General features: G+C 34.3%; 3 protein-coding genes across 4 annotated transcripts in view; 2 read left to right on the top strand and 1 right to left on the bottom strand.

Annotated features, from left to right (window-relative positions):
- Nucleotides 1-19,872: 19,872 nt before the first annotated feature.
- LOC145681365 (uncharacterized) lies at nt 19,873-38,802 on the top strand. Its single transcript, XM_081753020.1, has 8 exons — nt 19,873-20,073; nt 23,343-23,516; nt 25,255-25,353; nt 27,461-27,563; nt 29,174-29,372; nt 32,236-32,392; nt 36,226-36,385; nt 38,552-38,802. Exons 1-8 carry the CDS (start codon nt 19,873-19,875, stop codon nt 38,800-38,802), a joined length of 1,344 nt encoding a protein of 447 aa, XP_081609146.1.
- Nucleotides 38,803-45,918: 7,116 nt separating this feature from the next.
- Nucleotides 45,919-114,813, top strand: LOC145682405 (polycystin-1-like protein 2). Its single transcript, XM_081754016.1, has 16 exons — nt 45,919-46,115; nt 54,873-54,980; nt 55,166-55,275; nt 58,674-58,839; nt 61,785-62,063; nt 64,888-65,014; nt 68,742-68,802; nt 72,451-72,637; nt 80,957-81,083; nt 83,732-83,837; nt 88,409-88,550; nt 91,609-91,790; nt 98,100-98,246; nt 104,301-104,496; nt 109,343-110,107; nt 113,360-114,813. Exons 1-16 carry the CDS (start codon nt 46,023-46,025, stop codon nt 113,666-113,668), a joined length of 3,105 nt encoding a protein of 1,034 aa, XP_081610142.1. The 5' UTR covers nt 45,919-46,022; the 3' UTR covers nt 113,669-114,813.
- A 12,074-nt stretch (nt 114,814-126,887) lies between these two features.
- Nucleotides 126,888-144,179, bottom strand: part of LOC145682404 (uncharacterized) — a 121,179-nt gene continuing 103,887 nt past the window's right edge. Inside the window, exons 1-2 of one of the 2 annotated variants that reach the window (XM_081754014.1) lie at nt 134,270-134,769; nt 126,888-129,111 (exon numbers count right to left, since the gene is read on the bottom strand). In XM_081754014.1, coding sequence (XP_081610140.1) covers nt 128,231-129,055 — 825 coding nt within the window. In that variant the 5' untranslated portion in view covers nt 129,056-129,111; nt 134,270-134,769 and the 3' untranslated portion in view covers nt 126,888-128,230. Of the gene's footprint in view, nt 129,112-134,269; nt 134,770-144,179 lie in introns of those variants that run through there. The other variant, XM_081754013.1, reaches the window with a different exon arrangement.

Below are 144,179 nucleotides of genomic sequence, written 5' to 3'. Positions count from 1 at the left end.
TTTGTACCAACCAGAAAAAAATGAAGAATGAATAAAATTTGAGTGGACTATTTCCTTTTGTACCAACTGAAAAAAGTGAAGTCTGAAGCTGGTCAACTGAATTTAGAAAAAAAATTTGTGCACATTTTTTAAGAGAACATTTGAAGTTGAGAAAATTGTGTGTAAAAATTGCCCCAAATTTGTTAACACCTGTCCAATATGGTTTTTGACCCGTAATTCGATCACAACTCTAGATCACCCTCCCTGCTCACTAGACTGAACCCCTGCGATTTTTCTTTCCGAAATGTAAAATGATCATGCGGGGAGGGGTGGGGGGACCAGGACGACGTAGATACGATAAAACGTGAAACGACAAGGTACCTGAAGCGCCTGTTTCTGAAGACTTCCTGCAATGTTTTCAGCAGTGGACACGAAGGTATTACTACAAATGAGAAGTATTTTGAAGGGGACAAGATTGATGTACCCTAATTTTGCAAAATTCAGTGTTTATTACATCTGTTTGCATATTTATTGAACACACCACATATTGCTAGATCGGTTGTCGTATATACAACTTGTTCAAAAAAATCTTGACCACTCATCTTGATTTTAAAAGTGTTACTCTGGCAATCGTGCATTAAAATCCTACTAACTATTTTCGCTCTAAAGAAATTATCAATTGTCCACGGAAAATGCACACTTGCTTGATTTAATTTCATTTGTAGGCAAGTATACAAGGCTTTTGAAAGAAAGATAGGTTGCCGATTTTTTTTAAAAAAAAGATTGTACATGAAATTAGGCCGCTAAGACATATAAATTAATAAATTGCATGTACAACAAGAAAGCTATTTTAAGTTTTTTTTTTACAAATAAATAATGATAAATAAATTAAAACTTTTAAGATGTATATTAGCTAACCTTCTAAGATATTAGAAGTATTACACATGTTTGCTGGGTTTCCAAAAAATTACTGGCTACATTTTTTTTAAATAATTGTATTGATTAGTTACTTTGGTGTTTCCTTATGCTTACACAGGAGAACTGGAAGTTGAGGAATCTGAACTTAATCTCCCTTCAGAATCATTTATCAAAAGAAACGGAAGCGTCTATCAACTGTTGGTTGCAGTAGAGAAGAACAAACGACAAGCACATGTGAAAATTGACGTCGAAGTAATAGACAAACCGACACCTATACTTCAAATATCGTAAGTTTGTTTTTGTTTATTTGCCAGAATAACAATTCCCCTAAAATCTAAATTAAGGCAGCGACTAGAGGAACGAACTCAACTGCATTTGATTACGTATCATGTTGTCTTTGTATCCTGTGAACTACTTTTTAAATAATAATTGTATTTAGTTTGCAAGAAACAAAGTAGTTTTAACACACAATTATTAAAATTAAATAATAATATTATTATGTAATGTTCATGTTATATATAAATAGAAAATGACTGTACTACATGACTTTAATACAAGCACCACTGAATCAAATTAGTGTGTTTTTAATTGGAGTATCAAATGTTATGCTATAAAAGCACTCTATCTACAATAAAACCTGTCAGCTTGGCTACCTGTTTATCTTTGTCTGGCTCGTCTTGATCCTGCATTTTCCCATAAGACATTCGTTACTTATTACTCTGTGAGTTGGCCACTTCTCTATCTTGGAAGTTGGCCGCATTGAAGCAATGTTTAACCTATGATGATGATGATAAATTTACCTACGTATCTTGGTCACACAAAATACTATTTTGTTATTTTTCTTAACTCTTTAGTACTTCCATATGAGGCAGATGTTCTTTATTTGTGACTAGAGACAAAAAAGCATGGATTCTCACGATTTGTTCTTAGAAGTCAATGGCCATAACACTACCCTGATAAAGGGGTGGTGAAGGAAGATATAAATAAGAAAAACCACGTACAGGAATTCAGGAAATGGTTGTACATATTTGTTTACCCCATCTGTTTTGGTAAAACCATTAGCTATATCGGCTCCTTTTATCAGTGAGGAGCTTTAGTAATTCCGGAAAATTCTCAAGGTTAAAGGTAAACATCTCAATTGTCAACTATTGGCATCTGACGGCTTGTCGAAAGGTAACGGAGGTTTTGAGATATGAATTCCCTGAAGAGTTTCTAAAAATATCTTTTGCTCCGAGGGAAACACTTGTAGCTCATTAACAAGAGGTAGACGATATTGTACAAGAACTACAAAATTAGAATGTGAATATGTGCCAAAGAGAATAAAAGAAATACGTCTAGAATGAACCACCATGAATAAATTTGTTGTTAATAACTGATTCGCTATTTTTCGAAAGGTATTTACAGAAAATATTTGTAATCGTTATTTACGTCGTGGTTCGGAGTAATGTTTATTTCTCATATATTTCCCCCTTTTGTTACAATTCCCAGTTGTACTACGACGATCACGATTATTTGCCCATGCCTACAGTTTCACTCACTATGACCGGGAACATGGCGGGTGAAAATGTAAGCAACGTAAATAAAGTATTGGTTAAGCTACACATATAATATTACAACAAATGACAAAATAACCTTTTGATAAAACAAGTGTAATATTGCTATAGAAGCACGAGTATTACAAGAATGTATGTTTCAAATGCATCTACTGTTAACAACTCAATATCAGTAACGCGACGATGTGGTGGCTTGAATAGCAGATAATGTGGTGGCTTAATATAATAGATAACTCACGTGTTTCTTCAGCTAGCCTGTTGACGTTGCATCCCCTCTGTCCTGTATTCCAATATATACGTAGTTGTTGAAGTTGAAGTCCAACGTTGAAATGTTAACTGCTACTTCCTCGATGAGAATTCCAAGTTGTCGCCGTATTATTAGACGAGTACACTTGCGTAAAAAGTTTTGATGTGAAGAACAACAAACTATCACTTCCACATATAGATAAAAAACTTTGTCACTTTGAGTTTTACTATAGAACGTTTACGTGCACGTCATTGACTATTAGTAAAAGTGAGTATGGGCAGCCTAACTGCTACTCTCAGAAGCGCGTTGGAACGAACGTCGACGATTGCCTCGTCGATTAAGTGCAGAGCAACTGCCCCTTTGTTCAGTCAGCTATTGTGTATAAGTTCTGGGTGCTCGAGCGCCCCGATGATGACGTATACTACCAAGTTCACACTCCTTGGCCGAAGAAGTGCGGCCATTTTAAATAATCAAATCAGCGTTGAGCACTGAAGAGAAGTAAAATGTTTTGCGACTTTCCCGATTTTCCGGAGTTAGAGAACGTTCACAAAGAGAGTCGTTGTTTCTGCGTCGTATGTCCGTATACGGTTATGAAATCGAACGGAAGTCTACCAACACAGATGAACAAACATTCCAAAGCGGTGACAAAGAGTTTCTAGAACATTTTTATTTATACGAGGGTTGATTAATAAAGTTCAGAATAAATCTATTTTCTCAATGTTTCTTTTAAATTGCAAAAAATGAGCTGTAGGACGGTGACATATTTGTCACTGTTTAATCAGTTCAGATGAATGTTTCTTACTCTACAGACAGGAAAAGCGATTTCCGATTGTGATGTGTGTGTGTGTCAGTGGAAGAGGACGAACCGAGTTCATGAATTCATGATGGTTTCAAATGATAGAAAGTTGAAAGAATTGTGCGTATTAAACGTACTATAGTATTTTTCTCTATACATTATTCGACGTAAGCTCTAAACTGCGATAAACAAAGCCACGTGAAACTGTTGTCCTACCGACGCTTGTACTCCTCCGCAAAATAGTTCATGTGATTGCATTATTACTTTTACTATGAAGCTTCATATAAAACTGCTATATTATTATAAATGACAAAAATATAATACGGATTATCTAATAATACTGCAATCGAATGTGGCTAATGAAACAATAGAAATAAACACTAAGCATGCGCAGTAATTATGGCGCCAACTCAACTGTGGACGGGTGTTCTGCTTTTAAAGTCTGAAAGATGACTGGCATGAATCCGGTTCCGCGAGTGTTGTGGTGAAACACCAAGAAGGTAAACCTTTACTCACTAAGCAACAATTGTTTACGAGCGAAATTCAGATACTTTTTTTTTTTAATCTTTCGAGTTTCTTTTCTTTCTTTTCTGCTGCTGCTGTAAGTATCTGGACAACACGAGACATTATTGTCAAAATACACGTGCATAATTTGCTCCTCCCCGTGGGGAGTGGGAGTGATACATCACTAACCAATCGTATTTGTGACAAGCGGAAGGATACAAATATTTTGTTTATCGGAGTTTAGAGCTTACGCTGAACAATGTATAGTAATGCATTTTCTTATGATTTAAACATTATACATTATTTAAAAGTAGCTGTCGTGCCATTGCTTATTAAAATTTTACAATCAAGTAATACTACAAATCCTATTCTAAAAATACATCAATCACACTTATTTTCTGTAAGTTAGCCACCTGCCTAAGTTGGCCACTTTTCAATGGAACCGATGGTGGCCAACATAAACAGGTTTCACTGTATATCTATAACTCTCTTTATCTATCTATCCATATAACTAAATAAAAACCTAAGTGACTCTATGGCCTATGGAACCAAAAGGTTCAATGACGCGTTCACAAAAACTCTCCATTGACTTCTGTTCTTAGCCAACTGAACCCAGTTTCTACTTTTTATTCCTATTTCTGCGAGATATATCTTAATATTGTCCTCCCATCTTTGCCTAGGTCTTCCTAATGGTCGTTTTCCGATTGGATTTCCAGTTAAAACTTTGAAAGCGTTCCTACTTTCTTCCATTCTAGGTACATGACCTGCCCACCTGAGCCTTCTAGACTTGATGACCCTAACAATGTTTGGTAAACGGTATAAATTATCCTGTTCCTCGTTATGAACTTTGCGCTATTCCCCATTCTCCTACCTCTTGGGTCCGAATTTTCGGCCGAGGATCTACTTCTCAAATACTTTCAGTCTGCGTTTTTCCCTGAGAGTAAGCGACCATGTTTCACAACCATACAACACAACAGGCATGATAACCGTTTTATATATTTGAAGCTTCAGATTCTCCGACAGAGTTCGCGACAACAACAAAAATTTAAACTGAATAACACGAATTCCTGCTTTCAGTTATTTATCCATATATATGTCCGTATATGAAAAGCAAAATTTCAACATATTTTCAAATATTATTATAATAAAAGTATATTCTCTTATAGATGCGCGCACCCTATGTTGTGTAAACCTTATGCGAATGGATATCTCATTAATCCATCTACAAGACTTGGTCTCAAAGGATTATGTCTTGAATCTTGTGAAGGACCCATGAGCTATAGATGGGAAATTAGCTTTTCGGAAGATGGACAAACATTTTCTGCAGTTGAAGTTGATCAGTCATTTCTGAGAGGTATGTTTATTATTTATTGCTTTTCAGTTAAAGTAAAAAAATTCACAAGTAAATTTCAATTTTGAAGTTCATCCGTATCAATATTATCTTATTTCACTTTCATTTTTTGCCTTCTGAATGTTCTTTAATTTGATTTTCATTTTTCTCTTTTGAATATTTCTTTATTATTTACTTTTCATTTAGTCTTCATGAACTATTGACTTATTTTAGTTTATTAATCGATTTTAGTTTATTAATCGATTTTAGTTTATTATACGACATAAAATTATACTTTCATTAAAATAAGCTTATTGTAAAACAGAACTGAAATTTAATAAACTATTCCTTACTTTTGTCTTCGAGGCGTGATATAAAAAATACGGTGAATAATTTTATTAGAAACTAAGCAATAAGCTTACATGGAATTTTATTAGAAACTAAGCAATAAGCTTACATGGAATTTTATTAGAAACTAAGCAATAAGCTTACATGGAATTTTATTAGAAACAAAGCAATAAGCTTACATGGAATTTTATTAGAAACAAAGCAATAAGCTTACATGGAATTTTATTAGAAACTAAGCAATAAGCTTACATGGAATTTTATTAGAAACAAAGCAATAAGCTTACATGGAATTTTATTAGAAACAAAGCAATAAGCTTACATGGAATTTTATTAGAAACAAAGCAATAAGTTTACATGGAATTTTATTAGAAACTAAGCAATAAGCTTACCTGGAATTTTATTAGAAACAAAGCAATAAGCTTACATGGAATTTTATTAGAAACAAAGCAATAAGCTTACATGGAATTTTATTAGAAACTAAGCAATAAGCTTACATGGAATTTTATTAGAAACAAAGCAATAAGCTTACATGGAATTTTATTAGAAACAAAGCAATAAGCTTACATGGAATTTTATTAGAAACTAAGCAATAAGCTTACATGGAATTTTATTAGAAACAAAGCAATAAGCTTACATGGAATTTTATTAGAAACAAAACAATAAGCTTACATGGAATTTTATTAGAAACTAAGCAATAAGCTTACATGGAATTTTATTAGAAACAAAGCAATAAGCTTACATGGAATTTTATTAGAAACAAAGCAATAAGCTTACATGGAATTTTATTAGAAACTAAGCAATAAGCTTACATGGAATTTTATTAGAAACAAAGCAATAAGCTTACATGGAATTTTATTAGAAACTAAGCAATAAGCTTACATGGAATTTTATTAGAAACTAAGCAATAAGCTTACATGGAATTTTATTAGAAACAAAGCAATAAGCTTACATGGAATTTTATTAGAAACAAAGCAATAAGCTTACATGGAATTTTATTAGAAACAAAGCAATAAGCTTACATGGAATTTTATTAGAAACAAAGCAATAAGCTTACATAGAATTTTATTAGAAACAAAGCAATAAGCTTACATGGAATTTTATTAGAAACTAAGCAATAAGCTTACATGGAATTTTATTAGAAACAAAGCAATAAGCTTACATGGAATTTTATTAGAAACTAAGCAATAAGCTTACATGGAATTTTATTAGAAACAAAGCAATAAGCTTACATGGAATTTTATTAGAAACAAAACAATAAGCTTACATGGAATTTTATTAGAAACTAAGCAATAAGCTTACATGGAATTTTATTAGAAACAAAGCAATAAGCTTACATGGAATTTTATTAGAAACAAAGCAATAAGCTTACATGGAATTTTATTAGAAACTAAGCAATAAGCTTACATGGAATTTTATTAGAAACAAAGCAATAAGCTTACATGGAATTTTATTAGAAACTAAGCAATAAGCTTACATGGAATTTTATTAGAAACTAAGCAATAAGCTTACATGGAATTTTATTAGAAACTAAGCAATAAGCTTACATGGAATTTTATTAGAAACAAAGCAATAAGCTTACATAGAATTTTATTAGAAACAAAGCAATAAGCTTACATAGAATTTTATTAGAAACAAAGCAATAAGCTTACATGGAATTTTATTAGAAACAAAGCAATAAGCTTACATGGAATTTTATTAGAAACTAAGCAATAAGCTTACATGGAATTTTATTAGAAACAAAGCAATAAGCTTACATGGAATTTTATTAGAAACAAAGCAATAAGCTTACATGGAATTTTATTAGAAACAAAGCAATAAGCTTACATGGAATTTTATTAGAAACAAAGCAATAAGCTTACATGGAATTTTATTAGAAACTAAGCAATAAGCTTACATGGAATTTTATTAGAAACAAAGCAATAAGCTTACATGGAATTTTATTAGAAACTAAGCAATAAGCTTACATGGAATTTTATTAGAAACTAAGCAATAAGCTTACATGGAATTTTATTAGAAACAAAGCAATAAGCTTACATGGAATTTTATTAGAAACAAAGCAATAAGCTTACATGGAATTTTATTAGAAACTAAGCAATAAGCTTACATGGAATTTGATTTAATCTCCTTCAAAGTGTTGTCCTTGACTAGCAATCCATTTATTCCAACGTTGAATCCAGGACTGGAAGTATTTCTGGAAAGTTTCCTTTGGAACGGCGTTCAGCTGCTCTGTCGTGGTTCTCTCAATGTCAGGTTGGAAATAATGAATCCAACCGCCATTTGTGATCATTTGTTAGATAAAATAAAAGACAAATCCTGGGCATAGCATATACTATCTAATAAATAATATCGTTACAGTTTCGGCAAAGTATCTTTGCCATCATCAGACACATTATGAAATACAATTTCGAAGACTACAACTTATATATTTGAGAAAGTGAGAAGAGGTCATATCTAGGAACCAATAAAATTCGTTCTTTCATTTTTAACAATGTTTAATTGATTACATATTTGCAACTTTTAATGATGCAACTTCCACCTGAAGGCTAAACTTTTAATTGGCATACCTGTATTATTTTAATGATTATCTTTCACTTTTGAAAACCTTAAACTTTTAATTGGCTATCTACTACTCAATACACCTGTTTTTACCTCTTCTTTCTTCTCTACTTTATCCAATATATTTCTCCATACATTGTGTATATTTAGTCTACTATTCCAGTCCATAAGTTTCCCACTTTCTTCCTTTCATATCTATTCTGCTTCTTTCCATTTTTGCACCATGCTTCTTCTCTCTCTTTCCAGCCCAAACGGAAAGAAAGTGGGAAACTTATGGACTGGAATAGTAGACTAAATATACACAATGTATGGAGAAAGATATTAGACAAAGGAGGGAAGAAAAAAGAGGTAACACAGGTGTATTGAATAGCAGATAGCAAATTAAAAGTTTAAGATTCTCAAACGTGAAAGATGATCATTAAAATAATACAGGTATGCCAATTAAAAGTTTAGCTTTCAAGTGCAAGTTGCATCATTAAAAGTTGCAAATATGTAATCAATTAAACATTGTTAAAAATGAAAGGACGAATCTTATTGGTTCCTAGATATGACCTCTTCTCACTTTCTGAGATATATAAGTTGTAGTCTTCGAAATTGTATTTCATAATGTGTCTGATGAAAGCCTATACTTTGCCGAAACTGTAACGATATTAGATAATATATGCTTTGGCCAGGATTTGTCTTTTATTTTATCTAACAAATGATCACAAATGGCGGTGGGATTCATTATTTTTCTTTAATTAATTTTATTTTCTCAAGTTACTATGTAATAGTATGGAACACAATAAACTAATAACAAACTTGTTAATTAATGATTATTTTAACAATAGTTTTACAATTCTTCGCCATAAAACCAATTTAGTCATACAATTAAAACTGATTTCATTTTGTATTCTTATAAGACGAATTTGCTTTAATATTTGCGTGGTTGTATTTCACCTTTGTAAATAAATTAGAATTGGAAACATTTGAAACGAAAATTTCTTAGACATAGCTTGAATTCAATTGCTTCCAAGACAAAAGTTAAGTTTTTCTTCATGCCATTTTCTTTCAAAGTCTTGTTCAAAACTCTTGTTCAAGTTTTCTGTGATTATTAAAATTACATATAACATTAAAGAAATTGTTGGTAAGTTTTTCTTGTAACTCCTGCAATGCTTATTCCTTTTTTCTGCTTCAAATCTCGATATTGTCCTTAATTTTTGAACTTTATCTACATTGACTCTGGAATTGAAGCGCTTGGAGGATAAGGGTGTTATTGTACATTTTTCGAAATGTTGCGTTCTGGCTGTTATATGCTATTCATGCTAACTAACACATTATTTGGTGAGTCCTCGTCCTAGCGCAGATATTTAGAAACGATGAAGGTGGTATGTTGGCGGACAAAGTTGTGAAAGTCAATTTTCCCATCATATTCAATTTGTTACATACCACCTTTATCCTCCAAGCGCTTCAATTATTACTTAAATAATTACAATTATTCTGACCACAGTATGTACTTGTTCATTAAAATTAAAATAAGTCGTTACAGTTTCAATAACATAACGTTATCTTCATCAGATATATATATCTGATGAAGATAACGTTATGTTATTGAAACTGTAACGACTTATTTTAATTTTAATGAACAGGTACGTACTCTGATCAGAAATATATTAATTATTGAAACTAAACTTACTAATTTTACCACCATTCAAATAAAATGAGTATTTAAAAAAGTAACTTCGTTTATTATTCTCTTTTGTAGGTTTAAACAAACCTGAGCTTGCAATTTCAAAAGACTTCTTTATTCAATACAACGAAACAAAAGAACTTCATGTATCATTGTATGCAAATAATAGTAATACCGATTGTGGTGAAGGTAAGATGTGGTCTTGTGTGCTTCTAATATTCTTGTGATAATTCATAATAACTGAGACAATTTTGTAAACTTAGTTCGATATTTTGTTCATTCAGTTTTTTATTATTACGAGGAGAAGTCAAAAATTAAAGGGACTTTGTAATTTCTCACACTAGTGTTTGGTAACACTGCTAGTATCCAGCGCTGAATTGGTGTCGTCTGCAACACTTCTATGCAACATATCACTCTTATAACGTTATGTGGCTTCCGTCCATCGTGTTTTTGCCAGTAATTATTTTGAACTCGTGGGTATTCCACAAAAGTCATGAATCTGAGTCTCAAGTTGAACTCCTTGGATGTATCTGAATCGCAAACAAAATCCAGAAAAATGAACGAACTTGAAAATATTTTTGAAATTGTTATTTTTAAATCTTTAACTGAAACAAAAGGGCACAACTACAATCGTAAAATATGTGTATCGGTATATAGCCTATATTAAATTTTTAGTAAACAGTTATATATTATACATATAATATTTGTTACTTTAACGTCCCACGATTGTGCCAGGACGGCAAAAGGAGATGTAGACCTACTGATTACAGTGGAATTTGAACCATTCGTTCAACTGTACTAACACCAGGAATCGAACCAAAAGTAAGCGTGTTAGCCATTAGACCAAACGGGGCCCATTTTATATCTGAGATGAAAGAAAAACAACAAGACATACGTACTTAATTTTACATTTGTAATTTCGTCTAAAGGTGAGAATTTTTCAAAATTAAATTTTAATTTTCATTTTTTTTTCATACATCTGATATTGTCAAATAATATCGCCAAACGGTATGTTAAAGAAAATATAGTTTGTGTGCAGTAATGAACAGAAACATCACTTTGGTTTTACATTTCTGATCTTTCGTCTTTTTTGTTGTAGGTTTTGATAATCTTTCAGAGTTTTTTTTTACTAGTTATACATTATAATGGCTTATATTGTGATTCTGTATAATTTTAATTCATATTTTAATTCATGTAAAATTTACACACATTTTGTGCTAGATCTGACAAAATTTCTGTTGAGTTTGTGTAAGAGAAAGTTTAGTATTGATATTTTTGTTATTACATTATTTGCAGTATTTTATTGAATAAATTGTGCATTTACCTTCGTAGTGATTTATATGGTTAAGGAGTATTGCTATATATTACCGGTATATTTCTATAGGATTTATACTCACAATTCATTTCTTTATATGTTAATGATGTAATTTAACTTCAAAGCGTTGCTCTGGGATACTGTTAGCAGTACAGCACAAGGTTTAAATGTAGTGAGGATTAATATTATGTATTAGGAAGTGCATCCATTTTATTCTCCTCTACTTGATCTGTGTCCTTTAGTAAGCAGGACAGTTCTTTTAAGGCAAAAACCGTAACATTGTTATTTCGGGGGAAAGCCACGAAATTCATATTCGGGCAATCACTACCACGGGGAATAATCACGGAACCACTAAAACATCCTTGGAGTTCGGTCTGAATATTATATTTTTTTCTTTTCGGTTTTTAATTTCCTGAATTATATCCTGATATAAACAGAAATGAATCCAATACCTCAAGATTGCTCCCCTATATTTTGTTCCATTTCGATCACTGTGTGCCATATACTATTAAACATCGCTTTATAATTAATTATTGTATTACTTATAATTAACAAGAAATGAACATAGAAATATCATAATGTCTTTTGCTATTTGTTGACATTTTGTATTATTCTTTATGCATGTATACTTTTGTTATCTATTTTTGCATAAACCGAGACTGTCGATTTTTTTTAACTGATGTTCCGCAATTGTTATTCAAAATATAAATGATTAGAGCACATTGTACACTCTTTCGTTAAAATAAATGCCATCGTCAATACAATATTTTCTTTTGTCCAAGTACTGTGCAAGACAGCGCATCTGATATATTGCGGTGACTAGTGACACCTCCATGCCTCCGAAACGAAAGTGCATATTTAATTAAAATCTACAGAAAGAATATACAGTACTTTCATTTAAGAAAAAAGAAAAAAATTACAAATTCGGATTCCAAAATGGAATCTGGAAATCAGGTTTGCACTCCCCCCCTCCAGTCCCGCATTTATATGCGTCCGATTCTTGCAAAGTAAAATTCTGATCACCTTGAGGCTACGTTCATCTTCCAGGAAGCGAGCCGCATCCCCTTCCCCAAACGATCCTTCTGGATCCGCTAGTGTCTCATGCACTCATATAATTTTAATATGAACGTTATCTTTGAGCTTCAACATAAGGAGTTTTTTTTAAAAAAAAAAAGATAGGAAGTGCAGGAAAAAGTGCAATATCATTTGTATCTTATCATTTTGTAATTTAAGATAGTTAACAGAACTTTCTAATCAAATAACTTGTAGTAATAAACAAACTTACCGCATAATGCATCCAGCCATCATTTTCCCAAACTGTTTCTACAGATATGCCTGTCTTCCTTAGTAAATTAGATTCTTTCCAGTAAAAGAATCTAAGTTACTGAGGAAGATAGGCGTATCTGTCGAAACAATTTGGAAAAATTGCAGCAGGATGTATTATGTCGTAAGTTTGTTTTATTAAATAAAGTTATTTGATTAGAATGTTATGTTCAGAACGCTTTTATTCTTTTCGATTTCAGCAAAGAAAACTTGTTGATCTCATGCGCTACTAACCATAATTGTCATTTTTTCAGGTCTTGTCACCATATACCTTAAAATTAATCAGCCTCCTATGGATGGGTACTGTACGTTGAGTAATAACACGGGTAAGGCAATGCTTGATGACTTCACATTAGAATGTTCCGGTTGGAAAGACCCAGAAGAAATGGGAATTGCTTCCTATGATTTTTTCCGTAAGTAGTAAGTTCTAACTAACTCTATGGTGTATAGAACCCGAAGGTTCAATACCGCGTTCACAAAAGCTCTCCACTGACTTCTATCCTTAGCCAACTGGATCCAGTTTCTACTTTGTATTCATATTTCTGCGAGATCCGTCTTAATATTGTCCTCATTATTATCATTTTATATATATTAAGCTTCAAATTCCTCGACAGAATTCGCGAAGAAAGAGATTTTGAACTGAATAATAACACGAATTCCCTGCTTTTTGTGGACATTTAATATGGTGAATATGGTTTTCGTCTATTAATATTGATCCAAGATATTTGAAAGTATCAATTTTATCAAAAATATAATTTGATATTTTAACGCATCCATAATTTTCCGTATTACGATCCCGACGCACTTCCATGTATTTAGTTTTCTCTGCATTTACTTCTAAACCCTGTCACTGCAAGCGTTTAATAAGACCTCTGCATTTCTTTCTATTGTTCTCCTATCATGTCCTATTAAATTTACATCATCAGCATACGCTATAACCAGGTGAACACCATTTAACTCCAGGTCCTAGTTGCTATCTTTATTTTTTCTTATAGCGTATTCCAGAACAAAGTTGAATAATAATGGCGACAACGCATCTCCTTGTTTCAGCCTATTCTCGACGTGAAAACTCGTGGACAAAAATTTTCCTACTCGGACAAAAATAAGCTACACCATATCTTAATACCACATAACTACAATTAAACATACCAGATCAATAATAAACAACAAAATCTATACAAAAGATAACAGCTAGACACATAGGCATGTACAATCAGCGACAAAAGTTCTTACTGTGTGATAAAATTTATTTTGGAAATAACAGTGGTATGGCTGGTATTTTAGGAATAACAGTCTTATGGCTGGTATTTTAGGAATAACAGTGGTATGGCTGGTATTTTAGGAATAACAGCGGTATGGCTGGTATTTTTGGGAATAACAGTGGTATGGCTGGTATTTTAGGAATAACAGTGGTATGGCTGGTATTTTTGGGAACAACAGTGGTATGGCTGGTATTTTGGGAATAACAGTGGTATGGCTGGTATTTTTGGGAATAACAGTGGTATGGCTGGTATTTTGGGAATAACGGTGGTATGGCTGGTATTTTGGGAATAACAGTGGTATGGCTGGTATTTTAGGAATAACAGTGGTATGGCTGGTATTTTAGGAATAACAGCGGTATGGTTGGTATTTTGGGAATAACAGTGGTATGGCTGGTATTTTAGGAATAACACTGGTATGGCTGGTATTTTGGGAATAACAGTGGTATGGCTGGTATTTGAGGAATAACAGTGATATGGCTGGTATTTTAGGAATAACACTGGTATGGCTGGTATTTTGGGAATAACAGTGGTATGGCTGATATTTTGGGAACAGCAGTGTTATGGCTGGTATTTTGGGAATAACAGTGGTATGGCTGGTATTTTAGGAATAACAGTGGTATGGCTGGTATTTTAGGAATAACAGTGGTATGGCTGGTATCTTTGGGAATAACAGTGGTATCGCTGGTATTTTGGGAATAACGGTGGTATAGCTGGTATTTTGGGAATAACAGTGATATGGCTGGTATTTTGGGAACAACAGTGGTATGGCTGGTATTTTGGGAATAACAGTGGTATGGCTGGTATTTGAGGAATAACAGTGATATGGCTGGTATTTTAGGAATAACACTGGTATGGCTGGTATTTTGGGAATAACAGTGGTATGGCTGATATTTTGGGAACAGCAGTGTTATGGCTGGTATTTTGGGAACAGCAGTGTTATGGCTGGTATTTTGGGAATAACAGTGGTATGGCTGGTATTTTAGGAATAACAGTGGTATGGCTGGTATTTTGGGAATAACAGTGGTATTGATGGTATTTTAGGAATAACAGTGGTATGGCTGGTATTTTAGGAATAACAGTGGTATGGCTGGTATTTTAGGAATAACAGCGGTGTGGCTGGTATTTTGGGAATGACAGTGGTATGGCTGGTATTTTAGGAGTAACAGTGGTATGGCTGGTATTTTAGGAATAACAGTGGTATGGCTGATATTTTGGGAATAACAGTGGTATGGCTGATATTTTAGGAATAACAGTGGTATGGCTGGTATTTTAAGAATAACAGTGGTATGGCTGATATTTTGGGAACAGCAGTGTTATGGCTGGTATTTTGGGAACAGCAGTGTTATGGCTGGTATTTTGGGAATAACAGTGGTATGGCTGGTATTTTAGGAATAACAGTGGTATGGCTGGTATTTTAGGAATAACAGTGGTATGGCTGGTATTTGAGGAATAACAGTGATATGGCTGGTATTTTAGGAATAACAGTGGTATGGCTGGTATTTTGGGAATAACAGTGGTATGGATGGTATTTTAGGAATAACAGTGGTATGGATGGTATTTTAGGAATAACAGTGGTATGGATGGTATTTTAGGAATAACAGTGATATGGCTGGTATTTTGGGAATAACAGTGGTATAGCTGGTATTTTGGGAATAACAGTGGTATGGCTGATATTTTAGGAATAACAGTGGTATGGCTGGTATTTTAAGAATAACAGTGGTATGGCTGATAATTTGGGAATAACGGGTTACGTTCAGAAAATTACATTCTTTTTAATTTACTGAAAACTACTCAAATTGTCCTTCCATTCTGAAGTTATTTACAAAAAAAACTAATTTCATCAAACGGAAAGAAATTTTGTCACTGACTGTACAACTTACGCTACACATTTCTGTACCCTAGCACATAACAACAATTTAGCTTCAATGATATGTGCACTTTACTAACAGTTCCCATGACAAAATAAAAAGTTAGATTGTATTTATCTCTATAGAAGAAAAAACTGGCCTCTGTTCTAGTTGTTTAGTGTTTGTGCCCATCGAGTATCACTGAGAGGTTTTAGAGTATATATAGTAGAGTCTTCTATTAAAATATTTTATCGATACGAAGAAAAATACAAAATGGATAAAGTTTTGTACCATACCAAAATAAGTTACATCTTCCACGCAACATCTGACAACATTGTACACTACCAAATTTAATGTGTGGGATGTAGGTATCCCATTTTAAATTTTCCCTACAGTATTGTTTTCTACTATATTTGGATAATTATGTTGTACATTTTACTGTTGTTGTAATAGTTATTTTAAGTTTTTGATCAATCATTAATACTTTTTAAACTTCTTGCTAAACACTAGAGAATAACTATTGAACCCGAACAATAAAATTATTTACAACAACAACAAAAAAAAAAAAAAAAGAAAGAAAACCTCTTCATCACTTAAAAGTTCTGTATTTAGAATGTAGCTGTTTTTATTGGCTGAACAAATAAAACAAATTTATCATTTTCAGTTGTGTATTCGAACTCGTCAATGTATAAACACAATAGACAGGACATTGTGACAACTCAAGTGTTTCCAATCTTTGTTGTGTTTCCGTATGGACAGGCACAACTTTTCGTTGAAATCAGAGATATACTGAATGCTTACACCGTTTATTACGTTGGAGATATAGAGGTAGGTGTACTCAATTAACTTAAGTTTTTGTTGTTTAAAATTAGTGTTTCCAGTTCTATCTCTAATTTAAACTTTATCATTAGTAATCATGGTGTAGATGATTTATTTTTTTCATAGATGAATTCGTTGTGTTGTGCTGTATTCCTAAATACTGTATGCCCCAGGAAAGTATTCTGGCAAATTCTAAAAATTATTGCTCAAAGATGTCCCTGCCATAAGCTATGCGCTGAGTTTAAGAATTTATTCATCATATTTATTCACCATATTTGTGTTCATTGTTCTTCCTTCGAATCAACAATACTCTGCTTGAATAAGAAATTTTATCAACTTTTCCTCATTCCTTTGAATAGGGAAAGATATTTAAGGTTCCACGTGCTTTTACACTACGTGCTAGATGTAAACACTTTTAATACGACAACCACGAAAAAGATGTAAATCAACATCGCCAACAATCGGCAAATGATGGAGATCAACGAAGGTAGCCGAGATTTCAAGATAAAAGAAGACAGGACACCACAAAAGATATCAATCTCGCCCGATTAATAAAACCGCCAACTCTCTAAGACGTATGGTCATTGAGAGTTTCTTAACACCCTCTCTAACAAGGTACATTCGTGAAGTGTCCCCTAACGATTCGTTTAAAATTGATTCAATTGCAAAGTTGTCCGCGGCCCAATGTGTATTGTACTAATTTTAGCGGCCCATACCGGTACTTTGCATATTTATGAGCCTTCATATATCCAGAATTCAATCATACACTACTATAACGCTCGGACACAAAATTTATTTTAGTTTCTTTAGATGTAACTGGACATCAATGTGGGCAAATGCAAAACAAATTACATCAAGTACTGCTTCTCCGACACATGTTATCCACCTCGGCCGCCATATTGGATTCAACTTTCGGTTTTTCAAATAGGAATAGGTGCAAGTAATACATCAAATTCATGTACAATTTTCTCAGAAATTCACTGATGTAGTGAATTTTACCGTATTCCGTGCTGTTTGCAAGGTATTGCATGTTAAATGTCAGACACTTCACAAATATTGGACCAAAGAGAAAGTTTCTGGGTTCCTTGCGTATACGTAATATTTTACATGATTTATCGTTGAAGAAATATTCTCTGAAGGTACGTATAAACATACACACAGACGCCAGTATGGAATTGGTAGGTCTTCATCCAAATCTGGTCGTATCTGGATTTACTTCAGGCATTTTAAGCGTAAGTAATAACATAGTATAACATGGAAGTAATAACAATCACTGACAGAAATATAATAAGATTATGACTCGAATATTGTAAAGAGTTTGCTTATATCTACAGTATTTTTCCAGTTAGAATTTGTTTTCATTTCTCAACATAAGAAACGTAAAAGCAAGTAATATTACTCTGCAATGTCTATTCGCGAAGTGCTTGCAGGGATTTAACATGTAATACCTTCCAAACAGTACAAGCTACGGTAAATTTCACTACACCAGTGAATTTCTGAAGGCTCGATTATTCTAAACTATTTTACTAGCAACATATATTTGTTCGTTTAGCAGGATTTTGTAATGGAGAGGGGGATCCGTGACATGAAATACTGTGGTTATCACAGCAGGGGCTCGATCATTGTAAACAATTTTACTGGCTACATATATTGGTTCGTTTAGCCAGGATTCTGTAATGGGGAGGGGAGGAGGCGTGACATGAAATAATGCAGTTATGACACCAGGGGCTCGATCACGAAAAACTATTTTACTGACAACATATATTGGTTTGTTAAGACAACAAAATGAGGTTATGTTAGTAAGTATTTTAATAACAAACTATGGAGAAATATCGAGTAAGAAAATATAAAAAAAAAAGTGTTTGAAAAGAATTTACAATATCTACGTTCTTTCCTCTCTTTATTCAAATATAACAATTTTCCTTTCATTATGACCTCAACTATTATAAAAAGTACATATTCACTATTATAAAAAGTACATACTCAATAATATCTTGTAAAATACGAGGGTCGTTCAGAAAGTAAAGAACGTTTTAGCATTATTAAATAAAAACAAAAGATATCAACACAAAACTTCAGTTACAAAGCCACAGGACTCTACTTTGCTTTTCTATATAATCGCCATAGTTGTAGAGATACTTGTTATAATGTGGGACCAGTTTTTTAATGCCGATATTATACTCATCTGCCGCCAAAGATTTCAACCAGGCTGTCAGTGCTTGCTTGAGTTCTTCATCGTTTGCAAACTGTTTTCCACCCAAAAGTGTCGAGAATAAGTGAGAATCACTTGGTACCAAGTCAGGACTATAAGAAGGATGACAAAAGATTTTCCCTTCAGTTCTTCCGTAACAAGTGATGGCCTCCCACTCCAATTTTCATCATGCCCAATTTTCATGATTCTTTCTTGATTAAACATAATGCACGATTTCCTCAGTGATGACTCGTTCATTGCACTATCGCCATAAACACTCTTTATTTGCCTATAAATTTCAACAGGCTTAACTTTTTTGCGCCTTCAGAAAACGAATGACACTCCGTACTTCACATTTGGCGGGATTTTCGATTGGCGCCGCCATTTTGAATCGCTGTAAAAACAAGTAGCGTGACCGCACAGCATTGAGACTCGGCTCACACTGAGGTGAAGGAAGGAGCTACTGCCACGCACGCGATCGCAGTGGTAGGGGGTCGGAGCCGCGCCCGATACGCAATCGTTCCTTACTTTCTGAACGACCCTCGTATTTTACAATATCTACGTTCCTTTTTCTGTTGAATCAAAATGTTAACAGAGCTTTCTTTCCACATAAATTTTTGTTTTTATTATTGCGTCAACTACTGTCTTCCAAATGACAAGTTAAAGGAGCAGTAGAAAACTGTTTCTGAAGTAACATGTTTGATATTACAGAGAAGCGATGGCGAAAAATTATGATAAAAAATGTCCACACTAATACAGAACGACACTATGATTTCAAAAGCTTGAAATTTCTCTGACTAGTAGCAAAAATTCTAAGAATTCCGTGACTTTTGTAGAAATTTAAATTCCCTGACTTTTTCAGGATATTCTGCTCATTCGCCACCATGTATTGCAAGTAATTCGGCTAATGCGTTCCTCATAATTCTGGAGTGGAGAGGAAACAATGAGATGGGCACATGCCGACAACGCTGTGCTTAAGTTTGCCTATCATTGGCTACTGCTTATTTAACTTGTCAATTAGAACAGACAATAAAACACACATCCGAACCTCCCGGACCCCCTTTGGCTACGTGTCTGGAAGGCAATTTGAACTCTCTTCGTATAATAAACTGTACAAAAATAAAATGGATAATAGGAACTATAGTAGACAAAGACAATATTTGGCTATATTGCAATTTCTTATCATCAGTTTTTATTTCGAATTTCTTCCAAAAGATGTCATTGCCTGACGAAGAGGAGTACAACGAATTTATCGACTCTGCTGCGTACAAATTTATGATAGGACCAGGAAATCCTAAAGTAATGTGCATGTATGCTCAAGCAGAGGGGTCTATACTTTACAATGCACCATGGCTTCATATCAGTAGCGAAATGGATTCAGAAGATCAAAGTGACAGAATAAGGATGGTGTCTGAGGTAAGTGTTATATATTTTAAAATAAACATTGAATTTATTTATCTGGCAATGATAAACAAATAATAATAACAATAAAGAAGTTAAGATACTGGACTGAAACTAAATATTTATATTAATTATTAAGAAAACAATTTATGTTAATCAAGTAATAGGAAATAGAATAAATAAAACTTAAAAAGATACAGAAAATCGATAAATAATAACAAAACAATCTAAGAAACTGTCAAACTAACAAGTTAAAATAAAAGGTAACATGTGCTTACATTCTAAATTTATAGAGATGCCATTTCACAGTTGATTGAAATAATGTTTCGTTACTAAATAAATCTGAGGCTGGTATTAAATCTCTAAATAACTTAGAAATAATTACACAGTCACATACACACACACAAAAAGAAATGAAATCTTTGAGTTTTACGTCCCACGGTTATGCCGGCTAGGCTAAAGGAGATGATGATGATGAGAAATGAATGAAATAGTGGAATGAAGAAAGTGCAAGGAAACGGGAGAACCCCGAGGAAACCCACGCACACGGTGTTTGTCTACCACAAAGTTCACTTGGCGGCAGCAGGATTTGAAGCCGGGACCCCATGCACCAGAGGTGAACGCTCTACCTCTGAGCCACAGCGGCCCCTAGCCACACACAAAAATAAATAAATAAAATAAAAGTTCTGTTTCCCAGACCCCAGGGCATGAATTCGATTTTTTTCTTTGTTACACAGAATTCAAATTTTGAAACCACAGCAAGATCGATCGTGTCAAGTCCTTTTTATGGTCGAGAAACGTGTGTCCTCCCTTTCCAAAATCGCTCGTGACACAATCAGTCGTCCTGGGGTTTCGAAACGTGAATTATGTGCAAGAAACTACATCGAACCTATATCCTGGGGTCAGCTGTACAAAACTTTTGTTTTTTGTATTGCTGTGTTATATGTATACTTCCTATCCAAAATCGCTAAAGTCTTTCGCCCATTAAAAAAAGACACGGTCAATTATCCTGGGGTTTCAAAATTTGAATTCAGTGTAAGAAAATACATCGAACCCATATCCTGGGGTCAGCTGTACAAAACTTTTGTTTTTTGTATTGCTGTGTTACATGTATCCTTCCTATCCAAAATCGCTAAAGTCTTTCGCCCATTAAAAAAGACACGGTTAATTATCCTGGGGTTTCAAAATTTAAATTCAGTGTAAGAAAATACATCGAACCCATATCCTGGGGTCAGCTGTACAAAACTTTTGTTTTTTGTATTGCTGTGTTACATGTATCCTTCCTATCCAAAATCGGTAAAGTCTTTCGCCCATTAAAAAAAAAGACAGTCGATTTTCTTGGGGTTTCGAAATTTGAATTCTGTATAACAAAATACAACGAATTCATACGATGGGATCCGCTGCACAATTTTTTAAATTGCTATGTTACATGTATCTTCCCTATCCAAAATCGCTCGTTTCTCGCCTATAACAAAAGATTGACACAATCGATATTCCTGGGGTTTCGAAATTCGGATTCTGTGTCACAAAATATATCGAATCCATACCCTGAGGTCCACTGTACAGTACTTTTATTTCTTTTGTGTGACTGTGTTATAAATGATGTACATGTTAAATGGTTTGAAGGAGAAAAGATAATAGTTTTTGTATGACGCATGAGTGTACAGAAACATGATTTCCTTCGATATCTTCGAAGACTATACTATGTTGAATGATGTTCTGCGTATTATCTATAAAATTTGTCCATATATTTTTTTTTAATTTATGAGTTATGTTTTCTATAGAATAACTTAGCAATTTTATTAAAGTCTTCGCAGAGTAAATACCTTATTTATATATATAAAAATGAAAGTCACTATAACTTTTGAACCATCCGACCGATCTCCATCAAATTTTCAACATAGGTGAGATTCGAGCCTGAGAGTGATGTTGTCATTTCACTTTGGCGATACAACATAAAGGAGGGTAAGGGGATATATATATATATATATAACTTAACTCTTGAACGACGAAACCGATCTCAATCAAATTTGCCACATAGATGAGGTTCGGGCCCGAGATACTTTTTATCATTTCACTTTGACGGTGCAACGTAGGGGAGAGGGAGGAGGAGATATTTAAAAATGATCAAGAATGACCGATATTAGTGTCGATTCTATAGTTTTCGGGGTCGCTGAGATGAACAGTGATACTTTCAATGTTGTTTAAATCCAAATTCAACCTCGAAACTTCGGGAGGGGAGGAGAAGATACAGTATATATAGAAGAAGTATTAGGGGAACTAAATATCTATGTTTCAGAGTTGGGTTGTACCAGCGCACATGATTTTAGAGACAGAGGTGAAAAAGCAGAACCTATAACGCAGCTACTTCTATAAAATCCATTGCGCCGATATGTCCCAACTCTGAAACATGGTTATTTAGATAGACAGTGTACTAATTCCTCTAATATTTCTTTAACCACCTTTGATATTTGTTATAGTTTTCGAGCTAGGCAGCCTCAAAGTTACAATTTTCTCGATTTCGGCATCTCGCAACTTTGAAACAACGCGTTTTTCACCTTATGTTCATATGAACTTTTTTATTATTGTTTTGGTGTGAGGATTTCACCAGTGGATTTTGGATACTTAATAAATGAACGCCCTGTGTATATATATATAAATGATCGAAAATGACCGATATTAGTGCAAAATCCATAGTTTTCGGGGTCACTGAAATGAACAGTGATTCTTTCAATGCTGCTTAAATTCAAATTCAGCTCCCATTAGCACTTTATGTCCAAAATAAAACGCATTCTCCCTGTATAAAGAATGAGTATACTGTTACAATCATGTCTATCAAACTCCCTTATCTTAATTGTACAGTCTGCAGCAAAAAAAACCCCTGCAACATGAAAATCTAAGTTTATTTTGAAACTACGCCTAACAGCGCAGAGAATCAATATAACGTCTAAATGGCACGAATCACGCAGGAGAAACCTCGGCGTCCTCCCTTGCGCACTTATTTTGGAACAACAGACGTCGTCGTTTCACAATAAACTTACATGCTCATGTTGCAGGTTTTATGCTGCGGACTGTACATACTGTTTGAGTAAACTTTCAATTCGTATTTTATAGAACTTTGTGACTCAGTAGTTTTTGTTTCCTCTCTAACCATACTACAAATTAGAAATTAGTAATTGATTCAACAATTTATTATTTGATTGAATTATTAGATTAGATCTGTATATGAATTTACTTTATTATATAAGTAAAATATGATTATTTGTTGTATTCTGTGTTTACAGAAAATGCGGAAAGGCCTAATAAAGATTAAAGAGGAAATGAATTATAATACAGTAGGGCAAATAAATAGCGCATCGGCTGCATTGAGTTCCATTTTACTAACTGCAAGTAACGATGGCGCTAAAGCACTTGTTATTGGTTTAAGGACTAGAGAAACTTCCATGACTATTCTAAAGGTAAATACTGAAGTTTATTTCAGTTATTCAGAAGACAATATTCATGTATTGCTTAATGATTAAATAATTTAATATATAATTGATATTGGAGATGTACATAGCACTTAATGTGGCCCAATCTACTGCATGTAAGATCTTGCCAAATGTCAAATATAGCTTGCATATGATACATCCCTTGATGTGCATATAGGTTTATTTCAGGAGGAAGAGTTTTTAGTTGCCTCATTATAGATAGATAAATAGATAGCTGTAGCGTAATCGACAATTTGCATATCACCTCTACATTACTACACTGCTAAATCACCTTCATGCCTAAATCAGGATTGTGTAAAATCTTTACACTCAAACACAACCCTTGAGACTATATGACTTGTCCCAAAAGGGGGCGACCACTACTTTGTATATATATATATAAAGAGAGAGATCGAGAGATAACTCTTTTAGGAACCGAACGATAGAAAGTAGAAAAAAGCAAAATTTTACTGCATACCACAGGTGACAAGTTGAGACTTACACAGCATCCTAATACAAGGTAGTGTGACGATTTTTTTTTTAGGTAGCACTGCGAATATCTTGAAAAGGAATTACCCAAGATAGATAGTTGTCAAAAGTATCGATCCAGTAATGGATCGACAATTGTTGATAATGGTATTATGGGTTTCAAATATAAATAACCATCACCACTACAATCATGTGATTTCAGTTCGCATTCTTAATATCTGAGCATTTGAGATTAAGAAATAAACGCTTATACTTTGTTCTGAGAGATCAATGTTTAACCCTGTAGCTGTAAAAATTTCTAAAACAAAGATAGTTAAACTAAAATTTACTGTTCCTGGGTATAACTGGGTAAAATTTACTATTATGTCTGGTTGTAACAAATGGTTTTGCGAACTCTAAATACTTTAACAACCGGTTCTAGTGGATCGGCTGAATAACACCACTGTTTCTTGTTAGGTTACAATTTCCTTAAAATATAAATTTCATATTTTAACGACAAATGAAAAAATGCATGATGTACAGTCCGCACCAAAAAACCTGCAACATGAGCATGTAAGTTTATTGTGAAACTACGTCTAACAGCGCAGAGAATCAACATAAGGTCTAAGTGGCACGAATCACGCCAGGAGAAACCTCGGCGTCCTTCCCTGGACACTTATTTTGGAGTAAAAGACTTCTTCGTTTCACAATAAACTTACATACTCATGTTGCAGGTTTTTTGCTGCGGACTGCACAATTCTGATAATATTGATCATATTTTGTTAAATTTTCAAAACAAAAATACTTTTTTGTGCAATTTCTTAAATAGTTCTATTATTGGATTATTTCATGACGAGACTTCCAGATATCCGAACACCTAAAAATTTAGCGCCTCTATTAAATTGTATTAGTTTACCATTAGTATGGAAATAATTATGATATAATTCATTATTAAATTACTGGCTTTAATTTATTACGTCTATTTTGTTTTTATTTATACCAAGTTTTTTATTTACTGTTCCTTTTTTTATTATTTGTTAAATTTGGGATCAAGTTGATTAAATTTGGTAAGTTTATACTTGGAGACATTCATAGATTCTCCTGTTGCCCTTCTCCTACCCTGTTGATCACACAAATTAGTATATTATCAATTACATGCATGCACCATACGTCTCCTTTAGCTCATAAGACATATTTGTAGAGTGTAAAAAATGTTTAATTTCATATTATTTACATATTTCATAATTTTAAATTTCAGAGCATGCTTGAACATTTAAGTGAAATAAATGCAGAAGCTCCGGAAGAGTTGAGGCCGATAGTCACCAATGTTGGTTCCGCCATGGGAAGTCTTATGAGTGTAAGGGAATTTCCATTAAAATGTTTTCAATTGTGATTGATATTCTTCTAATTATTCTCTCAGAATTATTAATTACTCAAGTATTAATTTCTAATCTAAATTAATGGCAAGGTGGCTCAGTGGTAGAGCGTTCACCTCTCGTGCGTGGGGTCACCGGTTCGATTCCAACTCGCGCCAAGTGAAATTTGTGAGGACAAAAACTGTGTTCGTGGGTTTTCTCGGGGTTCTCTCTTTTCCTCCCACTTTCTTCATTCCACCAATTCCTTCATTTCTCATCACCGTCTTCTTTAGCCTAATCGGCATAATCGTGGGACGTAAAACTGAAAGGTTTCATTTCTAATCTACGCTCTCAACACACGAAGTTTGATAAATAGAAATGGAGCACGTTGATAAATAGAAGACGAATATCTAATTCAATTTTACGAATTCAATATGAAGAATGCATTGATAACTATTATTCATGGTAATATTCGGATCATTGCTGATCACATGTCCCAAAATGATTACCCTGATTTCTGAATGTTTTTGCTTGTTTCCTATTACATTGATTTTTTTTTTTTTTTAATTTTCTTATATAGATGAATCCGTATAATTTGTGAATCTTTTGGTGGTTTTCTTTTCCAAATTTAAAATCAAGGCTTGATTTATACGAGAAGGTTTCTTGTAACTACTATGTATTTTAAATTGATGGGAGGTTGAAGTTCTCTTTTTCACTAACTTTTATTCGTTGTATTTTAATATAGCTTGCTGAAAATTAGTACTTTTAAATATGAATCTTATGCGGTAAGTCATATATACTTTAAGTGAATTAAAACGAACGAAGTAGCTCAAGTGATAGAGCGTTGCTTTTGCATTCGGGAGGTCGCAGGTTCGATTCCCGCTGCCACCCATCTTGACTGGGGTTTTCCTCAATGCTACCAGGTAAATGCCGGGGTGGTACCTGCTAAACAGGCCCTGGCCGATACCTTCCCAACACCTTTCTGAGCTGCATCTGGTGATTGTTAAATAAATAAATAAAATAAATTTGTTTTTACAAATAATAATAATAATAATAATATATATATATATATATATATATATATATATATATATATATATATATATATATATATATATATATATATATATATATATATATATATATATATATATATATATATATCAAAATAACCATTAAACACAAGTCAGTGTATTTACGAAAACTAAATTATTCGACATTTCATTTTTTTAAAAAGTTTTCCAATATGAATCACAATAAATAGATAAAATCGGTTTAAGATCGTAGTAGATACTCTTATTGGGTAACACCTAGTGTTTTTTTTAAAGTGGGTCCATAATACAGGGTGTCCGACGAAACGCCCTAATTTTAAATGACAGTAACACAACATGTATTGGACACATAAAGAAGATTCATACAGCATTGAATAGAACAGGTTTAGAAGTTTTGTTTGTGCAATCACACTATTTCTACATGAGCCTCATGAGTGACACAGAAGATGTCTAATCGATACTCGATTTCTGTCCCGCTATCTTTCAGAATCTGTGGCTAAGTGTTTCAATTGTAGCTCTAATCCTATAACGAAACTCTTCCAGAGTTGTTACTTTGCTAGTGTACAACCTGTCCTTAACATGTATCGACAGCAAGAAATCCAGGAGAGTAATGTCAGGCGACTGGGGTGGCCATGAGATTGAGAAAGTTAAAACACCCTCGAACATCATGTATTGAAAATACTGTGTCTTGATGTAATTCAAAAGGATAAGTGAAATTTAATTTCTTTTCTATATTTAACGAACTTCAAGATATAGTCTGCAAAATCAATTTAGAGTTGAATCTTAAACAACCAAGTACAACAATAATAATAACAATGGCAAAGGAAATGGAAGGAAGTTCACCAGGGACTAGTAATATTTAAATATATCATCCCAACATTTGCCTGGTAGAATTCAGAAAAAAAAAAACATTGGTAAAAATTTCAAGTCAGAATGGCCGACTGCCAGTTTGAAACTTGAGACTTCCTGATTCCAAACAAAGAAGCAAACTGAATTTAATAATATCGTTGTTGTGAATAGAAATATACATTTACATTTTTGCTTTCTATTATTTCAGGGGTCATCAGGAATACTTACAGAAAACACTTGTAATTTTGTTCCACCTCAGGATGTTGATATTGCTGATGAGTTATATTATGATACAGATATTGGGTACGACAGTAAGTATGAAACTGTATAAAATTACACTACTTTATCCTTGGAATATTTGAGTATAATAATGAAAAATAATGAGACAAATACATTTTTAATGGTTAAGTTATACATTTGATAGGGAGCACTGTAGTCTAGTGGTTTTGGATTCACGTCCGCGTTCGATTGCCGACCTGTGCTTCCCAATTTTCGGCGTCCACTCAGTGTCGTGAGGCAAACTCAGGAATCACGTGAATAAAAGACTAGAAAGCGCCATTAGGTCTAGAAAGCTCTTGATACGCCTGTCAGGGCGACGCAGTGCGCTAACCACGTGTTCGTCGCAAGGTTGGTCGTAGTTCAACCGGTCGCTAACAGATGGCATTGGAGTAGCTAAGACCCATAAGGGCTGTCATGCCAGTGGTTAGTTTTTAGTTAGTTTATACCTTTGATTAGTTTCGTATATGTGTGTTTCATAAAATAATAATATTCGGTAACACTTGTTTAAGAAGATCTTGAAACCTTTTGTCTAGGGTAGGACTCCCTAAAAGAAAAGGACATACATAAAAATTTACAATACGGTATATTCATAGTTATAGACTTATCCCTTGGTGAAATATCTGGAATAATTAAATAATAGATGGTCAGCAGTCACCGAAATTTGCTATCAGTTGAGTATTGATGACAAATAAAAGCATTTCTTTTTCTTTTTCTTTCTTTTTTTCTTCTTTTTTTTTAAGTATCACGTAATAATATTAATTAATGTTTTGATGAAAAACAGGGATCTTGAAGTTCCGAACAATTCTTTCAGGACAAAGGGACATATGATGTAAATTAAGGATTGTAACGGTTAAACCGAAATTATAACAAAAAATGAAGTTTTGATTGTCTTTAATGTATCTCATTGATCTGAGGCCATTTGTGTGGGCTTCAGAAAAACGAAAAGTTTAAACCAAGAATATTGGTAAATAAATACATTTTTAATATCTTAGGTTCAGTTTTGAATTTGCTTTTAAAATAAAACTTGTCAAACTAATTTGATGATACTTATTTAAGAAAAACTAAATGATACAATTTTAATTCTATTTTTAAAAATGGTAGGTACTTCCGCAACAATTTTTATAGAGGGAGTTTGTCTACGGGCATCTAATTTTAAGTACATACCAACCCCCTCTATAAAAATTGTTGCGTGACTATCTTAGAATTCTGAAATAAGTATTTTTGGATGGTGCACATATTAGTTCTTAAGTTAAGTCTTAACAAGACTACTGTAGGTCCCATAGTATTGGAGCTATGGGCCTTTAAAGTTCATTTTTTCATGTTTTCGACAGCCTGCAACTCCGAAGGGAAGCATGTGTGCACCCAGGTTCGTCTATACTTCTTGTCTTATCTTTGTGTCAGAAATCACTTCCCAAACGTTGTCAGTGTTATTTTGAAACACTACTCTGTATATTTAACTTTCTTCGAGAATATGGTGAGAAAGAAAGTCAAATTTTTAGCACCGAGGTTTGGAAATTTGACGATAACCCATGAAAAAATAAACTCCGAATTAATTTTTAATGGATATGCGACCATTTTATTATTAATACTAGTCTTATTTTCTAGTTTTCTATGATTCCATGTGCTTCTTTATCTTTAACAGTTAACATGATAGTCCCAGCAACATTGGAAGAACAGCAACGTTGTAATGTTTTAGACCACACACGTAGCGACACAGCATCCGACATATCATCAATAGATGACATGGTTCTCCAATTGTCTTCTGAGGTGGTGTCTATGAGTATTATTGGAGAACTGCTGGAGACAGGGACAACTAATAACGTGTACATGAAGATGGGAATGTACGTTATGTATTAAATTAAAATTAAAAAATATATATATATTTCTTTTGTCTATATTTTACGAATATGTCTGAAACTTAACGTATGAAGAGTGAAAAAATGACTGACTGGACTAGGATTCAAACCCAGGATCTCCGACTTACAATGCCGATGCCGTAACCACTGCACCGGATTCGAATCCGGGTCCAGTCAGTCATTTTCCCACTCTTTGTACATTATTGAATTCACATCTATAAAGGATATGGGTGTTAAAAAATTTGTTGTTTCCTCTTTCATTAATATCTATATGTTTGGAACTTTCTTTTTGTTCACATAGGAAAAACATTATGAAATCAGTGTTGATACAAATCTAAGAAGTCACATACATTAATTTCGTCGAGAAAGTGAAGAAAATATTTGTAAAGATTGTTTTGGATCAAGTTATATTTTTATATACAGAGTGAGCCTTAGAGGCCAAGCAAATAAATGGTTTGAATCATACCTTAAAGATCAGAGGCAAGGAACTGAAACCACAGGAATAATTAATAATAAAAATAAAAAAAATGTGTATCAAGTAATCAAGCCAATACAATAATAAGAACAAATAATAAAACAGTTAAATATGTAGAAACTGCTACCTTTCTCGAAGTTAAAATATCTAATAATTTCAACTGGGAACCACATATAGAACATGTAAGAAGTAAGTTAAGCAATCTGTGTTATGTAATTAGATGTATAAGAGATAAGATTAATGTAAAAACAGCTTTGAGTAATGTATATATTACTCAAATTTCAATTCTATAATAAAATATGGATTGATATTTTGGGGAAATACACATAAAAGTCTTATCATCTTTAGGCTACAGAAAAAAGTGGTAAGGATACTAGCAGGGGTAGAATGGAACTCTCCTTGCAGAAATGTTTTTAAGGAACTTGAAATAATGACTCTTCCCTCAGTTTATTTGTTCGAAATATTAACATATTTGAAAAAAGATAGTAGAGAATTTATTGTTAACAAAAGCACTCACAGATACAACACAAGAAGTAAAGAAGACATTCACTTGCATCTACATAGAACAAATATATACAATAAATCAGTTACTCACAAAGGTACTCTATTATACAATCTACTTCCATCATGTATAAAAAATCAGGTCTCTGTAAACAGCTTTAGAATTAAACTTAAAAGGTACTTGATAGAACAATCCTTTCACTCTGTTAAAGAATATGTGCGAAATAATTTGTATACGTACAATTAAATGTATATTAAGTAAATTAGTGAATCTAGAAAAATCCATGTAGTACATATGTTTACCGGTATATATATAACTGACATGTTTAATTTCCTTGTATGGCGATGAACGGATGCAATAAAATATGATTATGATTATGAAGTAGACACTTTTAAAAGCTTAAAGAAACAAGAGTTTTAATAACATAGCTGAAATACTTATGTGCTTGAAAGAGTATATGCTAAAGAAAACATGGTTTAGTTGCAATGTTCTATGTGTACCCTTTTCGTGAAATGCGTATGTCAATTAAGTCGGAAGTGTTAGGAACCGGCAGCTACATTTTTTTTTTTTCCGGAATAATGTGTGATGAGATGTATTTCGTCATGGTATATTTCATGTTTTCTTCACTTATAAGTGTAAAAGAAAACATTGCAGCATACATCTCCCGAGTACTAGAAACCGTGCTGCTGATGATCCTTAACACTTCCGATATCGCGCCAAAGGATTCTGTGTTCACTGTTATCAAGGCTTATCGTTTGTCTACTTTGGGCCAATCATAAAGTCAGAGCATATCTCAAAATTCGGTTGATGGCATGTCTGGGAATTTCACCATATGGAATACTCTGTACGCCCACTGAAAATTAATGAAATATGCATTTTTTGATTGCGTATGTTTGGCTTCCTTTCCGCTGATAAGGACCACCACAAACAGTTTTTGGAATTCGAAATTGGGCCTCTGAAATTTGGCTTTTTCGCGACTTTCTACGGCCCTAGCTCTGAAACTATGCACTTTTCCCCACAGATCCATATGAACTTTTTCTCTTATTTTGATGTAAGGAATCACCGCTTACAGTTTTTCGGTATAGTTCATTAACACCCTGTATAAATAATAGCTTCAATTATTTTTGTATTCTGTATTTTTGTATTTAAGTATTCTGCAAATTGTCAGGTCCTGGAATTAGTTTTTTTTTTTTTTTAATTTTAGGTTTGGGCATGGAAATGTTTTTTCTATTTTTCAAAATCATCGATCAGTTGTGTTCTTGCTATTTCTCGTTTTCTTTCCATCTTTCCTTTGATAGATGTATGAAGAAAATTTCTTCGCAAGATATGTCCAATCCAATTGATCTCTCTACGAAGGATGTTAGCTAAAAGTGTCCTCTTCTCTCCTATCTGGTTTAAAACATTCATTTTTTACTCCCTCCATCCATTTTATCTTCTCCATCTTCCTCCAACACCACATTTGTGAGCTCTCTAAATATTTCTTCTCTAACTTCCGTAGTGTCCAAGTCCCTGAACCATACAGTTCAATACTACAGATATAGCACTTGACCAATTCTTTCTTAGTGCAATATTAAGGCTGCTAGTTAAGAGTGATCTTTTCTTGTTGAATGCCTCTTTGGCCATGGTAGTTCTTGACCTGATCTCTTTCTGTTGTTCTACAATGTTTTAATTCAATTGTAAGTATGAAAGCGGTAAGTTGGTATTGAAACTTCAGGAAGTAAAAAGAACAAATCATAAACTAAAAAAAAAAAAAAAAGTATTGAAACAAAAATATTGTTATAAGTACTTAAATAGTAATGAATATCGAAGAATATTTCTTCTATCCTTATGTTGTGACACAAGTCTTTAAAAAGTGCAATCTTCTGTTTCAGACTTGAATTTGAGGATTTAGAGAACAGTACTATAACATTTGGCAACACTGGAGGTGTTTTTGTTTTGCCACAAGACTTCTGTCCAGATGTCGATGAAGAAGGAAAGTGTCCGAAATATTCAGCTGTTTCTGCCATTGAGTGGCCATCGAAAACACATGTAAGTTTTTTTTTTTTATTTTATTTTAAATCTGTGTGATGTAATGGATTAAAGAATATTGATAATTATTACATTTCATGTTTTGTATTATGCTGCTTTTCTGTTTTATTCTGGAAAATGTTTTGGATTTTATCGCATTGATATGTTTTACAACAAAATTATTGGTAGTAATATTTTCTATGTTAGCTTTCGTACTCCTCTCTTTCAGAATTTCTGAACAAAAAGCTATACAGGGGCACAGTGGCTCAGTGGTAGAGCCTTTACCTCTGGTGCATGGGGTCCCTGGTTCAATCCCCGCCCAAGTAAATTTGTGGTGGACAACATCGTGCTCATGGGTTTTCTCGGGGTACTTCCGTTTCTCTCCTTCCACAATTTCATTCCACTAATTATTAAATTATCATTCACTTGCATTAATCATCGTCTCCCTTAGTCTACAGGTCATAATTGTTAGCATGAAGCATGACACAATTGCTTTATGTCGACAAATAAAATAAGTTTACCCATCAGACCATTAGATACGTCCTCTATTACATTTTTCTAATCATCAAGAAGGCGTCGAAGTAACCTAAACAATAGAGGCTGCTTGGAAAACTATTTCTCACCGCACTCATCTCCAACTACAGGTTCAACCTTCTATTCAATGGACAGGAATACAATGGTTTTTCCTCTTCGACTCCCAGTCAGACTGGTTTATTTCTCAAGGATCGACATGAGTTAATCATCAATTGTGCATTAAATGTAACTTCAGATTTTTAGCACAGAAATGCTGGTAACTCATATTGTGGACAATCGGAGATATGGCCCCGGCAGAAACTCTGTAGCTCCTTGGAGCATTCCCCCCGGACCACTCCCTGAAAGTAAAAATGAAATTTTTGAGTTTTACGTCCAACGGTTATGCCGGTTAGGCTAAAGGAGACGGTGATGATGAGTAATAAATGAAATGGTGGAATGAAGAAAGTGAGAGGAAACGGGAGAACCCCGAGGAAATCCACGCACACAGTGTTTGTCCACCACAAAGTTCATTTGGTAGGGGCTGGGATCGAACCTGGGACCCCAAGCATCAGAAGTAAACGCTCTACCACTGAGCCACCGCGACCCCCTCCCTGAAAGTGTCACTGGTGTTAACATAAGTGTTTATTTTCCTTTCTTCTACTTCTAATCTATTGAATATATTTAACTTACATCATCTTGTTAAGATATTTATGAGAGTTAAATTCAAACTTGAAATATGTTAATATATACGAGGAGGGACCTAAAATAAACCGCATTGAAAGAGCGCTGCTGTTCCTAGGCGTAGTAGAGAGTTCTCCTCCTGGGTGGGTCTAGCAGAGACCTTCCCAGATCAATTGGCCAAGCGGCGTCTGCGTAGGAGGTTAACGTTTGATCGTATTATTGTTTTTCTCAACTGTTCTCGTTTGCTACTTGCAAAATCGTTATTGCAGATTCAAAGGAACAAGGAGTGTGTTTGCTTCCTACTTGGAAAATCGGAAATGAAAACTTACCAAATGCTTCAACAGGCTTTCAAGAAGGATACTATGAACCGCACACAATTTTTTGAGTGGTTTAGACGCTTTAAGTGTGGTGAGATGAGTGTTGAAGATCATGCTCGTTCTGGGTGCTCTTCATCATTTCGAAACGACGAAAACATCAAAAAAATCTACCCAAAAATCAACGAGGATCGACGTTTTCATAATCGATGATATTTGAAAACAGACAGGAGTGAGTTGGAGCTCGTGCCAGCGTGAGGTTTTGCAAATGAGACGTGTTCCCGCTAAGTTAGTTTCTCGCCTGCTCACACAGGATCAAAAACATTCGTCTGATTTGAGCCAGAACTTGAAAATTAGATTAAAAGTGATCCAAATTTTTGGCCAACGTGATAAAAGTTTCCGAGAATTAAACAAAATTTAAAATGTTTTGATGGTGTAGAGGCTGTAAAAAGAACTTCGCAAAGCGCACTGGACGATATGAAAGTTGAAGAGTTTCAGAAGTGCTTCAAACAGTGGGAAAGAAGATTGGAGAAATGTATCACATTTAATGGAGAGTACTTTGAAGGAGATTGAAAGAATTTTGTAAAGAAACTTAATAAATTACTTTTTTTTTTTTTAGATCAAAAATCCGGTTTCTTGTGGATGCCCCCTCGTATACCTTAATAACTGCCTTCAACGGACTCGTTTACCGGAAATTTATCTTAAAAGGAAAAAATACACAGATCCATAAATTTAGGGATGAAAACATGTTAAATTCCCTTGATTAAATGGAAACTGTGGTACGTGGACAAACGGAAAACTTCAAGTGCCGGAATGCAGAGTTCAGACCATTTTAAGTCATCCTATTAAAAGCCAGATATATACATGAATAAAGCTGCTTTCAATAATTGCAATGTCGAGGACTACATCAAAATAGGAAATGATATATATATCGAAATAGACACAATAAGATATAGAGGTCAAAATTAAGAGCTGTACGGAAAGTTCAAAAAGAGAAGAAGAGGTGGGGGAAGGGGGTGGAAAAATTGGCATTGAGTTGGAATAAGAAAGTAGACTACAGATTTATAAGATGCTGTCAGCTGTTTAAAGAAACGCAGAAATTTGCCTTAAGGCAAAATAACTCTGATATGCTTAGTATAGTTTTTCAGTTGAACGTGTTTGTTGAAAGTTAAGCAGGGAAGCAGCAATGTCTGCAGAAAACCATTCTTTCTGTTGAAATAAATAAAGAAATGTGTGTACAGTATTTTATTTTCTGTTAATTGTAAGTTTTACGTGCATTAATTCGTCGCGTGGAAATACATACTGTAATTGAATAAGTTATATACAGAATTTTAGGTATGAACATAATTATTGGTTAACTGGTTTACAGCATTTTGCTGATAACATAGCACTGATAAGGGAGAACGAAAAGGACTTGCAGGAAGCACTTTCAAACTTGAACCACCAACTGGAAAAGATATGCAGAATAAAGATAAATAAGAAGAAAGCCAAAGTGATAAAGTGCACAAGAACAGGACAGGAAGGGGCAAATGCATGACTAGAGAGAGAGAAAATCGAAGACGTTAAGACATTCCCCTATTTAAGAAGTCTGATATCCTCGGACAGAAGAAGTGAAAAAGACGGAAGTTCAAGAATAGCGCAGACTAAACAAGCATTCAATAGGAAAAGAGGACTGCTAACATCAAGGAATGTGTCATTGGACGTTAGAAAACGATTTATTAAGACTCTGGTATGGAACGTGGCGCTTTACTGATCAGAGACGTGGACATTGAGAAAAGCTGAAATATCAAAACTGGAAGTATTTGAAATGTTGTGTTGGTGCAGAATGCTGCGCATATCATGGGCCGAAAGAAAAAAGAATGAAGACGTACTAAAGGAAGCTAATGAAGGACGACAAATCATGAAGATAATAGGGAAAAGAAGAAACAGCATGCTTGGCCATTTTGGATCACCGTGCTGATAGAGGGAAAGGCAGAAGGAAAACCAGGAAGAGGAAGACCAAGGATAGAATATCTAGATGCAGTACGAAGAAGAGACCTTATCAAAATGTAAAACAGCTGTCCCACGGGAGAGAAAAGTTTTAAAATTTTTATGTTGCCCACCAACCTATTGCTGAGGTGAGAAAGAAGACATAATTACTATTTTTTAGCATAGGATACGCTTCTTAACCGGAAACCTATCTCTGATGGAAATTTTGTTAGTCTCGTTCGGTTCCGCTTAAGACAGGTTTTACTGTAATACTGTTAGATAATTTAATTGTGAATGACTATTATGGTAAACCCAACATATTATAAGCATATTATATAGAAGAGAAAAATCTGTCCATTTAATTTTCTTTATTTCCAGTCATATATCAAATCAGCCGAGAGATTGGCACCTGGAACGAATGTGCTAGAGCTTTCCTTCTACTCTCGCGATATGAATAAAAGCTTCCATTTTAATTTATCAGAACCAATCAACTTCACTATACCGAGGAAGATGGTCGGAATAAACAAAACGTTGCCAGGTAAAACTACAAAGAATTCATAATTTTCTGTGTGATGTTCGTTACTGTTTTAATTTAATATGAAGGTAAGTTAAATTTTTGCGGAATACTCATTCGGTAAGTGAAATTGTTTCTAGTTTAAAGGGATATTTACTTTGCTAAATGAACATTTACCAATCAATGTTCAAGCAACTTTAAAAACCTTAATATATGGAAAGGAAGCTAGGTTAAGATTCTTTTAATACCAATGCTGGTCAAATTAAAATTGGTTGATCTTGGTTAATCACGTGATAACCTATCAGATGACATAGAAAGCAGATAACTTAATTTTAAATGTAGAGAGTTTTTGGTTATTGTAGATTCAAAATATTTATGTGATTTCCTTAACTACGATTATTAACGGAACGTCGGAAGTTATTGATTTTTGTTGTTCTTTGTTTGTTTGTTATTTTATTGATCGAAATTCTATAGGATAATGTCGAGAAACTTAAACAAAAGAGTGCCAGGAGAATTAAGTACTTCCTACAAAACACTACAATGTCTTTCGTAATATCAATGTTAATCAAAACTAGTTTATTTTGGTCTTTCAGCTGAGTAGTGTATCGAGTAATAAATATACTTGCGTTAATGAATGTTTTGAATTTGTCCAATGGAATTTCTGATTGAGTTTATTACCTGTTTGGTTGTATATAGTTTTTTTCCGTCCCAAAACAACTGAGACAATTTCTATCGGTGGTTGGCAACACTGCGTATAGGCTTGATTCCTTTAGTTATGTGCAGTCCAGTTATTTTAGTAGCGATAGCAACAGAAGGCAAATGTTTATAGTGCCGGTGCTGATCATTAGACAAAGTTACGTGAAGGTTGTTTTCAGTAGCTTTACAAGTGTTTCGGGTTTGTAGTTTTAGGAAGAAATGTATGTAAAGGAAGAGCAGAGGAGTGCCATTAAGTTTTATTGTCGATTGAAGAAACCCGTAGAAGAAGCTTTCTGTCTTCTGGAGAAAGAGATGTGTACAGCAAAACAGAAAACAGCACTTAGAAATTGCCTTCATTACATAAGGCAAAAATATTCACCAGTCAAGATCAAATGTTGGTTGCATTCTTTGACTGTCGAGATCTGATTTTTCAATACATTGTTTCGTCAAACACTAGAATAAGTGCTGATTATTGCAGAACAGTGCTGCAGACATTGAAGAAACATGGGTACAAAAACGATGAGTGTGTCATACTGAAAAACAATTGTATGTTGCTGCACAATATACTTAGACTACATACGGCCAATACAGTTATTTCTTATTTACAGGAACTTGGATGTCACAGTAATGTCACAACTTTATTGTAGTCCAGATTTTTTTTCCATATGACTTTTGACTATATTCCAATTTAGAAAAGTAGTTAACGTGGAACAAAATTTCAAACTGATCAACAAGTCATTACAGATTGTGAGGAGTGCTTAGGCAGTATTTCTCAAGAATAATAGCAGAAGACATTTGAACAAAATGACAGAAGTGATGGGACACTTGCATTCAATTAAATTGGCAGTACTGTGAGAAAAATGATTATTTCCTTAATATTAAGATGTGTATCATTTTTCTTTCAACGTTTTCGTAGTTCTTTTGGGACACCCTTTATATTTCTTTATTAGAAACATTTTTTTTTAAATATAAGAATCAAAATGGTGTTTGATATTTTATCTGCGTTTATTTGTTTGTACATCTATTGTACTTAGTTCACTAAAACTATAATCATTTTTTGTCGATGAATCTGTTAAAACCAATAAAATTATTCAAATAACTTAATTGTTGATGCCAACAAATATATTACAAAAAGTTGTTATATAGTATATAACACTCATTTTGTTAATTAAGAATATTTAATAGTTAGGTGGTTCATAGATTACATGTATTTTTTTTAGAAGACTTTTCTTGTCTGTACTTTATATATGATAGTTGAACACAGATTATATTTGGTAACTTATTTGCTACGATTCTTTTGTAAACAAACATTTACTCAGGAGAATATATGGTAATTGAATAATTACTCTCAAAACTCGTAAATATGTACAGTGATTACATTTTGCATTCAAGTCTTTGTATTGAAAATTTTTAAACGCATAAACAACAAACTTTCTCGATTTTTTTCAGCTTTCGTTTCTAAAAATTATCATTTCACTCTTAATTTAATTTCAGATCCTGTTTATATTGATACTACAGCTGAACTCAATGAGAAATCTTTACCAATTATCTATTCTCAATTTATTGTTTCGAATCCTGGTTCCAGTGTCAACATCGAAATAACTCCAACTGAAGAATCAAATCACAGTCTTTTCATAATGTTGGATCATGAAAGGATGCCAACTCTAGAGGAATTTGATAGAATTATCTTACTGAAGGATATTGAAACTGTTAGGAATGGTATGTTTCCGTTTGAAGGTCTGTGACTGCAATTTGTTTAAAAAAAGGAATAGGAGATACGTTTAGATAGTGGAACAGTAACGAATTAATACAAATATCAATTTCCTAATAGTAAAAATTCTACAATATTAGCATTTAAGAGCCTGACATACTAAAAATAACACAAAATTTACCATTTCTCTTTTGCTTGTTTGTTCATAAATGAAAAGGATAATGAAATGCAACTTACCACACTATAGATAATGTTATTCTACAACAGAAAATATGAACTTGAAGAATTTTCAGTGCTGCCAGAATAACAACGCCCCTAAAATCTAAGTTAAGGCAGCGACTACAGAAACGAACTCAACTGCATTTGATTACGTATCACGTTGTCTTAGAATCCTGTGAACTACTTTTTAAATAATAGTTGTATTTAGTTTGTAATAAACAAAATAGTTTTAACATAGTTATTAAAGTGAAATAATAATGTTATTTAAAAAGTAGTTCACAGGACTCCAAGACAATATGATATGAAATCAGTGGTGGCTTTAGCAGGTAGGTCGGGTAGGCATGGGCCTACCCCAAAATTGTGATAAATATATAAACGCTAAAAGACGCAATAGACTTTTTATACTAATAGTAGATAATTATTTAAGAAATAGCATCAAACACCACTGTAAAAGCAACTTTGTACTGTCGCTAATCAATCAAGTGTATATATGTGTCCATAAGCGAGGGAGCGGGCCTACCCAAAATTAAAACCCTAAAGCCGCCGCTGTACGTAATGAAATGCAATTGATTAGGATTACGATTTTAGATTTTTGGGTTCTCGGCGTCTAAGGCCATTTAGCCCGTCACGTTTTGAGGGATGACGTCCCTCGGCGAGCACACTATCCGAGGAAAGGGAAGGAAGAAGGAAGGAAGCGGCCTGGGACCTATAAGTTAGGTACCACCCCGGCATTTACCTGGTGTGAATGAGGAAAACCCAGGAAAACCTCATTCAGGGTGACTGGCCTGAGAAAGCATTCTTACACCTTTTCGACCGAGTGCCCCCACCGGGAATCGAAATGCAATTGAGGGCGTTCCTCTAGTCGTTACCTTAACTTAGATTTTGGGGGAAATGTTATTCTGGCAACACTGTAATTTCTATAGACGACAACACTAAAAATCCTTCAGGTTCATATTTTCTGTTATAGAATAACATTATCTATGATTGTGGTAAGTGCATTTTATTATCTCCTTTCACTTATGAATAAACAAGCAAAAGAAAAATGGTAAATTTTGTATTATTTTTAGTATGTCAGGTGGGAAGTAGTACCACATTTGATATTCATTTTTAGTCCAACTATTAGCTGAAAAATTAAATTAAATTTATTTGATGTGTTTTGAGATTGTCTACATGTAAACTAAAAAGTTCTTCTCTGTTCTTCATTTTGTTTTATTCAAATACATCAGTTGTAAATTAAAATTACATTGTTGCAGTTGAAACAATAATGAATAACAATGAAAAATAATTAGTATACAACAATATGGACACATTACTCTTGTTTTAAAGTAAGAAAATCTCCTCCAGTGCTTTACCGGGAGGTATGGTTCCTAGTATTAAAGCTACATTACCTCTCTGCACCGCCATGCTTATTCTTTGGATTAGGAAGCTGGTTGTTCTTTCATCACCGGATAAATGTGTGATGCGTTTTCCTACTTTCTTTATGAAGTTTAGGGCTTTCCTTCCCCACGAGCCACTGGATTTAACTGCAACTGGTACGAATTGATATTTTTCCATAATGTTGTTGTATTTTCTTCTTTTCTCTATCTCTTTCCGACCTGCTGCATTGCCCGCCTGGATTGAAGAGAAAGGAAGGTTGGAAGGTGCAAAAGTGTCTGTGCATGTGAAGTCCCAAATTAAGGCTTTACCTTTCTTCCAAGGAATTAAGGACATCCAATCTGGTCCTTTTCCATTTGTTCGACTACAGCCATTTGGCTCCCTTATTGCCTACATGTATAATTTTAATGAAAATTTTTAAAAAATCAAAATAATTTTATTTCCGTGCAGCAAGGGGTACAAAAATAACCTGGCTCCCGTGCCTCAAAGAGTTAATGGGGAAAAATTGCCCCAGGGTGAGATATATAGGCTATATATACCGATCGATAATTCTCATTAACCTGACCAAAATGATATGGATGAGTAGAGGTATTGACTCCTTACATGATCTCATGCGTACTTTTTGTTCCTATTATTAGCTATGTTTCACAAAGCTGTGGAAGTAATTTCTTATTTTCTCTAAAAAGAAATATTTTAACATATGGTTCCGTCAACTTGAGAAATTTTAACAACCATTTTGGGAAAACCGTTTGAATGGCATAATTGAGTATATGTGTTCATAGTTCTATATTAAATAGTGAAAATATATTATCTATATAAATAATAAAGAACATTCTAATCACTGGAGTATTTCATTTTTTCATAGGATAGAAATTTTAGGGCAAACTGCTCAATAATGTTGTGAAAGAATTAATTATATAGAACTTTAGATATATTTCTAAAATGACAATGAAATGACAATTAGCAGGGGCTCAGGGATAGAGCGCTTCCCTCTGGGCGTGAAGGCCCTGGTTCGATGCCAGCCAGCGTCAAGTGGGTTTTATGGTGGACAAACACTATGTGCGTGAGTTTCCTCAGTGTTCTCCCATTTCCTCCCACTTTCTTCATTTCACCAGTATCATCCATCTCATTACCATCATCTCTCTCTTAACCTCTTTGCATAATCGTGGGGCGTTAAAATGGAAACAAAATAACAGTTAGCTTTTAATTCCAAAGAAATATACTTTTTAAGTTGAAGTCACACATTATTATATTCCTTTGTTCTAAAATCAATTATTTTTTAAAAATATTATTGACATAAGTCATGTATGATATGATAAGAAATTCAGAATTAAGAAATTTTAGTATTAATTTAATATAAACACTCTTAATATAGAAAGGCGTGAGAGGATAATCATTATATCTCTAGCACAATACCATATTAAGTTTTTAATGCATTTCCTACGTTTCAAGATCATCAAAGAGCTCTTTTTCAATCTTATTTTCTACGCAACACATAACTGTAGAAAGAACATCCTGCTAGAGCTTCAACACACACTGTATTTTAAACTATAATGTGTTACAGGTTTGGATATCTACCCTACTCTTCATTAGACACTATATAGACACTATAGAACATAAATGGACATACAGACATATATATATAGTCATCCTTATTCTCTACAGACAGTTAGAGAAGAACAGCTACAGCAGGAAGGAGTTAGAGAGGGAAGAAGAACATAGGAGAAGGAAGAGAAGAAAGAAGAAAGAAGAAGGTGAGAGTGGAATATAGCATGGTATAAAAGCCATGGGAGAAGAAACGGAGGAACTGAAAAAGTTATTGAAGAAAGGAGGGATCAGAGCTTACAGAAGGAGTGAAGAAAACATTTAGAAGAACAACAGAAAAGACACCAGAAAGATTAATGAAGAAGAAGGAGTCATCTATACGGTATGGTGTGGGGACTGCCATATGTCATATGTAGGAGAGACTGGAAAGAGAATGAAAGGATAAAACAATATTAAGATGATGTGAAGAGGAAGAAAGATACAAACATGTTAAGGAGACTAATCACGAAATTAACTGGGATAAGACGGAAGTATTGGAGATAGAGAAGAGAATGATAATAAGGAAATGGAAACAAACAGATTCGATAAAGAAGAGATAAGCTGATGAACTGGACAGGAGCTCACCTATTAATGAATCATGGCAGAGAACTTTGGATAGCATAGACAGGAACATGGAATTAGAAAAGGCCCTTATAAGGACCAAAAATGGTGGCGCGTGATTGATTGAAAAATGGACACGGAGACCTACGGGATTAGCTGAAAGCTTCAGCGAATAGAATTTAGACTTTTTCATTAGGGTGACTATATATACGAGACGTGATTTTTAAGTAAGGTCCGTTTTGTTGTAGACACTAGGAGTTCGCGCGCATATCGCAACGAGCGTGTGCGTCGTGTACCGGTATGCATCGGGAACAACTGTTCTCAGTTTCAGCTCTGTAGCTGACCTGTAAGGTTGTGTTCTGTGCTTTCACAATGTTTAAGACTATCAAGTCGCTCGCCGCGTGTGAGGTTCGCTCAGTGATATGGTTTTTGTCAGCAAGAAACAGAAATTCATCGACAGATTTGCGAAGTGTACGGTGATACTGTTATGAGTGCAAGAAAAATGCGTAAGTGGGTACGAGAATTCAAAAATGACGGTGACAACGTTCATGATGAAGACCGCTCCGGTCGCCCTTCTTCGATTACAGACATTTGGTGACTTCAGTTGAAGCGAGGGTTCGTGAGAACAGGCGCTTCACAATAACAGGTCTCTCAAACGAATTTCCTGACGTGTCGAGATCAGTGCTTTACAAAATTGTTTCTGAACACCTAAAGTTTAGGAAACTGTGCTGCCGTTACAATGATGACGACGAAGTGAACTCTTGGTTATCGGAGCAGACGGCAAGTTTTTATGAAGAGGGTATTTTGAAATTTGGTTGAGAGGTACGATAAGTGTTTGAACAAACTTGGCAACTATGTCGAAAAATAGAGTAAAGTATGTACTTTCTGAAAATACATTTACTTTTTTTGAAATAACCTTTCGTTGTGTACTTATGTTCAAACGGACCTTACTTAAAAAGTACGCCTCGTATATATATATATATATATATATATATATATATATATATATATATATATATATGTCTGTATCTTCATTTATGTTCTATAGTGTCTGATGAAGGATATGTTAGATATCCGAAACTGTAACCCATTATAGTTTAAAATACAGTGCGACTTGAAGCTTTGGTCAGTGTTGCTTTTGTTACAATATTCAATCCAAAACCATGGATCGTGTTATTATCGTGCTAGAATACAAAGATTTGGAAATATAGTTGCAGTGTTCTTTGTGTAATCATGTGTAAACCAATGTTGTTTTTGAGAATAGTAAGACTAAGAAAGAAGTCCATTTATAAGTTTAAAATATTCTAATTTTATTAAAAGCCCATTAAGAATATAATCTAATCTCATTTCCTCTTTTACTCACCCCTTTTAAGGAACCTACGACTATTTTATTGATAGCGAATTAATTGGAAACAGAACTGGAAGGTTTTTCGTTGGAATTGGTGAATTTATCAACAATGATATAACTTTGATGGACGATATATATTTAACTAATATAACAATGGATGACCTACGAAGAAATTTCAGTACTGACTTTAATTTGAGAATTTTTACATCAGGGTGTTATTATTTCGACAATACATCTAAAGAATGGTCTTCAGAAGGTTTAAAGGTAAGTTCATATACGGGAGTTGCACAAAATATGTATTCTCATAAAAAATATGTATTGCATAATAACAGAATACCATTCAATATTCAGAATGTTATATATTCGTTTATGTAGTTTATAACATATATCTGTTTTTTTTTTTTTTTTTTTTTTTTTTTTTTTAAATAATCACCTTTAACTTTGAAATATCTCTCACAGCCTCCATAATGTCGAAATCGCATGGAATTTGTCTGCAGAAAGAACATTCTCGCACTCACGCACACAATCAAATTAAAAGCACAATTTTAGATAAAAATAAAATGTGAATATATATCAGAGTGTAATGAAAAGGTACGGCAAAATTTCAGTGGTGGATTCCTTATGTGTAGGCAAGCAAAAAAGTTTATATAATCATATGTCAGGAAATGCATCGTTACAGAGTTACGGCCATTGAGCTATCTGATGTTTTGAAATAGTCATATTCTGGATACCCCTTAATGTGACTCAATAGTCATATATATACAGGGTGTCCCAAAAGTCCCCTGATATAGGTAACTCTGTTATTATCAGAGCTACAACAACATGTAAGAGGGAAAACCGTCTTCAAATATGATGTTTTGAATCTAAAGTGAAGGAATTTTTTAAAATCGGACAAGCCATTTGGGCTGCACACTCTTTATGCGCCCAATGTTAAATGAAAATGCAACCTTGTCATATACCAGGACCCATAACATAAGTGAATGAAGTTACTGTCTTTTACCCTAACGCATCGATGGCCAGCCTCCATTTCAAACAGTAACTTTATGTAAGTAACTTGGAAAATATGTAACTGTAAGGTGAGGATGAGGGTAAGTTGCTCTAGCAACCTTTAGGTCTCATTACTACACTTAAGAACAACGTGTTTTCTGAAGTAAGCTGTAATTTTCTAATTATTTTCCCTTTACATAGCTTCTTTCATTAGAGAATGACATTTACATTGATATATGTTTTATTTCTATAAAATGTAGGCTCAAGCAATGCAAGTATTACGTAAACAATTACTGATTTTACCAATAATAACGTTACTTTCATCGAACATTACAATCAAATTATTTGCAAATTCAGAATTCTAAGTATATGTGGTAATTCCTTACACATTCATTTTACAAAATAATAATAATAATAATAATAATAATAATAATAATAATAATAATAATAATAATAATAATAATAATAATAATAATAATAATAATAATAATAATAATAATAATAATTGCATAACTTACAAATTATGAACAAAAACATCGACGCATCTCGTCTTGCAGACACATCCATTTTAGTAGGACTGCTGGTTACTTGTTGACTGTGCTGCCACTTGTGGTGGAATAAAAAACTTCTGAATTTCCGTTACGTTCCTACAAGATTGCTCGAACAACCATCAGGTTCACGATCGCTGAAAGTTAAGGCGACGCATGGAACCGCAAGAACCCGATGGTTGCTTGAGCAACCAAAAATTAGCCTCAGGTCCCAGGAGGAATGAAAACAGAAAATGATGATACTGAACATAAATGTGCCTTGGCGTTTATTATTAGGACAAGTAAAGAATTTCAGCCTTTAATTACGCATAATTTTAATCTACAGTGTACAGAGGTTCGACAGCTTGGGTATAACAACTAGTAATTACAACAAAATATATTTTTGTCTGTAAATAAGACACTCTCGAAAATTTTTCTTCTCCTATAACTTTGGTTCTCAAAGTAAACAAGTGAAATTTAGTCATATTTTCTGATAATTTTCAATCATTTTTTTTGTTTCAGGTTACTTTATCCGATTATAGCATAACTCACTGTCAGTCAACACATCTTTCAGCATTTGGGGGAGGATTCTTCATAGTTCCTAACACTGTTAAATTCTCCTACGTGTTTGCTCATGCTAGCTTCAACGACAATATGACCATTTACATGTGGATTATTGTTTCCTTTGTATTTTATATTATTCTTATGATATGGGCATGGAGGAAAGATAAAGAGGACGTACGAAAGGTTTGTGTAAAACATTTATAACTAAATAATATTAAGCCATATACGAGGGTCATTTCAAAAGTTCTGCAAACTGAAAAATATTATGAAAATAAATAATTTATTGTACAAAATACCTTGAGAGGGCTTCAATACAGAGTGGCCCAAAAGTAGGTACACAGTCCCGTACTGATCAACTCATTGCTTTTTATATCATTTCTTATTGTTATCCATCAGGTAGACTTAGTTTCTTTATTATTTGTTCTTAATGTGTTTTTACTTATATCTTAAGGTCGGAAGAGCAGAAGCAAATAAAACTATAAGCTAGAATGTTATACTTGATCAATGCAGGGGTGTATACCTATTTTTGGGCCACCCTGTATAATATCCATTCTTGCTCATGACTACTTCCCAACGCTATGGTAAATTCTGTATTCCGGATAGGGCACCTTCATTGTTGAGCTGTCTGATCACTCGGGTCACCTCACTGGAAGCTTCGTCAATTGTATCAAAACGTTTTCCACGGAGTGGTTTCTTCAATTTGGGAAGCAAATCAAAGTCTGATGGGCTCAAATCAGGACTATATGCTGGGTGGGGAAGTATTTCTTCGTTGAAGCAATTCTTCTGTGACATGCTTTCTGCTCTTCACTCAGATCATGCGGAACCCATCTGGCAGCGAATTTCTCATCTTTAACTTCCCAGTAATGATTTTTGTAAACTGAAGTAACAGACATTCTGGCCTCATATGCAATTTCCTCACGTGTTTTTCGTCGATCCTCTCTCAAAATGTCATTCAGAATAATCTCAGAGGTATAGTCTGTTGCAGTTGCTGGTCTTCCAATTCTTGGGTTGTCTGCAGTGCTTACACGACCTTCACCGAAATGATCTGACCAACGTGAAACATTGCTACGATTAACTGCACTATTCCCACAAACCTCTTGCAAAGCATTGTAAATTTCAATTGGATTCTTTCCACGTAGAGTTTCAATTTTGATATATGAACGCTGGTCACTATGTGTAATCCGACCTGAGTCACGTTCACCTTACATTTTAACTCTGAATTTCTCACAACACAGCCATGCAAACCAGCAAAACACAGACACAGCCGTCAAGCCCATACTCTGACTTACAATTGACATAAAATTGAACTTGATCACACCACTCAAACGGTCGTGCGTGCGCTGTGTTCAAGTCTTTTGAAATGACTCGTAATTCTTCAAATATGTAAGAAAATCATTTTAAATTCTAATACAAATGGAAAATCCTAAGTGTTACAAATACTATATCTTTGATAGAAAATGTTCACATGAAATAAACCTTAACCCTGAAAAACCAATAAATTTTGCGACACGAACCTGAATTTTTAATTGAATATTCGATTGACATTTATTGAATAACTGTTTTTAGCCAATAAATTACTGAAAATAAATTTTATAAGAAAGTAGCTGTAAGGTTTGAATAATCTTTTAAAATTAGGGCCTTTGTTTAAATCAACTTCAACTTATGCCATTTCTTATCTCAAATCAACTGTATAAATCAAACAAATTTATTGAATAATTCGACCAACTCTACAGTATAATTTGAACAAATCAGTTGTAACATTCGAAAATATCTACTCTACAATTCGAATAAATCTACAGTAAAATTTGTAATCTTGGTTTACTTATTTGTTCCTCCTTCCGTTTCAAAGCTATTTACGCATCATACCGTAGTACTCTTAAGTGAAAAAAGTATCAAAGTAACTCATTTTGTTTTTAAAATAATGATATATCTGATTGATAATTAAGCGTATGAAACACACTATAATTTATATCAAAACCTAACTTGTACAATGTTTCTTTTTAATGAATTTTAGCCGATATTTCGAGTACGTCTCACGGGTACTCTTCTTCAGGACGATACAAAAAATATACAAACTCTTAATATTATAATAATTATTGCATTATAATATTAAGAGATTGTACACATTTTCACATCGTTATTTTTTCATAACATAAAAATATGAATAACAGCTTAGAAGATATTTTTAAGCCTTAGCTCCAGAGAAGAGTACCCGTGGGGCGTACTGGAAGTATCGACTAAAAATTCATTACAAAGGAACATTGTACAGTAAGGTGTAAGGAAAAAATGCTTTTTTTTCGTAATCCGGTTACGGGTAGTGTGGATTTTTGGCCAAATGTCATTAATGAAACGTATAAAAAGTCTCAGCTCGATCAGACAACTCCTTCTACTGCCGAGTAGAGCCCAAATATTAGAAAAGTCAGGAAAAAAGTCACTTTTTAACTGTCTTCCCAAAACAATATTTTTAAAAAATATTTTCTATATTTGTCGATGGTTTAAGTCATTTAAATAGCATTGGAAAAGACAAATAAATACACAAAATAAATTTATTACGGCTATTTCTGTGCACCACAAGCATAAAAGCTAGTTAATGATTCGTAAAAAGATACTGATTTTTCGGGGTGACATACAATTAAACTTAAATATAAAATTATTGAAACCCCTTGAATAACCAGGAAAACACATGAATGCTAAGTTGTAAGAGCAGTAATAGTATAAATAATTTGCTCGCAATGTCTTATGCATCTACTTATCGCACTAGATGGCCTGCCGCCCACCCTTCCCTGAGCGCCGCTTCGCCCAGCGGAAGCGATCAGTCTCATAAGTCGCCAATAGTCAACCAGCTGTGTTGTTGTTGTTTGAGTGTTGTTATTCGAGTAATTTATTAGTGCTGCAGGGAATTTCTACTGTTAATAATTTGCTGTGTGAAGTGTGAAGTGCTGTGTGTAGAAGTGAGAACAGTCTTTTGGTTGTGTTAAGTGCATTTTATTCGTGAGAGAGTAACAGTTACGCTGAAGTTATGGCATCAACAAGTTTGTTATGGTCTGACGTTAGGAATAACATTATTGGGTCACCTAAAAAATTCGGCCGACCACAGCTACCTACCGTTGAAGATGTGTTGAGACAATACCTATGGGGACAAGAAGGGAAAAAGATGAGAATTTAGGTATCCCGGAAAAAGCCTGCAACAAAGGATTTATCTTCTATCGTCGCCAGTAACATTGTAGAAATTTGGGATTACGCCTCAATCAGCGGCGAAGCAATATCCAGTATCAGACAGATTGTTGCAATGATATTGAAGTACCATGATATTGTTTGTGAGTTGCAAAAGTCAGCTAAATCCAGTTCCCAAATTTATGCACAACGAATTGGTGATTTTCAAGAGTCTGCCAAAAATACTTTATTTGATATAGCCTTTTATAAGTGTCCCTATCCTCTTGCCTGTAACTGCGAAAAATGAAGAAAAGTGCCAGTGCTAGAGATGCCTTTTCTTCTAGATCAAAGAATCAAAAGAAAAATGGTTATAGGAAACTTGGATCGTCAGGAAGCCAAACGACGTATCAGGAGGTTAGGAAGAGATCTTCAGCGGTAAAGGTCAATAGCTAAGTGGACGGATCAAGAACAGTCAGCTCATAGCTTTGATCCAGAAGAAATGGAATGCAAAAATAAGCGGTGGGAGAAAGGAGTCAAGTTCAGATGAGGAGTTGCAGCCACCAAAACTTTTTAAAACATTGCCGGAACCTGCTGCTCAGCAAACCAGATTGCAATACCTGCCTTTTGTTCTACAGTATACATGACTAAGATATCAACTAGACACGCGGTCCTTCTAGACTCTTCCTTCCTAGAAGACGTTGGGATGGCCACCTCAGAAAATGTGATCGATGACAACAAAATTCAGACAAAAAAAAAAAAAAAATAGTTTTGCAAAACGATTTTAGCCGACACTAATGCAGCTCTCAAAGAAAAAAAGAATATAATTTTGTATTCTGACGGTAGACAGGACCACACTTTAACCTTAGAAAAGAAAAAAGAGTGTTAATTCATTCATTTATTCATACTACTTTCACCCATAAGTCATACATGAAGCTCGAAGGAAGACTAGCGTATGAATCGGACCCGTAAATAAATAAGATACAAAGAAATAGTTACTAAAAAAACAAAAACGAGACAAAATATGAGACAACATTATACTATACAATCTACAAGCTGCATTTAGCAGACAGGTATTCATCCATTGAATAAAAACAATTGTCCAATAGATACTTCTTTGTAGCTGATTTAAATACATTCATTGACTCAATGTTACGAATATCTTTAGGATCTTATTATATAATGTTGGACCTAAGTATATGGGACCGTTCTGAAACAATGCTGAATGGTGATTTTGAATGTGAAGATTTTGCCTATATCTAGTATTATGATAGTGAAGGTTTTCTTTCTTGGCAAAGAATGTATTAAGATTCTAGGGCGTGAAAATTAATAACTGTAATACATAAAGACATGGCAGTGGTAATATTTGTAACCTTATAAATTTTTTTTTTTTTTTTTTTTTTACATGTTTCGTTTACTCTCGCGTTGGCTAATATCCTGATAACGGTTTTTTTTTTTTTTTTTTAATACGGAAGATTAATTTACTTCTTGAATCATTTCCCCAGAAGATAATACCGTACATTAACAAAGATTGAAAGATACCAAAATAAATGCTTCTTCAGCTATTTATATCCAAAATATTTTTATTAAATTTCAAGGCATAGAAAACATTATTGAGTTTTTATGCTGACATTATATAACTATCCCAAGAAAGGGTATTACTTATATGAAAACCTAAAAAATTTGTTGAAGTTGCATACTTTAAGTCAGAATTCATGATTGATACATTCATGTTATTGATACATTAATGTCATCAGCATGTTTGTTTCGTAAATGGTGAAAGTTTACAGCCACCGCTTTTTCTGTATTACTTTTAAACCGTGTAAAGTAAACCATTTTTGTAATCGATTGTTTGTTTTTTGTTTCATGTTGCAGTGTGTCGTAATTTTCGCCTTAATAAGAATACTTGTATCATCTGCATATAAGGTTGACTCCACTAAGTGAATGTAGTTAGGAAGATCATTAACATGTAGCAGGAAAAGTACAGATCCCAAAACCGAGCCGTGTGGAACACCGCTTAAAACTGGGTTGGAATGCGACAAGAAATGACTACGGAATGACGTTTCTTTATCATTGTATATTACTCGTATTTCGACCGATTGAATCCGGTTTTCCATATAGGATTTTAACCAGTCATTTACTATTCCGTGTAACCCATAGGCTTTTATTTTCTCAATTAGCATATTATTGGGTACTAAATCAAAAGCCTTTGAGAAGTGCAGAAAAAATACCTAAACATTTCTTCCCATTATCTAATTTCTCCCGTACCTGTTCAATATAATTGTACATTGCTGTAGTTGTTGATTTGTTCTTTTGAGAAGAATGTTAGAAGTGTTTTGGAAGGAGAGGAGTATGTTGTGTTGGTTGAAGAGCCTGAATCAGAGTATCTGGGGCACATCACTCCAGCGCCAGGATCAGGAGACTGCATTCAAAAAGCAATGCTCAAGTATTGCAGCAAAAAGGACATTGATCTCACAAATCTAAGTGTTATTGGCCGTGATGGTACCCCAATAAATTGTGGCCTCAAGAATAATGCTATGCTCCTTCGTGAAAAGTCTTTGAACAAAGAGTTATTTGCATGTTTCACATCAACAAACTTCCACCTCGAAACTTATTCCAGTTCCTCGACGGAAAGAGTACAAGACCAAATACCTACGCAGATCCAATTGGAACATTGCTACAAAATTGTGAAACTAAAGCCATCACACGTTATGACCCCATTCCAGTACCTTAAATTTCTGACTTGAAGGTGGATGAAAGTAGCAGTCTAAGAAGTGATCAACAGTATCTTTTCGACATTCGCAAGGCGATATCTTCAGGAAATTGTCCTCAAGGTTTAGCAGAAAGAAGTATAGGAAAACTACATCAAGCAAGGTGGTTGACCCTTGCAAATAGAACATTGCACCCTTATGTATCAACCAGTAGGCCATCCAATAATCTTGTGTGTCTAGTTGTCTACATCTTAAAAGCCTACGCATTCATTTGGTTCTCAATTACGATCGAATGATCTATCATGGAAGGACCATGCCATCTATGGAAGTTGATGAAGTCTTCCCGCTGTCTAGGCGAAGTTACAAGAAACATTATTGGCCCCGTCATCAAGAGAAATGCCGGTTTAGCCATTCAGAAAATCTGCTCTTTTCAATGATTTTGGATTCTGATGCTGTCAAAAGGTAATTAAGTTGGAGTAGATACTGAAAGTTAGAACATTTTGTGGAACCAATGCCGTTCAAGAACTTTATGCTTTTTCTGGAAATTAGACATGACGCCTCATCATATGTAGAAGTCATCGATTGGTCAAACTGTAAATTAACGGAGCCACCACGGACAAATAATATAAGCACTGAAGTTCTGCGTGAGAATATTAGAAATTCTGCCTTTGCACATGAGGACATGAAAGACTTTCCTTGCCATACACAAAGTGTTAAACGAATGATCAAACTCGTCAATGAGGCTTCATCGGTTGTTTGCGGACATGAAAATGGGCACAAATTCGTCTTAGCTACTCTGAAGTCACGGAAACAAATGCCGAAATTTGACACCAGGTCCTTCTACATGACTGACAAATAACTAAGCAAAAACTAAAAAACGGGAGGGTGTTGCTCAACGTGAAGGCACTTCCTCGTGGTGAGTCCTGGATTATTTCTAAAATTTGTTGTCAGCAATTGGAAATTAACGAAGAGCTGCATAATTCTTTTTAGTCGCATACAGAAACCTTCTTGTTTTATTAAAAGCGATAAAGTAATCATAATGCTCATATTTTGTAACGTTTGTCAGGTGGTTTATGCTTGTGTGGTAACTAGCTTTTATGCTTGTGTGGCACAGAAATAGCCGTAATAAATTTGTTTTATGAGTTTGTCTTTTTCAATCCAATTTAATGACTTAAACCATCGAAAAAATATTGTTTTGGAAAGTCAGTTAAAAAGTGACTTTTTTGCTGATCTTCCTAATATTTGGGCTCTACTCGGCAGCAGAAGAAGTTGTCGAGCTTGGGTTCTTTATACGTTTTATTGATGGCATGTGACCAAAAGTCCGCACTAGCCGTAGCTGGATTTCGAAAAAAGGATTTTTTTTTCGATACACCCTATTGTGTAGGAAGCAGCTCAATATAGTGCAATGAAATTTTAATGAATGACAAATAAAAAAAAATCTTATGTATATATGTATTATTCTTTTACAGGGTTGTGCATTTTTTGGAAAAATAATAATAATAATGAAAATAAAAATTAAAATATAATATAAAAAGAAAAAGATACATAAAAGGGCATGGTTTAAAGTATTAGATGCCATGCTAGAAAAATAAGCCTCACCTCAACCTGCTGAGGAATAATAGCCGAAAAGAAGAGAGAGATAAACGAAAATAAAAGTAAAAGAGAGAAAATACAGGCAGAGGCAAAGTTGCGACTGCTCTATAGTAAGTCCAAAAGTAATTGGCAACGGCAGGGGAATGTGGAGGCCTTAAAATAAAATAAAATAAAATAAATCACCCTATTGTACACGTTAGTTCTTGATATATAACGATATATATCAGTTTATTCACCGAGAGTATCCGTTTATACTCAAAAGAATCATCTAAATCCAAGATGGACTTGAATTGAAAACTCTTGGATGTATTATCAAATTCAAACTTTATCAAAATTCAAAGTGTTTCGTCTACCTTAAATTATTTATTCCCAAAACAAGTAATCGCGGCTTCCAATGTATTAAATAAGTAGTCTTTAGTGAAAAAGGTACGGATGATATTACGAATGTTTAAATATCTCCGTTAAAAAAAAGTAATCAGAGACAAAAGTGTATATTTACAGAACATTTTGTCTTTAAAGAACTAACTTCTTCTTTTTACAAAAAGTAAAAGTAAGTGATATTTTGTTAGTTCTATAAATAGAAATTATATAATTTTCGATTACATTCTGGAATTTCTATTTTGGAAATTCCGATACATGTGTTACAATACATATATATATATATGAAATATACAGAGTGTTTCAAAACCAAACCGACAACGTTTGGGGGGTGATTCTTGGCACCAAGATAAGACAAAAAGTATAGACCAACCAAGGTGTACAAATGCTTCCTTTGGGAGTTATAGGCTGCTAAAAACATGAAAAAGCGAACTTTAAAGAACCGTAGCTCGAATACTATGGGGCCTACCATAGTCGGGTCAAGATCTTATGTAGGAACTAGTATGTATCCTAACCAAATATCCATGTTTCAGAATTCTGCGGTACTTCCGCAACAATTTTTATAGAGGTACTTGGTGAGTACTTCAAATTATATGCCCGTAGTCAAACTGCCTCTATAAAAAAAAATTGTTGCGTGAGTATCTTAGGATTCTGAAACATGTATTTTTGGATAGCGCACATATTACTTCCTGAGTGAAGTCTTTGTCTGACTACGGTAGTCTCATAGTTTTGGAGCTATGGACCTTTTAAAGTTCACTTTTTGGTGTTTTCGGCAGCCTATAACTCCAAAAGGAGCCATTTGTGCATCCAGGCTGGTCTATACTTTTTGTCTTATCTTGGTGTCAAGAATCACCTCCCAAACGTTGTCGGTGTTGTTTTGAAACACCCTGTATATTGAATATCCTATTTGAAGTGAACTGACAGAATATTTCTTTTATTATTATTATTATTATTATTATTATTATTATTATTATTATTATTATTATTATTATTATTATTATTATTATTATTATTATTAGTGTAACTATGACTTTTAGTTACACTAATAATAACTTTACAGAAGTTTTAGTGTAAATATATCTAAATACTTAACATTTTAATGTTACAGCTTCATGCCGTCCTTTTGCCAGATAACAAATCAACGGACACTTACTTGTATGAGATACTGGTGTTTACAGGAGATAGAACTAACGCTGAAACAGATTCACAGATATTTGTAAGTATTTGCAATTTTAATGAATATAAAGTTTCGCTGCTTATTTAGTTAAATACATATTTTATAAAAAGCTTTAGATATATTGTTGCTTTACAATCAAATATTTTCTAAACAATATTAAATTAATCTTGCTAGCTGAGAGTTGGAAAATTTTAAAATTTATATTCTTTCTTTTTTTTTTCTAGTTTATTGTATCTGGAGATAATGAAGACACTGAAGTTAGAACCTTTGGAGATACGAGAGAAAAATATTTCAGACGGGGAAATGTGGACTGTTTCATTATGACCACACCAAGGTGCTTACAAAAGACTAAATCATTACTTAATTAGTATATATGGTGGTTATGTTATTGGTTATTTATGATTTACATAGAATGGGATGTATGTAAGAGGTATTATAGCAATAACTATTTTTTTAATAATTTAGACATTGATAATTTTGTATACCAATATACTATTATTATTATTATTATTATTATTATTATTATTATTATTATTATTATTATTATTATTATTATTATTATTATTATTATTATTATTATTATTTGAAATGAAAGGATAGGATTTGTGAGGAATGTTTTAATGTATATAATTTTAGTTTAGTAGTGTTTATTTGAAAATTTTTAAGTGTTGATTTATGATTAGGCATTGAAAAATATGAAATATATATATATACATACACCTTTAGTTTATTGATGTAGTTTTGATGAGCGATATAATACACATTAATAATGAGGTGTTTTTTATTTATTTATTTATTTATTTATTTATTTATTTATATTTATTTATTTATTTATTTATTTATTTATTTATTTATTTATTTATTTATTTATTTATTTATTTATTTATGTTTTGATGCTACTACCCTAAGTTTGGAAAAGTCCAATAGTTTTGTTATTTGATTTGAGGCGAGGTTATGAAACTTTTTGTATTTGTGGTAAAATACGTAAGGACATGTACCTATGAAGTTACTTTTTTCATCATATTAGTCACGGCATGATCTTACACGTTGATTGTAAAAGCTAGCTGACTTCAGTGTGCTTGACAACGATTTTAAAGACGGAATTACATAGCAGTTTTACAAATAAAGAGCTCATTAGTTAATTACAATTTTGTTTTGAAATTTTTATTTTTTATTTTTTGCTGTTTGTTGATTTTTTTTAAAGAATATTGAATTAAAAGTGTAATCAGGGGCAAAGTTTAACGAAGATATCGATGTGTGTCCGTGACACCCTCCACCAGAAAATGTTTAGCCACTAGTGTGACAGAAATAAATATTGAAATACAAATAAATATGATTAAAATGAATCATATATTAAATGTTCGTAATGTTCGTAACGATATGTATTAACATAAAATACATATCTTTTTTTTAACTTTAAAATATTCATAAAAGTAGAAACACTTCAATTTGGTTAAAAACTTAAATATGCGACTTCTGTGCAACAATTTACGAGGGAAGGGCGCGATGTCACTCAGATAATTGCACCAAATTTGGTGTAGGAGTAGGTAATGAGAATAGAAAGGTAAGTGTGGAAGCATTTGTTTCGCAGGTGTTCGGGATCAGAAATAATGGGTCCTACAGTTCAGGAGAAGTATGGCCTGTCAATCAGATATTGATGGGATGGAGTGTTTTCTCGCTGTTGTGGCCAATGCAAAGAAGTTAAATAAAGTAGAATGAAAACAGAAAAGATGAGCTGAACAGAAAATGCTTCAATGTCCGCCCTCAGTCCCACCAGGTGAATGCCGGGATACTAAATCATCATCTAACTTTGCTATTACCCACCTTATCTCTATAAAGAGGAATTAAAATATATAATAGTATATATATATATATATATATATATATATATATATATATATATATATTAAAAAAGCAGTCTCATATGTTTCAGACTGAATATGTATTGGCTTTTTTAGTACATTCATTTTTTGAATACAGTTCCTGGTACTATGTGGGCCTGTTATATTTTTTAATGCTTCTGTTAACAACTGTTTCATTGTCAAAAAAAAAAGGATATAGCACACTGTACGGTATATGAAGGTTAACTACGGTATTTTCTAATCTTGTTAAGACAATTTTTTAAGCTAACTTTACGTAGATGGCATGTGTGTAGACAGTGAAGATGTTCTGTCTCAAGTGTGGTAGGCAACAGAATTGAAATGCTCATGTTCATTTTGTGTTTACACTATTAAAGTGACGTGTTTGTGAAACATGAGTGAATTACATTTGGAGTCTTGAACGCAGTTGTTATGAGGCTGTATCTGTCCAATACATTTTGTTGTTATCTAGTGGTGAGTAGACAAAATTAAAATATTTCCTTTATCCTTTGCGTTAACATAGTTGTGTTAATAAAAGTCTTGTATGTGTTCAAGTTCAAACTGTTATTTCTGTTATGGCCGTCCACAGTGGTTCCTATTTTAAACAACACTATTCCCCAAATGTATATTTAAATTCGCCTCACAAACACACAATACTTTAATTTTGGTGGGCGCCACGTCATAGATATTAAACGCCCGTACAAATGAAATCTGTTAATATTGGTGGGTTCAAACATTTAATACTTGCGTACTGACAGCATATTATAGTTTGAAGAAATACAGCAACTTCATTGCGACCCCTTCTCTCGAAAACTTCTGGCGACGCCCATGATTAATTTCTGTATATATTTTCTTTATTTTTTAAATATAATTTCATTAAGCTAACTAGTGATGCATACCCAATTGGTAATGGTAAGAGCAGGACATTTGATAGATTTAGTATCCTGGCATTCACCTGGTGGGACTGAGGGAGGACATTGGCGAATTTTCTGTTCAGCTCATCTTTTCTGTTTTCATTCTACTTTATCTAACTTCTGCTGCATTGGTTGTAACAGTGAGCAAGGGCTCTGTCCCATCAGTATCTGATTGACAGGCCATACTTCTTCAGAACTGTAGGGCCCATTATTTCTGATTCCGAACGCTGTGAAACGAATACTTACACACGTCCTTTTCTATTCCCATTACCTACTCCCACACCAAATTTGGTGCAATTATCTCTGAAAGACATCGCTCCCTTCCCTCGTTAGCCGTACTGGAATTCACTTTTCCTGAGATCAACGATATCAAGAAGTGCTGGATCTGGTCAGAGAAAAGATGGGTAACCATTCGTACTCACCAGATGGTGTTGGCAGTGCAGCGTCCATCTAACATCATGAGGACATTTGGGAAGCTACTTCATAGAAACAAGTAGCGAACTCCGGTCTAGAAAACCAGCATTTTAACATCGAGGAGAGCCGATAAGCTGACCACACATCACGCCAAACGCATGAATGTTACAAGTTACAAGTCGGCTTGTAGTACCTGTCTCCATAAGGGTTGTTGCACTAGGAGCTTAGTTTTTTGTATGTGACTTTTGTATGAGTTTTGAAATACAGATGTACGAAAATAAATTATATAAACATATACTAAAAATAAAGCAACATTTACAAAATAGTCTTGATAAGCAGATTGACACTTTCTGTTCTTATTATTAACATACATATTTTATTTTATTTAATTACCTTCTAGCAAAATATTATGTGAAATGTTCATTGTTTTATGATTAAGCACCTTCAATTAAACACTTTCGCATTTACAGTTAAATATGCCGGAAAGCATTACAAGTATGATAATCCACTTCAGATATTTTAATGTTATCTCTTTTTCTTTTAAGGCCCTTAGGAGACCTCAACTACATGAAGATATGGCATAATAATTCTGGCAAAGGAAGACTGGCTTCTTGGTATCTAAGCTTCATCATAATTCATGATGTTCAAACAGGTTTGAAATATGAGTTCATTGCGGACCAGTGGTTTGCTGTTGAGGAAGAAGATGGAATGGTAAATACAAATTAATTTATTATTTTGAAGTAACATTGAATCGTTTGTGGAAATTTATTTGTATATATATATGAATATATTATCTGACAGTATTTTATTCGAGGGTGCATCGTGGCTCAGTGGTAAAGCGATCATCTCTGGTGCATGGTGTCCTTGGTTCGATCCTAGCTCGCGCCAAGTGAGCTTTGTTGTGGACAAACACCGCATTTGTGTGGGTTTACTCGGGGTTCTCCCGTTTCCTCCCACTTTCTTCATTACACCATTTCATTCATTTCTCACCATTACCGTCTCCTTTAGCGTAGCCAGCATAAGCGTTGGAGGTAAAACTTACAATTTCATTTCATTTCAACATTCTGTTCGAAGAAAACAAGTTGCTGCATGCTCTTCCATAAATGAAGTTAAACTGCGGGATAATGTGTCAAAGTCTTAGTTGAATATGCAAATAAAAAGTACTTTCACTTGTGGTTTATGGGACTCTAAATTCTATTCCGTATGCAAATAAAATGTACTTCCACTTGTGGTTTATGGGACTCTAAATTCTATTCCGTATGCAAATAAAATGTACTTCCACTTGTGGTTTATGGGACTCTAATTTCTATTCCGTATGCAGATAAAATGTACTTCCACTTGTGGTTTATGGGACTCTAAATTCTATTCCGTAATGTATTTCAGTTATTGAAGAAGATATAACTGCATATTGTATCTTAAGTTAAAACTGCAGTTTCAAAAATCATTGTAGAAATTAATATTAAGTGCGGATTAACAAAATTTAGATCATTTTTGACGTAGATAATAACACAATATGTACATTTCCTTCCCAGAAAGTGTCCACATTCAGCTCGATATTTTTTTAGAGAATTTAATATAAATTTTCCAAAACCAAGGAAGACCATGAGATCATCGAAAACAGATTAACGAAAGAAATCGTATGCATGATTATAGACATTTTTTTGAGTCAGCTATAGTTGTTCGAATTGTTTAGCAAGTGAGGAATTAAAATAAAATTTTTATATGCTGAATGGTACTTTTTTTAAGGAATAGGTTTTTGCTTGCTCCATTAATGGTCAGTCATAGGAAATGATATAAACATAATATAACTTTTTCTTTTATAACATATAGAACTAGACTGGTCTGATTGGAGATCTGATGCTTCTCGATATTTTTGCTTGTAGATGAAATAGACGAACCTATTAAAAAAATAGGGCAAATAATCTGTCCTTTGCGCTACTATCACTTGTCATCGTAGCAAATTATAATTTAAAAAAAATTATGTTCACCTGTTCTTTTCAATAAAAATAGACTTTGATACACTTGCCATATCTTAAAGATTGAAGCAAGTGTAACGGACCGTTTCAGCGTTGTTCATTTTATTTTCAATGTTGACAGTTGAATGCTTGGTTTATGTTTATTCAATATGCTGACGTTATGTCTATCTGCGCTGTTGGGTTTAGGTTTTCTACTGCTTTGTTCATTTTATTTCAATGTTAATGTCAATATGCCGACGTTATGTATATCTGCACTGTTGGGTTTAAGTTTACTATTTGTTAAATACCTCATGTTCATATTGTAAACTTATTTTTCTGATATAAATAATCTTTGAACATTTTTTGTAATTAAGTTTAAAAGAAGAAGAAAGTAAGTGAAGATATATAGTGTATTGTCTTAAAACAAGACTATTAAATAATCTTGAAAAATAATTTTGTGCAATTTTAAATCACAAAATAATCTAAAGATATAAAACTACAATTATTTATTCTTGTGCTTTTTATATTTTGAGAAAGGGATTTATTGCCAGAAAGTTTAAAGTAAAAAAAAAATTATGCATCTGTAAACAAACGTTCTCCGGAATCTACAGGTAACATTAGTTGTAAGAAAATACATCGGAGCACATTCTTATGAGGGCACACCGTCTTGTTTCCGAACCTGTAACCTATAAGGAGTAATACAACACAAGTTGGCTACTTTCTCTGTTTATCATATACGATGAATGAATTTTTCTTGCGTTATCCCAATAAGGGATCTGAAATCTAAGAGTGAACGATATGTAATACAGTTTTGTTATACTATTATGAAAATATCGGACGTGTAAAAAATTATTGTTTCCTGAATGTTCACCTTTTTGAAACAAATCACAGCACACACCATGGGAAAAATCTTCAAATGAAGAAGAGCATAAGTGTCTGTTTCGAACATCTCCTGTAGGAATCAGTACGACATACTAAGTGTTATTTTCACTTGCATTTAGTAAACAGTAACTTTTCTGACACACTGCGTAATTTTGTTCAATGTTATTGAAACTCGTGAAACTCCGTTTAACAATAGAGTTCACATTCATTTACAATCACCTTTGTTGGAATTATTAATAGTTGCATCAGACATGATGTTCCTATGTGCTACAAATGTTAACTAGTTTTATGTATAGAATGTTTTGGTCTCGTATAATTAAAATATAGTGTTTCCATAGTAGAAGTAATTATTTTATATATATTCTACGGTATATAATATATTGTCCGCTGGCATTTGCAGAACAAAACAATGGTGAGATTAGTTCCGAGTAGCAATTACTGCACTTATTTTATACATTGGTTAGGTATTGGCACAAACAAAATATCGTATTAACAAATAATTGAATAATAATAACCTAAAATGAATTGACAATAAATTGTAAAATATTTAGGCTTGAACACGAAAAAGAGTGAATGTCAATTGTTTATCTAGATGTCTTATATCGGTGTATTACTTGCACATTTTCACTGTTCACAGTAAATTTGGTTATTTTTTTTTTAAAACTAATTGAATTTGTATTAGCATTTGACCAAATGTAAGAATTAAAGAATTATAAAAAAAAAATTGTGAAGAATTCCAAAAACCAGTCACACAAAACAAAACATTTCCGTTCATATATACGCCATCTTCCATTCTCCTCGTATATTTTACTTTCACAGATAGACCGATTGCTGCCCGTTGCCAGTGACTCACAGAGGAAAGATTTCTCACATTTGTTTAGCCACCAAAGTCGTCAAAGTCTACGAGACAACCATTTATGGTTTTCCATCTTCCTCCGCCCGCCAAGAAGTCGATTTAGTCGTGTGGAGCGTGTATCAAGTTGTATGGCTTTATTATATCTGACGATGCTAACGAACGCTATGTGGTATGGCAGAGCTCCAAACAAGCCACAAGGAAGTGCTTTGAAAATTGGACCATTTACTCTGACTCCAGAACAGGTATAATCTTCCTATTTTTTTTTTAAATTGTCTTTATTTATAATGATAATATAATTAGCTTAGAGATTAAATTTGTTTCCCTTATTTTATATGTATCACTTTCTCAGTTCCAAAAAGTAAAGGTTGTTTATAAACTGCTAAACTAATATACAAATAAAACGTTAAATCATTCCAATCATAACACTACAGCTATTTCGCACTATTATCTGAAGACAAAACACGGTGGTAGAGCGCTTACCTCTGGTGCGTGGGATCCATGGTTCGAATCCCGGCCAAGTGGTGAACAACATCGTGTCCGTGGGTTTTCTCAGGATGTTTCCTCCCACATTTCCATTCCACCAGTTCTTCCATCATCATTCACTTGCCTTAATCATCCGTTTCTCTTAGACTAACGGGCATAACGTGGGACGTTAAATTGAAAGATATCATTACCCTGAAGACAAAATAGAAATCACAGCCAGCAAAATAAGGTTTTAGCATTACAGTAACCTGTTATAGCCACGTAAGCAACTTCACAAGCTCTGAGGAAAGTTTCCCTGTTGCGAAGTTTTCCCTTTCTGTCTGCACTTCTTAACAGTCATAGCTGCAGGAAAAAAAATAGCCAAAGTGACTGCAAGTGGCTACAGTTAAAAAAAAAATTGGTAGACAAATGCGCATCACAACGCGATCATCCAGGAAGACGAGAACAGCGAAAAAAAATGATTGTTAATAAAATTGCCTTGTTGGATCTACCTAGCACTCTGAGTGTTACAAGGATTATTAAAATATTTTTAAAAAAGCATGTACTTAATCATATCTAATAATTAACTGTAGGAAGTTTCTTATCTCCTACCCGAAGGAAACGTTTCTGTCATTTGGGTTGCAATTCGTGACAAAATTTGACAGTTCCGGATGGGTGTGCCTAGGTCGTAAAGATGGTGAACCACACTGTACTAGTTTCTGCAGTCGGATTTACCTTTGTGACTTATGTGATTTCGGAACCTCCAGTTTTCGCCCTGATATTGGCTGATCGGCGAGGGTCTTGCTACCCAAACATTTTTTTTTCTTTTTGACGTCCCATTGCTGAGATGAATTGTTTCTTCACCTTTCACCCAACAATTGTTTCGGGTTTCTTCCTAGGCTTTATGACTCGATTTGAACTCGTAAAGCAAAAATTTTCTAATTGGACCTTGTACCTTCAATTCTGTTGCTCTAAAGTAACACATGAAATCCAGAATTGCACAACCTTCAAGGGTCACAAACTGCCACTGTCTCTACTGTGCTAGCAAGCAAGCGTCTCCAAACGGACCTTCAAATAATACCCTTGTGTCAAATGTTAGAAAACTTATGACTTACCTTTTTGTATACTTAATGGCATCAATTACGTTTTTAGCACATTCAGCACCACTTGAATTATATTTAACTCACGTCGTGTTTGGTCTGGAGTTTGCGTGAGTTAAATCGAATTTACACAGTCGCCTGGACTCTACATACAGGACCAGCGCTGCCATATGTGCAACAGGTGCATTGTACAGGGCAGCAAAATCTATCATAATTATATATATATTTTTTAAATAAGTATTTCTTGTTCGAAACAGACTTCATGATGATGGTAGATAAATTTACCAAGCTGACCTTCTATTCGAATACTACATTCATAAAGCGTGTTTAGGTCGCATTAGTTTAAGGTCACATGGACAGTGCTAAAGCAAATGGTCAAACAAACCAAAGCATGAATTGTTTGATTGTTGTCAAATACAAGAATTCAACAGTAGCGAATACCTGTTCCATTTAGTTAGTTATCACAGTTTTGATATGGAAACTAGTCTTGTCTTTGTCACAGGTAGAAACAAGTTTATTTTTTAATTTCAACAGCTGTAGAAGAAAAATCAAGAAATAAAGATAAAAGAGTTAGTTGCACTGGAATTGCAAACTGAAATATTGAGATTGAAGCTTGATATTGAATTCTATAAAAAGGATTACCATCTTTCCTCTGTAGATGTGTTTGTTTTGTCTTTCACTAACTTAGCAGATTATTATTTAAAGAAAAAGAAACAGCCACAACAAGATTGCATTTGTAGTGTTTAGACCTTTCTGAGTGCGAGTGCTCTTTCCCTCTCATTCATTACTGATGATGGCATATTTAAAATCATGAATTTAAAGATTTGTTCTTTCTGAAGAAAGGGAGGGGCGGCGGCAAATAATGTCATTGCACGGAGTGGCAAATAGCCTAGAGCCGCCCCTGTCTACATATACGTGTATAATGGTATAATGAGTTGGATACGTTTCATTTTTTCTTCGTAATATACGTAAATGCTATTGCTAAATGCGTAAATGCTATATGTAAATGCGTATGCATGCTTATCCCACCTCCCTAACAATCATTCAAACTCGTGAAAACAAATAATAATTTCTAAATATATCTTTTAGATATGCAAATCTAGTGTACTTTCCAAAATAAATTATTGGGCCTTTGTTTTATAAATTAAAATCACTATGCTAAAAATTTCTTCAATATTTTGTAGTCGTGGGATCAAAATATATTCCGGCATATGTTTTGTATATTTTAGTGTCTGAGAAGGATGTAATTGTATAAACATTTTCTAGAAGATCAAATATAGATAATTAAAATTAATTGCACACAAAATGATTTTTTAAAAAATGTTAATTGCTCAAAATTTGTGCACAAACATTTTCTAAACTATTCGCTTGATAAGTTATAAATTTGTAACCAGAGTGTTTAAATATCAATTTATTTAATTTCAATTTCATATATTATATGTATAATTCATGAAACATTTTTTATTATTTTCGATGTAAACTCATAAGTTGATTCTAATTACAGATTGGAATAGGAATAATATCCAACTTAGTCGTATTCCCGCCAACTTTGCTTATTGTGACTTTATTCAGAAAGTCCAAAATCAGAAAGCTTAGAAAAAATAGAATAGATGAAGCTTTGGCAAAAGCAGGTATGTTGTACAATAATCATGATTTATTTTTTATATTTTGCTCATTCATTAAATTACGGTGGTAGATATATAAATATTTAATGAATCATTAATACATAGTCCTTATCCATAATGCAATGGTGTCTTGAAATCTCAGAAGTAAAAAAAAAAAATAAATAAATAAAAGATTTGTATTTATATGTACAGAAGGCTGTTTCATGTTTATTTGACCAAACGCGATTCCTTTCGCCCAAGCTCAAAATGAACTTGATTGACCTTGGTCAGACACGTCTATAAGTGTAGTGTGCGAGCGTAAAAGAGTCCCGCCAAATTCAAACCAAAACTGAATCGCTTTTCGAAGGATTGTATTGTAGCCCTTTACGACGCAATGTTTAGTGTTTCAATGATCAGGAGGAAGTGTAAGAGCAATGGTTGTGACATTATCTTGAATTTAGTCAAGAATCTGATCCGTAAGTATCAGAATTCTGTGTTCCCTTTGTTCGATTCTCCAACAAAGGGACGAGAACACGGCCGTGCACACAAGCCACCACCAGTTTACATGTAAAGCTTCACAGAATGACCATGCAAGGGGATCTCCGACACAAAGACATATAACGAATTGTTTAAAAGTGTTTGGAAACTGTCAATCGCACCTTGCACCAACGATTGCATCTTGAAAATGTGTTCAAAACTAGAAATCATCAACTTACCGATGCTTATTGATGGGACCGCAAATGTAACACTCGAAAGATGTACGAGCAGCATCTGACAAACCAAAAGTAACGGTCAAATAAAATAAAACTATCATGAAGACAGTCTATATACTAGCATTATATAGTACTAGTTGAAAAAAAACTGATACTTTGTTTCTACATAAAATAGTAAATGGACAATTAAATTTTGTCTCTATTTCTCACATTCAATTTCAGAATACCCATTCGTGCAACATGGAATACGAGTCTTTTTTATATTCCGAAACCTCGACTGCAGTAGACCAGGGACGTAGCCAGGATTTCGTGAAGGGGGGGGGGCGGTCCGAATCATGAAATACTGTGGTCATCACACCAGGGACTCAACCATTGAAAACTATTTTACTGGAACATATATTGGTTCGTTTAGCCAGGATTTCGTACCGGGGGAGGGGGGGGAATGACAAGAAATTCTGAAGGCCCAGGAGCTCGATCACTCTAAACTACTTTACTATCAACATATATTGGTTTGTTAGGACAATAAAAAGAAGATATGTTGGTTAGTATTTTAAGAACAAACTATGAAGAAATCTCGAGTAAAATAATAATAATAAAAAAACTTATTGAAAAAGATTTTATAATGTATTTACATTCTTCCTCTGTTTATTCAAATATAACAATTTTCCTTTCATTATGACCTCAACTATTATAAAAAGTACATTTTCACTATTATAAAAAGTACATACTTAATAATGTATTGTAAAATATTTTACAATATCTGCGTTCCTTTCTCTGTTGAATCAAATGTTAACAGAACTTTCTTTCCATATAAATTTTTGTTTTTATTATTCCGTCAGCAAGTGTCTGTTCCAAATGACAGGTAAAGGAGCAGTAGAAAATTGTTTTTGAAATATCATGTTTGATACTGCAAGGATGCGATGATGAAAAATTATGATAAAAAATGTCCACGCTGTTACACAACGGCACTATGTTTTCGGAAGCTTGAAATCTTCCTCCCTAGTAGCAGAAATTCTGAGAATTAAGTAACATTTCTAGAAATTTCAAATTCCCTGGCTCTTCCAGGATATTTTGCTCACCTTGCCACCACGTATTGCAAGTAATACAAATCTCCTCATAAGAAAAAGTAACCAAAAGCTTCCTATAGTTTTTTTTTAACGCTGATTCTTATTTTTCTCATTTCATTTTGTTTCGTCCTTCCTTATTTTTTTTCATTTGTGGTCTCGAAGGGGGGGATCCGGACCCCCTGGACTCCCCCTTGGCTACGTGCCTGAGTAGCCCAAAAGTCACTGAATTGAACAGACTTCCACCTATCATAGTAACAACCTCCTAACGTCGTGCCTTAAAAGCATGGGGATGAACTAAGTGAGACGTTCAGAGATTGCTACTACTCATTGTCCGAAATGAGTAGGTCGAAGTGAATTGAGAGGAAATGATAACACATCTATGCTTCAGTTAATAAATGTATTGGTTAATCAATATCATAATGTCTGTGTGTATGTCTGAGTGTGAATGTAGCATAACAATTCAGATCACAAATCGTAAACCTCTAGAAATGGTATCACGATCAATACGCACATAGCTGAGATACACATACCTGTTTAAACGATGAGTGTCTGGACTGGATAATGATACTTCTCAGTTCTGGATCTCCTGGACTGGATAGTTGGTTGTTTGTAGTCTCCAATTGAACCAACTAAAAGCCAACCATAAGCACCATAAGCACTATGGTTGGAAGTTGAAGAAGAATAGATCACCTTTGATCTATCCGTAGTCGAATGGATTGCAGACCCCTGCTTGGCTACTAATTTCTTCCTAAGTGTCTCTGATTCCTCTGATCCACTTCTGATCCCAATCCTCTCTAACGAGAGGTTTTTGTTCATGATTCCAGACACTGGAATTCGTTGCGTTGATCATTTGTGTTTAGCTCAGCTATTGGTGAAACATTGGTTTCAACCCGTTTTACATCGTGACCAAATTCCCAGACCAACAATCGTTTGCAAACCTGAAGTTGTGCCACATTCAAATTGTGTCAATGTTAACAGACAATATTTCACATTGATGACATTACATATTTCGTTCACAACTTTACAACTCGTTCATATCTTTATCCGTGAAAGAATTATCCAGTCGTCATTATAGAAAATTAAACTGAAAATACTCTTATATAAATATTAATTAATGTTTTTTTGTTAATATTTTGTTATTTTGGCTATCACAGTTGCTACAAGTTTTAGACTAAAATGGCCATTATGCTGGTTTGAACATATAAATACACTGCAAGTCAAAATAGCGGACACTATTTCAGAAATTTATTCTGTGAAATGTAATCAACTTGTGTTATTGTGAGACATGCGCCTCAGAAGGTTAACTTTTGAAGTTTCGTTTCCACTCATTGTTTCTACTTTCTACCGCTCAAAGACAGCAGCGAGCATGAAATGATTTGCTTATATTTACCGTAACATGCTACAAAAACGTTTTGCAGGAGATAGATTACAGGCTTGATGTATACCATGTCACGCGAAGTGGTCATACAGATATGTTTAAAGAAAACTTTCATAGTTTACCTTTCTTCGTACATGCCTCACAATAACTGTTTATTTAAATTCACAGCATAAATTTTTGAAATCAGGTCCATCATTTTGACTTGCATTGTACATATAAATAAATAAATAAATAAATAAATATTGGAAAATGGTATGACGTAATATAATGTTTACTGCAAGTTGATAACTCTCGCACAACATATTATCTCTTACTGTTCCTTCCATTACATTTATGACCATTTTTTCTCCTCCTCTTATGTATTTACATATGATTTTCAGCTTAAGTTCAACCAGTTTCATGTTTGTTAATAAATAAATAAATAAATAAATAAATAAATAAAACCTTGCCATTAACATACACGTATGTGAAGAAGTGTAAAATGCAATTTATCAATGATGCTAAGTTACATATAACACCAGTGTCTCTAGATTATGAAATAACTTAGTACGAAAATAGTCTTGTCAATAACTTAAGGTTTTTCTTGTCTCGTTTAGGTGCAGCATCTACTGAAGAAAACTCAGACGAAAATGAAGATAATAATTTTCCAAAGAAAAGGTACATCTTGAAATTTTATTTTGAAATCTTATTTTGAAGTTTTATTTCAATTTTAAGGTATTTTATAAAATAATAGTCACTTTAAAACCAACTTTTTCAGTTACAATGTGAAAAAATGTTTTCTTCGAAACTAAAGCGCAACGGATAGTGTTTTATTCATGTGATTAGAATAGGTTGGTGTAATAAATCATACTGTTCGTCATAAGTACATAATGATTTTAACTTTTTTTAAAATTACTATTCTAATAATTTTTTTAAAATTGTAAAAAATAAAAAAAATGTTGCTCAACATGTTTAGCTAAAGCGAATACCTTACAGTGGTTCAAATTGAACGTTAGTGTATCTCATAAAATTTGCTTTTTAAGTTAGTGGGCACGAAGTCCCCTCCCCCCCACGTTAGTAGGAGGTGTGATTGACATTTAGAAGTGTCACTTCTAGATGGCAGCATAATAAATAGTTGTTAGTATTATTATCCTATGTACTGTTCACTTCAGTCCCTGTAGATTTTTGTGAGAGTTTCTAATTTGATTCTTTTGCGAGATATATATTTAATCTTAATAGGTGGGTACAAAATCCCCCCCCCCTGGTAGTCCGCGTTACAAAACATATCTAGGTAGTGCGAGGGTTAAATATTATCTGATTGAAAGAAACAATAAGAATTGATTTGGAAAAGCAGCTTGTAAAGTTACACTTCTAAAACAATTTGTCTAGTTATGTCTTAAATACTTATGTGCACCGCTTGTAGAGTTCTGTTTTAAATAAATAGTACCCAGTGTATTAAGGTAGTTGATTAAAGAAAAGTGTCGAATTTTCGCTAGATCTATTATTGTAGTTTTCAAGGTAACAGCTAACAAAACTGATTCGTCCATCTGCAATCTTCTTCTTTTTCACCTCAACCATAGGTTGGTGGGCAACATGGAAATTTTAAAAACTTTTCTCTCCCTTGGGAGTGGTGTTTTATAGTTTGATAAGGTCTCTTCTTCATAACTGCTTCTAGATATTCTATTCTAGTTCTTTCTCTTCCTGGTTTTCCTTCTGCCTTTCCCTCTATCAACATGGCAATCCAATCGGAGTGCCAAATAAGATGGCCAAGCATGCTGTTTCTTCTTTTTCCTATTATCTTTATAATCTATCATCCTTCATTAGCTTCTTTTAGTACGTCTTCGTTCCTTTTTCTTTCGGTCCATTCTGCGCCAGCACCACATTTCAAATGCTTCCAGCTTGGATATTTCAGGTTTTCTCGCGCCACGCTCCATACCAGAGTCTTAATAAATCATTTACGAACGTCCAACGACACATTTCTTGATTCCTCTTTTCCTATTGAATGCTTGTTTAGCCTGCACCCTTTTTGAACTTACGATTTTTTCACTTTTTCCTTCCGAGGATATTAGACTTCCTAAATAGGAGAACGTCTTAACGTCTTCGATTTTCTCTCCCTCTAGCCATACGTTTGCCCTTTCCTGTCCTGCTCTTGTGCACTTTATCACTTTGGTTTTCTTCTTATTTATCTTCATTTTGCATGTTTTTTTCCCAGTTGGTCGTTCAAGTTTGAAAGTGCTTGCCACACAGATATACATTTCAATCTTGAAATAATTTCAGCAACCTGTCTGCTGTTTTCATCAGTCAAAAGAAAGAAAGAAAAAAAAAGATTTGTTGGCCGATGAAAGCAGCAGACAAATTGCTAAATTATTTCAGCATTTAACTTAATAAAAACATGCATTATTCATGTAATTAAGTTGTCCCTTTCATAAACGTGTGCAATGAGCCAGATCTACTAGGTATATTGCAAGCTAAAAAATTGGCTACATTGGGCATAAGTTGAAATAAAGTAGGCAACATCACTACAGCCGTTAACAGAAGTAGAAGAGCAATTACGTAGAACATTTACATTGTGAAGCTGTTATACATATAGTTACAAGAAATCTGTGTACAAATAGTAAGTAGAGATAGGTAATTATTACATTAGTTTGTTTTCACCTTATTTTATTCTATTCATATTAACCCACAATTCTTCCTTTAACTTGATGTTGTTAATAATAGATTTAGCGAAAATTAACAAAGCTTTTGCTTCAATTACCCGACTATCTTAGTATAAAGACTTGAAAAACATTGTATTTTTTATTTATAAATTGATTATTTTATTGGTGCTTGTTTAGGTCTCCAATATTTTGCAGTTTAATCACGATTGATCCTCGCACTACCTAGGTATTTTTTATAACGAGGACTACCAAGGGAGGAGGTCATTTTGTACCCACCTTTAAAGATTAAATATATATTTCGCAAAAGAAATAAATTACAAACTTTCACAAAAATCTATAGTGCCTAAAGTGAACAGTACACAGGATAATAATACTAACAACTTTTTATTATACTGCCATCTAGTAGTGACACTACTAAATGCCAATCACACCTCCTACCAATGCGGGGGGGGGTTCGTGCCCACCAACTTAAAATAGCAAATTTTGTGAGGCACACTAACGTTCAATTTGAACGACCGTAAGGTATTCGCTTTAGTTGAACATCATGTTGAGCAATAACCAGTGGCGTATTTACGATTTTGTTTCGGGGGAGGCTTTGCTAACTTTTTGGGGGGTGCTTTGCCTGAAAATGTGAAACTTCTGCAAGATATTTCGTATACTTTACTATAGTAAGTAAGATTTCGGGGGAGGGCTTAAGCCCGGAAGCCCCCTCCCTAAATACGCCACTGGCAATAACATATTTTCCTACATTTTGAAAGAAATAAGTAGAAGAGTAATTACAAATATATATATATATATATATATATATATATATATATATATATACAGGGTGGTAGGTAACTCCACCGAAAAACTTTGGGAGGTGGTTCCTTATATGAAATGAAAGAAAAAAATTCTGATAAACATAGGTCGAAAAACGTCTCCTTTCAGAGTTATGAACCGCCGAAAATTCGAAAAATCATGTTTCGAAACGCCCTGCCTTAGAAACTATAGAACTTATCCAAAGCGGTTTAAGGAGTTACACAGGATCTAGTATGCGATCTATCTAAATATTCATGTTTTAACATCCTTCGTTATCGGCGGAACGAACGCGCCATTAGTACTTAAAGGAGTGTCCCTATACCTCAACTTCCTTTTTACAGTTCGTTTCGCCGATAACGGACCACGGTAGAACATGGATGTTTAGATAGAGCGCATACTAGTTCCTTTGTAATCCCTTAAACCGCTTGAGATCGGTCTTGTAGTTTCTAAGGCAGAGCGTTTCGAAACGTGAATTTTCGAATTTTCGGCGGCTCATAACTCTGAAAGGAGACGTTTTTCGTCCCATGTTTATTAGAACTTTTTTCTTTCATTTCATATAAGGAATCACCTCCCAAAGTTTGTCGGTGGAGTTACCTACCACCCTGTATATATATATATCCTGTAGTGGGCACAAAGTACCCCGTTGGTAGTCCGAGGTTGAAGACTAGATTACTAACGTAAATAGTTCTTGTAAGTATTATATACAAATGTAATGTCGTTATCAAGTGAATATATATTTTTTAAAAGAAGTAATTGAAAACTGAAAACTATTATATATATATATATATATATATATATATATATATATATATATATATATGCTAAGTGTGTGCAAGTAATTTATCTCTGTTGTACATGTTTGTTGCAGAAGGAATTTCATGTTACCATGGTGGTGTCGTATAATTGCATGGATACTGGTAGTTGTAGTTATAGCAACATCCATCTTCTTCCTTTGGGCCTACGGAGTTCAGTTTGGAGAGACTAAAACCAAGAAATGGTTGGCCTCAATGCTAGCATCGTTATTCTCTTCCATTATTTTAATAGAACCATTAAAGGTATTTATCGTTTATTTATTCTTTATGTAGTCATGTAAGATATTGAAAACCCATTAAGAACAATTTCTTCTTAAAATCTCAATACAGAGTCCGCCAGAAAAATGTATACATTATTTGTCATCCTGTGTCAGTATACTGCCACTGACAATTGTTTTGAAATTTAACTATGTTGCAGTATGGTTTTTCGCCCAACAGATGTCAGCATTGCCAATTGTTTTCAGTTGGGACGCTCGAGAACGTTCGCCAGAAGATTACAGAGTCATGTGCATCTGTCTCCATTGATACATTGACCGCTGTAGCTGTAGCGACCTCTCGTCGTTCCATGCGCCTCGAACTTGTCAACAATGTGTTTGAATGTTAGTCGGGTTAGTGGTTCAGTACCAAACTCTCCTTTCCACTGACGTTGCACTTTGATGGTATTCCCAAACCTGATAAAACACTTGAAAACGTACTTACGCTGCTCGAACGTCAAGCGTGCTCCTGCCATTTTCTTATCTCACTTTGATGGTATTCCCAAACCTGATAAAACACTTGAACACATACTTACGCTGCTCGAACGTCAAGCGTGCTCCTGCCATTTTCTTATCTCACTTTGATGGTATTCCCAAACCTGATAAAACACTTGAACACATACTTACGCTGCTCGAACGTCAAGCGTGCTCCTGCCATTTTCTTATCTCACTTTGATGGTATTCCCAAACCTGATAAAACACTTGAACACATACTTACGCTGCTCGAACGTCAAGCGTGCTCCTGCCATTTTCTTAACTCACTTTGATGGTATTCCCAAACCTGATAAAACACTTGAAAACGTACTCACGCTGCTCGAACGTCAAGCGTGATCCTGCCATTTTCTTATCTCACTTTGATGGTATTCCCAAATCTGATAAAACACTTGAAAACGTACTCACGCTGCTCGAACGTCAAGCGTGCTCCTGCCATTTTCTTATCTCACTTTGATGGTATTCCCAAATCTGATAAAACACTTGAAAACGTACTCACGCTGCTCGAACGTCAAGCGTGCTCCTGCCATTTTCTTATCTCACTTTGATGGTATTCCCAAATCTGATAAAACACTTGAAAACGTACTCACGCTGCTCGAACGTCAAGCGTGCTCCTGCCATTTTCTTATCTCACTTTGATGGTATTCCCAAATCTGATAAAACACTTGAAAACGTACTCACGCTGCTCGAACGTCAAGCGTGCTCCTGCCATTTTCTTATCTCACTTTGATGGTATTCCCAAATCTGATAAAACACTTGAAAACGTACTTACGCTGCTCGAACGTCAAGCGTGATCCTGCCATTTTCTTATCTCACTAACCGTGCTGACAATAGCGACATCTGTTGGGCGAAAAACCGTACTACAATATACTTAAATTTCAGAACAATTATCAATGCCAGTATCCTCATACAGGTTAACAAAGGGTATATACATTTTTCTAGCGGACTCTGTATACTATAGTACATATATTGTGCAATATTTATTGGCAGTCCTCAGATAATAAGCTATGTTCGGGTCACTCATCTTATCGTGACGAGAACAAATAGCCTCGTCGCTGACATAATAAATCCATCAGTCAATCAAATTTATTCATATTTTAATAGAAAAAAAAATTTATCGTATGGCCCGCGTCATCCGAGTAGGCGTGTGGCATCAGCCAATACGCTCGCAGTGCCCTGCTACTAAACCTTCAGGAAGAAATCTAATCACTCATAATTGATTTTGTTCGTATTTGTGGACAATTATGAATGATTAGATTCCCCCTTGACTAAATACATGACTAAATTTTGTTATATTGTGAAAGATAGAAAAAAACAGAGGAGGTGAAAGAAAAAGATAAAAAAAATGGTGAGTAGAAAAGACAGAAAGAAAAATGATACTGAGAAAAACAGTAAGTACACTCTACACAGTTAGTTATAAAAGGAAAACCTCTTCTAATAATTTTGCTAGGAGGTAATGTACCTAAAATGGAAGACATATTGTTTCGCCGAACTCGTATGCTGATACGTTGTATTAGAAAAATAGTAGCCCGATTGTCACCAGTAACCTGTGCAATACGTTTGCCTATTTTGATGAAATTGAGACCTTCGAGGCCCTAAAAGCCGCTATGGTCACAAACATGTATCTATCGACTAGTTCTTTATATTTTCTTCTTTTCTCGCATTCTCTGCGGACTGCAATAGCGCCTTCTCGTGATGAAGAAAAAGTAAGGTTGAATGAAGCATAAGTGTCAGAGCAGGTGAAATCCCAGAGAAGAATCTTTCCCCTCTTCCATGGTACCAGTATCATGATATTCACATTTGTATTATTGAATCAAATCAATTGGATTATATTTAAAATTGAGCAATTGAGGGTTACGTGCTAGTGACCTCTTTTACACTCGAGCTGCGAGAGTTAATATTGTCCAAAGGTCCCTTCTAAACCGAATTGTTAGCACGTATAATAAGTTACCAGAAACTGTAGACGTTTTTTTCAAATGAGCATACCTTCAGATCATCTATAAATAAACTATCGTTGTAATGTTCCCATTGTACTGTACTATCTTGATTTCAAATTGTTATTCTATTGTTATGTTACATAATTGTTAAAATGTTTCAGTGTAAAATGACCTAGTGTTGTATCTGAAACCTATTATAAATAAATAAATAAATAATACACCCTCCATTCCAAAAGAAACCGAACGTTTTAAACAAACAAAAAATCAATGTACATTTTGGAACAAATCATTTTTATTAATCAATGTATTCCCCTTCTGCATCGATACACATATTTGCACGCTCCAACAAGTTGTCAAACGACTTCTCCATGTCCTTTATTGGAATGGTCTTTAGGACGGCGGTCGTCGCCTTCTCAATAGCATCAATCGATGCGTGCCACTTTCCTTTCATCGCCAAATGCAGTTTCGGGAACAGATAGAAATCGCACGGAGCGAGATCTGGTGAATAGGGCGGATGATGCAACCGAATAATGTGATTTTTTGACCAAAAATTCAGTTACAAGTCGCGAACGATGTGATGGTGCATTATCGTCCAAAAGAGTCCAACTGCCGATTTCGCGATATTCGGGCCGAATACGACGAATTCTTGCCAGCAAACGCTTCATGACTCCCAAGTAAAACTCTCCAGTGACTGTCTGGCCGGGCTGAACAAATTCTTTGTGGATAATTCCTTTTGAATCGTAAAAACAAATCAGCATCACCTTAACTTTTGACTTCACCAAGCGACTTTTTTTGGGTGTTCCTTCATCCGGCGCTCTCCATTCAGCACTTTGCCGCTTTGTTTCGGGCTCATATTCAAAACACCACGTCTCGTCATCAGTTACAATCGATTTCAAAAAGTTTCGATCCTGCCGAGCACTTTTAACGATGTCTTTGCAATGCGCAATTCGATCAACTTTTTGGTCTTCGGTGAGTTTGTGTGGTACAAACCGCGAATTAACCTTCTTAAGGCCCAAAACTTCGGTCAAAATGCGGTATGCGGTTGTTTGAGGAATGCCTAATTCCATTTCAATAACTTTCACCGACGATTTTTTGTTATGTTTGATGAATTCACGCACTTTTTCGATGTTTTCTTCCGATAATCCGGTTCTGGGACGGCCTGATCTTTCATCATCATCTAGCGTCTCTTTACCCGATTTGAATCGCCTGAACCACTCGTAAACTTGCGTACGGGATAGACACTCATCACCATATGCATTTGTAGCATTTGGTGCGTTTCACTAAAAGTTTTACCCAGTTTAACACAAAACTCAATTGCAGCTCGTTGTTTGAAACTCATTTTCCGACCGATGTACACAACACACTGACAGTTGAAACGCAATAACTTTGTTGCCGTGCATCCAAATGTCATGACATTTATACCAGTTGTCAATGAGGGACTACGCCATCTACCGGTAAAATATTACAACAGATGGCACTAGTGGTACTATTTGTTTTCAAAAGTTCGGTTTCTTTTGGAATGGAGGGTGTAAGTAATAGAACGTATAGAAAACACATAAAAATTTAACATAATACTAACTTGGATGTGTTCCAATGATGATAATCAATTATTTTAATTTCTCATCAATGGTTATCAATCATGTCAATAAGAAACTAAAATAAAAGTACAAATTGATTATCATCACAGGAACACATCCAGCTTAGTATTGTATTAGAGACGTTTTCTAGTTTATTTCTGTAGTGTGTTACCTGTGGTAATTACCACTTTATATATATATATATGAGGCTATGCAAACACGCACGAACCACCTATTAGTTTAGCGCCTCTTGTGGAAACCTGGAAATCTTGTACCTTCGAGTGTGCGTCTCAAGGCCGATGAAGCCATTCGAAGGAAATTGTAGAAATGGCCAATACACATGCCTTGTTGTTCTACGTGTAACAAATTACGTATATTTATATACCGCTTTGTGAGTTATATGGTGTTCTTAAACGAAGCTACATTTCAATGTTTACTCGACTGTGGTTTCGTTGTGATATTGAAAGTATTTAGTGCATAGTGGAGTACTATAAAAAATTCCATAAGAGAAGTGAATGTAGTCTGGTAACATTACTATTTTTAGTGAGTGTTTGATTTTGTATTATAATAGTATTAACCAGTGGCAGACCTTGCACGAGGCCGGGGTAATCTAGGCCCCCAGTTTTTTGAGTGAAGAAATAATTTAAGGTAGTCTGGGTTCTGGCTGCCCCCCCCAGTTTTTACCTTCTAAATCCGCCACTGGTATTAACTCACCATTTGAAATACGTTATACAAAGAAAATTATTGGATTTAAACATTATTAGAATTCAATTTAGACGTAAATGTTGTTTAGATTAATAATAGGAAAATTTTATGTTAAATTGCTGTGTTTAGTGGAATTTGTCCATTTAACGGTTTCTTGAGTTCTTGAGAAAGACTTTGAATTTCTTTATTGGATAATTCTAGCTACAACTGTTATACAGTAATTTGTCATTCTTCTTCGAATATATTTCTCATATGTCTTGATTTTCACATTTATTGTTATAAAATATTACAATTTTATATATATTGTAAAACTTTGTCTCATATAGGATTTTGGGTAGAGCATTTAATAAAAAGAGCGTCCGGAATCGACTCACACTACCAGTTTTATTATAAAACTTTTCCTTTATAAAAGTATTTTCAAAAAATACTATACAAATTGATCTCTCTAGAATCAAGGTGAGTTAGCTATAGGTGGTCTTAGACCGTAAGGTCGCAGACAGGATCTCCAACAGAGCCCCGAAGCAGGCAAAGAGGAGTGGATTTTAGGTGCCCAAAGCGCCGAAGCAAGCAGTGGGTAGGTTAGATGGCCAACAGGGCCCCGAAGCAGGCAAAGCGGCTGAGGTTAAGATTCCCAATCAGAGCCCTGAAGCAGGCAAAGCCAGGAGAAAGGATAGGAGTGTCCCGAAGCAGACTAGAGGCCCTGGGGTTAGGTTACTCCTAAAGTCCCGAAGCAGACAGTAGGAGGATTACCAGAAAACTGGTATCGAGTTGCCTTCGTCCATCCAATTTATAGGGTCCTTTTGGGTGGCGGTGGCGCTGCTGCTCCGATGTCGTCTTCTGCTCCATGAGAGGGGCCAGAAGCCGTCGTCTGCATGTGATTATAGGTTCCTCTGGTGGGAGATCCTTTTGCTGAACCATGTGGTGGTGTTTGTAAACATTGATGCGTGGAATTGCTTGTTTACGACATCACATAGGATATTACAATATATATATATATATAGGATTTCATTTCTCGAGTCCGAGAATATCTAGCTGAATATAGAAGTAACGGTATTTCTCTTTCAGGTTCTCGCACTAAGATAGTAGAACAAAGGCATTTTTAAAGTAAATTGTTGAAAGGACCTATCCATTTGCAGTGACGTGGACAAACTTTCGAGGAGATAGCTGAAATTCAGCTTAAAAGTATAAGAAACTATGTAGATTCTATATTCCAAAAGCAAATTGTTCTAAAATAGATGGAACATTGTCAAAAAGCACGAAATATTAACATTAATGTCAATAGAAAATCAATGAAAAACAAATAATTTCTCCACTTATCTCAAAAACCAAGAGAGGGAGATGGCTGAAATTCAGTTCCAATGTAGAAGAGACCATGTAGATTCTATATTCTGAAAGCAAATTGTTCTAAAATGCATAGAACATTGCCAAAAAGCACGAAATATTAACATTAATGTCAATGGAAAATCAATGAAAAACAAATAATTCCTCCACTTATCTCAAAAACCAAGAGAGGAAGATGGCTGAAATTCAGTTCCAATGTAGAAGAGACCATGTAGATTCTATATTCTGAAAGCAAATTGTTCTAAAATGCATAGAACATTGTCAAAAAGCACGAAATATTAACATTAATGTCAATAAAAAATCAATGAAAAACAAATAATTTCTCCACTTATCTCAAAAACCAAGAGAGGGAGATGGCTGAAATTCAGTTCCAATGTAGAAGAGACCATGTAGATTCTATATTCTGAAAGCAAATTGTTCTAAAATGCATAGAACATTGCCAAAAAGCACGAAACATTAACATTAATGTCAATGGAAAATCAATGAAAAACAAATAATTCCTCCACTTATCTCAAAAACCAAGAGAGGAAGATGGCTGAAATTCAGTTCCAATGTAGAAGAGACCATGTAGATTCTATATTCTGAAAGCAAATTGTTCTAAAATGCATAGAACATTGCCAAAAAGCACGAAATATTAACATTAACACTTTCTGTCCCATGTGTATCTTTTTGATACACAGTGAGGGTTTACTGATGGACCACGTGTATCAAATAGATACACATTGGCTGACAGTGTTCATAGCAAACTGTAGTCTGGTCCCGGGATGAAATTTACTCAAATAGGGTTGGGGCTGAAAGTGTTAATGTCAATGGAAAATCAATGAAAAACAAATAATTCCTCCACTTATCTCAAAAACCAAGAGAGGGAGATGGCTGAAATTCAGCTCCAATGTAGAATAGACGATGTAGATTCTATATTCTGAAAGCAAATTGTTCTAAAATCGATGGAACATAGTCAAAAAGCACGAAACATTAACATTAATGTCAATGGAAAATCAATGAAAAGCAAATAATTCCTCCACTTATCTCAAAAATCAAAAGAGGAAGATGTTTAAAACTTCCATTAAATATAGAACAAACTATGTGGATTCTATGTTCAAAAAAGAAATTGTCGTAAAATAGATGGAACATAATCAAAAAAAAGCACGAAACATTAACATTAATGTCAAATGAAACCGAATGAAAAACAAACAATTTCTCCACTTATTTCATAACCGAAAAGACGGAGATGGCCGAAAATAAGCTCATACAGAAAAAAACTATGTAAATTCTATATTCCAAAAGCAAATTGTCCTAAAATGGATGAAATATATTCAAAAATCACGAAAGATGAACATTAAAGTAAATGAAAAATCAGTGAAAAAAATGAATTCGTCCATGTATCTCAAAAACTATAATAAGGAGATAGTTAATTGGAAGCTTATTGCAAAGATATATTGAAGAACTTAAAAACGATGTATAGCACGTAAGATAAATATGGATAGAGCATTGTTAAAAGTCAAGTTGTTTGAGTAAAATCAATAATAATGATAAAGTATATGCATCTTCTTCGAATTACTCAGGGCGCCCCACGCGGAATTTAAGTGCTTGAAATATCTCACATCTGGATTTGGAATCTCCAGATTCGATTTAGCACGAATATGACTTGACCTAATCATGTGGCAAACTCTGGTCCTTACAGAGGCAAACCGGATAGGTCCTTTTGCTGTTTCTCTTCCATTGCTAGTTTCCCTCATTTAATAATAATAATAATAATAATAATAATAATAATAATAATAATAATAATAATAATAATAATAATAATAATGTTTAATGTCTAGTTCCATAATACACCTTTTCTGTCCTGGTTTAAACAACCAGCGGCCCATGACGGAGCTAACAAACAACACGTTATAGATTAGATAGTGTTTTGAAAATATTTAATATCTCTTTTAAAAATTGCACTCAAATGTTTTATGGTTATCCTAATATTCTCAAGATAAATGATTCAACTTATTTTATAATAAACTCATTTTCATATTCATTAAGTTTATGATTTCGAAATTCTTTCTATTAACAATAATTTAGCAATAATATATATAAATAGTCTCTTATTTAGAATTGGTGCTTTTGAAAAAGTTTACAATTATTATGTCTTAGATCTTTCAAAGTTTGGTTAATACAGTAACGACCTAACACTGACAGCATTGTTAATTAAATATATTCCTTTTGTATAGTTAAACTTGTTACTGAAATATGCGTAACTCCTTTTTGTAGCTTTTCCTTCTGGCCATGATGTTCAGTTGTGTTTGTAAAAGGATCGAATATGGCTACAACGATGCAGATGAAGATGAAATGGATTCAAAAATGGTGCTTAAGAAGAAATGGATTTGTTCAGTTGAAGGTCAGTGCATTGTGCTTTTTTTGTATTATCAGTATATACACAGTGCAGCAATCGGAAACGAGATTGAGTCTGTAAAAGTAAAGTAATAACAAATAGAATCAAGTTACCTCGGTTTATTCAAAGTAGGAACATCCTTTGTTTACATGCAGCTTTACAATTCAGTAAGTTATGGAGACTTCCGGAAGTCCTGGACTGTAGTGGTGTTTAAGGTCCTCGTGACTTGGTGGTGGCAACATCGTCAAAAAAGCAACCCTCTAATGGTACTTTTAAATTGGGGGAAAGAAAGTAATCACAGATTGACCGGTCTGGTAAGATGTGTGGTGTAGTAGGACAGAAATAGTTTTGTCACGAATGCAACGACCCACTCTTTCCACTTCGTCAAAGAATAGATTACGAAATATGCACACAAGTTCCTTTTCTTCAAATCCTTTGTTATTATTTGGTGAACTGTCTTCGTATTCATTCCTACAAGGTCTTATAACCACCCTCTGAAATTCGAATTTCTCTCATTGAAAATGATTATCTCAAACTTTACTGATCGTTACAGTTATTCTGACAGACTTGTTTCGAACTGAGCGCTCGTCATCTTCCACAGGCTTCCTGTCAGCACTGAACTTCTTATGTCATTAAGAAACATGGCAGTGAGAATGGCAATTGTCTCCATAAACCTTTCTCAAATTCTCAAATATTTCAGTTGGCGTTTTCTATAAGTGCGCACAGAACTTGATATTCACTTTCTGTCCTATTGTTGAAACAAATTATTATATTTGACCTGCTATATAAGTGTATAAAATATTATGCTCCTCAAGCTTTCGGTTTCCGAGTTATGGGCGGTAAAATATTCCATCATATTTTCAAATACAAAAATCTACATCAAACTCATACGATCGGAATCAAACTTCGCATGCTGAGAGAACTTGATCCGCTTTATAAGCGAGTGAAGTATTATTATGTACAGTACAAGGTTCAGATTTGTAATAGTGAATAGTCTGTGAAGAGTGTAATAGTATGGTGAATAGTTTGTGAAGAGTGTAATAGTAAATAGTCTGTAGTGTTTACCTGGTGAATAGTCTGTGAAGAGTGTAATAGTAAATAGTCTGTGGCGTTTGCCTGGCGTTTAGTCTGTGAAGAATGTTATAGTATGGTGAATAGTCTGTAAAGAGTGTAATAGTAAATTAGTGTGTGGCGTTTGCCTGGTGAATACTCTGTGAAGAATGTTATAGTATGGTGAAGTATGTGAAGAGTGTAATAGTAAATAGTCTGTGGCGTTTGCCTGGTGAATACTCTGTGAGGAATGTTATAGTATGGTGAATAGTCTGTGAAGAGTGTAATAGTAAATTAGTGTGTGGCGTTTGTCTGGTGAATACTCTATGAAGAATGTTATAGTATAGTGAATAGTCTGTGAAGAGTGTAAGAGGACAATGGCGTTTGGCATGAGTCGACAGTGTGTGAGCAGAAGTTGGCGGAACACAAGTGTGCATATTACAAGAATGCAAGAAAAAGCAAGGACAATAATATTTCTTAGCATGAATAGTAGTAATAGCAATGGCGATGAGGATGTGATACTGCTAATACTTTTACAAATTAAATAACTATTTACCCAAAACTAGGCTGCTCTTTATTTATTGGTACAGATGCATGCACAAAACGCTTCAAATTGCTGAGAAGAAATATTATTGTCCCTGCTTTTCTTTGTAGTTAATTGAATCATGCACGCTTGTATTCCGCCGACTCCTGCTCACAAACTGTCGACTCATGCAAAACGCCACAGATTATTCACCTCTTACTCTTCACAGATTATTCGCCAGCCAAACGCCACAGTCTATTTACAATTACACTCTTCACAGACTATTCACCATACTATAATATTTTTCACAGACTATTCACCATACTATAATATTTTTCACAGACTATTCACTATTACAAGATTCCTAAATCATGCACAATCGAAATTTTAAATCAATTCCTTGGGCATAATAAAAAGGTAACAAATTCTGTTTAAATAGGAACTAAAGGCCAGTCTTAAACAGAAGAAGATAAAAATAAAATCATGGATAATTGTTTACTGCTATGCGTATTGCACTTATTTACTAAATTTATTATTTTAGCAATACGAAATAATACTTAAATAGTTAGTTATTGTACAGTCAATGACAAAAGTTCTCTGCTTTTGATGAAGTTAATTTCGTAAACAACCAGAATGGAAGGACAATTTGAGTAGTTTTCAGTAAATTAAAAACAATGTAATTTTCTGTAAATTCCAGCCATACCACTGTTGTACGTTCCAGCCATACCACCGTTATTCCCAAAATAAATTTTACCAAACGGAAGGAACTTTTGTCGCTGACTGTACATAGATCATAATTATTGCGTTTGTGATTTATAATATCTTTTCTATTAATATATATTTATTTTCTGTAAATTTGTTACCTGACTAAGTTTGTCATCTATCAATGGAATCAAATCATTGTAGAATTGAAATTAAGGGCAATGATGGCTTGTACTTGCATACGCACTTTTAAAAGTTCAAAATGCAAAGAATGTTTTACGACGTTTATCATGAAATTTGGATTATATATCTGCTGCAGTTGTGCATATGCGAACATGGCTAGCCTCTAGTTAAAGTAAAATATTCGTACTTCTTTCAGAACATTCAAGGCATTCTACAAACAGACTGAAACCCAATCGTCTACCTCTGGAAGAGAAACGTCTGGCAGAAATAAGAAGTAAAAGATTGAAAGAAGTTAAAATGTGGTAAGTATTTCGTATGCTCATTTAACAAAGACTGGCAGGATTGGAGAATGGCATAGCTAAACTAATGAGGTTTACGACAAAATGTTAGTTTTAGTTTAGTTGTTCCTTTTCAACAGAGAAGCTATATGAGACATGCATACAGTTTAAAGTGGTATCAACTACCATAATGTGTTCAAAGACCAGGAATCAAATTTGAGCCCCCCTTCCCCCCCCCCCCCCCGTGGTCCAAAGCAGATATACTAGTGAATATAATATTGAAATATTACGAGTTTACTAGAGCATAGTTTAATTTCTCCAGAGCTTAATATTCTCCTAATTTCTCCGTGTAACGTGGGTTCCTGTCACCACGGCATGGCGCGTCCTCAGGTTGCGGATCGAGGAGAAGGCCTCTAGATATAGAGGTTAGCTGCGAATATACTGAATAAGCAGTCGCGGACAGACGACTAGGAGTGGTCCTCCAGCTTGGGGGTTTGGGTAAGGCTAACACCCTCATCCTGTAAAAAAAGGTACTTGTTCAGAAACATTCACAAAAGCCTCGGACAAGGACTGATAACTTGGCAGGACATCAGCAAAAGAAAATGGACATGAGATTTGGAACATGGAATATTAGAAGTCTTTATAGGGCAGGCTCGTTAAAATCTGTAACGAGTGAGTTAGAGAAATACAGGATGGACTTAGTAGGAGTTCAGGAAGTTAGGTGGGAAGGAAATGGATCTGAGAATTCCGGAAATTTTACGTTCTTTTACGGGGAAGGAAATAAAAATCACCAGTTAGGAACAGGGTTTTTCGTTCACAAACGAATATTACCAGCAATTAAACGGGTTGAATTTGTTACTGACAGACTTTCTTTTATTACTCTTAAGGGACGGTGGTGTGATATTATTGTTTTAAATGTACATGCTCCAACTGAAGATAAGGGTGACTATATAAAAGATAGTTTTTACGAAGAAGTGGAACGGATATTTGACCAATTCCCGCGATACCATATGATGATTCTATTAGGGGATTTCAATGCGAAGGTAGGACGAGAGGATATTTTCAAACCGATTATAGGGAACGAAAGTTTGCATAAGGAAAGTAATGACAACAGTGTTAGACTCGTGAACTTTGCAACATCCAAAAACCTAATCGTGAAGAGTACAAAATTCCCACATCGCGACGTTCATAAATACACTTGGACATCACCAGACGGGAAAACACATAATCAAATTGATCACGTTTTAGTAGATAGAAGAAGACAATCTAGCATAATTGACGTCCGGTCGTTTAGAGGGGCTGATTGTGACACTGATCACTACCTGGTAGCAGCGATAATACGGGAGAGATTATCGTTGAATAAAGGTAATACTCAATGTCCGAAAACGGAGAGATTTAATTTAAAGAAATTAGAAGAGAGCCAGGTAAGAGAGGAATACCAGATTGAAGTTTCGAATAGATTCTCGGTTTTAGAAGACTCGGAGTGCACTAGTGTTGAGGATACTTGGATTGAAATTAGAGATAGCATTAAAAGTTCAGCAATAGAAAAATTGGGACACGCGGAAATACGTAGGAACAAACCATGGTTCGACCAAGAATGCATTAAACTAGCAGAGAAGAGAAAACAGGAAAAATTACGGTGGCTACAAAATCCGAATGAAATAACTACACAAAATTTCGCAGATATCAGGCGGGAAACTTCCAAAACTTTTAGAACAAAGAAACGGGATTTTTTGAAAGCTAAAATTAAGGAACTTGAAGATAATAGTAAAAATAAAAATATTCGGGACATGTATAAGGGGATCAGCGAATTTAAGAAAGGCTATCAACCTCGTGCTTATATCTTAAAGAAATCTGACGGAACAGTTCTCACTGATACGGATAGCCTCTTAAATAGATGGAAAGATTTCTTTGAAGATTTGCTGAACACACAGCCAAAAACTAATGTGCGTGGAGAAAAGAAGATACACACCGCAGATCCGTATATTCCAGAACCCAATCGAATAGAAGTGGAAGCCGCTATAAAGAAATTAAAGAAACACAAATCTCCGGGTGTAGATGAAATTCCGGCTGAGTTAATTTTAGCTGGAGGCGAAAAATTGTGGAACAAGATACACAAACTCATTCTCCTTATCTGGAACAAGGAAGAATTGCCAGAAGAGTGGAAAGAGTCAATCATTGTTCCAATTCACAAGAAAGGCGACAAAACTGACTGTAATAATTATCGAGGCATTTCTCTTCTGTCAACATCCTATAAAATCCTTTCAAATATTCTGTTAGCAAGATTGACCCCATACGCAGATAAAATTATTGGAGATTATCAGTGCGGATTTAGACAAAATCGATCAACTATCGACCAAATATTTACCATTCGCCAAATACTCGAAAAGAAGTGGGAATACAATACCCCGGTACATCAACTATTTATTGATTTTAGAAAGGCTTACGACTCGATTAGGAGAGAAACATTATACAACGTTCTTACAGAGCTTGGAATACCGAGAAAGCTACTTAGATTAATTAAGATATGTTTAAGTGAATCCCAAAGTAAAGTCCGGGTAGGAAAATGTTTGTCCACGAGCTTCCACGTCGAAAATGGCCTGAAACAAGGAGATGCGTTGTCGCCATTATTATTTAACTTTGTGCTGGAATACGCCATAAGGAAAATCAAAGATAGCAACCAGGGCCTAGAGTTGAACGGCATTCACCAGGTTATGGCATATGCTGATGATGTAAATTTAATAGGGGATGATAGGAGAACAGTAGAAATAAATGCAGAGATATTATTAAACGCTTGCAGGGACATGGGTTTAGAAGTAAATGCAGAGAAAACTAAATACATGGAAGTGCGTCGGGACCGTTATACGGCAAATTGTGGAGGCGTTAAAATATTAAATAATACTTTTGATAAAGTGGATACTTTCAAATATTTAGGATCAATATTAACAGACGAAAATCATATTCACGAAGAAATTAAATGTCGACTAAAAGCAGGGAATTCGTGTTACTATTCGGTTCAAAATCTCTTGTCGTCGCGAATTCTGTCGAGGAATTTGAAGCTTAAAATATATAAAACGATAATCATGCCTGTTGTTCTGTATGGTTGCGAAACATGGTCGCTTACTCTGAGGGAAGAACATAGACTGAAAGTATTTGAGAACAGGATCCTGAGAAGAATATTCGGACCCAAGAGGAACGAGAATGGGGAATGGCGGAAGCTTCATAACGAGGAACTACATAGTTTATACGGTTTACCCAAAATTGTTAGGATCGTCAAGTCTAGGAGGCTTAGGTGGGCAGGTCATGTAGCTAGAATGGAAGAAAGTAGAAACGCTTTCAGAGTCTTGACTGGAAGACCAATCGGAAAACGACCATTAGGAAGACCTAGGCGCAGATGGGAGGATAATATTAAGATGGATCTCGCAGAGATTGGAATCCAAAGTAGAAACTGGATGCAATTAGCTAAGAATAGAAGTCAGTGGAGAGCTTTTGTGAACGCGGCACTGAACCTCCGGGTTCCATAGGCCATAGAGTTAGTTAGTTTAGAGCTTAATATTATTCTGGAGGAAATTTTACTTTAGCTGGAAGTATTCAGTCCACAGAGGAATCTTATGTGGCTAATGGGTTTCCTTTCCAACCACGCCTACAAAACCTTTGCTTAAAATCTTGAATAAATTACACTTTCTCTCTGTTCTATTGTATGCAATTCCCTCTGTCTATAACTTCGAAATAGTGTCACAAGTTCTCAGTTATATTTGAAATAAATTCTAATTTACATTTCTCCAACAGAAGCAAATATGTACTTGTAGTTATTATAAAGAGTTTTAATTAATCAAATCGAAACTGTAAACTTTTCACAACAAATTATTTAATTAGAAACCAGTGTATACAATTAAGAAATATAACAGTTATTGAATTAAGAAATACAACAGTTTAAAATGTAGAGTACCGTTATTTATCCTGTTTCTATTAAGTACTTTTATTTGTTCTATTTTCTTTAGATGCTTTTCTAATATGTAAGTGTTTTCATAGCGAGCATTTCAGTATTAATTCTCCATAGCGTTTCGTTTTTTCTTAGTTTTTCATTAATTGATTATTGTTTAAAACAATTTACATGAAACAGGGCTTCAGAATTGTAATATCACATATGAGTGGTAAAACATCTTTCACAATATTTTATTCTAGAATATTAATTTGCTTTTTTTAAAAAAAAAGAAAAAGAAAAATGATTTCAATATAATATAAGCTACTTGAAGGGCAATCTTACAAATAAATTCGATATAGACGTGAGTGCCTTCGGTTTTTGTACTTAACGTTCCAAGACCACTGTTTACTAGTCCAACGGTTTCTTAAATTGTGATTTCTACTATTTGACTCCTCACTTAGAACTACCACCACGTGTTCAAGGATACAGTCTGTTTTTCTAAATTAATAATCAGTAAAATTGATAGGCCAAACACTTTACGGTAAGTTTCAGTCATGTATTGACGTAATATTTATAAATAGCTCTTACATTTTTGTTGAGTCATTTATATGCAAGAATAGTTGTCATGAAATTTAGAAACTGAGTGGCATTTTCGTTCCTCTTTTTCCAGGTCAATCATTTACGAAGTAGTTGGTTATACAATATTCATCTGGATAGTAATTGTTATATCGTATGGTCATAGAGATTCACATGGATATGTCCTACAGAATAATCTTTATAGGAATTTTATCAAGCTTTATCGCTTTGAAAGAGTAAGTATATTAATAAACAATAAAAAAAAATAGAAAAAAATGAAAATTAAAAAATAAGATATAGAATCCTATTTTATACAAAATATAGTATATAAGTATGTCTTTGAATGAATGAAGAAAACATATATATATATATATATATATATATATATATATATAATTATTTCAGTGATATTAAGTCATATTATCAGTGGTGTAAAAACAAGAAAACTAGATTAAAAGAGATAAATTAGACTCAATATGACCTCCAATACAGAGTTAAGAAGAAAGATATATATTGTTAAGTTATGCTTAAAATCCTCGAGAATTCATATTTTAATTTATTTATCTAGAACAAAGATTCATCTTCAAGGGTATAGATGTAATGAAAGGGTACAAAGAATTTAAAGATTAAAATTTACAGGAAAGAAAATTAACTATCTTGTACAAAAAGAAATGTTTTCAGTGTTCTAAAGACACAAGAAAGTTTCCTCGTTAAAACGCAGTGATTATTTACAAGACTATCAATATCGAATGTTTACTGATTTCATTGTATTAGTCTTGCATTACCACTGCAAAATAATGGTTTTGCATGTTATTTCTAGAGGTAAGGAAGTACAGTAGAGTTTTATGTCGTGATTGATCTTTTCTAGAAGGTACATGAACGGATATGTTCCCGATTAAGCGAAAGCAATTCATTTTGAACTTCTTTACCTAACTGGAAAAATTTATATCTGTAAATGTTCTTCTGCTGTTTGAAGTATCTGAGTGAATCTATGAGAAAAATTAAGATAAACAGACCGACAATATCTTTTGTCGTTCTAGAAATAAAAACATTTCATTATCACCCCATCTCTCCACATTCCATTTGGTCAATTTTGTTATTGTAAAATGGTTCCCATATAGTGAAAAACAGCTGAAACAATATCTCTATGGTTATGTTAATAGGATTAACATCAATCATCGTAGTATTCAAGTATGGATCTAACTAATTATTAGTTGAAAGTTAATAAGTGTCTTAGAATGGAATTGAAGGCGAAGAAATTCCAGCACGTGAAAGATCTTAGAAGAAACATGATACATGAATGATCAGTTGTAAAACATTATACTTAAATCAGATACTGTTCGTGGTTTCTATATAGAACAATCGCCAGCAAAATATACACAATTACCCAATTCAATAGTTTACATTGTAAATTATATAGAAGTATATTCCTGAGTGTTAAACGGAGGGTTCATTTAAGATGAGAAGTTATCCCAATTAACTAAGTTATCAATTTGACTCACATTGAGATCAATACACAACAATAGTTTATCATTAACTTATTCTATTTCTATGTACACGACAGAAGTATTGAAGAAGCTTAACTGATTGAGGTGGAGATAAGTAAGCACTTACTATAAAAAGTTTACAATTCATACTCATATAATTTAAAGTTTTACAGAAATACCCTTAAATTATGCTGGTTTAAATTTCCTTGAAGTGGCAACGTGTACTCTCCTTGTTTTGCTAGCATTCCCGTGATAGCTAATCTCAAAACGTTACTTGTAAGTCCACAAGTTCATAAATTTCTTATTGAGTCATAATTACTTTCTTTTGTTTTTTTTAACATTGCGTTGGAATTCAATGGATCTTATAATTATTATCTTATCATCTTAATGATACCTTATACAATTCTTACAAGTTAATTTCTTTATTCTTTTACTCTTAATAATGACGGCTACCTAATAACTTGAAATGATTAAAGAAATTTTAAGTACCATATTTTGCCTCTGATATGTCTCTCGTTCGCATCTCTTCATATAATAATATTATTTCCATATTCGATAGGATTGTAAGTAGTATAATTTACTTTAGATATGTTCTTGTGTTTGCATCTTTTAACTATATAATAATATTATTTTATTATATGTACGAATATTTGAGAACAGGATCCTGAGAAGAATATTCGGACCCAAGAGGAACGGGAATGGGGAATGTCGGAAACTTCATAACGAGGAACTACATAGTTTATACGGTTTACCCAACATTGTTAGGGTCGTCAAGTCTAGGAGGCTTAGGTGGGCAGGTCATGTAGCTAGAATGGAAGAAAGTAGAAACGCTTTCAAAGTCTTGACTGGTAGACCCATAGGAAAACGACCATTAGGAAGACCTAGGCGCAGATGGGAGGATAATATTAAGATGGATCTCGCAGAGATAGGAATACAAAGTAGAAACTGGATGCAATTAGCTAAGGATAGAAGTCAGTGGAGAGCTTTTGTGAACGCGGCACTGAACCTGCGGGTTCCATAGACCAGAGAGTTAGTTAGTTATATGTACGAATATATACAGGGTGTTTCAAAACAATACCGACAACGTTTGGGAGGTGATTCCTGACATCAAGATACCAAAAAGTATAGATCAACCTGGGTGTACAAACGCTTCTTTTCGGAGTTATAGGCTGCCGAAAACATGAAAAAAAAAAAAAAGAAATTTAAAAATCCTTAGCTCCAATACTGTAGGACCTATTGTAGTCGGGTCAAGACTTCACTTAGAAACTATCCAAAAATACATGTTTCAGAATCCTACGGTAAGAATCCTCACGCAACAATTTTTATAGAGGAAGTTTGGATTTATAATTTGAAGTACTCATCAACTACCTCTATAAAAATTGTTGCAGAAGTACCGCACGAATGTGAAACTTGGGTATTTGGATAGAACACATACTAGTTCGTAAGTGAAGTCTTGATCCGACTACGGTAGGTCCTACAGTATTGGAGCTATGGACCTTTAAAGTTTACTCTTTCATGTTTTCGGCAGCCTATAACTTCGAAATGACGGATTTCTGCACCCAGCTTGGTCCATATTTTTTGTTTTATCTTGGTGTCAGGAATCATCTCCCAAACGTCGTCGGCATTGTGTTTGAAACAGGAGCTTTTACAGGTACTTTAGCTTCATGAAAAGGACATGTGCGCTACTCAACAAACAGCTATGTTGCACTAAAGTTAAATTAATTCTGTGAAATCCAACATGTAAGGTAAAAACTGTGTTGTAATAATTTATATTCACAAGTATTTTGTTTTTAATATCTTATTTCAGGTCGTAACAACCGACAGTTTCTGGAACTGGACTCAATCTGCTGTTATGGAACAGCTGCGGTCAGACAGATGGTATAATGGCATGCAACCGTATGGTTTACGAGGATTCATTGATGACAAGCAAAACCGTATTATGGGATACGGTGTATTAAGACAAATCAGAATTAAACCAAAAACATGTCCGTAAGTATTAGAAGTAATATAGATGCGTACAAACAATCAGTTGCTGGTTACTAGTATAATAAATAGCCTAATAGTATTGTAAATAGAATGACTGGAAATTACTACACAGTTGCTTCACATTCAATCAGTGGCGTGGCGTGGCGTGACATTCAATCACTTTGCCGATTGTTACTGGTTGTTACTACGAATAACTCTAGTTTCTCAATATCAGAAAATTTAGTGTTCACTTCTTCTTTCAGCGTAACAACAATTTCAAAATAGAGACATCGGGAACGATTTTTTTTTCTCAAATCCCTCTTCATTTTGACTTGATATTTTAAACAGTGTGGTTCTTCAGGTTTCTCAAATGCTTTCCATTTTCTACCAAATACAGTCGAAACTGTCTCTCAATGATCTTACATATTCTTCAAAATCATCCATTTTCTTTTCGCAATAACCTACATTATGAATTTTCTTTTGTAACATATTGAACAACATTTATAAACTTGATAAGGCAACAGAAAGCAGATGAAATAGAAAATTGAAATTAAAGCTTCGAAGGTTTTAATTATATCCAGCTGCACAAACTCTGGTTTCAGAGTCCCATTCCTTTGTGTTTTCCATTATGGATTTAAAGAGTAGAAAAATCAATTCTTGTTTTTCCGTATGTAGCCAAGAAACACATAGATACAATGTATTGTTTGGAATTTTCATAACGACTTCACATGACTCTAAAGTTTTGTATGATCGACGCCATGAGAACGCCATGTATTTTTGTCCCTACTAAACAGAAAAGAAGACATAATATAGAGAAAATGTTTATTATCTTTACATACGCACACAGCCATGGGTACTGGGCATGCCATTGTGCGGTAAAATTACCTTCATAACCCCCAGTCGTTTTTTATTTAAATTGTTTAAATGTGGTGATGGTCTTTCTCTGCATATTATTTTACTTTTTCCCGCAAACGAACGCACATCAAAATATTGTTTCGTGATGCTTTCTATAGGACAGTCAGTGTCACCGAGGATAATTTGGGCTTTTCTGAATTATTGCCATACTTACTAGTAACACTATGACACCCAGACAGCACTGAAGACAATTGGGCGGTCCTTTACAACACATCAAAATGCATTAAAGTGCAAATTCAACAAATAGGCTACCAGCTAGACTTGGACATTTTTTAATCGAAAGTATTCTATACTAAATTAAAAACAAAATATATATTCAACTTTTTAACTAGCATAAATCCTAAAATAGTAATAGGTACTCGAATTTGAAAGAACGCGGAAAACATCTCTACTTCTCTTTAATTATCATTACTATTCCCCCTTGCTCTTGAAACAGTTCCCATATTGCACAATGTATTACATTGATAGGCATTTCCATACATTTAATGACACATTTTAGAGACTGACAATATATTTGCTCTTTCAGGCACAAGACAACTATCGTCTAAATGTCTCTATTAATACCATTTAAGCAGCAATAAACTCTCAATTTTTTTAAAAAATGTTAAAATATCATATAGAATAAATTCTTATTTTCTGTTGCTGTATATTTCATATTCAAAGATAACGTATTAACATAGTATAAATTTGGGCGAAGATATATATATATGTTCACATATAAATAACGCATTTCGGAACATACAGTCTCGCAGTAGCAGGTGTTCAACGCTATTACTATGAAATACCTGCTAGTTATATTTGTCTTAGATTGTATTACATTCTCGCAGTAACAGGTGGTTAATGCTATTACTATGAAATACTTTGTATTTGTTCAAAATTGTGTACTGTAAGCACAATGAAATAACCGCATGGATATAGGAATTACAGCTGAATTTCCACCCTTGGAATCGGGAAGCAAACGAAACAGTATAACAGAATAAACACGCTGATAAAATTCTAGATTCTACTTCTTTTGTCAAGGATCGTTCCTATTCTTTCCTGATCCATTCAGCTGAGCGGTAACATAAGGGCCATTCCAAAAGTCAAAATACGAGAGCGCAGGATGCTTCTGGCTGGCACGCTGAAGGTTGTTTCTGGAGTGAATGACCGCTATCGGGGTTCCCGTTACCTGTGAAATCTACAGTATCAACAACAATATGTTCCTGTTTGGCGTTCGCATATTGCGTTCGTTTATATTGTGAATGCGGAATAGGCTGTCCAAACTTTAAAAAAAAGAAAAGAAAAAGGAAAAAAAACTGTAAACATTTTCTCATGTTGATAATGAAATTTAGAGACATATGAAAACAAAAGAAAATTGTAATTATTTTACCGTTACCGCCGGTAACAGCGGTAATATGCACTACACGCCCCTGCATTCAATGAACTCTTGAATTGAATAAAATGGATTTGCTATTTACCAATCATATAGCTCTCTTTTATAAACCTTTAACGGCAGCTGTTGTATGGAGAATGTTAGTTTATTAAATACCTTCGGTCCTATAACTAAATATCTATTTCTAATTTTTGATAGCCTAGTAAAGGGTACATCAATTTTCTTACACCATCTAGTGTTATATGTATGTGCCTCGTCCCTAAGTGTCATATTTGCAAGGTTTTGTTTAGTGTAAAATAGCACTTGATAAATATATAGATTAACTACCGTCATTATCCTTAGCCTGATAAATAGTAGTTTACTGTGTTCTTTATCATGTGTACCAAGAATAGTCCTGATAACTTCCTTTTGCAAAACTAGAACATGTGCTTGACTACTGTTACCTCAAAGCAAAATCCCATATCCAGTTATACTGTGAAAAAAATGCAAAATATGAATTTTTTATATACTCATAAGCAACTGTAGCTTTTAGTTTTCTTAACAGAAAGAGCTCTCGGGAGAGCTTTGAACATACATGTTTTACATGTTTTTCCGAGGTTAGTTGGCTGTCTATATATATACCAAGAAATTTAACCTAATTTTCATCATACTTTTCTTTAGCACTGCAGAGATTTAGACTAAAAGTTACTTTTTTTTGTCTCGATTAAGGACAAAACCATTACTTTTAAACCATGTCACTGCATCTGAAATTGCGTCTCGAGCCTCCATATATACTTCTTCAAACCTTGTATTTATATTAAGTAGGGTAGTATAATCCGCGTATAGAATTGATATGGCATTAGTATTTAAAGGTAAATCATTTATCATTATTAAAAATAGTATCGGACCCAGAACTGAACCCTACGGTACCCCATATTTAACTTCTAATATGTTTGAATGCATAGATAAGAGACGTTAAAATTTTATTTCTAATTTTAACAAAATCTAAAAAGATCACTTTTAACGCTGGGAAACTCTAATTTTTACTTTACTACAACGTAACTGTTCTGCACAAACATAATTTACCAAACTGAAAAGTTGTACAGAAATTATTTTTAAAAAATAATAATTTAGCACAAAGTGTTTAAGAGAAGGTTACAAAGTGCATGTTCTAAGTTCTTTAAAGTCAATCAAACCGTATGTATTCTGCTCTTTATTATATCTATATCTATATCTATATCTATATCTATATCTATATCTATATCTATCTATCTATATCTATATCTATATCTATCTATCGTCTAAATGTCTCTATTAATACCATTTAAGCAGCAATAAACTCTCAATTTTTTTAAAAAATGTTAAAATATCATATAGAATAAATTCTTATTTTCTGTTGCTGTATATTTCATATTCAAAGATAACGTATTAACATAGTATAAATTTGGGCGAAGATATATATATATGTTCACATATAAATAACGCATTTCGGAACATACAGTCTCGCAGTATGTTACAAATAGCATAGTATTTGTAAACATTAAGAAAAGAAAGAAACTATTCTCACCTTGTATCTTGGAAATAAATATCAAAACGAGCAATTTAAGGTTTTTCTGGTACTTTCATCAATGTATCTTGTTCCATTATGCTACTAACTAAAACATGATGATAGGTTCTGTGCATTAGTGTTTTTGGATCAAAAGATCCAATATATTTCAATGAAAAATTTTCTTGGGGGCCTTATATCTGGAGAACTACATATAGTGTAGTCAAACCCAAACTATCACTTCACTCAGCATGATGTACTTATTCCGTAGAAAACACGAAAATTCGATATAGGAGCCGTTCAAAAATTTTGTGGCCCCTAATCCAAGAACTAAGATCGGAATATTTTGATCCATTTTTCGAATCATTCCTAAAATTCTTGTTTCTTAAGATTAGATGCGCATCCTATACTTTTCGAAGGTAAAAATTCCTGTAAATAGGCTCGTTCAACTGAAGCAAACCTTCCGATATTCAATATTAGTTTTGTTAACAATGCATTGTACAATTCGGAATTACAAATACTTAGATAATTTAGATATTGATCTCTGTGTAGAGCCCGTAGTTGTTGGGCTATATCACCTTAATGATGTATTTTCTCACATTTAATGCGGTGTTAATGCGGTGCCTAATACTTTATGATGTAAAGATGACGTAAGAATTACTTTTACCAGCAGTTTGTCCATATATACTTTGGTACTTCTATGTAATTTGTATGATACATGCTTTGGAAGTAAAATTGAAAAACTATTTGACTCTTAATCAGTAATTTGTTTCGGACAGACCGAGTCTCGAACACGAATATTTAGAGTTTCAACATAACAGTTTCTTTCTACTATTTTGTTCAATAATATTGCAATTAATCTTTTAATGGAAATGTATCCCTAGTTCCTAGGCACTAGAATGTAATTTAAAAATTGTTAATTTAGATTTTCGAGAGAGACAAAGTAAAACCATTGAATTTTGTAAATCTATATGAGAGTGTATATACAGAGTGAACTGTAACTACGTGAACAAACTGGACGGATGATAGTACATCTGAAAAGAAGCAAAAAAAAAAAAAAAAGTCCTACTGAACATGGGAGAAATTTCGTCCCGTTTAGAAGTGACAGAGTGTCGAAAGCGTGGGAACATGGACTTCAGAGGCCAACAATTTAAAAACAATAAATCGTATAGAGTGCGGTTTAAAACGTCACTTAGAAAGTCATACCTACTCTATTGAAAAATGCATGTTTGAAAACGCAGCTACGTGTGCCCATGGGATTAACAACGTGTGACACTTCTTTCCTTTACAGCATATCCGGGAATCCCTCCGTTATTTTGGGGAATCCCGTGCGCACGCATAGCTATACGAACGGCGTTTGCATCCTTCCTGCGTGTTCTCCCATCTTCGAGCGTTGAGATGAATCTGCGTCCCTTTCGCATACGGGCGACGTATGCACTGAAAGCAAAATCACGTATTTTCTGTTTTCATTTCTTCTTTCTTCCTGCTCCTTACCACCCTTTTCGCTCATTTCCGTAACACATTGTGACAATGTTGTACATGTGATTGGTCCATTTCCAGATGTTCTCCTTTCTTTGCATGGGTGTGTTCTACCTCATTGACTTACGTGGACTATGGGTAATATTTCGTACATTTAACCTTTTCCGATATCTCTTCTCGTTCTCGCTATATTCCACATAATCTCATTTTGACCCCATTTTATGCCCCTATTTGACCCTTTCAATGCGCTTGTTGCCCGATATAAAAATATGTATCACTTTTTTCGATGTTCTCTATGTCTGTGCAATCTTATCACAATCTGTGTATTACACCGGGGTACCCTGCCTTGACACATATCTATTGCACACATGACACGTTCAGTGGTAATCCTCCTGTCTTCATTATGATTCGAACTTTCTCCGTCAAAGGGGCATCATCAGTTAAAGATTGTCTTCCAGATCTAGAGGCGTCCGTGGTGATCATGTATCCAGTTTGGAATTGCCGTTTCCACTTGGATACCATCTCATAGGATGGGGTTTTATCCCCATAGAATTCTTTCATCTCTTCGTGGATTTTTTTTTTTTTTGGCTCTGAAGATGGAGGATTTTAATGACACTCCGTGCCTCAAGCTTGTCAACCATCGCACTTTCAGTGATTTAACTAAAAAAAACAGAAAAGAAAAAGAAAGAAAACTGTTTTAACGAGTCCAGAATTTGCATGGTCAACATACAAGAACCTAACTATAAAATGCATGTCCAAGGAGGTGCACATTTCTTCATCTTCTAGGTGATTGCACGAACTTTTTGATAACCGCTTGGATTATTTACAAAATACTTTTCTTAAGTAAATTAATAAGTGTTGTCAGAGCTTTTCTTATTGGCCAGAATTTTAAGTGGGGATGGGTTTAGCGAAGAATCCTGACTAAAGTTCTTTACGAAGGAGTTGTATAAAAGAAGTTAACTGATTATTTTCATTGTCGTTCTGAATGTTCAATGTCAAATCAGTTGATTGAATGTTACATTTTGTTTTTGTCCCAATTTAGTGTATCTGAAGAGTTGGAAGAAATAACGAGCTCCTGCACTGGATTTACTCGATTAATAGATGAAGATAACGCACAATACTGTAAACATTGGGTGTTACGTACTAGGAAGAACCGGCGTCTACCCGAATGCAACTTGGATGAATTCAAGTAAGTTCTCTTTATCACATTTCTTACAGTAAGTTAAAAGTTACGATTATGATTTTTTGTTGTTGTTCTTTGCTTCTGTTTCTAGAAAAGGAGAATCCAAGATTTTTTTTTAAAAAAAAGAAAGAAATGTTCTATGCAGTAAGGGTAAGTATAATCAACACTGAAGGAAATCAAACCAAAAATAATTAATGTCTAACATAGGATTCTGCTGTGTTTTTGTACTCACAAAGATTATACATTATTCCATACATCAGTCCTTTTAAACGGAATGCTCTGTGACGTTATAGTTTTTCGATCCCGTTCTCTGTAAATCAAACGGACAGGAGAAGGCTGGAAACCTAACCTTGAAAAAAGAGCAGTAGTGACAAAGAGAAAATGGTGTAGTACGTAGATGTCCAGTCATATTTCTCATTGATCTGTCATTACTCGTACACTGCCAAAAGCTACATAACTCATAAATCTATCAATACTCGTACACTGACAAAAGCAATTTTACTCATTGATCTATCAGTACTCGTGCACTCCTAAAACCTATTTTACTTCTGGATCTATCTCTACTCGTGCACTGCCAAAAGTTATTTTACTTGTGGATCTATCACTAATCGTGCACTGCTAAAACCTATATTTCTTCTGGATCTATCACTACTCGTGCACTGCCAAAGCTATAATCCTTCTGGATCTATCACTACTCGTGCACTGCCAAAAGCTATATTTCTTCTGGATATATCACTACTCGTGCACTGCCAAAGCTAAAATCCTTCTGGATCTATCACTACTTGTGCACTGCCAAAAGCTATATTTCTTCTGGATATATCACTACTCGTGCACTACCAAAAGCTGTATTCTGGATCTATCACTACTCGTGCACTGCCAAAAGCTATATTACTTCTGGATCTATCACCACTCGCGCAATGTCAAAAGCTATATTACTTTTCTATCTATCACTTCCACTGTACTGCCAAAAGCTATATTACTAGTTGACCTATCATTACTCGTGCACTGTCAAAAGCTATATTACTTGTCGATCTATCACTACTCATGCACCTTCAAAAGCTATATTGCTTGTGGATCTATCACTACTGGTACACTGCCAAAAGCTATATTACTTGTCGATCTATAACTACTCATACGCCAAAAGCTTTATTACTTGTGGATGTGTCACTACTCGTGCACTACCAAGTGGATATATGACTATTCCTACACTGTCAATAACTGTAATACGTGTGGATCTATCACTACTAGTATACTGCCAAAAGCTATATTACGTGTGGATCTATCACTACTGGTATACTGCCAAAAGCTATATTACTTCCGGATCTTGCACTACTCGTACACTGCCTAGTGGATCTATCACTACTCGTACACTGCTAAAAGCTGTATTATTTGTGAATCTATCACTGCTTGTACACTGTTAAAAGTCATATTACTCGTGAATCTATGACTATGCGTACACTGCCAAAAACTATATTACTTGTGTATCTATCACTACTTGTACACTGCCAAAAGCTATATTACTCATGGTTCTATGACTTCGTACAATGCCAAAAAACATATTAGTCATGCATCTATCACTATTCGTACACTGCCAAAAGCTATATTACTCATGGATCTATCAGTATTCGTGCGCTGCCAAAAACTATATAATTCCTGGATCTACCACTGCACGTACACTGTCAAAATCTATATAACTTACTGATCTATCACAACTCGTACACTTCCAAAAGGTATATTTCTCATGGATCTATGACAATTCGTACAGTGCCAAAAATCATATAACTCATGGATGATTCACCACTAGTACACTGCGAAAAGCTATATTACTTGTGGATCTATGACTATTCGTACACTGCCAAAAGCTATATTACTTGTGGATCTATGACTATTCGTACACTGCCAAAAGCTATATTACTTGTGAATTTATGACTATTCGTACACTGCCAAAAGCTATATTACTTGTGAATTTATGACTATTCGTACACTGCGAAAAGCTATATTACTTGTGGATCTATGACTATTCGTACACTGCGAAAAGCTATATTACTTGTGGATCTATGACTATTCGTACACTGCCAAAAGCTATATTACTTGTGGATCTATGACTATTCGTACACTGCCAAAAGCTATATTACTTGTGGATCTATGACTATTCGTACACTGCCAAAAGCTATATTACTTGTGAATTTATGACTATTCGTACACTGCCAAAAGCTATATTACTTGTGAATTTATGACTATTCGTACACTGCCAAAAGCTATATTACTTGTGAATCTATGACTATTCGTACACTGCCAAAAACTATATTACTTGTGAATCTATGACTATTCGTACACTGCCAAAAACTATATTACTTGTGAATCTATGACTATTCGTACACTGCGAAAAGCTATATTACTTGTGGATCTATGACTATTCGTACACTGCGAAAAGCTATATTACTTGTGGATCTATGACTATTCGTACACTGCGAAAAGCTATATTACTTGTGGATCTATGACTATTCGTACACTGCGAAAAGCTATATTACTTGTGGATCTATGACTATTCGTACACTACGAAAAGCTATATTACTTGTGAATCTATGACTATTTGTACACTGCGAAAAGCTATATTACTTGTGAATTTATGACTATTTGTACACTGCGAAAAGCTATATTACTTGTGAATCTATGACTATTTGTACACTGCCAAAAGCTATATTACTTGTGAATTTATGACTATTTGTACACTGCCAAAAGCTATATTACTTGTGAATCTATGACTATTCGTACACTGCCAAAAGCTATATTACTTGTGAATTTATGAATATTTGTACACTGCCAAAAGCTATATTACTTGTGAATTTATGACTATTCGTACACTGCGAAAAGCTATATTACTTGTGAATTTATGAATATTTGTACACTGCGAAAAGCTATATTACTTGTGAATTTATGACTATTCGTACACTGCGAAAAGCTATATTACTTGTGGATCTATGACTATTCGTACACTGCGAAAAGCTATATTACTTGTGGATCTATGACTATTCGTACACTGCGAAAAGCTATATTACTTGTGAATCTATGACTATTCGTACACTGCGAAAAGCTATATTACTTGTGAATCTATGACTATTCGTACACTGCGAAAAGCTATATTACTTGTGGATCTATGACTATTCGTACACTGCGAAAAGCTATATTACTTGTGGATCTATGACTATTCGTACACTGCCAAAAGCTATATTACTTGTGGATCTATGACTATTCGTACACTGCGAAAAGCTATATTACTTGTGGATCTATGACTATTCGTACACTGCGAAAAGCTATATTACTTGTGGATCTATGACTATTCGTACACTGCGAAAAGCTATATTACTTGTGGATCTATGACTATTCGTACACTGCGAAAAGCTATATTACTTGTGGATCTATGACTATTTGTACACTGTGAAAAGCTATATTACTTGTGGATCTATGACTATTCGTACACTGCGAAAAGCTATATTACTTGTGGATCTATGACTATTTGTACACTGCGAAAAGCTATATTTCTTGTGGATCTATGACTATTTGTACACTGCGAAAAGCTATATTACTTGTGGATCTATGACTATTTGTACACTGCGAAAAGCTATATTACTTGTGAATCTATGACTATTTGTACACTGCGAAAAGCTATATTACTTGTGGATCTATGACTATTCGTACACTGCGAAAAGCTATATTACTTGTGGATCTATGACTATTTGTACACTGCGAAAAGCTATATTACTTGTGGATCTATGACTATTCGTACACTGCGAAAAGCTATATTACTTGTGGATCTATGACTATTTGTACACTGCGAAAAGCTATATTTCTTGTGGATCTATGACTATTTGTACACTGCGAAAAGCTATATTTCTTGTGGATCTATGACTATTTGTACACTGCGAAAAGCTATATTTCTTGTGGATCTATGACTATTTGTACACTGCGAAAAGCTATATTTCTTGTGGATCTATGACTATTTGTACACTGCGAAAAGCTATATTTCTTGTGGATCTATGACTATTTGTACACTGCGAAAAGCTATATTTCTTGTGGATCTATGACTATTTGTACACTGCGAAAAGCTATATTACTTGTGGATCTATGACTATTTGTACACTGCGAAAAGCTATATTACTTGTGGATCTATGATTATTTGTATAGTACCAAAAACTATATTACTCCTGGATCTATAACTATTCGTACACTTAAAAAATCTATATTACATGTGGGTTTCTGGCTATTTGTGCACTTCCAAAAGATTTATTACTTGTTTATGAATAACTATTCGTACACTTCCAAAAGCTATATTACTTGTGGATTTATAGCTATTCTTACACTTCCAAAAGCTATATTACTTGTGGATATATGACTATTGGTACACTGCCAGAAGCTCTATTACTCATGATCTATGACTACTCGTACACTGTAAAAAAACCTATGTTAGTGTGGATCTATCGCTACTCGTACACTGCCAAAAATTATATTAGTTGTGGATATATGACTAGTCATACACTGTCAAAAGCTATATTACTTGTGAATATATGAGTATTCGTACACTGCCAAAAACTTTATTACTTGTGCATATATATGACTAGTCGTACACTGCAAAAGCTGTATTACTCGTGGACTTATGAGTACTCGTACACTGCCAAATCCTGTATTACTTCTGGATCTATCACTACTTTTACACTGCCAAACGCTTTATTACTTGTGCATATATATGACTATTTGACACAACAAAAAGCTATATTACTCATGAATTTATGACTACTCGTCCACTGCCAATAGCTATATTACGTGTGAATATGTGACTACTCGTACACTGCCAAAATCCATATTACTCATGAATCTATCACTACTCGTACACTGCCAAAAGCTGTATTACTTTTGAATCTATGACTACTCGTAAATTGCCAAAAGCCACATTACTCATAGATCTATGGCTATTCGTACAGTGCCAAACGCTACATTACTCGTGGATCTACTTCTATTCGTGGACTGACAAAGCCATATTACTCGTGGATCTATATTTTCAAAGCGCTAGACCAAGATTTCTCAACCTGTTGGTCAGAAAGTTTATCGGGAGAGATTAATTTAATTAGAATCTAATACCGGAAAATATTTTTAAATATTATTTTAAATTTTGTTCTGATAGGCATATTTTTATTTTTATACATACTGATAAGAACACCAAAAGCAATTGTGAACTAGACATTTTCAATAGGTGCAGAGTTGTTTCAAAAATCAATTTAAATGAAAGAAGTACGATATGAAACTATTGAGAACTGCATATTGAAATACCAGAAAAATATAAATGCAACAAAACCTCCATATTGAAATACAATTAAAAATGAAAGCTAATGAGATACCTGAGCATGGTGTGATTTCACTAGTGCGGCAATGTCCGGTTTGATCTTCGTGACTCACATTATCAAGTCATTTAAAATATAATTTTTTAACAACTGTCCAAGGTTTTTTTTTAGTTAGAAATATGACTCAAAATTAAGTGGGTTATGAAGTTTTAAAAATTTCAAACGGTCTCTATTTTGAAACAATATGACGGATCGGATTCGATATTTGTAATATGAATGAACTGACCAAATTTTGTTTTAATCTATTTGCTTTTAGAGAAGTTACTGTATCCATTATAAGAAGAAATGAATTCTACTATTATAGAAATAGATGGATATCGTGAGATCTCCGCCATAAGTATAATAAAAATCCCACACAAGCTTATTACAAACCACAAATTATAAGAGGGTCGCTGGCAAGAGGATGTGATAAAGTGGCGACCGTGATAGGAATTAGGTTGAGAACCACTGTTCTAGACTAATCAGTTTGAACTATTCTTGGAGTCCGTCTAGAGCCAGGCTTAGTTCTATTTTTTTATAGCTTCTCATCATAATTGTTATACTTAAATCTTGTAACAGAAGTTCCATGTTTTTAAACTTTGTTGTTATTAATTCACTTTGATTTTTAATTATTTATTCTTTTGTCTATATAAACTAATAGATTAAGAATATTTTACGTTACTAGGCATGTACCTGCAAAAGATTTGGTCGACTTCCCTAAAATTGGTCAAGTGGACACTTACAGTGGAGGTGGATACATTCTTAGACTCCGAGGCAGTGTAGCAGATATTCAGGAGAAACTGAAGGAAATGCAGAACGCAGATTGGATCGATAATAATACCCGAGCAGTTATACTAGATTTTGCTGTCTATAATGCCAATGTAAGTTCAATTATTTATAGAGTATCATACTTATTCTTAGAGAGGTTATCGTAAAGTTTTAATTATAATAATTTTAAAAATCCGGATACAGGGATTGTTGTGATTTGTAGTTGAGTTGAGTTGATTTTGAGTTTAACGTCCCGTTCAGCAGCGAGGCTATATGAGATGTGGACCTGCTGATTAACGTGGAAACCGAGCCACATGAGCTCCCTTCGGGAATCGAATCTGGGTCTTCCATGCCAAAGGCGCGTGCGCTAACCGTTTAGCCACGAAGGAGCTCGTGATTGGTAGTTGTTAACCCCTTTCTGTATAGTCACCACCAAGATTCACATATTTCTCCCAGCATTCCTTCACTTTGCGAATACTATTATTGTAGAAATCTGCACATTGTGTTTTAAACCACTCTTCCACCTCATTTGTGTTGTCGAAATGGCTACCACGCAACGGATTCTTTATTTGCGGAAACGAAAAAATCACTGAATGCGAGGTCGGAAGAATAAGGGGGATGCTGCAATACTTGGAAGCCACATGCCCTTGCTTTTTCGCCAGCAACTTGAGATGGATGAGCTGGTGCATTATCAGTTAGGAGAAGAACGCCTTCCGAGAGCATGCCGCAGCGTTTAGTTTTCAGAGTATCGCGCACTCCAGGAGATTGCTATAGTCTGTAATAGATCTACTTCCCAGTGATGGTTTGTTCTTTTATAAGGTAATCTGTGAGGACTATCCATGGGCGTCTCTGGCGGGGGACGAGGGGACGCGTCCTTCCCAATATTTTGAAGTACAAAATATTCAATATGTTATTCTAATTTAATTTATTTATTAACGACAGAATAACATATAAATAATAATAATTATATTTATTTGGGATATAATATTTAGGCTGCGAAACGATTATAACAGAGTTCTTGATATATCTTAGGGGTCCGTGAAGGTAAGCAGAAAGATAACAAATGGAATCGAAGATAAACAAATTGGGCTAGGTAGCACCATTTAAATCACTTTCTTTGATGCCCCCCTCCCCTAAATTTTACATGTCAGAGACGCCAGTGGGACTATCCCACGAGAATCCTAAAAAGCGGCCAGCATGACCTTCTCCCGTGACTTTTGCACATTTGCATTTTTGGGAGGGGGCAATCGGTATGCTTCCAGTACATGCTCATGGTATCAGTCTCCGAATCATACTGATATATCCACGTTCCATCCATGGTCACCAGACGCCCGAAAAATTCCCCTTTACCCTCTTCTAATAGCGTCAACATATGTTGGGAAAGATCACACAGTTCTTGCTTCTGAAAAAGTGACAGCAAACGAGAAACCCAGTGCACAGATACCTGAGACATGTGAAATTCGTCATGAATAATTTTCCACACACTACCATAACAGATCAGCCTCATTCCTAATTGTTTGGATGGTTACACGTCTATCTTCGAGGATTCAACATTCCACTTTTTTTCACAGTGGCCGCATCGTTCGTCAGGAGTGGTTTTCCAGGTCTTGGGTAGTCTGTGAGGGACAAATGACTAGTTTGGAATTTTCTTTTCCACTTTACAATGATGTCATAAGATGGGCGATCATCGCCATACATTCTTCATCTCATCATGAATTTGTCTGGTATTATTACCCTTCAAATGCAGGAACTTTATCACACTGCGAACCTCAATCTTACTATCTTGCACTTTGGTCACTTTTGGCACACACACTGTAAAAGAAACTATAACAATCATTAGGAGCTAATTTCCTTAACGTCATGCACATAAGAACCAAACATAATACTGATCTAAATTTCATCATCATATCTTAATAACTTCCTGGTTATAACTAAAACTTTACGATACCCCCTCGTATAATTACTACTGTGATTAGTACAACAAAGTATAATATATTTATCAGTATAATAGAATTAAGGATATGTTCAAAATGAGATGCAATAACTATAGAATAATAAAATAATTACATTACAGAATGAAATATTATATATGCAATCCTATATAAACCTAAGTATTGAATAAATAGCTTTAAGTGCATTGATATGAACTAATGTATACAGAAGCAAAGCTTAATAGGGCGGAGGAATGGGTACAGCTATAGTGCGTCCAGTAAGAGAACGTCTCTGACAGCTCGCAGTGACATTGCCACTACTCGCGTGTCAAGGTTATTTTCGGTGCAACTGTAGTGGCAATTTAATTAATGGTATAAGACAGAGTGATCGTGGTTGGTAATACTGGTATCAAAGTAGAGGCTGCAATGTCCTACCGCATGTGGTAAGAAACGTCAGAGACCATCTCTTGTTGGCCGTGCTATGGATTAGGATCTTCGATTTATAGGCCATGAACATTTTTCGTTATACAGGGTGAGCACCAGAATAGTCCTTAATTTGAAAAAGGCGTAACTTCAATACCAAAAGTACTATTCTGCTCAAACTTTTGCAGTAGTTACATAAACCCAAGAAGTTTTCGTTGGTGTTGGAATTACAAGCATGCGACTTGCACGTTATCTGTTATGCAGGAACCATCGAGACGATAATCCAGCTCCAGCCCAATCTTGTGAAGTGTAACCGATCTAATGGAGTTTATAGCTGTACTGATGCGTTTCTGAATATTATTGAGAGTCTGGATAGTGTAGGAACATTGTTCAGGTCTACCAGATCTTGAGAAACGCATTAGTGCAGCTATAAACTTCATTACATCGGTTACGCTTCACAAAATTAGGATGGAACTGGATTATCATCTCGATGGATCCCGTGTAATAGATAATACGCATATTACGTGTTCGTAATTCCAATCAACGTCGCTAAAAACATTTTGATTTTATGTAACTACTACGAAAATGAGCAGAATAGGACTTTTGGTATTAAAATTCCTTTTCAAATCAGGGACTGCTTTTATGCTCACCCTGTATACCTCGCATCTCTGAAGTTTTCTTTTAATAAAACAGCTTTACCGATGGAAGCTTCATGGGGCCATTAAAATTGTATTTTATTTATATTACAGTAAATAGTTAAAATGGCCTTCTTCGTACAGGAAAAATTCATTTGTAAAAAGTACTTGAACCTTCTTTTTCCCCTAGGGTACACATTTCAATGAAATAGCACTGATTGTGGTCCAGTTGTCCTCACTTTGTCCACAACACTTTCTACTCGAACTCGCCTGTACAAGGTCCCAACTATATGGACTTTCTTAGTTAATAATCTTATAGTTGCGGATTTTAAAGGAAAATCGTAATTGTGGTTGGTCATAATATCCTAGAATTAGAATTTAAATGTGTTTCTTCTTCTTTATTAACCTTGTCAGGTTTACAGTTATGCGCTGGCTATGGAGCCCTGTGAGCTATAAAAGTATAATTGTAATCAAGCAAAATTGTTTTTAATCAAATTGAAATGGTACAGACATATGTGTGAATTGCCAATTATAATACATTAAATGAAATAAATTAAATTGTTTTTATAATCAGAATGTAAAGCCATATAATGCAAATTCGAGATAGATCCGCCATTTGCAATGTATAGTCATCATTATGTTATTTGAGTCATCTTCGTTGTGTTTATAAATTGTCTTATAATTAAAATTGCTCGTTATAAATTGTATAATATTTGACATATTTTCATTATTCTTATATATCAGTATTGATGTAAATCTCAGATTGTTTTGATTGGAAATTTGTTTTTAGAACTTATGATAGATTGTCACTTGTTTTCCATATCATGTTTTTTAATGTAAAAATTTATATTTTTCTTCTAAAAGTTACTATTTTTTGATCTTCTGCTCTATATTGATTTAGCTGTAATATCGACCTAATATCATAATTAAAGAACCACAAAATACTTGTAAATCAGAAAAAAAAAAAAAAAAACTTGCACACTGTAGATTCACTTTATGTCACATTCACACTGTCCATATTGACTCTCCTTATATGTGTTTAGAAAGAAAAATAAAATTTGTTGCTATGCAGCTCAAATAATAATAAAAAAGTGAAACCATTGTCGTTAAAGTTGAACTCATATTTTAGTACTGTAATGCCGTTGTTGGGAACGTTTTCTTCCTCTAGGGAGCCTTCTCGAAAAAAAAAAAAAAAAAAAAAAAAAACTAACGTAATAAAAAATTAAGTTGGGTCATGGTCTACTCATGCACTAAAAATAAACAAAATAGATGCAGTAGCCTCAGAGAAAGTTGGCCACCAACATCGTTACATTCATTCTTAACCAACTTCAAAAAAGGAGGGCATATGTGTATTGTGTGTCGTGTGTATGTTCACTCATAACTTCGGCATAAGAGAGCCAATTTTCATGATTCTTTTTTTGTTTGAAAGAGCATACTTTTCCTGCAGTCTTTCATAAAGTTAATCAGGGTGTAACCATAGTCCCGGAGCGAGATCATGAAACTTCTCAATGGCTGACAGTATTCATACCATAATTCTGTGTAGGTTGACGCATAAACTCAACAAATGTGCAGTGATTTTGGTGAATGTTTCTTTTTGTTTGAAAGAATACTCTTTCTTCGTGGTCACGTGTAAACTTCATAAGGATCTGACGAGTCTTTGGAGCTACAGGGTGACCGTAAATTCACACAACCCGAACTTGTGGGCATCAGAACTTTTGAACCATAACTGCGAATGAAATGAAACTCACACCCAGAGAAGACCTGTCCTTTCAGATATTATTCAGAGACTTCAGACTCCAGAGATGTGATGAAAAGTATTTATGCCCCATGTTAAATTGAAACTCTTAATCCATGGTAGCAATATCCACTCCTGCTCCCTCTTAACCTTCTTGTTAGAAAACACTGTTATTTACACAAAACTATTTAAATTTCTAAGAATAATCATTTTTCCCTTTTTCTGTCTTTTCAAGGTCAATTTATTTGCTGTAGCATCAATTCTGGCGGAATTCTTACCTGGAGGTGGAGTGATACCGTCCTGGAGATTCGATTGTTACCGCTTACTGGATCATCACGTTGGATTTGGATTGTTTGTTCTAATTTGCGAGATTGCATTTATTATTTACACGCTATATTATACATACAGAGAAGCCAAATTGATATGCAAGCTACGACATTCATATTTCTTAACTTACTGGGGCTATGCGGAGTTGGCAATCATTTTAATATCTTACATTGCAGTTGGTTTATATATTTATAAAATTTTTATCGTGAAGAAAATAACAGATACATTTGCCAAAACCTATGGTAATGGTTATGTTAACCTTCAGTACGCAGGTTTAATTGATGATCTTCTTGGGTATATGTTCGCTGTTTTGTTGTTTATTTCCATAATTAAATTTACTAAGCTGCTACGATTTAATAAGAGAATGGGAACGTTAGGTAAAACTATACGGCGTTGCTGGGATGATCTTTCGGGGTTTATGGTTGTTTTCTTTGTAGTCTTTCTAGGTTTCGTTCAGTTGTTCTATTTCGTTCTGGGGCCATTTCTCAGAGGTTACAGTACGATGTTGAAGAGCCTGGAGACTTGTTTTTCAACTGTTTTGGGAAGTTTTGACTTCATTAGCCTCAGGAAGACTTCGACAGCAGCGGCTGTGGATTTCTTTATCTTCACGCTCGTTACTTCGATTCTGCTTGTAAATTTGATGCTTACTGTCATCATGCAAGCTTTTAGCCAGGTAAATAGTATGTTATTTGTTACTTTGTTAGTTACTATTAGTTACTTTATATGGATGGTCATATGCCAGAGTAGTCTATCTACCTTTTTCACCAATTTTAAGTTAATGAATGCTTGTTATATAAAAAATGCGCTTTTTCTTATGCCAGAATGAGCCAGGCAATATCAGCATTAATTTCAAAATAAAAGGGCCACTGGCTGTTCCTGGCATAAGAAAAGGCGCATTTTTTTATGTGACAAGCATTCATTAACTCAAAATTGGTGAAAAAGTTAGATAGACTACTCCAGCATATGCCCATCCAACATCATAGTTTAAGATTACTTGTTATTTGTATTCGGTGCCAAGATGCATTAATACTTACAACCAGTGGCGTATTTACGATTTTCTTTCGGGGGGGGGGGGGCTTTGCTAACTTTCGGGGAGGGCTTTGCCTGAAAATGTGAAAATTCTGCAAGATATTTCATATACTTTACTATAGTAAGTAAGATTTCGGGGGGGGGCTTAAGCCCGGAAGCCCCCCCCCCCTAAATACGCCACTGCTTACAACGTAGTTCATCTGGTGCAATTTTTCTTCAATCTTATGTATGTTCCGTCTTTCTTCCAAACGACACTAAACAAAACTGTTTCCTTTCACTATTCAAAATATAAATTATTCTCTGCTTCCTCTCACTTCCAAACAATAAAAAAAGACTATTAAACATGATTATTATGACTATTAACATGATTATGATTATTAAACATGACTAACTTAAATTTACTTAATAATAAACAATTACATATAAACATGTAGTTCAAGCAATTGTACTCAACCATGACGCAAAACGTACGATGGAGAGTTAAATCTACCATTAGAATATGCTAATTAACATGTCATAAATTTCGTTATCTTGAATTCTAAAAAATAAACACATATTTAGAAAGGGCGGTTGTGGGTGGGTGATATATCGTAAAATTACTTAATCTACTTCATATTCAGTATTTGAAATTTTTACAAAAGCGCAAGCCTCACAGCATCTCCACCACGTCATTTTTTTCCCCACTAAAAATTAGTGTTAAATGTAGCTAGATAATTTGATAGAGCTTTTTGGGTAATTTAGATTGAACCTGTTAGTATCTGTAATTAACAGCCTATTTTAATGCAGTTATAATGTGCAAGGAAGAGGTTTTAATATTTAGAGATGTTTCACTATTGTTTGTTTATTGGCTAAATAGAATTGTGATAAAATGAAAACAAATTATTGAGCTATTAAATGTATATTTATAATAAATTAAATTGAGTGTGTATAATGTGTTGTTTGCGTAGAATGTTTGTGAGATATTATTATAGGTGTGAGTGTTAGACTTTAGAATATTGTAGGTAAATTTTTGGTTGATAGGCACATATTTTTATGCTGTGTAAATTTTTTGAGAGTGGAAATAATGTATTTTGTTTTAGCGTTTTATTAGAGTAATAAACTTTGAATTTTGTTATAATGAAGAACACAGTGAATGTACAAATTTTTAAAACGACGTTTATTATTGAATCGATTTTTATTACTCTATTATTTAGAAAGTAAATTGAAGATCATATACTACTGGAAATCGTTGAATTGTAGTAATAAGGTTTTCATAATTAGTTTTAAAATTTTACACGTTCTTTTAAGATTTTTGATGAAATTTTGATCAACCAAAAATCTTCCTGACATGATTTGTATTGACATTACATTAAAATGAAATATTTTTTTAACATGTTTGATGATTGTGTTATTGTTTACAAACAAATTATATAATGTTTTACAATAACATAACAAAATAGTTTACAACATTGGCTTATAATATTAGATTTATACAACGTGTATGTTTGTTTATTTGTCTGCATTTGCTTATAACATACAGATACAACAACAGAAATGAGAATAAGAAGATTGAAAAATAAAGCTAAAACTTGATTTTTGTAGAATGTTGTTTATTGATAATTAAAACCTGAAGACTATAGCTTCACATTATACTTGTCTGGTAACACTAAACATAGTCAAAGGTTAGAAAAAGAAGGCAAAAAGTAAATTAGCTTACAACTCATACAATTTGGACTAGTCCCCTACTTGGTTGAGTGATCTGTCTTCTTAGTCCTCTGCGCTATCCATTCTCTGTTGTGAATTATTAAAATTATAACTGTCTGTCATTGCTTGCCTCCCAAAAAATATAACTCGTTAACTTAGGTCTTTTCAAAATTTAAAGTTTATCAAGAACAATGCGAAGTCCTGAGGAAAATCACATTGGTAACAATTTAAATTTACCTCCAAGAACCGCCTTTACATGAAGGTTTCTAGTGTTAATTTGACATCATAAGGGCCTATCCGATTTGCCATGAGATTGTGTCACGTGATCAGGTTAAATTTACTGTGCGTGGTAAATCGAGCCTGGAGATTCCAAATCCAGATGTGAGATATTTCAAGCACATAATCTCTGTTGGGGCGCTTTGGGTAGTTCGTAGAAGATGCATATACTACTTTATCATTATTATTGATTTTACTCAGACAACTTGACTTTTTGACAATGTATTATCCATATTTACCTTCGTGCTATACACCGTTTCTCAGCTCTTCATTATGTCTTTGCAATAAGTTTTCAATTAGCCATCTCCTTATTATAGTTTTTGAGATATGTGGACGACTACATTTTTTTTTCATTAATCGTTCATTGACTTTAGTGTTCCTGCTTCGTGCTTTTTTTGCATTATGTTCCATCCATTTTAGGACAATTTGCTTTTGGAATACAGAATCTATATAGTCTCTTCTACATTTGAGCTGAATTTTAGCGATCTCCCTCTTTTGATTTTTGAGATAAGTGAAGGAATTATTTATCTTTCGTTGATTTTCCATCGGCATTAATGTTCATGTTTCGTGCTTTTTTTTTTTTTGACTATGCTCCATTTATTTTTGGACAATTTGCTTTTGTAATATTAAATTTGCATAGGGTCTTTTATATTTAAGCTTAATTTCAGCCATCTCCCTAGTTTGTTTGTTGAGATAAGTGTAGAAATTTGTTTTTCATTGATTTTCCATTGACACCAGAGCTTTTTTGTTTTTTAACTATGTACCATCCGTTTTAATAAATTTGCTTTTGAAATATAGAAACCCCATAGTCTCCTCTACATTTGAGCTGAATTGCAGTCATTTCTTCCAACGTCTGTTCACATCATTGCAACTGGGTAGGCCCTCTGTTTCCTCTACGAGCAATAATTAAAAAAAATGTTTTATTTCTTTATTTTAGGTGAAAGCTGAGTTAGCTAAAGAAAAGAATGAGTATGAAATATTGGAGTTCATTGTTAGTAAACTGAAGACTTTTCTGGGCATAAATACACGAAACACTGTCGTTCCTGAGAAGACAACTTTTGCCGAAAAGGAGAGAGCTATACATGATGAACAGATCAGAGACCTGCCGCATAAAGTGGATCAGTTTCTTGAATATATAAACAAAATGTATTTTGACGGGAAGTTGGATATGCATAGTAAAGAGAAACTGAAATCCACGTATCAAGAGAATGATAAGAAACTATCTGAAAAGAAAAAAATAATTTAAGATTGTTTCACTTAAAGAGCACCTTATAACAACATAAAGATTGTAGTTAAGTTGAAGTACACTTTGTATGTAACAGGTAGCAGGGCTGAAATATAATTGAAGGTTGTAAAATAGGAATCAAGACAGTAGAGTCCCTAAAACTCGGCTCTCAATAACTCGGCTCTCAAACACTCGTACTTATTCTTTTTTAACCCCATTCCCGATAACCCACCATATTTACCAACTCGGCCACCTTTCTATCCACATTAGACTGAGTTTTCGGGACTCTACTGTACCTTTAAAATGTTGTCTATTAACTAGAATAGAAAATTACTTTCTTGTGTAAAGATTTATATTGTTAACTCTGGTATATTTTACAATGTATTTTCTGATGCAAGCGTGTCTAACAGATACCGTATTTATCTGATTGTAAGACGATTTTCATTTTTACTTTTCCTTGGTTTAAGAGAGCCTTTTCGCAAAAGATTGGAATAATTAACACGGCCGGTAAAATAGACGACACTCTTCATTGATGAAACAGCAAAAGAAGAAAGGTCCGAAAATTATCACCAGAGTCCTCCACAAGTAAGTTTTCGATATCATGTAAACTCGATTACTTACCAGTCAGTGGATCTTAATTATAGTTTTTATCAAAAACGAAATGTGAATTTTATGTTGCTCATTTTTGAATTTAGCAGATATTGTAAGTATTCATAATAAAAAAGAAATAACTTTATATATAAAAGTGACGATGACTTCGAATCATTCGATGGTGATGATTAATTAAAAATTAAGCGGCAGAAAACTTATTCCTTATGTATTGTATGTTTCAATAATAAATCTCATTTTTTTAAAAATTTGTTTTTGATTTCCTAAGGGTGGCTTATAACCAATTAAATACGGTATTTCCGAAGTTAGAAAAAAGCTACAATATTACCATTCGGATTTTGTAACAATTCAGAATGTGAATTTTGAAACAACTGTAACATGTTTATGTAGCTGAAAACAACTGCATTTGACAGACTTATGTTATTGTTTATATATTGACTTAATGTAATTCATTTATTTAAGAATAAATAGGTGAAAAACTTCAATTGTCATTAATTTATTGTAGTTCACTTTGTTCATTTTGTTATTATCTGACGAGAATGGACACCTTTACATGTTTGTATTAATAATTATACAAGGTGATTCAAAACAACACCGACAACGTTTGGGAGGTGATTCCTGACATCAAGATAAGACAAAAAGTATAGACCAACTGGAGTGCACAAATGCTTCCTTTTGGAGTTATAGGCTGCCGAAAGTATGAGAAAATCAACTTTAAAGGTCCATAGCTCCAATACTATAAGACCTACTGTAGTCGGATCAAGACTTCACTTAGGAAATAATATGTGGGCTATCCAAATATACATGTTTCAGATTCCTAAGGTACTCACGAAACAAATTTTATAAAGGTTTGGCTATGTGTGTATAATTTTAAGTACTCACGAAGTACTTCTATAAAAATTGTTGTGGAAGTACCGCAGGATTCTGAAACTTGGGTATTTGGATGGGGCACATACTAGTTTCTAAGTGAAGTCTTGATCCGATTACGATAGGTCCCATAGTATTGAAGCTATAGACCTTTAAAGTTGATTTTTTCATGTTTTCGGCAGCCTATAACTCCAAAAGGAAGCATTTGTGCAACCAGGTTGGTCTATACTTTTCGTCTTTTCTTGGTGTCAGAAATCGCCTCCCAAACATTGTCGGTGTTGTTTTGAAACACCCTGTATAACGTGATATGTGTGATTCTATTGTAATAATTTTGTAGTGAATAATATAAAGAATAGTTGAGATAAAATATGCTGTAGACTACATACGTTAACTAGTGTCTTTATTAGTATACTAAAATTGTTCATGTAGTTTGCTTTTATTTGAGTACAAGTTTTATTCGAAATATATAATTTATTCCATTTAAATTTTAATTCTTCTTACAAATAACATCGTTATATGATTCATTTAATCGTATACTTATAAAGGAGCTTTTGATTTTATATTCGTGCTGCACTGTAAGGATAAATATGAATTCCAGTAGACAAAAGAAAACAAAGAGAATAGACGATAAGATAGAGAAAATTAGTTGGGCATTTATTGTCACTCCAGATACTTAAACAATTGACTCAAATTAATATATATATATATATATATATATATATATATATATATGATGGTAGGTAAATCCACCAAAAATCTTTGGGAGACAGTTCCTTATACGAGATGAAAGAAAAAAGTTCTAATAAACATGGATCGAAAAACGTCTCCTTTCAGAGTTATGAACTACCAAAAATTCGAAATATCACGTTTCAAAATTCCCTGGCTTAGAAACTATAGGGCCTATTACAAGCGGTTTAAGGAATTACACAGAAACTGGTATACGTTCTATGTATGTATCCATGTTTCAGAATTTACCGGTACCAGCGAAATGAACACACCACTAGTACTTAAAGGAATATAGATATACTTCAACTTCCTTTTTACAGTTCATTTCACCGATAACGGAAGATGGTAAAACATGGATATTTAGATAGAGAACATATGTGCAATTCCTTAAACCGCTTGGGATAGGTCCTATATTTTCTAAGTTAGAGAGTTTTGAAGTTCATTTTTTCACGTTTTCGTCACCCTATAAGTAGGAAACTATGCACTTCCGACCACAGGTCCATATGAACATTTTTTTCTTATTTTGATATGAGGAATCTTTCCAAAATATTGTAATATTTTTTGTAATACCCTGTAGAAGATTCAAGCCTTCCTTCCTATATACAAAACGTGTTCAATGTGAGGATTCCCTTAAGTTGGGGGCGGGTCAAAATTCGGTTTATCAATTCTTAACTACAAATACGGAAACACATGTTTTTTTCTTTTTTTCTTGTTTTTTTTAGTTCCAAATGAGGAAAGGAAATATTGTAATTCCAATTCTACAGGGTGTTTCAAAACAACACTAACAACGTTTGAGAGGTGATTCCTGACACCAAAATAAGACGAAAAGTATAGACCAACCTGGGTGCATAAATGCTTCTTTTCGGAGTTATAGGCTGCCAAAAACATGAAAAAATGAACTGTAAAGGTCCATAGCTCCAAAACTATGGGACCTACCTAAGTCGGATCAAGATTTCACTGAGATACTAGTATGTACTCTATCCAAAAATATATGTTTCAGAATCCTAAGGTAATCACGCAACAATTTTTGCACAGGCAGTTTGGTTACGGACATATAACCTGAAGTACTTACTAACTACTTCTATAAAAATTGTTGCGGAAGTACTACAGGATTCTGAACCATACATTTTTAGATGGAGCACATATTAGTTCCTTAGTAAAGTCTTGACCCGACTATGATAGGACCCATAGTTTTGGAGCTATGGACCTTTAAAGTTCATTTCTTCACGTTTTCGGCACCTTATAAGTACGAAACTATGCACTTCCGACCACAGGTCCATATGAACTTTGTTTCTTATTTTGATGAGAGGAATCTATTCCAAAAATATCGTGACATATTTTGTAACACCCTGTATTTACTTCTGTACACCAAAAAAGTCAGAAAAAAATCATCCTTATTCTGTTGGTTTACAGGATGGTAATTCTAATATAGTGTTATCAAACTTTATAGTGATACACCTACTCCTATTCCATCAAAAATTAAATCTTAGGGTAACATCATTTCCTCCATGTACTCTATTATATTTGTTGTATGACTTCGTTTGTGTGTAGGGGGCGCGGTGGCTCAGTGGTAGAGCGTTCACCTCCGGTGCTTGGGGTCCCTGGTTCGATCCCAGCTCGCGCCGTGTGGATTTTGTGGTTGACAAACACCGTGCTCGTGGGTTTTCTCGGGGTTCTCCCGTTTCCTCCCACTTTCTTCATTCCACCATTTTCACTCATTTCTCATTATCACCGTCTCCTTTAGCCTAACCGGCATAACCGTGGGACGTAAAACTTAAAGATTTCATTTCATTTCGTTTGTGTGTAGTCCAATCTTACTCACATAAACAATAACTAGAATATTATCCTAACCAAAGTCCTTTTTGCTGGGCATAATCAGAGTGCCTTACATAGATTTCAATATACAAATTTGTATTCATCGAATCAGTCATTATAAAGTAAAAGAAGATTCAAATGATGCTAATCTTCATTCGATCAACTGATAAAGAAAGAAAGATATAACAAAACTCAGCAACCACAATACATTTTCTGAACGCTGTATAAAAGTATATCAAGAGTGTACAGGTATTGGTACATAAAGTTATCAAAAAAAGATTGAAATCATGGGAAAGCAAAGTTTTCACAAGATCAACATCTTCTTGTAACTAATATTATTTAAAATATGTATGGTATTTAGCAAGAAATACAAGCAAAACGCTAGTACTCAACCGCAAAACACCGAAGTGTTATTCTAGGAAACTCTTTCGGAAAACTCTATTCCATCTTCAGCCTAGACAGAGTTCGAGGAGGACTTTAAAACATAGCGGAGAGATGTGGACAGGTAAAAAAAAAATGGTTAAAAGGATTTAAAAAAAATGCGAAACATAAATCTCCTTGTCGGAAATGAACTAATATTAATCATAATAACACTTTGCTTACAACACTTTGGATGTTACTGTGAGTACTAGCCTTTTGCTTATATTTCTTTCTAAATATTATCACCGCTCGCAATATTGTGATACGTATAGAATTGTTTAAAAATTAGACCACCGGCCTATGTTTTAAATGCGTTTTACTCAGAACCATATAAGTTTATTTTCTGAACGGTACTTACAAAAAAAAAAAAAAAAAAAAAATGAACGAGTTCGTTTATTTTATTAACGGTACTTACAAAAAAAAGTTTGAAAGAGTTCGTTTAGTACAATTCTTCTCTAAATATGAGTACATAACTTTTCAGTGAAGTGAATGCACATATCTTTTAGCGAAGCAGTCGCCGTGCAACGGGGTCCGTACAGACAGATGGAGAATGCATACATATTATTTCCCATCTGTGGAAATCTTCGTTGAGGGACAACCACTCTGTTCCCATTTGTACGTCATTCTATTTGTCGAGTGTGACTTTCTGTGTAATCTTTAGATCCGACAGCGTTATCTTTCCGTGTTCGTGAAATATTCGGTATTATATAAACACTTTGGCCACGTTTTCAACGCCTCTCACGTGAAAACGGTTCCGTTTTCGCACTATGTTCATTTTTGGCTTAATTTCATGTCCACTATCACACCTCCAACTTATCAGTGTATTATCTTACCATTCTGTGAATTTATATCGTATTTACTTGGATATTTTTTCCCTTTTTAAAATAATTTTGCTACATGAGAGTAGAGAAAGAAAAATTACACGGGAAGTCTATTTCAAAAGGGAGGCGCTAAAGGAAGAGCTTAGAAAATAAAAAACAACGACTTTGTGAATACCACCATATATGGTAAGTACTACCCTAATATTATTTATTTAAAGAAAATATACAGATTGGTATATGGTAATTGTCTCTCTTTTTGCATTACTATCTCTTCAAGGTTGCCTTAAACCTGGAAGAGATAGTAATATATATATATCTCCAAAATACAGACATTGCAAAACCATGCTCAGGAATTCTATCATTGTACTTACAGCAATTCCTGAATTTTTAAAGTTCCAAGCTTTCGACTCTCCCCAGGAGTCTTGGTCACGGAGGTTAAAAACAGGACGAAAAAGAATAGAAACATCAAGGAATAAAAATGGAACGCACTTACCAAGGGAAGAACTGTGTTGCACTAAAAACTCGTTGTCAAGTGCGTCAACGATCTCCAGATGAGATTTTCATAGCATTGGCACGACAATAAAAATAACATGAGTTGGCAACCTTCCAACAAAGAACAGGAAAGGCGCACAAATTGACTCTGCCATATTTTAGTTCGAATCCACTTCGTTTGGGGATCGCTGACGCACTTGACTTTTTTTTTTTTTTTTAACAATACAGTTCTTCTCTTGGTAACGTCCGTTCCTTTTTATTCCTTGATCTTTCTATTCTTTTTTCTTCCTGTTTTTATCCTTTGTGAGCAAGAGTCCAGAGGAGAGTCGAAACCTTGGAACTCTAAAAATTCAGAAATTACAGAAATCTGTAAGTAGAATATCCAAAATAATTTGCTAAAGAACTAAGGAATAAATACGTGAGTAAGTACAGCGCAGTTTCGTATTTGATAATCATAGGCTTCACTGTTATGAGCAATCTATGGCCTCTTTATATACGAATATAATCATGGGATAGCTGGGACAACAAAATGCTTCGTTCATCAGCACTTGAACCTTTGCTCTAACTTGAATTCATAGACATTTTCCTAAAATGCACTCACAGTCAACCAATCGTAATCAAATTAACCTGTTCGTTTTCCAACTATACTGTAACCTCTCCTGATGTGAACGTCAGCCACCCAAAAAAAAAAAAAAAAAAAAAAAAATACTTTTTGTAGTATTTTCACATTGTCCACGGTTTTTCTCCGTACAATGCAATATTCAACATGTGAGTCCTTTTTGTAACTTTTCATTCAATGATTTACATTAGAATCACAAACATCTTAAAGATATTTCACCATTTCTTACATTACTTTCTATTTATCGTATACTTTTCATTTCATCGTTAATAATACTACCTAGGATTGAAAACTGGTACTAGGATTCATTTCGAAATTCATTAAAATCACATTTGATGAAATTCAAGCGACTGGCCTCTGGCACTTACGACATGTACAGTTTTATGTAACAACTTACCTAAATCCAACAATATCGATACTTATTATTGCATATGTCACTTGTTTATTTTCTGATTTATTCTTTTACTTGTATTTTTTTTTTATTTTTTTTTATTTATTTATTTTTTTTTTTTTTTTTGTTCCTTTTGATGTGTAATGTTTAATATTGTATTCTTTTGACAAGGGTTAGATGGTAGAGCAGCCATGGCTGAACCTCGCCCGCTTCAATAAAGACATTTTCATTTCATTCATTTCATTACTATTTTTGTTTAGATTTCTCAATGTCACAGCTTTAATCATCCCAGCTATCAAAGTTTTCATTCTTTTTCATATTTGCGTCATCTTAAATTATTTTCACAGCTTTATCTTCTCTAAACATTATGTCAATATTTGATTCAGAGCCTGCAACAACAGCCATATTATCTGAAAAGGAAACCTGCTAGTCTTTCTAGTTTCTATGAAGTTAACCTTTCTCTAATCTAACTCTACTGAATTATTCTTCTACACAATGTCACTGGAAGGCAAAATATTTGTCGAACATCTCCATCAATTTCACTATCTTACATCGTTTCTTATATTTCAACTTTTAATGGTTGTTGCATATATAAGTTTCTTCTGAGTTTGGTATTTCATTTCATCTCAAAAATCTTTCAGTTTATCTAGTTTAAGAGGTTATTAACTTTTTCTCAATTGACGAATACTACATATATTTTCTTCCCTTTGTTTCAAAAGCTTTTACCTACTTTATTCAGTGGAAGCTAGTTGCATTGCCTATTGTGTGTTCTTAAACACGTTTGTGCTAGTAGTTTTTGTATATTTTATTTCATTTTCATAGAATGAAATTATAACTCACTGGAGGAAGCTTAGGACGACTCTCTCTCGTCATTTGATTTATAATTCTTAATATTTATATTTTCCATCCTTTCGTGTATTCTTAATAAACGTAGTAGGTATGTTATCTACCTTTACGTTCTTCATTCAATATATGTTCTTGAACTTGTTCCTTAGTATCGCAATTTCTTTTCGTTCTTGTTGACTTCGTTTTCTTGTTTAACGCTCAAAATTACAACAGTATGTTGTATATTTTACTTGTAACAATTGTTATTTTTACTTGTAATTTTGGGCCATGATGTATTTTAAATATATACTAGGTAGATTCTGCTAATAGAAGAAAAGAAAGACAAAGAAATAATATATTTATAATGTTAATATATAAAAAATATTCAAATGTTTTTATGTAATATAAATTTTGATATCGTCGTCATGACAACAGAAAATTAAATAGAATTATTCAGTTAGTTAAGCAGACATCTTAGAAATTTGTGTACAAAGTGAACTGCGTACGCTTCTCCAGTATAATTAAACAAAGAGTGCGAAAAGGTAAATTGTGTGTTTAATGGCTCAATATTAATGTTTAAGAACCAGTCGATATCGTTATAAAATACACAGTTCATTCTTGCTGTCGTACATCTCAAGGTATCCTGTCCATCTACTTGAACCTGTGTTTCGCTTATTAAAGACTCTTTTCTATCTTTAGTTTCCTTATTGGCGCAGTAGTTTCTACCTTTCTCTTTTGCCATTTACCTCCATATACATGATTCACATTTCTCTATCCTTTAAAATTCCTCCTGTCACCTTTGTGTTTATTGTGTATTTCCATGTCTTTCTCAACTTCATTTCTGAATTCGTTGTTCACTTTCTATATATTGTTGTACACTCTTCGAAGCAATCTTTTCTCCCATACTTTTCTTTCCCTAGATTTCCAAAGTTTATTGTTCTTGTTGTATAACACAGGCTTCTTAGCTGTGCTACTTTCATGATACTATAGCTTGTCTCGCAAAGTTCGAAGTCCTCAGCTACTACTACTTCTCAACTCATTTATTTTTCTTCGAAATTTTAAACGAATCTGTTTCTACTCTCCAGTCACTAAACTTTCCAGCACCTACCTTTCTTCCTGACTATATTTTTCTGTGCGATTCAACTTCAGTCAGCAAAAGATGGTGATCTGTCAACCTTTTCGGTTTTTTTTTTTTTTTTTTTCCTTACCATTTGCATTCATCAAAATTTTCTACCATACTAGTAAATCACAAGCTATAAATGTTGAAATTTTCATAGTCAAAAGTCATGTCTTGGCACAGAAGTTGTTTACTTTAATACTATCCATTTATTGTAGTCTTTCTTTTCATCTCTTGTTTTACTTCCATCATACCACGGCATTTAGAGGGCAACCTCACAATGCAGGTCTAATACTATTGCTTAACAGATATAACACCCACTTGTATATCCTATTTCTTTATTTCTTCTATATAAGCACTTTTAGCCTTCATCCATTTGATCTCCTGTCCCCCACTAGAGATGTCTGTGGTTTATCACAACAGTACATTTCGAGTATCCTCAAAATAATTCTCCCAGACTCTTACATTTCCCTCGAAAAAGGATGTTACAACCCTATCCTCGAACCGCTCCTCGTCCAAACAATCGATATTACTCAAATTCACTAATATCTTTTTTTTTTTTTTTAATTATTTTCTCCGTTAACTTGCATTAATACTTTTTACTTCTTCTTTTCTATATTATATGAAAAAAATTCTCATTTATTATTTCATTTCTGTTTAGTTCATTAGTTTTAACTTCCTCCACTAAACTTTTACCTACTTTCAGCCTAGTAAAAATATCACGTGACCCTGCATTTCAACATAGCTCCCAGCTGCGCGTTTCAGTTACATTTTTTCCCTTAATTTTTCTTCTTTTTACTTTTCCTCTCTATCTGATGAAATGTCAAAAGCGCTTTTAGTATACTCTTTTTTAGTATGTGTCATTATATTCAACTTTTTCTGGTATATACCTGGACATACAGAGTTTTTTCGGAAAGTAGTAACACATTTACTGTTTTTTTTTTTTTTTTTTTAATATTCACAATTTTGACACTTCGACTTAATAGTTTTCAAAATATGCCCCTTCTGCATCAACATAGCGTTTCCATCGACTCTTTTAATCACTGAAGGCTCCCTGGAACGCAGAAACTGGAATGCTCTCCAGCTCTCTCATCACGGCCTCTTAAATGGCCTGGACGGAGCCGTGGGGCCATCCTTTCATGACCCTTTTCAGTCGGGGGAAGAGGAAGAAGTCTTCAGGAGCGACATCTGGGCTGTAGGGTGGTTGGGGAAGTTGTGTGATGCCATGTTTGGTCAGGAAATCCATGGCAGCAAAGGCGGTGTGGTTCGACGCATTGTCGTGATGAAGCTTCCATGATCCAGCGATTGGTGAACGGACACAAGCGACTCGTTTTCCTAATCTTTCAAATACTTCGACGTAGAATGCAGTATTTACAGTCTGACCAGGCGGTACAAGCTCTCTGTGAACCACTCCTTTGCAGTCAAAAAAGATGATCAACTTCAATTTCATTTTCGACTTGCTCATGTGGTCTTTTTCTCGGGTGGAATGAGGCAGATGTATACCATTCAGAACTTTGTCGCTTTGTCGCGTGTCACTCGCATTGTTAGCCAGTTTGACGCAAAACTTCACAGCGTAAAGCTGCTTTAGGAAACAATTCATTGTGGAGATGATAAGGCACCTTGAAAAGCGTTCACTTTAAAGTCGATCTACACTCCGTGAAGGCTTGGAGACGACTGGCGACTAATGCGCTTGTAGCTAAGACCCTCCCACCTCTCAACCAGCGCAGTAACATCCCCCTCCTTCACCACGTTTTAGCGGGAAAAATCAGTCCTACTACTTCTTGGACATATCTTGTATGGAAAATATTTAAGGATATGGATACAAGGATATTTTTAATAATTTGTGAACGTACTTTTTGTTTATTGCGTCTATTATTAATTGTACTATTTCGGTGTTCCCTGACACCTTCCCATTACCGTATATACTCGAATCTAAAACGCATCTCCCATTTCTAAATGTCGAAGGTTGTTCCAATTTGTTGTATTTAAATGAAATTAAATCTTTGAGTTTTACGTCACACGGTTATGCCGGCTAGGCTAAAGGTGACGGTGATGATGAATAATGAATGAAATGGTGGAATGAAGAAAGTGGGAGGAAACGGGAGAATCCCGAGAAAACCCACACGCACGGTGTTTGTCCACCACAAAGTTCACTTGGCGGGGGCTGGGATCGAACCCGGCACCCCAAGCACCAGAGGTGAACGCTCTACCACTGAGCCACCGCGGCCCCATTGTCGTATTTAATTCTAAGACTGGTCCTGCATGTTCAATGAAGCAACTCAGAATTTGACAATACAAATTAAACCATACGGGTTTATTTGTTCAAACTAAACATTTGAATGTCAAGATTAAAGAGAGAACAAAGGTATTGTCTCACAATCTTACAGTGTGAACAGAGGACATCCTTCTTAAGCACTTTCACTGTCTGAATACATTTTATTATCACTTTGTATGCGATTTGTATGCGATTCCAAGATGTATCTCCTATTTTATATCTGAAATTTTGGCAAAAAAAAAAGTCTTAGATTTGAGTATATACGATACATCTTGGCAACTCACGCGCAACCCATCTAGTCTTCATTCTAACGTTTAACATTGATTTAAGATTATAACAGCATCTTCACAAAATAAATGTTAGAAGTAAGCAAAATTTCTACAAGGTAGCACAAAATTACAAAAATCTTCATTGAAATTCTATGCATAAAGAATTCACAGCAATAACACTTTTAAAAGAAGAGGGTCTAGTGCAAGGAATATATATTATCATATTAACAAAATAGTGCAAGAGAAAATTCTGAGAAGTGAGATGCATTGCGCATAAGTTGTCCGGCTCTGCTGAGGAAGATAGCAGAGAACGCCGCAATAGTACAGTTAATATGAGACGCATAAAATAAAATAGTACGTTTACCTATTAAGTATACGAAACATATTTATTTAAAAAAAAATATATTAATAAAAATTCTCTATAAATGATTATATTTTATTGAAAACAAGTAAAAAATTATACATACACATAATCAACAGTACCATATTAATGAATACCGTACTCAATACCAAATTGTATATACATTATATATTTGCTCTTAAGTAAAACAAAGTTTAAAATTTTTCCGGCAACGAAGTTACGAGATATATATATAATACAAAACACAACGTAGAATTGTGACCCATTTATATCTAGTTTTACACAGGAAGTTCGTACGCATTTTTGGATCAAGTTATCTTCTTAATTAAAATATAATATGAAGTTTCAAGGAGCAAATTAGATATTTATTTCTCTTTTTCTACACATCCTTGGATTTTTTTTATGGCTATTTAGAAAGTAACTGGGTACAAACATTTTTTTTATTTACAACAAAGTCATGACTTTGACTTATTTGGTACACTGGGTATTTAACACACCATAATCATTTTGTTTCGCGAAATTAAAGGACGAAAATACTTCATAATTTTGTGACCTTTATCTTCAATACTCTTTGAGAGTTCAGTTTACTCATGGAAACATGGGAAATAATTATTTTCAAGATATTGGGTCCAATTTTCGCTCCGTGAGCACTGTCTGTGCTTAACAAGCCTTATCACTGCAAAATTAAAATACTGCTAATTTTACAGTAATTATGTGATATGTTCAAATAGATAAAAGATAATCGAAATATAGAACAAGAGCGCCTTAGACAACATTATTTTGCATGAGATACCGTTATCACGAGTCACCTAGTAGTTTTCCATTTGCATCCATTTAGAAGCACAACAATGCCGATTTTCTAAATGGCTGGAAATCGAATTCAGACAAATGAGTCGTGATAACGATACTTCGTGCAAAATAATATTGTCTAGCGAGCTCTTATTCAACTTTTCGATTATCTTTTATCTATTTGAATGGTTCAAACCCTGCTCCCGCCAACACCATGTGCGTGGGTTTTCACGGGGTTCTCCCGTTTCCTCCCACTTTCTTCATTCCACCATTTCATTCATCTCTCATCTTCACAGTCTCCTTTAGCCTAACCGGCATAACCGTGGGACGTAAAACTCAAAAATATCATTATCTATTTGAAGATTTCTCATAATTACTGTAAAATTAGCAGTATTTTAATTTCGCCTTGCTGGGCCTGTTTGCGTCGTGTCTGGGTCTAGCTGCGTCGTGTCTGGGCCTGCCTGCGTCGTGTCTACATTAACAATCACTACTCTTTCGTACTTTTATAGCAAAGGTGATAAAAAAAATAGTAAAGCTTAGGTCAATAGTCCAAAACTGGTAGCGCCAGCAGTTTTGAAACTATATTTACATCTTAGAATATCGTAATGTTACTTATGGTAAAGAGAAATAACTACTATCCATCACTAGAAAGGATCTAGAAAACAGATAATTTATTGTTCTGATTTCCTGATTTGTAAATAAACATATTTTGTTCATTATTAGTTTCTAAGTTACTGGAAGAAACTTAGTGATTTACGTATAGCATATTTCTCGATATAATTCTATCGATATGTTTCCGTTCTGAGATTGTTTTTGTATAATATTAAAGTTTTTTTTTAAAAAAAATGTATAACAATTTTTTAGGGTGAAGATCACATTTGCGAATTCAAAGACGTTCTTACGGCCTATATTTTACTTGCATCGTCTCTTTAGAATATGTAGCCATTAGATTTGTGTTACTGGTACATTCTTAGCTATTTCAAATTTTACTTTTGAAATATTAACAATATATTTACATAACTTTAACACATTACTCCTTCGATACACAACGTTTCTTATTACTCACCAAATATAATGTTAGTACAACCAACAAAATGACACTTCTTATTTCACTTATTCACAACAAACATTATCTATCCTAATAACACATCAATATACTTAACATTCATCCAATGTAACATTATCATTGTAAAAAATAACTTGTATTTTTTTTATCACTCACCAATATAACATTATTATGGCAAAATAAACAAAAATCACAATCTTTTATCATTTGCTTTACAGAACAGAACAAAATGATATATAACTTTTCAACACAATTTACTTTAAGAAACATTGTCATGACAGCAAACAAAACTTTCCATAGCATGACAGCAAACAAAACGTTCCATCTTCTTCACTCTTTTCATGTAAGTTTATAATGGCAAAACAATAACAACATAATTTGCCTTATAACCTCCTCTTTACATAATTGTATCGAGAAAGAACATTGTGTTCCTATATCTCGTTTAGTATACAACGGTACAACAAAATATTTAGCATTTAACGATTTATATTTGTCATAACACACTAAACCGCGCAAAATATTTGCGTTAAAGCATGATAATAGTTTGTTACCGTTGTTTCTATATAGATAATCTCGTAACGATCATAGAAAATCTGCTACTAATGTGAGCCATTTACGAGATTTGTTTTTCACATAATTTTTAACAAACAATTTGGAATGGAACATGAAAAATGCAATATAAATATTAGACTTTCGTTGAATTTTTGTGATGTAATATTTTTAAAAGAAGAAAAAAATGTGCACTCTTTATCAATAATTTGTGAACGAAATTGATTTACAATAATTAACATATTTGAAACAATAATAAATAAGCTTCAGAACATGGCCACCATATAATTAAGTTTGTTTGTATAATTTTCATAACATTTACGTGAAAATATCTTCGGATGAACTCTTAATTATGTACTAGTCACTTCAGTGGTGTCTCTCAACTTCGTACAATAGTTCAACACTGATAACTTCACTATTAACTCATTATGTAACAATAAATAGAGAGCTTAGTAACAAATTCACTTTCCTTTGTTTGTGGTACTCTTAAAGAAAATAACCTTTGTTCTCTTAGTCCTGAAATTAAAATCCGTTAAAAGTCATTTCGAAGTTTGTTTCTTGCTTAGTGATTCTCAGTTAGCACACGAAGTCACTGTCACCGTGACGGTTTCTGTCACTGTTTTGGTTGCTTCCGGTTGAATGAGGCTTCTGATTGTTGATATCAATCCAGCATATTCGGTCATAATCTCTGTTGGGAAAACAATAGTTTGACTCTTCTCAAGCCATTTGGTGTTCGTAGCTGGCAGCACTGCTGTAGCTTTATTGCTGTTATCTTCAATGACGTCACTTGAAGGTAAAAGAGCTGTTGCTGATTGGTCGTCAAAGCTTGATTGGATTTGGTTGTCGTTCTCAAGTGTTGGCATTGTTGTGTAGAACATGTTGATGGTTGCCGCGGGTTCTATGGCGCGCTTTTTGCGTTCTCCTTCGCCACTTCCTTCTTCAAAATCTTCTTCGCTTTCTTCTTCCACGCTTTCTGCTTCTTTGCTCGGTGCTGATACCTTTGGTGGCTGCGGCGACGGTGGAGGTGCTGCCACCTGTTGTGGCGGTGCTGCAAACGGTAAGAAGGGGAACAAAGTAGGCTGACTTACTAAACTGGAAGTTGTCATAGTTTGAGTGGTAGTAATAACCTCTGTTTCAGTATTAACAATAGTTGTTGTAATTTTCTTAACACCGAAAAGAAGAGGCAGTGTCTTGGACACTAATTTAGTAACTGTTGTGGTGATAACTGTTGAATAAGTGCTGGTCACGTAGGTGGGGGCGGCTGCAAAGAAAGGCTGTCGATGTGGTATTTGATTACTGATTGGGTCCTGGAGACCTGGAGGAGGATTCCCTGTGTCTGCAGGTGATGTTTTCCCGGCATAAGGCGCTGGTCCAAAAAGGCCCGTTCCACTTTGCATTGCCCGCCATAACAACTGGTACAAAAGAAGCTCCGTTAGTTGACAGGAACCTGGAACTGAAAAAGAAATTAGTAAATGTAAATCATAAGAATACCGTACTGAATCGTTACAATTAAATATTTAGACTAAAATTGATAGTAAATATACAATTGTATAATCAAAGAATTATTTGAATCTTTAACTGGTGAAAACAAAGAAAGAAGAAGTACAAGAACAAAAAACTGGGAAGAAAAGTTCGGTGGTAAGGATGATACTTTTGATCAATGTGCAAATTAACGGGGGATCTATCATGAATTTATCATGAATTTATCCCCCCTAAAGAAGAAAGTTTTCATCCCTGTGAGAGAGAACTTTTTTTCCTACTAGAATTTTTTCGAATGGTCATGCAGATGGAAACAGGGAATAACTTTCATTTTGTCTAGTTAAACTAAATATAGACTTTTCGGTTAAACAGTTTATGAAAAATGTATTAGAGTATACACAGGGTAAGTGAAAATGAAGTTCCCCGGATTAGATTTCATTAATTTATTATTCGAACAGTAATAAGCTTTTCTTGCCAATATAATTTTTTACTGGAATGTAACCCCCCAAAAAATCTTTTCTCTTTCTATTGCAGAGGAGTAGTTACGTAGACGTCCACTAGGAGACAGTTTAGGTGAAGTGAGTACTATGGCTTCTACAGGGCACAGAGCGTTCTGTGTGCTTGATTTTCATGCGACTAACAAGTTGTGCAAGTTCAACGGCATTTCTGTGAAAAATTTAGGGTATTTGTGCCGTCACTTTCTACAACTGTGGTCGAAATGCGTGAGCGCGTCACTGCAGCAGTGGTCGATATCGACTGACATGCTAGGAAAGTTTGGCAGGAACTTAATTATAAACTAAATGTGTGTCGTGTAACTCGTGGATCGTATATTGGACATTTATGTGTTAGAAAAAAGAACTTTTTGATGATGATTATGATGATTTTTAGTTTAGCGTCCCGTTCAGCAGCGAGCCTATATGAGACGTGGACCTACTGATTAACGTGGAATCCGAACCACATGAGCTCCCGCCGGGAATCGAACCCGGGTCTCCCACGCCAAAGGCGCGTACGCTAACCGCTTAGCCACGGAAGAGCTCAAGAACTTTTTGATTTGATCAATCTGTGTGTGTAATCTCTGTTAACCTACGTGTTATTAAAAGCAAAAAATAATCATTGAAATCGGAAACACCATTTTGACTCACCCTGTATGATATATATACCGAGTGTATCAAAACTCCAGGGCCATATACTAACTTCGTTATGAGTAAAGATACGAAAAAAATGGCAAGAGGAAATGGTTGGTTTTCAACCTAAAATGGTGGATTTTTTTCAATCGTACCAGCCGTTTAGGCTATACACTGTTGAGGACCCCTATGTAAATGAAAAAGTAACTCTTCCAGGTCGGCAAGCTATTCGAACTTGAATGTAAAAGTAACATTTCCACTTCAGCGAGCTGTTCGAACTTAAATGAAAAAGTAACATTTCCACTTTAGCAGCCTGTTCAAACTTAAATGAAAAAAAGTAAAGTTTCCACTTCAGCAGACTATTTGAACTTAAATGAATAGTAACATTTCCACTTCAGCAAGCTGTTCGAACTTAAATGAAAAAGTAACATTTCCACTTCAGCGGGCTGTTCGAGAAGAACGTAAGGGCACGCAAATATGACACGAGGAACGTTTACATGTTGAGAGGAAACCTAGAATATCTCAAATCTGTTTCCTAATAATGGTATATAGTTGGTATGATGAGAGCACAAGGAAACACAATGTTGAATTGGAAACGTTGCATTTTCATTTCACATAGAGCTCCTTACTGGTATCGTGCCCAAACGACTGGTCCGATTGAAAAAAATCTACCATGTTTGATTTGAAATCACCTATTTCGAACAACTTTCCTCTTTATACTCTCATTTGCATTTTTAAAGTTGGGCTATAGCCCCGGACTTTATATACACTCAGTATATAGATATATATGTTGTGTGTGATGGCTGGATACGTCTATGAGTGAAATTTCTCTTGATCATGTAATGTTCCACGAGAAGAGAAACTAAAATTTTATTCACTAATCAACATAATTTGAAGTGTGATTCCTAATAACTTTTGGCTTTTGAAAACATTTCAATGTGTTCTTATGAAGACATAATACTATGATGAGTTTACGAAGATGAAATATTGTGAACTATTAACAAAACAACAATGTTTACAAATGAATCAGGATTGCCTGAACTGTCTACTGCTTCTTCATCGTAATGTGTACATAAACATCTACCGATGAAGAAGGAACTGTTCATTGAAACAATGTTACAAGGTACAAATGTGTGTTTTATTTGTAAATGGCATTGTTTCATTAGGAGTTCATAGATTTAGTCTTCATAACACCATCACAGTATTTTGCCTCATAAAAGTTCATTACCACAAGTGTTCTACATTCTTTTATAAGTTAGAGGGAAGAACATAGACTGAAAGTATTTGAGAACAGGATCCTGAGAAGAATATTCAGACCCAAGAGGAACGAGAATGGGGAATGGCGGAAGCTTCATAACGAGGAACTACATAGTTTATACGGTTTACCCAACATTGTTAGGGTCGTCAAGTCTAGGAGGCTTAGGTGGGCAGGTCATGTAGCTAGAATGGAAGAAAGTAGAAACGCTTTCAAAGTCTTGACTGGTAGACCCATAGGAAAACAACTATTAGGAAGACCTAGGCGCAGATGGGAGGACAATATTAAGATGGATCTCGCAGAGATAGGAATACAAAGTAGAAACTGGATGCAATTAGCTAAGGATAGAAGTCAGTGGAGAGCTTTTGTGAACGCGGCACTGAACCTCCGGGTTCCATAGGCCATAGAGTTAGTTAGTTAGTTAGGAACTTAAATGCATACACTTCTCCTCTAATATTGTCCATCTTATACCACGCCTTTTTTCGATAATGTCTGTCATAAGACTATTTCTTTACAAATAATATCTAACCTAAGCTTTCCTAAACTATGCGCCGCTGCACCTTGATGTGTCCTTTGTTTACAGATAATGAACTAACTGGTTCATACTAGCATTGTTGTCTTAAATAACTTAACTAGAAATACGTACAATTCACTGAATAAAGCAACGTTTATTAAAAATAATACACATGTAACAGTTTCGCAAACTAACTTAACATATTGGCTTCATTATATACTGTCTATGCCTGATCATCCACTTAAAAAAACAGTCAAATGATTACTATATTAAGTGTTTGGTAGTACGCTAAACAAGATACTAACATAGTTGCTTGATTTTGTATAGTGGTACGTATGATTCGTCACTCAAAATGGACTAATATCCATCCCGATAGTTAAATTGACGGAATATTACAACGTGTTTGACAAAATAATAATAATAATAATAATAATAATAATTTTTAGGACTAAGGTAGAGCCTAAGACTGGTTGCTATAGAGAGTTTAGCAGAGATATCTTATAGGTCAAGATAAACCACAACATATTGGTTATAAGTTATCATTAAAGAATGACCATAGCATCACAGACATCCACAATTAGGCACTGGCATTTTATTCTTCCATGTGGTCTACCAACATTTAGTTGAGAACAGGAAATATACTTCAGAGATTTTTAAAAAAAAATAAGAATCAAACAAAAATACCAAATGTTATCTCATGCAGGATTACTCAATTGAGATGTCTCAATTGAGATTAAGATGTGCGTGACATATGGTTTGTGTTTGAAATACGCGGAGGGCACTTTGAATCTTGGAAACATTCTGAGAGAGAGACTTTTGGCTGAGCCAAGAAGAAAATGTGAGAATAATAAAAAGTAGACCTTAGGAGAGTGGGTATTCATCATATGGAATGACAGGCAGATATTTGCTTAATTCAAACTGTGCATGCTCTGTCCGTAAAATCCCACAACCGCCACGATTATTTTGGCGCCTTTCACCCACACCCTAGTTTAGAATGTTCTATGTACATGATCTTACTCACACACACAAATGTGTTTCGTTTTGCATTTTGAAAATACGGTAGACTTCCAAATCAATGGCATCTCTCTAGTTCCATAACAGGGAAGTCACATCGGTACAAATTAAAATTTTATCGCAAAAGGGGGGAACTTTCCTATTATGCCAATTTATTATAGTACTTCTATCCTTCCTTCTGTTTTATTTTTTAAAATATTTTCTTATAAGTAACTAGGAAGGTACGTGACTTCGTGATTGTCCGATTGAACCGCACCTGGATATGGCATAAAGCTTCTTCCCGTTCTAAGAGGCTGAAATTGTTCTCTGAATGCTGAATTCATACCAAAAACTATTTCCCTCTATCACTTATCACCTTTGTAACACGAGTGGTTCGTGTTTTTGTTCGGGAAGGCCATTCTTATAGCATGCGGGGTTCGATTCTCGCTTGTTTTCTTTCGGGAAGACACTCTCATGACCTTCTGAGTTCGAATCTTGTTCGGTACGCCTTAATAATAGTGATTTTAGTGGTTAGAACTCGTATTTGGAACTGCACCAGATTGCAACTTGAGATCAGTCCGAACCAACGTTGTATACGCGCGTACCCACCTTCAGTGACACGCCTGCTTCGCATACACTCTAGTGCAATGATATTAAGTACAGAATTCTTACCGTTCTGGTAGTGATCGATGCGAGAAACATGGATAACAACTGAAAACAAGAAATATACACAGAAATGGTTTTACTCAAGCACAAAACGTTACACTTTTCATATACATACTTACTACTGCATTTTGTTAATATGATTATCGTTGACACCTTTAGAAGTTTTGTATTTTAGATTTTTCTCTTATCGTATGAACATAGTGAATTTAAGCCCTTGTATTTATTAATAAAGAATAAAAAAATAAAAAAAGGAATTTTAAAAGATCAATTCAAAATATGATATGACGACGAAGCCGGCTCATTGCGTGACAATAGAAATGATTATTTTACACACGTTAATCACTGAGCACTTCTTCACACAACACTTTGATTCTGGGGATTTCACAAAGAGAAGAGGAGGGTTGGTGGACTATTTAGGAGGGCAATAACTTATTGGATTCTTCTTCCCAATTTTGAATAGGTTTCAAATTTCCTTGAATAACTCCAATTTCCATTGTACGGCTGGATAGTCGACTATAAAATTACTTGTGGTGCGCTGATGAACAATTGAAGAAGTAAATTTATTCCTTGTTTTACTTACGTTATTTCATAGCTAATATGAGCAAAACTCAGCAATGGACTTGGTGTTTGTTCTAAAAGAGTAACCTTTACAAGGAACTGATACGACGTGGCGACTTCAATCGTAGACGAATTAAGTTATTTTGAAGCGTTTTCATTGTAATTTACATTGACTTATGTATGTGACAATATGATATAAGTTCCACACTTCACTCGTACATATTTGAATACAATATCGTAAATGATGACTAACTAAACGACGAATTTCTTTGCTGAGTCGTTTACATCATTTCTTCCTGATGGCGTCTTCTAGCACACACACACACGTTCCCGCCTTCTCTCTCTAGCGTCGGTAAGCTTGCGCTAGTCACACCAGAGGATTATTTTAAAAAATTTCCATAAGCAGTATTGTTTACAAAAAATATATATATCATAAGGCGTTAAATGATTTTACCATTAACATATCATAATTAAAATATTAAAATTAATAAAAACGTCTTAGGATTACTTTGAAACTAAGGCACTATATTTCGTAGCATTACCACATCACATCCTTTTTGCTCGGTCAACAGGAAATGCAAGTCACCATTCACAGCACTGCCAACTCATAGAAAAGGATAAAACTAACGAAGTTTGCGTCGACGTACAGTACATGGAGCCTTATTCCAATTCAGCCAAGAAAACTGGGAAGATAAAATGGAATGGGAGTGAGGGGGGCCACACGCTCACACCTTTGGTCTGATTGAATTCAGTATTGACACCGTAAGTGGTTAAATATTCACTTTCGGTTTCGATAGGAGAATCTTCTATAAAAACGGAGACGGGTCCAACTCTTGGAACGTTGAATCCACTTTTGGCCCTATAGGGATCAAATATTATGTTTCCGATCTTCACAACTCTATTTACTTTTCCTATTTTCCATTCTTTTCATCCTAAGTTCTTCTCTTTCTTTCCCAATCTTTGCCATTCTTTCTCTTCAAACCTTATTTCCCATTTTCTTAGGTTTCTCAATACATGGAAGTGCGTCGGGACCGTAATACGGCAAATTGTGGAGGCGTTAAAATATTAAATAATGCTTTTGATAAAGTGGATACTTTCAAATATTTAGGATCAATATTAACAGACGAAAATCATATTCACGAAGAAATTAAATGTCGACTAAAAGTAGGGAATTCGTGTTACTATTCGGTTCAAAATCTCTTGTCGTCGCGAATTCTGTCGAGGAATTTGAAGCTTAAAATATATAAAACGATAATCATGCCTGTTGTTCTGTATGGTTGTGAAACATGGTCGCTTACTCTGAGGGAAGAACATAGACTGAAAGTATTTGAGAACAGGATCCTGAGAAGAATATTCGGCCCCAAGAGGAACGAGAATGGGGAATGGCGGAAACTTCATAACGAGGAACTACATAGTTTATACGGTTTACCCAACATTGTTAGGGTCGTCAAGTCTAGGAGGCTTAGGTGGGCGGGTCATGTAGCTAGAATGGAAGAAAGTAGAAACGCTTTCAAAGTCTTGACTGGAAGACCCATAGGAAAACGACCATTAGGAAGACCTAGGCGCAGATGGGAGGATAATATTATGATGGATCTCGCAGAGATAGGAATACAAAGCAGAAACTGGATGCAATTAGCTAAGGATAGAAGTCAGTGGAGAGCTTTTGTGAACGCGGCACTGAACCTCCGGAGTAGTAGTGGTCCCAGTATATCTCGCCGAGTCAGCAAAAATTTTTGTGACGTCATAGGTCAAAGGTCAATGACCTTGGCCCGGGGTCAATGACCTAGGGGTACCTAGGACCACCCCCTCTAAATTTTGGCAGGGGTACCTTGGCCCACCCCCTAAATTTTGGCAGGGGTACATAGGACCACCCCGCTTAAATTTCGGAAATTGCCAAATCTAAAAATTTGGTATGGTAGGGTAGGACCATAGTATGTACCTCTATCGGTATTGGGTGTCTATGTCGTTCCCTTTTATGGGTAAAAAATTGCCAAAAATTCAAATTTCGGGGGTTTTTGACCTAATTTATCCCCTTGGATGAGGTGTTATTACCTTATATAGTTATATGGGCGTATACAGGGGTTCATTACCTTTCATAAGACATGGGTATATTAATGCACCCCTTGAAAAATTTGGGAGGGGTACCATGGCCCACCCCTTAAATTTTGGAAATTGACCAATTTCAACATTGGGTATTATAGTACAGGACCCTAATATGTATCATGATAAATTTGGGTGGTCCACCTCATTCCCTTCTAGGGGTACAAAATTGCCAAAATATAAACGTAAGCAATACGTTGTACCACGTGTTTGGTTTTCGACCTAATTTATCTCCTTGGATGAGGTCCTATTACCTTATATGATTATATGGTCATGTATAGGGGTCCATTCCTTTCATAAGACATAGGTACATTTGTGCACCCCTTTAAATTTTTGGATGGCCCACCCTCTAAATTTTGGCAGGGGTACATAGGACCACCCCCCTTAAATTTTGGAAATTGCCAAATCTAAAAATTTGGTATGGTAGCCTAGGACCATAGTATGTACCTCTATCAGTATTGGGTGTCTATGTCGTTCCCTTTCATGGGTAAAAAATTGCCAAAAATTCAAATTTCGGGGTTTTTTGACCTAATTTATCCCCTTGGATGAGGTGTTATTACCTTATATAGTTATATGGTCATGTATAGGGGTCCATTACCTTTCATAAGATATGGGTATATTTGTGCACTCCTTTAAAAATTTGGGAGGGGTACTTTGGCCCACCCCTTAAATTTTGGAAATTGACCAATTTAAACATTGGGTATTATAGCACAGGACCCTAATATGTATCTTGATAAATTTGGGCGGTCCACCTCATTCCCTTCTAGGGGTACAAAATTGCCAAAATATAAACGTAAGCAATACGTTATACCACGTGTTTGGTTTTTGGTCGATTTTATTCCCTTTGATGATGTGTTATTATCCTATATAGTTATATGGTCATGTATAGGGGTCCATTACCTTTCATAAGATATGGGTATATTTGTGCACTCCTTTAAAAATTTGGGAGGGGTACTTTGGCCCACCCCTTAAATTTTGGAAATTGCCCAATTTAAACATTTGGTATTATAGTACCGGATCCTAACATGTATTATGATAAATTTGGATGGTCCACCTCGTTTCCTTCTAGGGGTACAAAATTGTCAAAATATAAACGTAAGCAATACGTTGTACCACGTGTTTGGTCTTTTGGCCCAATTTATCCTCTTGGATGAGGTTCTATTACCTTATATGGTTATATGGTTATGTATAGGGGTCTATTCCCTATCATAAGACATAGGTACATTTGTGCACTCCTTTAAAAATTTGGGAGGGGTACTTTGGCCCACCCCTTAAATTTTAGAAATTGCTCATTTTATATATTTGGTATTATAGTACTGGACCCTAACATGTATTATGATAAATTTGGGTGGTCCACCTCGTTCCCTTTTAGGGGTACAAATTGCCAAAATATAAACGTAAGCAATACGTTGTACCACGTGTTTGGTTTGACCTAAGTTATCCCCTTGGATGAGGTTCTATTACCTTATATGGTTATATGGTTATGTATAGGGGTCTATTCCCTATCATAAGACATAGGTACATTTGTGCACTCCTTTAAAAATTTGGGAGGGGTACTTTGGCCCACCCCTTTAATTTTGGAAATTGCCCCTTTTTACATGTTTGGTATTACAGTATAGAACCCTAATATATATTACTATAAATTTGGGTGGTTCACCACGTTTCCTTTGATGGGTACGAAATTGCCAAATTTTAGTACAACCACGTGTTTGGTTTTGGCTCAATTTATCCCCTTGGATGAGGTCCTATTACCTTATATGGCTATATGATCATGTATAGGGGTCCATTCCATATCCCCTTAAATTTTGGAAATTTTCCAATTTAAGCATTCGGTATCATAGTACATGACCTCAACATGTATCATGATAAATTTGGGTGGTCCATCTTGTTCCCTTTCATGGGTAAAAATTACTAAAATATAAACATAAGCAATATGTTGTACCATGCGTTTGGTTTTTGGCCCAATTTCTTCCCTTTGATGGGGTTCTATTACCTTATATGGTTATATGGTCATGTATATGGGTTCATTTCCTATCATAAGACATGGGTACATTGACGCACCCCTTGAAAAATTTGGGAGGGGTATCTTGGCTCATCCACTCGGTTTTAGAAATTGTTTTAATATAAGCATTTGGTATCATAGTACAGGACTTCAATATGTACCACTATAAATTTGGATGGTCCACATCGTTCCCTTTCATGGGTAAAGAACTACCAAAAATCGAATTTCGGAGGTTATTGACACCTATTTAGCACGTTATATGGTTTATTACCTTTATATGTTTATGTTCCCTTTTAAATTTGGGAATTATCAAATAACAAAATTCGGTAAACGTTTTCTAGGACCCATTGGTGTTCCTCTTATGGCCAAATATTCAAAATTTAAATGTTATTGACCGGCTTTATTATTGAATAAGTACAGGATTTATTACTTTTTTCATAAGACACAGGTGTATTTGTGTACCAATCTTAAATTTTGGGAGGGGGTACATTTCTTATTGTCATATCAATAATTGGTAAATGTTCTTTGGGTAAATCATTGTGATCACGTGATCAGTTATTGACCTATGATGGGATTAGGAGTCCAGGACATTGGTACATTGAAACTTTGTAGGATAATTTGAGAATGCGTCATTGGTATTGATTATTACAGCCAAATATAAACGTAAGCAAGACGTTGTACCACGTGATTGACCTTGAGTTTTAGAAATCTGATAGCTAACCTTATTGAATCTTATGACTCATAGTCTTAAGGGAATACATGCTACAACACTGGCAAAGTTATTGTTGATGCAATTTGATTGGCTGATCACTATCTTTCCTGCAATCTGATTGGTTGATCACTATCTTTCGTGCAATCTGTTTGGTTGATGAGTTTCAAATCTTTGCTGTATTCAGTTTTTAAGTTTTGTTTTACATTTAAAAATCTTGTTTTCGTTCAACATTTTGCACTCAATGATAAATATGATCAAAACCGTTTATTTGTTAATCGAATAGTTAAAAACCGGATAAAGTTTGACGGTTAACCGTGAAACGTAAAAATTTTTTAGTTTGAAATTTTTTTTTTGCTTGAAACATTTTGTTTGAAAATTCTTGCTTTCAAATTTTTTGTTTGAATTTTTTGTTTCAGAATTTTGTTTGAAATTTTTTTTGATTACTTTTGTTTCAAAAATTTTTTTGTTTGAAATTTTTTTCGTTTCAAATTTTTGTTTAAAATTTTTGTTTGAAATTTTTCGTTTCCAAATTTTTTGTTTGAAAAAATTTTTGTTTGAAATTTTTTTGTTTCAAAATTTTGTTTGAATTTCTTTCGTTTGAATTTTTTTGTTTGAATGTTTTTCGTTTCAAAATTTTGTTTCAAAGATTTTTGTTTGAAATTTTTTGTTTCAAAGTTTGGTTTGACATTTTTAAAGTTTGTGCACTCATTAGTAAAGAACCGGAACTGTTTAGAACTAAAACCTCTGGCAACATTGTGGTGCAATAGTACACGTCAGAACATGGTGCAATAGTACACGTCAGAACATGATAATGAAACGTCATCAGTTTTGCATCATATATAAGTATCGTTCGCGTTAGTATTCATGATAACATCATCATGGCTACTTGTCTGCAGTTTCTAAACACACGTGATGTGATGAAATCATTTACCAAGATTACTGATTTACAACAGAATGTACCTTATAGAATCTTAGCTAGCCAAATGATCCCTACAGAGTTTGGATTAAGAATCGTAGTGAAGCTTGAAAATGATAAGAATATAATTTTACCAGCAAGATATTTACCCATGGAAGCATCAAAACAAGAAGAACTGCTGCGTTTCTTAAATACTGGATCTGTATCTTTATGCTATAAAAGACTCTTGGGTCGAAGTCATCAGTTTGAATTTAGTACACAGCCGGATTCGTCAGCAATTGTGATGAAATCATGAATTCAAACGTCAGCACATCAGACATAGTTGTATGAATGTGGTTGGTCAGCATGACGTCAACAACTGTGATGAAACCATGAATTCAAACGTCAGCACATGACGTCAGCCGTAGTTCTATAAATCAATCAATACCGTGAAATCATTTGAGCAAGTGCTTTTCAGGAGGAAAGATGTGTACTTCTAACGATAAAGAATTCATCTTCGCAAACTATTATCCAATAAACAAAACATGTGATGATTGGTATCAGTGCTAGAACATTTGAACCAGTGATTCGATTGGGCAAAGCAGAACAATTTGGTGTACAACTGACCTGTGAAGAATGGCACGAATCGACCAAATGAACGATTATTTTCATGATGAGCTAAATGTGACCATAGTCAAATCATTAGGCTCAAATCATGAAGTGGTCCTCGAAGAGAAGATGGTGCTGTTACGTAAAAAGAGTACATTTCATGTCCCTCGCAACATGGTGTATCTAACACAAACAGAATGGAACAAATTCATCAGCGTATTCCAGTGTGTGAAACATGCAGTGGAAGTGTGTAACAAAACAAGTATATTCCTGAAAAAGTACTATTTTGAAAAATGTGTTATGCATATTGTACAACATGTATCTAGATATTGTGATGGTTGTCAACATCGTTCGTGGGTGCATACATGTATTGATAAACAGTTTATTTGTGATCAAATGGACATTGAGTTTCCACCAATTGATATTGCATTAGACCTTAAAAGACTTCAATTGGAATTAAAATTATACGCTAAAGACAAACTAGTGCAAGAAGTTCAAAATACATTGTATCGACAATATCCAGAACCACTATCTGGTATGGATGTATGTGGAGTGTAATAAAATGATCCATTTCAATGAATTGTGTTTTTTTTTCATTTCAAGTACAACCCCATATTCTGACGTGTACTATTGCATCATGAAAAAAAATATTGACAAAGGTTTTTGTTCTAAACAGTTCCGGTTCTTTACTAATGAGTGCACAATCTTTAAAAAAAATGTCAAACCAAACTTTCAAACAAAATTTTTGAAACGAAAAAATTTGGAAACAAAATTTTCAAACGAAAAAATTTCAAACGAAAAATTTTAAACAAAAAAATTGAAACAAAAAATTTACAAAAAAATTTTAAACAAACAAAATTTTGAAACAAAAATTTCAAACAAAAAATTTTTTCAAACAAAAATTTCAAACCAAAAGTTTCAAACAAAATTTTGAAACAAAATTTTTAAACAAAACTTTCGAAACAAAAATTTTTAAACTAAAAATATCACACGAAAAAATGTCAAACCAAAGTTTCAAACAAAAAATTCAAAAACTTTTTAAATGTTAAAACAAAACTGAATTCAGCAAAGATTTGAAACTCATCAACCAAACATTTTACTTAAAAAAAAAATGTATAAAATAAATAAATGTTGTAATTGACTATTTTGTGTTTTGTATGATGTTCCCTTTCCTTGAGATTTCATGCTATGTTGAATGTATCATTGACTAGTGACACCGAACCTACTGGGCCCGTATGGGCTCGTCATCAACAGTCACTGACACACTCACCAAGCCAATCATCTACGGAAAATAGAACTCAAATTTTGGCCCGAAATATAAAGCTTCCAAACTCTCTTCCATCTCGACTCACAGTCCGATATCCAGGCCTGCAGTTCATCATCCACATCCCATCCGGAAATAGGTTGTGAACCACGACTACAGACACAGGACACCGACCTCCGAGTGGAGCTGGCACTGAGCACAAAGAAGATCTTGATGTTGTCTGTGAAAGCCCTATCTGAATTTGAAAAAAAAAAATCTCGAAACAGAATTTTGTAATTAAAAAAAAAAATCCAAACTAAGATTTTGATAAAAACTGATTGAAATAAGAAATTTCTACAGATTCGGTTGTTTTCAACTCGGTCACACTAAGGAAAGTCTCTTCCCTGAATTTCACAGCTATTTCATTTCCCCAGCAAACTTATTCTGCCCATACTGCTCTTCGTTTTGATCATGCTTCACATGCACACCAAAAACATCGACTACATATTTCTATGACTTCTTAAAATTACAAGCTAACTAGATTTCGTATTCGAAAAGAAAGATGCATTCACGGCTAGTAAGTTTTATTCTTTCCAAAATATTCATGAATGTATTATTGGACAAAATATTCATTAACAGGAAAATATTTTACATTGAACTGACATACCCATCAAAATAAAATTAATAAAATCGATTTCTATACTTTTCAGAGCCGAAACATTCTTTACTCTTGTTCATATTCTCGAAATATTCATATTCTTTTAATATTCATTAAATATTCTTGCCTTCTAGAGCATTGACATTGTATCGACACGCAAAACAGACAAAAGGACACAATAGAAAATACAAAACACTACTGAAAAATAATAACTTCACTGCCTACATGTTGTGGTTAGCTTATTTTGCTTCTGTTTACATATTTTTTGGTGCTTACACTCCTCCGTGCATCTAGATTGTGGCCGGTGTAGAGGATTTACGCTCTTCGCGACCTCTCTTCAGCTCGGACCCACATGACAATCTAGCACAGGCAAAACATTCATGTACATATTGACATCACACTTAAACCTAAAGCCCTAATCTAACTAATCTAACTTAACCTAGACAAGCATATATATATTAAAAAAAAAAAATCACACATATATTTCATAAAGCACCATACTTATTTTGCATTCTATATTTTGTTTTGTTTTGCTACCACAATCCTACCGAAGACGCAGTGGTTAGTTTTGCATCAGTGTCGCTCTGAATATATTGAATTTCTTAAAAAAAAGAAGGAAAAGATATTTACTAGTAATTAACAAATTGCAATTTCTAACTTGATGGGTATCAGAATTTTAAACATATCACGTAGGTTTAGCCTATTGATGAAAGTTTTCAGTTATCGGTACGCGAAATGCATGTACCCTTGCACTTGACAGTAGCCGTGAAACTGACACTTGTTTACATTTTCAACATTCATAATCATTCTATTTCAAAAACCAAAGAAAACATGCCAAAATAAATAAAAGTTGAATTTTGAGCAGAGTTACCGAAAATGAATACTTTCTAGATTTTGGGGAATCAAAAACATCTTTTCATCACTGGGGAAAATGTGTGTGTGGTACACACATTTTTTCTTGAGATTACAACAATCGCTCTGTGCTGAGATTTTAGCTATCTTTTCCCCCCCCCCCATCGAATGAAAACACGATGTCACATTGCCTGAATCTACATGTGTGCGGCGTTGAGGGAAACTTTACGAACTTAATGCTTCATATCACGAATATTACACTTACACCAGAAAAATATATTCACACATGTTTGTCAGAACAAGGAAATTTTGATGCCAAATACCTGGATTGAGATTCACTTTCACTATTCCTTACTTACATGAATCCTCTTCTTCACAGCGACTGAACGGATATATTAAGAACAAAAAAAAAAAGTTCCTGATAAAGCTTCCACGCGAGATTCCTGGGAAACTCGTAAAACGTGGTCTCAAAAAATTGTTTTAGGATACTAACTCCTACAGCACCTATCCAGAAAGAAGCATCGAGCGTGGCTTAACTTCTTCTTCCTCGATGTCTGCACCACTACTCAAAGTTCTCTCTCCTTCACCGTCTCCTTCTGGCTTCTCTTAGGTTCTCTGGATGATCGAGAACGCAAAATTTGCTAAGGAGCTCATTCCATACCACTAGACATCTACAGGCTAGTATCCATTATGTTACACGAAGTCACTTCACAGTTGGACTATTTCTGGAGTAATAATCTGTTGAAACACCAAACACCGTACGTTTATCTCTTCTGACAATTTTCAATATTCGCCAAAACGAAGAATTTAACACAATTTAACGTGATCACAAATTATTCCACTTTCTGCAGACGTTAAACG

Source organism: Thermobia domestica, chromosome 3 (genome assembly GCF_964235325.1).
Source record: "Thermobia domestica chromosome 3, izTheDome1.hap1.1, whole genome shotgun sequence".
In the NCBI taxonomy this organism is placed as follows: domain Eukaryota; kingdom Metazoa; phylum Arthropoda; class Insecta; order Zygentoma; family Lepismatidae; genus Thermobia; species Thermobia domestica.
This window is presented reverse-complemented; position numbering and strand designations above follow the sequence as displayed.

Coding starts and splice junctions, on each gene's coding strand:
- LOC145681365 (XM_081753020.1), top strand. CDS start 19,873: ATGTCATTGCCTGACGAAGAGGAGTACAACGAATTTATCGACTCTGCT. Junction 20,074..23,342: donor GAATAAGGATGGTGTCTGAG/GTAAGTGTTATA, acceptor CTGTGTTTACAG/AAAATGCGGAAAGGCCTAAT. Junction 23,517..25,254: donor CTTCCATGACTATTCTAAAG/GTAAATACTGAA, acceptor TTTAAATTTCAG/AGCATGCTTGAACATTTAAG.
- LOC145682405 (XM_081754016.1), top strand. CDS start 46,023: ATGACCATTTACATGTGGATTATTGTTTCCTTTGTATTTTATATTATT. Junction 54,981..55,165: donor AAACAGATTCACAGATATTT/GTAAGTATTTGC, acceptor TTTTTTTTCTAG/TTTATTGTATCTGGAGATAA. Junction 68,803..72,450: donor AATAATTTTCCAAAGAAAAG/GTACATCTTGAA, acceptor TGTTTGTTGCAG/AAGGAATTTCATGTTACCAT.